Here is a 119,112-nt window from a genome sequence, read left to right as displayed (position 1 = left end):
CGACAAGGGTTGTTCGCGGATGACGATGACCCTAGTGCAGCTGACGGCGAGGGTTTCTTCTGTTTGCGTCAATGGCTTCAGGGCAGTGACCCAGGCCCAATCGGTGGCGTGAGGGTTTGCATTGGTGGTGGGGAGACGAGTATCGCTGGCACTACGAAGGAGGTGATGGAGCGTGATGAACTCTAGTAACTATATGAAAAATTGGAAAAAACAATTAGAGAGGTTCACAAGCACATTACTCTGACATCAGCATGCCACGTTTCAAAAAATTACACATCAACCTCCCACCTATACAAAAACTTAACCCGTTAACTAAATTTAACAGCAGGGGCTCAATTGACTCAAATTAACACTTTTAAGTTTAAGAACTCAATTGGGGATTCTAATAAATCGAGGATCAAACTGGGAAAAACCCATATAGGAAGAATAAAGGCTTTAAACCAAACTTTTATACTAACCTTTGAAACTTTAGCTACTGACATAACACGTTTCGCATGAAATTGTGACAAAGAAAAAGGTGACTAACATATCAGACAATCAACTGGCATAAGAACGTGAGTTTTACAGTTCTTTACATCAGTCTAAAGCAGCCAAAAGGTACCCAACAAACCGGGCACAAATCCAGCCTATTCAATACAAGGAACCGAAAAAAAGCAACATTCTACGGACAAATAATACCCGACAGACACCAACGATGCCCCGAATCACATGGCAGAGAGACACAATTACCAGTCCAAATCTGTTATATATGACGAAAATCAGTAATACACAATTACAAAGCAATCTACATATACTTTATACGTTGAGTAACAGTTAGCATTATAAGTAAGATTTGGTGGGATGATGGATCATGTATGCAAGGGTGATCTCCAATCTAGATGTTCTTGAGGGTAGTCTTTGTTGAGTTCTTTGGGGGGTATGAAGCAGTCCATCGACAGACCTTGGACGTTGAATGCAACATCATCAATGGTCCACGACTCTTCCAACCGCGTGATGGCAGGGCCAGTCTTTAGATTGTCCCCGAACCTTGTGATGATCACGGTTGAATGGCCAGCATGTGCAATCATCACGCCATCCACCATTCGGTAATCATCAATTTTTGTTGACATAGTGGTCTCCCAATAGGTGGGGTGCGTCCCAGGGGATTGAATCCTGGTGAGGTAAGAGTCCTCTAGGTGCACCAGTAGTCCATTTTTCTGGCTGAAGTAACCAAATGCAACGTGCTTTATCATCTCAGCAGTGTTGTCGCTCCGGTCAACCAGGTCCTTCTGATCTGCCGAAAGCTTTAGCACGAAACAATCCATGCCTGAGATTTCTTTTTCTCCCATGTATTGCGCCGCACAGAATACAGCAGACACTGCCAATGGGTCCAGTCCCTGCAAGAGTACAAGTAAATTGTGGTTTAAAGGTGTGGAACTCACACAGCCACTCACTCACATCACTACCACCTTAAGATGCCGATCAAGTCAAATCACCATCTACACATCACCTAGTTCTTCATGGTAGACCCAAACTCACCTTTTTCCCTACAAAGTACTTCTTTTTTTTTCTAATTTGACCGTACCACTAAATTCCAAACTCTGATTTACACTTTGACAGAATTGATCATCACAGAATTAATTTGGATCTTATCTAAATCACATCTTTGCAATGCAGTGTTACACTATAATTTGAAGAGTTTCCTTTAAGAGAATCTTGAGTTAAGTAAGTCATGCCAAAACAGTCACACGTGGTCATCATCATAGGCCCCTCCATAAATAAGAAAAGGAAACAGCAGAATGTGGTTAGATCCAACAAATGAAGGGAATTTTGTAGGAAAACAATGTGTGGAAAAATTATTCGAATATTAATTAAAAGGAACCAAAACCCCCAGCAACCAGCATTGATGAATTTCAAAAGGGAAATTCAAAAAACGTTAATTTAATTAGGAGTGGTGCACATCAGTTACATCAGATATTTCGTTTAACTACTAACCCTTCTCTCATGCCCCTCCATTGTTCATTTCTAAATTGGCTTAAACATTCATACCTCTTATTTTTCATAGCCAAGGCTCGATCAAGAGCCACCGTAATTTAAAATTCTCTCTCTAGATTGAGACTCGGATCCGATAAACACGACCAACAACACTATAGGAATTAAATATCAACAAATCTTACTTACCCCGAAACAAAATAGCACTGCTACCTAGTAACAACATCGTCAACATATAAATAGACAAACAAACCAAGGACACGCCACTGATTGTAATTTATTAATACAACAGATCATGGAAAAACTATTAAACAATTCAGATTACTAAAGTTTATGATCTTGCCAATTTTTCTTTTACTTTTTGCGTGACCCCTATTTAAATTTTGATTTAATTACATTTTTAGCCATTTAAGATGAATTTAATTTTAACTCTTTAAATGAGTTTAATTTTTAAATATTATATATTATGAGAGACTAAGATGATATATTAAAATTATCTTTAGTCCTTTAAGTGTAGTGTTTTAACTGTTAAAATTGTATTTATTTTTTTCAATTTTTAAGAGACTATCCTTCTCAGGTTCATTTTGATAATACACAGAAAATAAATTATAGAACTTGAAGACGAGTAATCTTAAAAAAATTAACGATTGAACTTGCCTGAACGGCGCGACGAAGGGGACGGACGCCGCCTTTGGCGGCGTGTGCGCCAATCCAGGGGGTGTGGCGCCAAGCGACGGTGCCATCACTACCGGCGACAACCTTCTGAGTTGCTGCGACGAGCTCAATCTGCCACTTGTCGGGGAGCATTTGCCATATGACAAAGCAGCCTCTCTCGGAGACTCCAGTGTTGCCGACGTCGTCGACGACCCACATTTCGACCTTACCGGTGGCGAAGACATTTGTGACGGTGGTGGGGAGGTTGCGGCAGCCGGTGGCGGCGGTGAAGTGTTGGATGATATACTGAGCGGAGGAGGAGAGCTGGTTGAGGGGGGCGTGGGGTTTGGAGTGGGGAGGGACAGGGAAAAGAGGGCAAGCGAGGACGCTGAGTAAGATCTTGAGGTCAGGTTTCTTGTGGAAGAAGTGCGTCTTTATCCAGTTCCAGTTCCGCCATTTCTTGCACGACCTGCTTCTCTTCTCCTGTTCGTTTATGGGTTCTTCCGATAATGTCGCCAAACGACCCATCTTCTTCCTCAGATCACACACACTCTCTCTCAGATACACACAAAAAAACAGAAGCTGTTGAATGGGACAATGTATGTAAATGTAATGTATGCAAACAAACTCCCACTCTTTCTTAAAAAGGAACAACACCTTCACCTTCTAAATACACGCATGACAAGTGCGTGTCTGTCACACACCATCCACCCAACCTTATCAATAAAAAATTCTAAATATAATAGCTATTATTTAAACTTCACTATTTAGATTAATAATAAACACAATCAGTAACAATAAGGTTGTAAGAAAAGAGACAATTTTATTATATATGATTAGGTTTTTAAAAGATCGTCAATAAATTGAAAAATCCATAAATATATTTGAATGGATGAAAGAAAAAACAAGTATAAATATATCTTAAATTTTAAAATTAAGAAGGAAAAGTAAATAAAATGAGTGTTGGATGGTTGGAAAAAGTGATATGGTTCAGTCGCTGGTTCTTCAAAAGGTTTTGACTCAGTGGAATCGTCGCAGGTTAACAGCTTTGTATCAGTTATTCCATGCCTTCGTTTTCTTTTGATTGGAGGAAGTACCATGGTATGAGGAAATCCACGTTCCTCACACTCTTCTCATGATGTGCTTGTCACGTGCTGTGCATCTTTTCTAACAACAGTGATGCAAATTGCAAATGGTATGCGTATGGAACAGAGAAACGAAAAATGGAAACCAAAGCACACTAAATTCTTAATAATTACTTTATAATATTAAAATAGAAAAAGAAAAATATAATAGAGTAGGCGCGTGGGATTAGAAGTAAGAGTGTGGTGGGGAGGTGTATTTAGTAATGTTCTGGAGAAGAAGGAGCTTTTAAGGGAGGCAATGGCTACAATGCAATGTGGTTGACGTGTCCACATCCTCTACCATTTTCATAATTCCATTTCTGGTGGTTCGGTGCCATTTTCATTTTCTTTGCTTTCTTTTGGTTCTTCGTTTTTTGGCAAAGATTTTAAGTGTCTTCAACTCACGCACTAATGTAATATGGATATGAACTTATTGCTCAGAATTTTATAAATACAAAATGGAGAAGCTAAGGCTGAAAAAAGAATGAAGAAAAAAATGGTGGGACAGTTCCAAACTTCACTTCATACTTTGGATTATGCAATTCGCACTAACACCAGACAAATGCGCATTCATTTCATATATTAGCTGGAAATCTAATGCGATAACGACTTCAACATCTATAAGCATATCCCAAAAATTCAGATAAGTTTCTTCCGGGGAAAATTTGTATTTTTTTTTCTATATTGTACTTGTTAGTTCAAAATTTTATATGATTGTGTACTTAAATTTCTTGTAAGAAAATTTAATGTGTTAATTTTAAAAATTGAAAGAAAAAGTGACAAACCATTAACAATTGAAAGAACAAATTGGGAGAAATTGTGAATTCATTTTTTTTATTAACAAAAATACTATAAATAGTGTCTTATATTTTTATCCAAAAGTATTACATATTTGGTATTAAAATCGACTTTTCTTCTTCTGACTATAACAATTAAATATGTTAGTACTAGAAACCAAGAGGGTAGTTTTAGTCTGTAGAATGGCTGACTTTTTATTACATGTGGCCCACACACATTTAATTTTGTCGTGTCTTCCCACATTTTATTATTTTTTTCAATGAGCTCGGATTTATTTATTCCCTTGGCAATAATGTCTTTTAAATTTAGAATTATATTTAAACTACGATATTTTATAGTGTGGGACAATTTTTCAAATTATATTTTTATTAGTTTCATTTTAACTTCCTTTTATTATATTCAATCTTTTCAATTTCCTTACTTTTTAAAACATTTACAGATAGAATATATTTGCATTAGTTCTTTTTTTAAGGTATAATTGACTTCTTGAATACCTTTTTTTTTGATAAATTTGTGTTCATTATATATTTATCTACTTATACAGTTTATTTAATCAAATCAATGTTTTTTGTGCGATAAAGTTGCGAGGATATTAATTATATCAAGTTAAGGTTTTAAGAGAAAAAAAATGACTCTATATTAATTGTATCAAATTATGTAATGCATAAATCGTTTAGATCATTAAAACTATACAATCTAAATTACATTTCTAAATTAATCCAAAATATATTTTTAAATCGCCTAACTAAAAAATAGGATGGAGGATGTGGAATAATTACCGCAGAATCATCATAAAATGGCATACAAACAAAAATGTCATTATCTGATATGGCCAACTGACTGCCATTATTTCATATCTCCTTTTTTTTCTCATAACATCGTGAAATTTACAATGAAGGAATCTCAATAATTTCCCCAACGTTTTTAGGAGATTAGAATTTTAGGGTGATTTTGTTAAAAGTTTGGAGCATACAGTGCAACATGTATAACTTGTACCGCATATAGGTAGCCAAACATGTGAATTTCATAAATTATCAGCATCAATCCTTTCATACAAAAAAGCCACTCAAATTCATTATTGATTTGATTACTAGATTCAAAGTCCAAGCCTATGTAGTCCTTAAGATTCATAAACGAAAGGTGTTTTCTTCATGCACCTCCAATTTTTCTTTCTGCATCCCCATATTTTACATACGAAATATGTCATTTCATACACACAGGCATGAACACACACGCTCATATATATATGGAAGGGCATTATTAAAGTAAAATTTGGAAGTGGTTGGAGGTGCAGAAAGAAAGCCCTTAAATCGTATATCCTACTTACTGTGAGGTCATCCCTCCTTTGAATAAGGCCATTCAAGTGATTAAGTGAAAAAATGAATTGCAATGTTAAGATGAGGTGGGTTTTTTTTTTTCTTTTTCGGTTTCTAAGCTCCTTAAGTATATTACCACCTAGTGCACCATAATATCTTGTTGCAAAAATTCTCAACAGAGAAAAATATCCTACAATTTCTGTCATCCGTTAACTCAAAATTTTCACTCAATCAAAATGTAACTGCTGGTTGACATATACCCAGACTGGAAAAAATAAAGATTACAATAACATGATTAGTTGATAAAAATTATCTTCTTAACACTCCTATAACATTTCCTGCAAACCTAAATTAAAAAGAAATTTCGTTCATTAGAGTTTGTTTTAATGATGCATGCTATAGTCAGCAGACAAGCCAATTCTCCCCCACATAGCACTAGTATGTATATATTTAACAGAAATGAAGCAGATTATATGGATGTAGAGTTCTATTCGCATTATCAATAAAGGAATATGGGTCCTAGTTGTTTTCAATCATACTGTGAAATTGAATACCAAATATTTCATTTCTCTATCATACTAGCATGGTTTATTTCTCAAAAAAATTAAGAAAAACGCAGACACACAAATCCATAAAAGCAGAACCCGACTTGAGCAGAAATGTAAATCAATTAAGTTTACTACTACACAACTCTCAAAGAGATGCAACCATACCACCAAAATGTCACTATTATCTAGTAGTAGACATTAACCAAAAATGGTGAAGCCAGTTGGTATGACATGGTTAACAATGTACAGAGTTGGTTGCTACTCAATGTCTGCAAGTTTCTAACTTAAAAGAACTATGTTCCCTTTTCCCAGTTATGTGAACAACTATAAAATAGCACGACAGATATCACAGTTCAAAATTTTTCAAAAGGTTCCTTACAGTCTGATACGTAATAACAGAACCAAGCAATCAAGCTAGTTACAAGTTAGTAAGGAGCAGAGCTACTAACCGGAGGAGTAAATAAATTATCTTTGAAGAGAATACACGTTGCTCGTATCATACAAAAAGAATTCAGCACCCAAAAACTTTATTCCCTCGCTTCACCCTCGCAGAGTTCATCACTCGATTCACCCTCACATAATTCATCACTCGTATCAACCTCTTCCTCCCCGGATTCCTCACTTCTTAGCTCATCATTCTCGACCAACGAATTGTTGCCGTCGTGTTTCAATGACCCATCCCCGCGATAGAGAAGCCCCGTCTGCATGACACGGTAGAATTTATCTCTATGTCGGACAAGAGGGTGGGGGTCAATCAGTTTCCCACTCTGGTAACCTTCCCTGAGAGTAATAGTGGTCGTTTTACACTTCAATGAGAGGTAAAAAATGCCGGGATACCGAGTGAAAATCCGGGTAAACTTGTGCGGAAGATTCAACTCTTCCCTCAAGCTCCTCAAGTAGTTCCTCTTTGTTTTCTTGTGCAGAGTTAAACTCAAAAGCTCGTGCAGAACCCCAACCACGCGCTTCTCCATCAAATCGCTGTTGGGATCAATCTTGGAGGAATCAGCATAGGGAGAAACATAAGGCAGCTTCTGAAACTCCTCCATCCACGTCCTCACCTTCTTCTGCGCGCCGTAACCCCTGGGAAACTTCATCGGAAAAGCCAACGCCGATTGTCCCCGCTTGAATTCCCGGTAGTGGGTCCCACACTCGTTTTTCTGTTGCAGCGCGGACACAGCGAACTCCTCAGGCCATCGTGCTAGTTTGAGCGAAACGACGCCGTTGGACTTGACAAACTGGAAGTCGTTAGGGAAGTTGGGGACGAGGGTTTTCTCGAAGGAGTCGGGTAAGCCGAGGTCCCACTTGAGCGAGTGGAGGGAATAGAGGGACAGGGCGCGTGAGCGGGTCATCATGAGGAGCTTGGAGAGGCGTTCGACGGCGTTGTTTTGGTGAGCTTGGTGGAGTGCGAGTTCCTGGGAGTGGAGAAAAAGTGCAGTGTCTGTGAGGCGGAAGCAGGGGAGGGAGGGCCAGCGCGGGTGCGGGAACTCTTGGAAGAGGGTGGGATAGCGGCGGAGGAAGCGGAGGACGGGGACGGTGAGGCCGAGGAGCTTCTGCCAGTCTGCCACGGATTTCGCCGTGAGGAAGGCGGTGGAAGAGCGGTTGATAGCGTCTTTCAGGAGACAGGCCGCTTTGAGATCGGTTTCCTTGTCGATGACGTGGTCGAGGCTTCGGTTCTTCACCCATTTCAAACGCACTTTCACTATGCCCCGCCATTGCTGCCTCATCCACGGAATGACGCCAATTTTGTTCATCTTCAACAATCTTCCCCAAACCCCTCTTCGTGTTCAACCATCATCACCGTCTGCCAAATGGCCCCCATCTACTGTCCAATAAAAACATCGGCCCAAAAGCTTAGACTTACTGGCCCAACAAAAACCATATTTCTTATTCTTGGAATAATCTAAGCTTTATAAACACCAATTATCCTGAGGAGAAAAAAAAAATACAAGATAGAGACAAAAAAGTGAAAAATGGAGTGAACATTATTTTCTTTTTAATCAAAAAGCATTATTATTATATTATTTTTACAATTGATTAATACCACATCCTCTTTTTATTAATCGTGAAAGGTTTTTAATCTTTAAAAAGGTTAAAACATAATGTATTGTAAATTTTTTTCTCATCACGTTTTACGAAAAAAGTGATATTTATAACATTTTATCCTCACCTACTAAACACTTTTTTCACCACGTTTTACTAAACTCACCTTTAAAATCAATTTATAAAGCAAGAATTATTTTTAATTCTATATGTTTATTTTGAAAAATACTTGTGTACTTTAATGTATCGTAATTCTGGCATATCCCAACACAAACCAGCTTTACTTTATAAGATTTGCAATTACAAATCACAAATTATTGAAAGTACAAACATTCTGTTAAAAAATATTGCAACATATTTTAAAGTTGTTGTCAGTATTTCGAAATTAAATTCAGTCTCTTAATGTCGGTTTTAACTTCAACTTATTAATCTACAATAGTACATAATCAAAATTTTCTTGAACCGTTTTTTATCAAAATTACTTTTAAGTATAATTTTGTTCTGTGTAAGATATATAATAATTCATGTAACAGTTCTATTTTTTTTTCATTTTTCAATATATTTATATTTAAAAAATCAAACACAAATTAAAATATATTTTTAAAATTTTGATTTTTTTTATAAATTTTAATTACAGTTAATATCTCGTAATGATTCACTCAGTATTTTTAAAATAAAAAAAAATCCAAATGCAGAAAATGAGTTGTTATTGCTAATGTTAATAAATACGCTAGCTTTCTTCGTTCATAAAATAAAAATATGGTAAATGAAGTTCAGACCAATATTTTAAGAAAATCTTTAGAACAATATTTGAAAAATATTTATGACCAGAATAGTTTTAAATTACCCTTTCATACCAATGAACCCATCGATAAAAAACAGCTTAAAATTAATTTTAAACAACCTAATTAAAACAAAAGTAGTATCAAGTAAATCATGTTAATTTTTTTACGTTGAAGTGAAAAAAAAAGGCAAGTAAATATAACTCAGCAAAATATGCTGATTGAAATGTTTTCGACAACTAATCCTATTTAATAAATTTACGTGTTTTTGTTTGATCCACAAAGTCATATTTTATGAGTATTGTTCTTCTTATATAGATGTGATTAGAACCCTGAGTTCTTATTGAATCAAATCAATTTAGTTTTTTTTTTCTTCTAATGAATCCATTAAATAGAAGTTAAATTTCGCAATTCACTTGATTAAAGAAATAGTAATGTTAGTCGAAAGTATAACTTAGGAATTAATGCAATAAAGAATTTGCATTAATATAACCAAAAGATACACGTGTAGAACAAGAATGTAAACTTTTTTTTTTAATCAGCAACATAAACTAATATGCAAGAGACATACATAATGAATTATTAAATCATTATTAACCAAATTTTTAACTATTCAATTTTGAGAGGCGATAAAATAATTACTCAATCCAATTGTGCACAGTTCATTTACTTAAAATTATTACAATTTAACCGATAATGTTAATTGTTCCATTTGAGATTACTTGTTTGTGATAATTTTTATATTTTGAACCTTTAGAGTCAATAACTGTATATTCAAAGTTTGTTACTTGAGATTTTATTATGGTTTTGTATCTAAAAGAGGATAAAAAGGAAAAGAGTTTTTAAATTGGCTTAAGCCTCCACTTCTAATCAATATGAATTTATTGGATATGCACATATATAAGAGAAATGACTAGTCATCTCTATTAAAAAACTTATAAGATTAATAATTCGTCTTTTCAAATTCGTTAAATGATATCATTACGATTAATTATACATATATATATATATATATATATATATATATATATGAAATATTATCAACTTTAAAGTATGAAATTCTATAATAGTTTTATCAACATTTTAGAAGATAGAAGAAAAAATAAGTTTTTAAATTATCTTAAATCTCAATTCCGATGTAAGATTATTGGATGCAATAGAGAAGACAAATTTTTAAAGAAAGATTCTTAATATTTTGAAAATTGTTGGTCCATTATACGATGAACATAAAAAAAAATTATTCGAGGAAACATTTGAATTGAATATTGATTATTTTACTCAGACCATGTACGAATACTGTTTTTCCTTATCTTTTGAAAAAACAGTTTTATATGATTATGATAGATGCATGCTTGTTATCTATTTCCACTGGTATGGTGGGTATATGATTGTTGCAGATCTTTAATCAACACCATACAAACTTACCAAGTTTTTTTTTGTCTATATCAGTCGGCCACACCAATGTCATATCATGACGACTCTATTCACATCATGATTGGTCTATTCTTTGAATTGCATAAAAAAGACATTAAATACCGAAAATTGAGCTTCAAAAAAGAACAAAATGCATTGGTGGATATAAGTATCTCTAAGTTCAAACTCACTGCAGTAGAACAAATGGCTAGAAGTCAAACTTTTACCACTGAAATTTACTTTCAGTGGGAATAACTGATTAATATAATTCCAATGGTCATGCATATATGGTTTCCTTGAACCATAACTCCACTAAAGTACACCAAAGCAAGTAATTTTTTTCAATTGAATTTAACCACTACAATAACAAGTGCTAAAAAAAATAACATGAACTAGATAAACAATTTCAAGTGCAGAAGACACATTAAGTAGAAAAGTCCAGAACTAAGGAAAAAACCTAAAACCAAGGGTAGAAATCCAGAACCAAAATGATAAAAACTAGAAAATCCAAAAAGGAAGGCTTTATAAAAGCTGCACAATAGATTAGAAACAATTTTTAAAAGATAATAAATACATATATATGCCACTAAGAATGAATAATGCTCTCAACAATTCACTCTAGATGATGTTCACGTAAGACTTAAACTACTTTTGAGTAACAACTGACAGCCAAACTCATTTAATAACTTTTGATTGAACAAAAGTAATAAAAAATTACACTTAGGAGGTAAAATTAAATTAAATCTAGTGGTAAGGAGCACTGTCAAGTATTATCGTGAGTCGCGACCACTTTCTTTTTTATATCAATACACCATTTTGAATTTGTCAATTTTATGATGATCATTGCATATGCAAAACAACCTAAACTGTGAATATTATAGCTACAGTAGTGAGATATTGAAGACCAAGGCTAATCAGCCACATGATTGGAAGGGGGGCTTGAGATGGGGCGATTAGATAATTGATACATGTTTAGAAACCCAATAGAAACGAACGTAGAAGATTTACTTTATAAGGAAAACGATTGGGCAAGATGTGGGCGAAAATAAGGCATTATCATAATTTTTCTATGACAAAGGTTACATGATACAAAGCAGATCATTTCAAGACCCCCACAAGGAGATACCTGGAAAAAAGACAACGTATGATCTACCACTTTTACAATAACTTATCATCAATCAAACATTTCTTTCGACGCTTTTCATTGTGCCTCTCTGGATCCGACCTACACAAAAAGGAGAACCTCGTGAATAAAGGACGAAGGCATATTTAGGTCTAGGCATAAAGAAAACACACCGACTTAAACTGTAATACGTATCAAAGACCGAAAAACACAAACTACAACCAGCACTTCTATAAAGTGCAGTCAGCAATACAGCAGAAAGGTAAGTATAGCAGATGCAAAAACGTATTCTCCTTATTATGGTGAAAACATCTAGAATCATTTAATTCAACAATTGCCAACATGCCTGAATGGAAATTTTTCAATACCAGGGGACAAATTATTTTTCAGTATCATATACACTGCAGTATTATTTTATCAATGCATGCATCGCTTGAAGTTGTTGGGACCCATAACAAAAGACTCCTATATATAATTATTTTGGACTTCAGGCATTTTCATCATCTCCCTTTAATGAACCTACAACATCTGGTCCCATTTAGGAAAACAAATTCCAGAGTACGAAAGAAAAAATCATTATCAAATTCCCTGCCAATTCAGTAATTGTTGACACAGATCAGATCATAAGGAATTATTTCCGAACCAATTCAGAAAATTATAACAAGGTTCATGACATTGTCCCTAAATTGTCAAAATTATTCTCTCCTTAATGAGCATCCCTCGAAAGTAATTTGCTGCCCTAATCTCAGCCGTGGAATCATCCATTATTTTTTTATACTTCAATGTGTCAAACAGCAAGGTCATCAGACAAACAATGTGTCAAACAGCAAGGCCACAAGACCAAAATTTCCAGAAAGATGATAACTACTATCACTAATCAAGCACAAAAGAAGAAAATATAAAATAATAATAATAATAAAAGATGGTAAAGGAAGAGATGATGGCACCTTAAGTCATCGCCTAGATCTATTCTTGCAGCAGCGAAACTCGGCTAACAGAGCTATATGATCAGAAGACCATTCAGGAGAAGGAAGTGCGGTGTCTTTCCTCAAACTCTCCTCATCCAATAGCTCCAACAATGACTCCACAACCAATGAATCCGCTGAAACCACAAAAAGACGTCACTTCATAAACTGTAAACAAATGACCAGGATGTTAAGTTGATCAAATTAATAACATCATTGCAAGATATCACACCTGTGTAAAATATGTAATCTAGAGAGCCAATAAAATCTCTGGTTACATTAGTGAATAAAGGTTCATTTGTTACATTGTCTAGTCTCCGTTTATGCTGCTCAAATCCAAGACCAACTGTTCTTGCAAAGGATGAATATGCACTGACCTAAAATTGAGATAAATCCACAACCAGAAAAAAAAAACAACTAAAATCAGGAACAACCATTTCGAGGAAAATACATAATATATAAGCAATTCTTCAATACATTACCAGTGGCAACTGATGAACCAACTTGCTGTGAGGACGCAATATATTAAGTGGGTCAACAGCTAAATCAGGATGGGATGGGTCTACCTTTCCCATTGCAAGAAGTGCATGAGGAGCACTACAGAAAAATAAGAATATAACTTTAAGAAACAAATTATTGACAATAATAAAAGACCCTTGCAGAACAACAAACAATATAACCAGAAAGTAAACAGACCTTCCTGGAACTGAATTAAAGTCCCCACAAACCAACATTGGAATGTCTGCACTAGCAGCAATTTTCTCCAATCCTTTCAAAAGAGTGTGCACCTAAAAAGAAGAGGAAATTCATAAGTGTCATGTTCCAAATAAGCACACTATTCAATATGAAGAAGCAAAAGAAATTACTTACCTGCCAAAGTTTGACATCCTTTAAATCTTGATGAACATTTACATGTGTATTTGCCTAAAATCACAAGCAATATATGACTAAGTAATAGAGATTGTGTTACTAAAAAAGTAATTTAACCCAAACTCACAGACAGGGACGAGTGAAATATTGCATATCTTTATACGAAATAAAGAAATAGATCCAATGATGATTTAAAAAATAAAAATAAAAAAACTAAACCATAACAGATTACATTATACATTTTGACTTAATTTATGTAAAAAGAAAATCAAGAGTTCTTGTATCAGAACAACCATCATCCTAAAAATAATAAACCAAAAGCTGCTTAAGACAAAAAGCCATAAACAAATATTACAAAATGAACTGTTATAACAATGCATGACTAAGAAGAGAGCGCGCTGGGAAAACAAAAGGCGTACAACATAGATATAAAGTATGGGCCTTGATGGTAAGCGTATGCAAGACCATCTTGGTTGAAACAAATAAAGTAAAAGTAAGAATTTACCACGCAAAGAAGCTGTCTTTTCCCAGGATTGTCAACAGGCTGGTTAACTTTTGCTTCTAAAACAACTATTAATGCAACATTATCCTAAGAATGAATAGAAAACTTGGTAAGGACTACACAATAAGAGAATCATTATTTCAAAGTAACATGCAATCTTTAGTGCAATAAGCTACCTTAACCAGTCTATTCAAGGCAGTTTTCTTCTGAGTGGTTGGAATCACAGCATCTGTTAAAGACTGTGCAGCCTTATTAAATTCAACCTGTAAACAAGCAGATATCGCTTTATGTTGCGTACAAACCAAAGAGAACTGGCATATACACTGATACACACAAAAATTTCAACCTCGTATTTTTTCACATGTGAAAATCTGTCCCTACGGAAGAATGTTGCACACCCATCAATTGTATTCATGTTGCCACTATATACCTGCAAACCGACCACAAACGTCTTAACTTCAAAAAGTAATTTAAAAAATGATGAATCAAACCATAATAAATCAGAATACTCTAACAACCTCATTTGTTTTCCTTTTGTAAAGACCATAATAGCCATGTTTGTCCAGTTCAGGAGAAAAAAATTCTTCATAATGATCACTTTGAACCTGGCGAAATAAAGATTGCATGTCATCCAATAGAAATTATTAGAATGTTGAATATAATGCATTCACTAGAACATGTACCACTTCCAGCAACAACAACGCGCCCCCCCCCCCCCCCCCCCCAAAAAAAAAAATGAAATCTACCCATGTAAAAGCATGGCAATTCAAATCCTAATTATTTAAAATTCATTCAAAACCAGTAGCAATCAACGTTCAAAATAAAATATTAGTACAGGTGGCAACCTTGTTTCATGTCCCCAAGTCCATAATAAAGCCTTATTATATATAAACCATTTGAAATTGAACATGACTATCAAAAGAAAATTTGGAAATAAATGAGTTGAAGATCAGTAGTGTTATTAGAAGTATTGACCAATGAAATCATAGCCAAAAGAGCATTTGCATACCTCTTGAAGACAAATAATATCAGCACGGTAAACAACTATTTCTCGTAACAAATTTTGCCTGCGATATGGCCAGGAAAGAGCCCATGAAGGGCAGTAATTGTATAGATCATTTGAGGCATATGAATCAGACAATATGTTGTATGATAGAACAGTAAATGTTCCTGATGATGTAATGCGTGCATCAGCATCCAAATGTCCCATCCCCTCAACATGTATTATTCGACGTGGGCTGGGCGAGGGGGCAGGAATGACACGGGATGTTAGTAGAGTGCTAGCATGCCCTACAGTAAGTTTAGTCTCTGCATCAACTACAGCACACTCAAATTTAAGGACATGACCAATGTCATCAGCTGTTGGCGTATACGTCTTGGATCGTCCAACTTCAAACCAAGTTTCACCACCACTTCGTTGTGTAATGGCTGCTGGATAAACAGGTGCAGACCCGTTTGTCAAGCTAGCACTTGATGCAGAGGAAGATAAGGTGGTGTTGATTGATCCAGATCCAGAATTATTAAATCGCCCAAATAACTCTTCTTCCTCGTTTCCATTTTCATTACCTGAACTTGCAGCACGATCATGTAAGACACGATGATGCTGCCAAGCATCTGAAAAACACTTTGGAGTGCAGTGGTAACTTTTGGCAACAGGTACCTTAACCTTTAGACAACCAAGGCACTGCAGTGTGGCCTGCTCAGATGGATGTATACTACAAACAGCAACCTTTTTATCACTCTGTACACGATACCTTCCATAGATTACCAAACATATGTCAAATGATAGAAGCAAAAAAGGATCAATACTTAGATCTGCATCAGCTCAACCGAAAAATTACATAAAGGTAGGTAGTAAATAGGGATCAAAGTGCTCTTCGTAATAAAAAATTATCAAACCATTATTTAAGCAAAATCCACCTAATAATATTAACAAAACTCTTTCAATAATTATCCAATTTAGGGTAATAATGGAATAACTTTGATAGTTCTATAAATGTCCAAACTTCAAAAAAAAGGTGAAAAAACAGATAACACCAAACACATCATACCAAATTATGAATTAGAATTACATACAAAGCACGTATCAAACAAACACACGACTAACATTATAACTGGACCAGATACATTAGGCAATGTCTATTCATCAGCAAAAAACACCACCAGAGATGCCATCCCAAACAGATTGATTAAACCTACATACATTGTCCTCTCTTACACACATGAAATCGCAATAATCACATACGAAATGATGGAAGGGAAATTCATTATTTTGCATAGGGAGCTTCTGAATAAAACTTTACTTGGATAGTGATTTATTGAGAAAGTGGAATATGTTATAGCATTCCAAGTGCAGACTTCAAGTTTGTGAATGAACACCTGTGCAGACTGATACTTCTAAAGACTAGATCCAAAAACGAACTATAAACAAGCCATACATCACAGCCTAATAGAATTCAGTACTATCCTTGAAAATTTGAATAATCAAATCAATTAACATCAATGAATAAGCAAGACAAGTTACACGAAAATGGTAAAGGAGACAGAACCCAAGTAACCATGAGACCACCAAAGAAAAAAAAAAACTTCTTTCAACATAATCCACTGCCTCAATATTTTTTTTCTCAGACTTCTACTTCGGTCAAAATGCAAAATGGAGACATCAAAAGACACAAAATTAATAGAACAACCTGAACTATCCCCGTAATTTATAAGGCAATAATAAAACCTGCTGGATAACCATAATGTGCTTAATTTAATCACCACAAAATATGCACACAAAAAATCGAAAAGTCAACCCAAATTGGACCAAAATACAAGTAAACATTAAAAGAGAGCAAAAATAACCTGCTATTACACATTCAACAACAAGTGTCTAGGAGCATACACACTTCACTCTTGATTTTAGTAACATGAAATTCAAAAGCACGCACACATTGAAACTCAGGTATCAACCAACTAAGAGTAACAAAGAAAAACCTGACAGGTAAGGAAACACCACTTAGGTAACAAATAGGAACAGACAGTGTTGTGTAAAAAAAAACTGAGAATTCAGACAAGAAAGGAGAGGAATGATAGACCAGCAGAACTAACCACTTGTAGCGCAAGAAATGACCATCTAACGGGGCGGCTTCGGGGACATCGTCGGTGGTAACGGTCTTGTCAGGTCGGCGTAGGAGCACGTAAGGCGTGAGCTCACAGCCTACAATGGGAATATCAGAAGGGAGGTGCACGCGCAGCACGCTCAGCATGCTTCACTCTTGGCAATCGTCACCAGACTGTAACCCTATCAACCACGCCTCCACCGCAACACCACGCTCGCACCTCTCGCGGAGCCGGATTCCGGCCGGATCCGCCATTTACTTCTCCCCAATACCCGCCAGCCTTGACGGACCCGCCCAAACCAAACCCTGTTGCGCAATCGGAACCACCCCGGATCTTGCAGGGAAAGGGAGGGATCGAGATTTGACGTTCTTGAGAGAGAGAGTTGGCTTTTAGAGAGAGAAACAGAAAATTAAATAATATAGGATTGAAGATATTAGGGTTTTACAGGGAAGTCGAAGTAATCACTTCCGCTTCTTCCTCTTTATTTTATTTTTTTTAAAATTGAGACCTTGTCGGAGAGAGAAATAGGATCTATGGGTTATATTATGAATAGATCATTACTTTTTTTTTTCTCTTCTTCCTATTTTCTCTGTATACTCACATCTTATACTATTTTTACATTCACATCATCATAAATCACTATATATTATAACAAAAATTTATTAATATTTATAATAGTTGTTTTAGAAGTATAAGCTCAGGGGAGTAAGCTGAGTTTTTCGATATAATGCTTATTTTGTACTTAATTCTTAATTATACCTACCAAAATAACATTTTTCCTGCTAGAAGTGTTGTTCTTTTAATTAGTCTGATTGCTATTGATTTAAATGTTTTTTTTGTGAAGTTTTAGTCGTTAAATAAAATACTTTTGTAATTATAATGCTTTAATCTTTAAATCTGAGAACCCATATTTGTCTGTGGCAATTTGCAAGTTATTCAGTTTTGTGTCTGAGTTATTGTTTTCATATAAATAGTATGCTGTTTCAATCTTTCAATTCCTGAATTTTTACCCTGAATATGAAATATTACTTAAATTGCTTCCTATTTTGGTCTTCTTTATTATTTAATACTGAATTATGTATGGATATAATGACAATGGAATAAGACAACATAATAATAGATATTGTCATATTGATACTAATTTAAGTAAATCACAAATATCAACAATCAAGAGAAAACATTAAATCAATCTCACTTTCAAACCTTTTATTTTTTAACTTTAAAATTGGTAAATGAACTTTTTTAACTTATATATATATATATATATAGATAATGACACTTTGACAATATTTTTTTTAATATTTTAATATCATCTACGTGTCATTCTGTGATTGGTCCAAAATTACTCCATAATCAATAATAATAATCATAAACACTAACATGGACCAATCACGTAATGACATGTAGATAATGTTAAAATGTTATTAGAAAAATATTGTCAAAGTATCATTATCATATATACATGGACCAATCACAGAATGACGTGTAGATAATGTTAAAATATTATTAGAAAAATATTTTCAAAATATCATTATCATATATATATATATATATATATATATATATATATATATATATATATATATATATATATATATATATAAAGAGTAGATATTATGTGATATTGTTGAACAACTGATGGTGTGTCATTTCAACTGCCCACTCACACAAACTCCTTTCAATCTCTTGACTCATCTCTTTACTTCACAATCCAATTGGTAATTCTTAATAATTCTACTCAAGTTCCTACTTCAAGGTTATTTTTTAATTGATAGTAATATCTTTTAGGCTGTGTTCGTTTGGAGTGATTTGGGGGAGATGATTTGGGAGAGATGATTTGAATGGATTTGAGTGGATTTGAGGGTAATTTTTTTGTTGTTTTTTTGAGTGGATTTGTGGTTAATTGAGAGTGGATTTGGAAGTAAAGTTTGTGAGAATTAGTGTAGAATTTGATTGATGTGACTGATTAAAAATTTTTGTTTAATTGATAAAAATTAAAGATTACCAAAATATCCCTAGTTATTAAATTAATATGAAATAATAATTATTAATGTTATATTTAATTGTAAAAATGTTTATAGAGAGTAAAAAATTAATATTAATTATTAAAATTAATTTTAATATTGTACAAAAATTGAATTTTATTAAAATGAATTTATTTTTAATTGTTATATTTTTGTAATATTATTTACCCTAGCATCAAATAAACATAAGATTAAAAAAACAGAAAAAAACTATCAATATAATTCCGAAAAGAAATATTAAAGCAACAAACTTTAGGATTCATTTTGGGTATTCTTCTAGTCTTAATTTACTGAATAAAAAACACAAACAGACAAAAAGGCATAATAAGAACTACTAAATAAAAATCAAGAAAGAAAGTAATGATGGGAAAAAGTGCTTGGTGGAGTGGAGAGGGTGAAAGCAGCGTCCCATGTGAAAAATGAAAAAGAAAATTGAATGAGTGTGGTGTAACCGAATACATGGACGTGTAACCGAATACATCCCTTCACTTCTCAAGGAATTCCTTTTGTACGTTTTATGTATTTTACAAAGCAGCAAGGACATACTTTTACAAAGGAGCGAGGGCATACATGATATTTTATTTTAAATCATCGCAAATCATCGCATTATGCAAAGATCATAAAAAGTCATATATCTCGCAAATCATCTTAATTCCATCGTTCCAAATCATGTCAAACGAACACAGTTCACTTTCAATTCATCGCCCTGTAATTCGCATGAACAGTAAATTCTGTTCATGCGAACACAGCCTTAGTGTTATGATGTGACAATTAATCACTTAAATAAAATAAAAACTCACGCGAGATTTAGGTGTTTTGTTTTTTTTATTTTGATGACATGGTGTTTAACATAAATGAGTATTGTGGTAACGAATGATGGAGGAAATAAGAGATTGTTTATAATTTATTGTTATTTAAAAGATTTATATTCCAAATTAAGTAACAAAGAAAACCAAAGTTTGTCAAATTTTGTAGACTACAGTCAACCAATAATTTTAGTAAAATGTTCATCCACAAAACTCGTGTATAAAACATAAAACTTTAAAACAATCTCATTAAAAAAAAGTCTTATAATTATACTAAAATTTTAGTATAATGCTAAGCCAATTAAAGTCATTCAAGCGTGCCACAATTTTGTTTTGAGTAATAAAAATAAATAATTCAATGATCATTTTTAAACAAAGTTTTATACAAGGTACTTTTATATCATAAATTCACACAATTTCAAATGAATGTAAATGAAATTATATTAATTAAATTTACTTTTTTATTATGAAATTATATAAACACAGCACGACTTACTTTAAGTTAAATTTAAAAAAAATGTACCATTTTCATAATTTTAAACTCAAATTACACCACTTTTTGTAGAAAGCTTATATCTCTAAAGTTTTACAATATAGAGTAATATGTATTGTTAATGGATATTAAAAAAAAGGAAAAATAGTCAACAATGACAATAAGTTAAAAGAACAAAAAAATTGGGTTAATGAAGTTGCAATGTTCACGGTTCTTCTACAAAGTTGTTTGCAAGATATATTATCATATTATTGTGTATAAAAAATATTATCCTATAATAATTGCCTTTAAAATCCATTTTATTAGCTTTTGCAAGTTTTAAAATGTTATCTTTTTTATCCTAACAAAAAAAAAAGGAGAAAAAAAAAACTCAGAAGCACCACCAAGCTACATAGAGCATTTGAAAATAAATGGTCTTCAATCTGCCAACACAAGTGGTCCCAAATGATATTCTTTATTGCAACACCTAAACTATTCCACAATTTTTCTAATATACTGACTAGAAATAAATAATATTATGTGTAGAAACTGAAAATACACATTTCAAATATAGAAAATTAACTAATAATAAATTATATGTCTATATACATATTTTGTTTTCTCCTCAAAAAATCATTTTGAGTAAAATATATTTGAAAAAAAATTCAATTACATGTTATTTTTTTTATGAGAAGAAAAAAAGAGAAAAAGTAAGCATATTTTAATATTTCTCTAATGTTTACCCTAAACTAATTGAAACGGAATTTTAAGTTGTTAGTAAACTTAAGCTCAAATTGCCAAACACCCTACACTTTTGTTTTAGATTTTTAACCTTCAACTTTAAAACGTTATTTAAAGACTAAACATGACCTAAGTATACTTTGACTGGAGTTTTATGTGACGGGGATAGATTTCCAAGTTCAAATTCATATTTTGATTAAAATTTAGTTAAGTGTATGCTAAATTAACTTTAAAACATTTTTACTTAGTTTGAGAAGCCAATATTGTGTAAAACTTATTTTGTTTGATATAATTTATGAGTATTAAATTGAATAAACATAATAATTGATTTGACAGATTCACTGAATATGTTAAATTTAGTAAGTTTGGTATAATTTAAAAACTAATTAATTCTTTACCGGTTAATTTCATTTTCAACGCTTAATATACTCCAAAGTCTTTATCATAAATGTTAAACTTATCCAAAGTTTAATATGTACAATCACAAAAATAACAACACATAATTCAAAAAAATAAGTTTGCTAAATGTTTATCCTATAACAAATTATCAAATAAAATAGATATCCAAAGCATATGAAGTAAATATCTCCTTCCACCAAATTATGACTCAACCCATACATATATAATTTCGCAATAAATGAAGAATGACAAATTTGTAAATAGTTTTAAAAAGTAATTACCCACTCTAACAAAATATTTTAAATCATAAAAACTTTCTGTCTAAATTTTAAGTTGATTAGTTAATTTCTTTATCAATACATTATATTGTTTAGAAGAAGATATTGAATTTATCAAGATAAACTATTGGTGTAAGTTTTTATTTTCTACAACTGATTATCTACATTTTTTTTTCTCGGAGTTTGAAAATTATACATATTCAAGTTGTCTCAATCAACTAAAAAAGAGGAATATGGAGATAATATAAGCAAGCAGGTATATTTGTTGTGTAGTTTAATGTTTTTAAAACACATAACCTAATGAATACTCAAATTGTTCTTTCTAAGATAAAGTCGCTTAATTCTAAACATGTATTTTTTACATTTACTTAAGTTCAGTTTAAATATGTTGAGAAGTGATATTATATTTTATATTAGAAAGACATTTCATTTAAATTTGTGATGCACGAAATTATGGTTTAATTGGCGTATACTGTTTTTGGATTGAATGGAGGGTTAGGACTAATTTTTTATTATAAGTATTATTTTAGTGTCCTTTAAGTTTAAAGTAAAGAAACACATGTTTTTTTTATGACAAATTTACATGAGAACAATTAAATGTTAAATTATGCTCTCTCTTTTTAAATTATTGTTTCTCTTTATATATTCTCTTTAAAAGTCTAAGTAGTGTTGAAATTATGTTCATATAACAATTTTCTTATGATGCGAGATTTGAAGAAAGAGATGTAAAAAAAATATTTCTTTTGAAAATTTCATCACTCAAGTAACAAGTGATTACCAAAACAATGGTATTCCACTTAAACAAGAGAAAAAAAAATTGTTCTCTCTTATAAATTTAGTATCATTCAAAATATTAACTATATTGAGATATAAAATATAGTAACTCAAGTTAAAATTTGTTTTCTATCAAAACAATGTGAGAGGGTTTGCTTAATTACATACACATGGACTTTATTTCAAAACTTAAATTACATGAGTTTAATAACTTACTTTATTGACAATGATTGGAAACTTCAAAATAAAATTTTGAATTTGACTTAAATAATGGATCATTTAGAGTAACTCGTTGTTAAACATGTTGAGACTTGTTTAAATAATTAGGAATTGAAACGAGTCCTTAGTATCACTATGGATAATGTTATAACAAATGATGTTGGAGTCCAGTACCTCAAAAGAAGGATATTAAGTTCATGTGTATTGTTGTATTTATATATTAAGTTTGAATGTGAATAATAGCTCAAAAGAGATCAACTATTCAATTTCAAAAATTCAGAGTGCATTTAAATATGTGAAATCTTCTCTGACTAGATTTGCTAGATTTAAGACATGTGCTGAATAAGAGAAAATTTCTTATAAAGGTATTGTTTGTCTTGACCTTGAAACTAGGTGGAATTCAACTTATTTAATGCTAAAAATAAGCTTGAAGTATAATATGTCTTTGTCTGGCTAAATATGCAAAATAAAAAAGATTGGTGTTGACATGACCAAAAATATAACGGTGTGCCATTAGAAAATGATTAGAAATATCAGAGGTCTGTTATACTATTTCTAAAGATATTTTATGACTTTACCATACACATTTTTTATTTTTCTTATGTCACGAGTCATGTGTATACGAATGAGGTATTTGGATTTGATAAAAATATTCGACAATATTTTGAGAATAGTGATGTGAACATAATATTGATGACAATGATGATGAAGGGTAAGAATGAAAAATATTGGAGAAATCTTAATGAAATTAATATCTTAGTATTGATTGTTGTTGTGCTTGATCTTAGAAGTAAGTTGAATTTTATTAATTACTTCATTTATATATGTTTGAATCTAGTATGCAGTGAATTGAAATAAAAATTATTGTCATATTTAAAAACAATTTATTAACAATATCAAAGTGTTGAGGAGATTCTCAAAGTAGAAAAAAAGAATCCCAATTTATAAAATATAGATTTGATTATATATCAGAGTTTGATAAAGATTTGAGAGATGATCTTTAACCTTATATAAAGTCAGTTGAACTTAATATTTTACATTGCTTGAAACTCAACTCTACTAGATTTTTTATCCTTGTGAGCATGGTTGAGGAGGTGTTATCCATTCCCATTTCAATAGTAGTACAGAGTCTGCATTCACTACAAAAAGAATTATAGTTAATCCTTATCATGATTGTCTAACACTTAAAATAGTGGAAGTACTTGTTTGTACTAAGGAACATGTTTCTATATACTTTTTTAAGAAGATTCTAAAAATTTGATAAATTTGAGCAAAGTAAGTTTATATGAAGAATTTATATATATTTTAGTTTATTTTAAGTTTTCAAAAATAATAAAATATTGTATTTTATTTTTGTACAGATAACTTCTCACAATAAAGTGAACATTTTAAGTACTATTAATTTAGATGATTAAAAATGTATTTATAAGTTATATTTTATAATGCAACTTATATTTAAAGATATATTAACTTTTTTAATTTTGTTGTTTACAAGAGAACTTTTGTTTTTTAGTGGAGACTGATCTTTTCTATTTACTTAGTTTATAATGAGAACCTATACTAGGAATAAAGTAGATAAATATTATCTTTTCTAGTTTTCGATTCAAAAATATTACAATTCGTTTGAAGATGAGTGTAGTTTGAAAATTAGGTATATAACAGTGAATAGTTACTTAATTTACAACTCTGGCTTTTCCTTCTGTGAAGAAAATGGATCTTGCAGTTATCCTAGAACACCATTCTGTACCTATAGAAATAGACTAAACAGGGAGGTTGAAGAGGGAAAAATAGAGATGACATAAAATTGATATGGTGAGAGAAGGAAGCTAGTGAAATATATGGTATTTCATCTCAACATGTCTGAAGATTTTGCTTCAATATTTGTTACAACCTGCAACGACTACGAAGTTATTTCAGGACGGTAGGAGTTATCAAGCATTTATGTTATCGAACACTTGGAAATTAGAGTAACTGTGCCTATCAAAATCAACAAACCTCATATGACAACTTATTCTAGGATAACAACAGTATTATTGCTTAAAAGTAATATAGCATGCATTATATTAGTTCATTTAATAGTAAAAGTTAAATTTTCTTTGATCAAATTAATCGTTGGCAATTACATTTTAAGAATGACTCAACATGTTTGGAAATCAATAATGTAACAAACATAAACATGAGTCAACAGACATGAGTCTATGACTGACTAGTATAGCCATGAGAAAATTTCCATTCTCTAAATTCCATCCTTCACCTTCAACCTTCTCATATTAAATAATTTTGAATAAGCATGCAGAAAACATATTCTTCAAGATCAACTCTATAAAATGTATTCCCTCATGTTACTTCTTAAAAATGTGAAAACAATAATTTCATCCCGATGACTGTTCCATTTCACACTTCAGTGCTTAAAATAAGTACACCAATAAGAACTAATACATAACTGAATTTAAGACACAAACTGCACAATAATGCATAATGATCAGAAGGGCCATAGGGTTTATTCTTTGAAGGAGTTTGAAAGAGACCGAGTCATGTGACATAATGCCATCCTAGTAGAGATCAAACACAACTAGAATATTTGACACAATGTCTGCCCACAACATATGTACAAAACGAATTTGAAGTATGAGAACAGCCACTTGATTAAGGGTCAACCAATCTATACCTCTAATTCATCAAACTACCATAATGGCATTCGAAAAACCAATCTCAAGGTTTCTTAGATTACAATTCTTTTTGGGATAACTAAATATACAATATTATAAAACAAATCAATTCAATCAAGAGCTGTCTAAATGATTTCGCTGGCCTCAAACTCTCTTAATAACACTGTGCCAGAAGCTTGGTAAAAAACACAATTCAGAGCACAGATATTTACCAAAAATTCCTTTCTAGTATTCAATCACTTTCGACCATTTATCCAGGGCTCCTGAACAATAATATAATGGAAATGACATTTTAAAAAAGAAAACTCAAACAGCTTATAAATCCATACTAGCAAATCAAATATAACCATTGCTAATCATGAAGAACATTATACGCAAATCACAGGATGTAAAGCTCATTAAATACCGAATAAAACAGAACATATAATTGTATTTGGAGAATCAAACCATCAAAATTGTTTACAAGTGGCCTTAGAACGAGTAATCCAAAACTAAAAAACAACTTGCAAACCAACAAACAGTAAAAATTACTAATATCCTCCTTTAAGATCATTAACCACGTCATAAGGAATGGGAGTGACAGTTTCTAATGTAGCTCCTTCCACCATGAAACCTGGTTTGGGGCCCTCAGGTTGTCTCTTGGTGCTAATTTTCTCCCCCTTTGCCTTAGCATCCGCCTTTAGTTGATCATTCTTGATCTTCCTCAAACGGAACTCCTCAGTGCACCTTGAAGGCATCACATGCTCAACACGGACATGAATCCTCTTTCTAATAATTCTGTTCCCCACCTGCACAAAACAAACTACTCATTTAACAAGAAATCCCCTATTTCAAAAGGTATGCCCACGAGTTCAGAACAAAAACCTTATAAACTAAAATTAATTTCCTAGGAAGAAATCAAACAAATAAAACAGCATCAGAACACATCAATAGACTAACAGTAACGCGCTGAAGGCACAAAATACGACTTAGAGAGCACGGCTGTGAACCTATAAACTAAAATCAACAATGCATGGAGTATAGAGAATTGACAACGGAAAAGGTAATACGACGCATAATATTAAATAGAAAATATGATGAATCCAGAAGAAAAGCAATAACGGCGTTAGGGTTTCCGGGAGAGTGAATACCTGTTTGTTAACCTCGACACCAATGGCGCGTTTGGTGACATTCCAAACACGACCGGTGCGGCCATGGTAAAACTTGTGAGGCATACCCTTGTGGACGGCGCCGTTAACCTTGACATCAACGTAATCGCCGATGTGGTATGTTCGGAGATAAGTTGTGAGGGCGATGGTTCCCTTCTTCCTGAAGGGACGAGAGAATGAATCTCTCGTGCGAGATCTCAAACCGTGACCAGCTGGCATTGTTCCTCACCTAGGGTTTCTCTCTCACTCTCTGCGCTCGGCTCGGGGTAGAAGGAGCTATCAGTCTTAATAAACCATCTTATAATTATGTTTTATAGTGGAGCAGATGGCTAGGGTTTTGGATATGTCAAACGGGCTTTTCTTTGGGCTTTAATTAATGGGCTAACTGGTATATCTCAGACCTCAAAAGACCAACAATTCTTTAATTATACTCCAATTTTTTTAAAAATTATAAAGGAGTGTCTTAACTGTAATTATGTTTATTTTTCAAATAGTGGAGTATTCTAATAAGACTTTTTACTCTTTTTTAGTTTTTTTTTTCATGGTAGCTCTTAAGATTAAATAAAATACACGATTTAGGTAGTGAAATATCTTTAACTTCAAAGATATTAGATTTGGTTTTAGAAAAATAATTTTAATTGTGGTTAGCTAAGAAATATGTTACTTATATTATTTTTGTTCCAATTTTTTCCAAAGTAATTTTTTTAATGTTCAAAGTTTATATTTAATTTAAATAAATATAATATTTATCACGACCAAAAACTATGAAATTGAGTTTGGTAGAAGCCTACCATCACTTCGTTAATTGTGGATTTAAGCCTGGTAATGATTTTATCATTGAGTTGCTATCATTAAAGATTGTCATGAACAATAAAACAATAAAACAAACCTTCTATCACATTCAAAGTTTACAAATAATACTCATACATTGAGGCAAATAATTGTATTTGATATCGTATTACTTACAATTATGAAAAAAATACATTCAGTATCATCAATAAACCACTTTATGACTATAACAATTTTAGGTGTAACTCTTACAATAATATAACATCCATGGTATTAGTTATTAAATGATTAGAAATGCCTTCTTTAATCAAAATAATCTTCTTGTTACAAACTGAATATATATCTAAAATTACTAAACACACTAAAATATATTAATATAATTATCACCGAGAGATTAATGTGAGAAATACATGATCAATACTCTCTATTCTTTTCTCTCTAATTTAACCACTTTTACAAACAATGGACAAAATCATAAAAAAAGAAGAAGAATAAGAGTGAATAGTTCAATGTTAAAACATTTTATTTTTGTTCTATAATATTGGACAAAAATATGTAAAAAATGTATGTATGCAAATGAATCGTTCAATGTTAAAAAAGTATAGTTTTTGTTTTTTAAATTATTGAGCACACAGCCAGTAACTAGGTACTTATTGGTTTTGAAGGTGCTTGACTGAAGCTGAAATCAGATTGAGCATCCAATTTAGTTAGTAAAATTAATAACTTCAAAACCTCTTAAAAAAACAAATTATTCATTTAATCCTAATAGCTATCTTTATTTTAAATTATAGTCCTTGTATGATAGAAGTATAAGTTTTTAATCCATACACACATACATCTAGTATTCGATCCTAAGATAACACACCATATAAGATTCTTTTAATGTAAAAAAGAGATAGTATATCCTTGTTTTATTATTTTGAATTGATAAAAAAATATTTCACATCTAAAAAATAAAACTTCATATATATATATATATATATATATATATATATATATATATATATATAATACTTATTTTAAGCTTATAATTTCTATAATATATAAAATGTAAATATAAATTGGTATTTGTATTTTTTAAATTAGTTGAAATATTTTAAAAATAGTATCCTCCTTTATTAGCTTATTTTTAAAAAAATTATAACTAAGCTAACAAATGAAAATACATCCTTTTAAATTATTTCAAATATTAAAATTTAAAAATTATAAATGTAATTTTATATTTACATTTTTCATAAATTTTTAAAAAATACAAGTTTAAAATAGATATTTTTTAAAATTTAAAATAAATAATAAAATTAATTTGAATATTTAAGTCAAGTGATTTAATGTATAAATTCTAAAAATTTATTTTAATATGTATAAGTGTGACTTGGTTCCATTTTAGAAGAATGATAGTAAATTGATATAATATCAGAAATGTGACAAAACATAAACATGAACTAATATTGCAATATGTACAAATACAACATTCATGCTGTTTATACAAATCTAAAAAAAACTAAATTGAATTCATTTTAAAAAAGAGACTTAATTGAAAAAAGAAAATAAATAGACCAAACTGTATACTACAAACAAAAATTGAACGAAAAAAAATTTTAGTCTAAAATTAAATTAATTCTTCTTAATCATAAATATACCACTCTACTTTTTTCTGTTTTTTCCAAACAAATTTATTATTTTTATTTCAAAGTTTAACATGATATTGGTTAATTGTGCTAGATTTTTATTTTTCTGTATTTTATATACTTAATTTAGAATTCAATAATTTTTTTAGAAATCTACATCAAATGTAACATCACAGATAAAAAAAATATTATCCACGTTCTTTCTATCAGGCCAACTGTCTAGTTTTTCATTTAAAAAAAACCAATATTATTATTTTAGTTTTAAGATTATAAAAAATGTATTTAAGAAAGGTCATTTGACAGGCTATTACGGCCAGGTCTATTCATAATCTCAAATATTTGAATGTTTTTCTCTTATAAATTAAGAATATAAAAAAGTTGAACTTAACCAGTCTTTGAAATCTGAGTTTGAAATGTAAAAAGAATAAAAAGAGCCTCAAGTTGCCTTGTGTATTAAACGCATAAACTTGATTTAAACAAAAATTACCATACTTAAATGATTGCTTACTTTCCTCATTCTTCTTTTCATGAGTTAAATCTGGTTCATTATTTTAATATTTAATGAAAAATTTCCAATTATGAAGTAAAATAATAAAAAATAACTTTTTTATGTACCAACCAAGTAATTTTAAAATTCAAACTATTTCAATTCACAATAAAACTACCAACTAAGTAATTTAGTATTCACAATAAAATTCATTTCATTCTCTGATCTATTTTTGAAGTCATAATTTCAAGTATATGATAATCGACACTGAATCAAACAACATTGTTGACCACGCCAACTCTTCCAGTTCAAATTGGCCATGGAACTATACTGAATTTATTTTCAGCAGTAAGGCCGCAACCTTGATTAGAACAAGATACATTTATATATACATTCAGCAAGTTGAATTACAAACAGGTACTCCTAATCTTACCAAGTGTAATAGTTAGTGTCAAAAGCAATTGCCAACATACAATCGTAAACTACAACTGTGGAAGACTAACTTGACGCCCCTGCACAATGAAAGACAAAGGGACTCGAGTTAAACCAAGCGTTCATCATATATATTTATTAACAAGAGGCAACAATAACCAGAAAAATATAAATATCAAAGCAGTTCAACATAACAGCTACAACCAGTTATCTTTTGTTTCCGAAAAGAAATTCAGAGCCTGTAAAATTTCCATAGAAATTGCAGCCTCGATCAGAAAAGCTCAAGACAAGATTGAATTACAAATGGAGCAGCAACGCACGAGATAAGCATATGCCTCCGCGCAATGACTTTATAAATTTTAATAGGAGAAAATTTCAATTATCAAGCAAGCACTTCATTATCTAGGCTGGAAAAGCAAAATTCAATTCCGAAGTCAGACGTGCAAATTTGTTTTAAAATGCTGTATTTATATCTTCTATTCATCGCTAGCAGCACGACAACCTTGATTTGCTAATGCACGATACCTGATGTTCTCGAAGCAGATAAATTATCTGTAGCTCTACTGGAATTCCCTGTCTGAGCTTTGCTTTCCTCCCTTGAAACTCCAAGTGACCTAAGCTTGGATGATGATCTGATTGAATTTATCAAGGGAGCATCTTCATCCTCCTCCTCCTGTCTTCTCCCTTCGTCTTGTGCATCTTGTTCATACGCACTGATGGAATCCTCATCTTCGCTTGAACTTTGGTCATCAAAAAGCTTCTTTCCTGGTATATTTTGCCTCTTTCGTGGCCGGCCCCTACGCCTAACAGAAACCCCTTCTTTTTCATCTGAAAAATTAACCAATTTGTGCCAAAAAAGTCAATTAAAAGCATTCCAAAGAATGGTAAAAAATGATTATTTCACTAAAAAAAGCCTTTACGAACCAAACCTACTGTATATAGCCATCATTGTAATCTTAAGTACATCATGTAGCACACAGAAAAAAGGGAAAAGATATTTGATGTCATAAAAACATTACCAAAATTGTGAAAAATATAAAATCGTAGCAAGGTGGGATGCTAAAGGAAAATTTTTCATTTCATATATTGTGCTCGTGCAGGCAGGCAACTCAAAAGTATTATGACTACCACTGAATGGAGCACATTTTAGACATAAGCAATTGTCTAGTCATGGAAACTGAAACACAAGTACAATCCGAGATCTAGAGCCAAAAAGAAATGAATATGTAAAAGAACTACGATTTTACAATTGCAAATGCAGTGTTTTGAAATTAGCGGCATATTTACCAAAAGCATACAATCATATCTGAGGACATTAATAAGGTCATACCCACCACCAGCAGATGATCAATTTCACTGCCACTATGCTACAAAAGTGGCAAAGTCATCACTAAACATCTAACCGTATCTGAACGCATTAATAAGGTCATACCCACCACCTGCACCGCCCACGATCAATTTCACTGCCAGTATGCTACAACAGTGTCAAAGTCATCATCAAACATATAATAGCAACTTAACTTCTGATTTATTCTCACGCTATAGCCCCAACCTAATTTGATTATATAGAATCCCAAGTACCTAAGTTAGCAGCTATTTTATTTGCTTCAGAAATAAAATACTAACGAATACATATGAGTTTCTTGGTCGTATCACTTTTCAGTAAAGAATATCTTTTATACAGGTTCCTAACCAGCGCGTGTTATCAATCATGCCATTAAGTTGTTACGAAAAGTAGAAAGGAAAGAAAGATTTTTTTTGAAAGTTGAGCAATTTGATTGAGTTGATAAGAGATCAATTATTTGTATAGTTAATATTCATTATACCCGGTCACCTTACGCAACACAAACCAAACACACAGGGAAAAATAGTAATTTATTTTTAAAGTTTTTTTGCCCAGCGTCTTCAATTATTTTTCATCCTCTTCACCAAACTACCAAATCTACTTACCCTTCTCTCCATCTTCATCCATCCCCCCACCAAAAAGGGCCTCAAAGTAAAATTAAAAATACCATTCTCATCATAAGTCTATTTTTTCTAATATGCATCTACAATGCATTGAAACCTACAACCTAATTTTGGACTTTACCACCAATTTTGGACTTTACCACCAATTCATGGGTCAAGCCATTCACCAATTTTGGACTTTACCACCATATCTTATAATACACTCGTTCTATATTGGAACAAAAAATCCATCTGAGGGGATATATTTCACATGAACAAAATATACACTAATGAAAAGCTAACGGATGAAAACAAAAAATTGCATTGCACCACATAAAATGAGACCACAAGTGTTTGTAGAGAGAAACGTAAAAAAGACAAGAATAACAACCAAAAGAAGAATCAATAACAGGTAAATGACAAAGTCAGCAAAGCCCAGCCAAGCATATTGTATCCAGAATGAACTTACAAACGACAATTAGTTAATCAAGTCGAAACTGGAAAAAAGAATTTGGCAATGTTATTCACTAGTTACATATTGGCTTGAATTTTCCAAAATTTGCAAAATAAATAATAACTATTTCATATAATATGTTTCACTCAGATAAAAGCCATGATTGCTTAATGACGGAAAGTATTTGGCGGTGGTAGATACCTAAGAATGAAAAAAAAAATGTATAAATTACCTTGAAATGCCTCATTCTTTGCACATTTTTCTCGTAAGCAGGTAATAAATGTGTGGAAGGGACGCCATCCACTGGGATTTTCCTCTGTATTGACATTTTGGGCTCTTTGTTGAACATCATTCAATCTATTTCATAAAGAATATGCATCAAAATGTGTATTACTACAAATAGTTATAAATAACACCAAGCACATTAGAAACAAACTCTTACATTTCATTTAAATCTGGTCCAGGGAGTTTTGGCAAAAAATGAAGCACTGCCTCTTCAAGAAATGACAATTGTTTTGGGGCATTAATAAAAGCATATTCAATGCCATCCCTGACGACTTTTAAAATTTCAGGCCTGTATTTCATCCGGGCAGCACCGATAAATGTTCCAGAAAGCCTAGCAGCAAGATCTTTACATCCTAAAGAATTGTTTTCGGAAGAACCATTTTCACTACCAGAGATATTGACCAGAAGGCGATGGTATGCCTGCCAAATAAATTGGTGATGACTACCAAAAAGAACCATAAAAGATGGGGCAGGAGGGTGAAATATAAATATGGTGATCTTCCTGAGGAAAAGGATGGTGGAAACTAGACCCTCATTTCCAACCAGTGCAAACTATAATTCCAGAAAGAATGGCAAAGACAAGCTCAGTTGAACCACTTCTTCCAGGAAAGAAGTGAATCCTATGTTCAGCTATGCAAAACATTGAGCCCAAGCTTAAATTGAAAAATTAGAGAATTTGAAATGGGAAGCACTCCGAGACATAATAGTCATTTTGTTCCTTAGGTATAGTACCGTTCCTTTCTATTAAGATAACGAATCTCCTTAGCAATTAGAGGCAAATATTTACTTATATATCTTACTTTAAATATAAAATATTGCAAGTAACTTTCGTACTCAGATTTCAAGTAAATAGGAGTGTCATCACAAGAATAATATGAGTTCATGTCAATTTGTTTTGACCAAGAATACACTCATGAGTTACTTTTACATTTAGATTTAAAGTAAACAGGACACATGGCTAAAATTGGACTGTTTATCATTGCTAAAATAGAACTTGTAAAGACAAAAGAAAACCCAACTATATCTACCATTTAGGAAATGCGCCAAAAGACTAACCTTTTTAAGCGCTTCCAGAAAAATGAAAGCCAAATCAACATCCTTTTTCTTCAAAACTGTGATCAGATGCTTTACAATTTCAGTCACACTAGTCCCATGCATCACAAAATGAGAAATAATCTCAGAAGCAAGATCCTCCTACATCAGGAATAGTCAAATTTTGACATCAAGACATTTCACAAGCAACAGAAATATTTTTCCCAATAAAAAGAAGAAACAGTCATAACTTTACATAAACAAAATAACAATCCACCTTTGGAACAACATCATTTGCAATCAGCTTTGCAGCAGCAATCATCACAGCATCTCTATTTGTCTCCACAGCATACTCTTTATTAACATCTTCATCTTCTGCCTCATCTAAAAATTGATTGGCAAGTGAAAGAGACATCTATCACTAAATCAATAACACCAATTATATAAGCAATGCATTCTTCAAGTGCCAAGTTCAAACTACAGACAGTACACAAAAAAATTTGTGTAGTTTCAGTTTAATTACAAAATAGGATGAATCTCAGTACTAGTCCATCACATCAGTCCATGTTCACCTGAAATATTAAGCTGTTGTTGACAAAGTTCCCAAAACTTCCGAAGCATAATTGCATCTGGCTGATATCCGAGTGCTTCCAGTTGTGTCTTTCTGAAATTTGTTGTTCTAAATAAGAACCATGTTTCTGCAAGTATGGTGCATACCTTCGGGAATAAAATATTCATCAGATCAAATCAAGAGAATGGAGACATGATGTATTTATAATCAACAAAGAAAAAAGCAGACAAATGCGAGCCTTCTTACTCTGCAAGCAAGTTCACTTCCAGGTTTACCCCCTCCCTTGTTGTCAGCAGCCAAGTTGAGAAAGTACTCAAGTTCTTGTAACAAGGTATCACGCTTAGACAAAAGAGAAGTTAAGGATGCGCCAGAAACAGCTTCTTCATTTGCTATAGACTGTAGACTCCAAGCCAGATGCAAATACATGTTCAGAAGCAGGAAACCAACAACCTGAATGTGAATAAGCAGAAAATTAATTATTGAACACAAGTAACTATGTCACAAAAAAATAACACCCGTTGTGAGAAACCACTTACCTCATCCTCCATATTATTCCTAGAACAACGTAGCACACTGACAATGTCTTCATACAGGCTATCAATAGGCACGTATCTTTTCAACTGCAGTTCATACAACCTCTTCAAGTTTACAAGAAGAGAATATTCATCACCACCATCCTGCAGTGTCATCTCACTATATGTTAAGTTTCTCCGACAAGAAGCTAAAGTAACAAAATTTATGAAATTTGAATTGCATAGAACATACCACCACTTCCTTAATAGCAGATTTCAGCTTAGCAACAATTTCATCTTCAAGTTCCTTTAATTTAATACGAGCAAAATCTTGCAATTCACCTTGACTTTCCATGCAACAAAAATCAATTGCCTTCACACAAGCCCTAAGAGGGTCCTTGTCACCATGCTTAAAAAATGTGTCTTTCACGAGCTGGAGTAAGTTTTTGAAATTCTGAAAAGCAAGCACTAATCAGGTTTTTCAGAAACAACATAGAAAATCTGAAATGACACAGAAAAATTCACCAACCAGTTCCTGCCTCTTCAAGGAGTAATATTCAAGGTTCATATGCAAAACAATCTCAACCAGTGATGACACTTTTGCTTTATCTGAAATGTACTTTCGCAAGAGTAATGGGTATGTCTTCATCATAGCAACAGTTATTTCCTGTTTGTTATTTTCAAACACATCCTGTCATTAATTGGAGGAAAGAAATTAGGGGCTGTCACAATGAATAATAAAACAAACCTTCCATCACAATGAATGTTTTCAAATAGTACTCGGTTGTTACTGATCCAACAAATGCATTCTTAGGTAACGAAAATAATTTAATGCAATGAATTCCTGAAGCAATCAGATATTTACACTTCAAAAACACAATAAAAAATCCAAAATAAATTAGAAATGACAATAAGAATAAAGTTATATATACTGTACATGAAAGCATGGATTGCTAAATTATGTCAAAATAAACATTAATCATCATGTGCAACATACACATCAAAGATCAGTATAAAAAAATCATTGGGTGTTGGAGTTAATAAAAACAAATACGTCATATTTGGATTTAAAAGGTTTAAAAATCCAAGATGGCACAAACCTTTTGGGCTTTGCTGTAGTATGGCTTTCTGTTATCCGTAGCAGGGACAATCCTCTCTCCAACAGCTTTCTTCACAGACGCACACAGGAGCCGCACCAAGTTTGTTGCATCACTGTCAGATAGCTCTACTGATGGATTTTCATCAAGCAGCATTGTTATGATGCACTTCCAATCCTGCAAACAAAATATCAAGTACCATCAAGAAACCACTAAACAGTACAACACTAACTATGACCCGAACAATTTTAGGTGCACCATTGACATAATATCCAGAGGGCAGCAACTCCTGAACATACAGAGGATGCGCAAAAAACATTTAAAAAAACTCAGAAGAGTGAGATCATACCCAGGAATTCAGATTTGTACTCAATCTACATTTGTGGAATCTTTAAAAAGTAGCAAGAATTCATTAGGAAGATATATGTAACAAATTCATTAGGAATGTTGCAGCACTGCTTAATTAACAAAAGTTCCAGGTAAGGCATGTCCTACTCAGGATTGGAATATTCTAGAATTTTTCATCAAAGAGCAACATGCCTAAGCAAGGCGGGAACTCTAGAATTTGTTACCTATTATAAGAATGCAATACTCTAAAATATTTTTATCCTTCTATCCCATCCCTTGCATTTACCTACAACAAAGCGCATCCTAGCCAGGATTGGAATATTCAGTTCATAGATGCGTGAGTAAGCAGTTAAACACGTGATGGTCAAAAGGAGGGGGCATCACTTTATTCAATATTTTTCCTAGTATTAACAAGGCTTACATACCTTTATAGCAGCCATGTATTCCCACACATCATCAATTACGTAAATACTCAAAATTGGATCTTGAGGGAACTCCTCCAAAATTCGCAACATTCTCTTTATATGGACCTCAGAGTTATTGAAAGTTTCATCTGTAAAAAAAAAATGTCTCGTCACAATTTGTAAAAATAATGGTATTCAATACAAAAGTAAAAATACATGGATTGACTTAAGACCTTTTGATCCTGATTGGAAGGTATTAAATTTTTGAGCAATTAAGTGATCATACACTAATGCTCCTATTGCATGCCTGATTTCTGGGGGATCATCAATCAACAAATCATACAAAGGACCCAAGTCATCTTCAGGAATAAGTTGATGTCTGCAGTGAACCAAAGATACAATTGATTCAATTAACAATTTACAATCTATTGCATCAAAACTCATAAGTAAACAGTTAATATATGTCAACTGAAAAAGGTTTGAAATTCAGACCTTAGTAGTTGCTTAACAAGACCTATGGCATGAACAGCCACAGAAACATCAATGTCATCAGCCAGCTCAATCATCCTGCCCGAAAATCTTTCAGTAAATAAGCTAAGGGTTGGTACATTATCATCCACCTCATAGAGATTTTGCAGGGCGTTTATAGAAGACTTTCTTACACCAGCATTCTACAAATTGGAGGGTGGGAGAAAAAGTTACAGCAAGACAGTAAGTTGTGCAGTACATGAACAATTAAATGCTGCATGATAAGAACATAAAAATATGTTCAATACTTTGTCATTCAGAGTCCATCCAAGATATTTCAAGTACAAATCCTGCAGAAAAAGTGATGGATATGAAAGGATCCATGCACCCAATGATTCAATGCATGACATTCTAATACTTGGGTCAATGTCTCTGTAGCGGTGCACAAATAACCTTCAAAAAAACATTAAATGGGCAGGTTAGATCTACAGCCAAAACAAATTCAATACTGGTGGTAAAATGTTGCTTTCTTTCCTTTAAATTAAAACAATCTTAGTTTAGTAAACTCGTACCCAGTAAAAATCTTGCGCATCATCTCCTCCAACAAAGTTATTCTCTCGTGAGTATCAGAAAACCTTTTATTTAGTGACTCCACTCGAGGCCCCTCAGTTCTTTTCTTTTTCTCAGCATCCAACTGTCTACGAGTAGTCTCTCTTTGAGCACCAAGCATATTAGCGATGGTTATGTATGATGAAACCAGCCTAAGACCCATCAATGATGCAACTTGACGGTAAACTCTTGGAGGGGTGCTACATAGGTACAGCAGCAGATGAGTCATGGTATATATATTTTCATAGAGTCAGAAGTTTGAAGTAAGCTCACTAACCATGACAATGCAATGATATAGTCCATGCACTTGTCAAATAAAACTTGATCAAACAATGGCCCATGCTGACATTCCCGAACCAAATTATCCCAGAATGACTCTAGATTCTCTTTGAAGTTTTTAATTTCTTTCTTTTTGGAATTCTGATAATCTTCAACTGCACCCTAAAATGTCAAAAGGTAATAAAAGATAGGATAAAGGATCACATCTAACCCATGATTTGAGTATTATGTCACAATAGAGGATGTCACAGACTTGGCAATTGTATACTATTGGCCTTAACATTGCTTAAAAGTATGTAAATTATAAAAAATAAAATAAGAACAATAAACAGGAAACAAAAATAAAAGGGAACAAGTTGTATACCCTTTTAGCACAATTGACCAGAGCAATTACAACTTCATCAACATCAGTCTCATCCACAAGATCACTTTTATCGTAGTACTTGGCTCCACATGCCTACACTTAAAGATTCACTTTGTTACTGTCCGTAAGCGTTCATAAATCAATAAGGGTATTTACGAACAATGATGATAATAAAGTTTCCAACATATTTTCCAAGTCTACCTTTCACCTTTTATTTATATGAATGAAACTATAATGTATAATGCCAGTAGTCCTACATTCTTTGAAACTGCTTGAGAATTTCATGTTACCTCAAACAGCATTATCAGGAGATCAACCATTGCAGGTTTCGGATCCTTTTCATAGCGCTCAACCCAAAATTTGACCGCGTGAGGAATAAACTTGCCATTTCCTTTTATCACCTCTACAGAAAATCACACAATAAAATTAGCCCCGGTCCAGTTACTGCACAACAAAATCTACCATGCCAAGTAAAACGACGTACCCAATTACATGCACACGGCATTGAAAAACTATTCATAACAACAAAAAAAACTAAGCATAGTTTCTCTAATCCCAGTATCAACAAAACGGTGCAGATATCAACTGTATAAGTTAAAAATTTGAACCCTAGATATTTGAGCAGAAAGAAAAGTAGCAGAGAGTGTTCAGTTTACCAATTAGGGTTTGGTCAGAGGGTTTTTGCGCGACACTTGAGGTTCCTTCCGAAGCGCGACTTCGTTTGAATTTGTTGCGCGCTTCGTCGAAATCGTCGGGCGAACTCTCTCGGTACGCGTGTTCGGTGGTCCTGTCGCGGTTCATGGCGTCGCCGTCGTGCTCCTTGGGGAGGTGTTTGGGAGGCCTGCCCCTCTTCTGCTTAATTTGAAATAAGCGAAACAAAATTAGGTCAAATCACAGCACGATTGAGAAGAAAATAGAAGGAACAAGTAAGTGTGCTAAGTGTGAGATCGGAAACTGACACGAGGGGGTCGATTTGATGCTTCGGAAGGTGGAGCTGGATCTTCCATCTGCTAACGATGCTTCTTGAACAGAGCGAATCAACGATTTCACACTGAGTCCTGGTAGCAGCAACTAGAATGAAGAGTTCTGGCACTGCAAATAATAGTTAAGAAATCTCCCGCCAATTCACAACTATTTACCATCCAAATCCACACCCACCCAAAACCACATGGTCGTAAAATCAAACCGAACCGAACAATCCGTAGACACGGGTTCGATTAATAATTGAGATTTTTCTTTTGAATGGAAGAAAAAAAATGAGTTATTTCAAATTAGTTTAAATTTTACAATTGTAAACTGAATAATATTTTGAATATGTAGAACTTTAATCCATTTCACTCTAAGAATAATAATTATTACAGGGTATGGTTTTATAATTCTTATATTATTTATCCGTTTTCGTCTATTTATTTGTTTTTATTTTATTTTATTAGGTTATCCAATTTAAAATATATCAAATTGATTTTTGCTATATGTAATTCAAATTGAGTCAAATAAATTTTAGAAACAATAGAAATGTGTGATAAATCGATTTGGAATATTACTAATTTCATCAAAATGTATACAAATATTTTGTTCTCAATTTCATTCGACCTTCAATTGAGATGTGCAAAGAATATTTTTAAATGGCGTTATCTTTATAGTCTTTTTTATGTAAATATAATTATAAGAGAGTTGCTTATTATATATATTTTAACTTTTATTTCAAAGTATGTTTACGTTTTGTTAATATTTTTTATATAGTCCTAACTAGTCTTTTTTCTTTTCCACATTAATTAAATTAAGAATGTAATTAAAAAGTATGTATCATCTTAAAATCTAAAATATTAAATTGGAAATATGTTAAAAGATCCAAAATTTAAAATGAATAGAGGGAAATAGTGTCATCATTTATGCTTTAAGTGTCTCTTGCAACTCTTGTAACAAATTCGCCGCCATGTGTATGGAATTTTTATGGGTTAGGCTACCGAAAAGGAAATGTATTTGGTGATATGAGTAGTCAAATTAATCCCTTTAAGTTATCTTTTAACTGTATAGTCTCATACCTATACAGTCTCTAGATCCCTCTCATTCCGGTGTATGTTTGATTTGTGCATATGCCCCTTCCACTCGAAGCTGCCAGGAGCCGCTCCTTGTCAGTGCCCCTTGCACTTCGTGTCACTCCCTGCCCTCGTCAGTGCCCGGGTGTCACACCATGTGCCTAAGACTGTATTGCTCCTTCAAATATTTTATTTTATGAGTTTCTTTTTTTTTATCAAAATAGGATAATTTGATTATGAAATTATTAAAATTAGACAATTCTTAAAAGAAATTCGTCATTATACAAGTCGAATGATATTGACACGATTTCATAATAGAAAACTCGTGAAACAATTTTGATGTAACTAAAGCGAAATTAGATTCACTTTAGATTATTTATTTGAAAAGGTTAAAATCATAGCAGTTTAAACGACTTTGATTAAGATTAATTTTTGTTTTTATGAGTCAAAAGCAAAGTTATGCACACCATTTTAGTTGTATTACGAAACATTCTCGAATACGTTGAAGTCATATAAAAATCGAGATTCCGTGTTGTTTCATCTTTCATATTTTTTTGTTTTGTATAATAAAAGTGATGTAGAAGAATAATTTTTTCATTATATACTAAAATTCATTAAATTGATACAACGAAGAAAAATGAATATTAAATAGATAAAGAAAATTAGTTTTTGGATTTGATAAATATTATAAACTGGAAGTTTATAAGAAAAATATAATGTATTGAAAATAAAGTAAACAAGTTGCACTATAAGATTGCAAATAATTTTACAAGTAATGAAATTTTGGTGTCTACATGGACACATGCTTGTGTTATGATCTTGATTTTTACATTAGGAACATTTTCTTTTGCTTATTTGGAATTGACAGGTTCATTTTATTATAAATACAATTTGTAGTTGGTTTTCTTTATTTCGTATGACACATTTGGGTGAGATATTAAATTGAATCCATACAAACACACTAATAATCTTTATTTTGAAGAAGATGAAATTAGAATTCATAAATCTTGAAAATATTGTTCATATTGTAGTCCGAATTAACAATAAATGAGAATTTGAACAAACAATAATAACACAAAAACTGGTGGTTGAATTTAAAACTTATATACGACTCAATTTAATACATTATCCCATATGCATCATAAGTAATCAGTAAGATCATCTACAAATTATGTTCATAATAAAATGAACCAGTCAAATTCCAAATAAGTAAAAAAAAAAACATTCAAATAGGAGAAATCAAAGTTATATGAGAAACAACGGTTAATATAAACAGTAAAATCTTATCACTTGTTAAATTATTCTCCATGTTACCGCGCTTTATTTACTTTAGTTTCAATACATTATATTTTTCTTATAAACTCCCAATTTACTATATTTGATATTTATTTATTTATCAATTATATCAATTTAATAAATTTAATTATACAATAAAAAAATTATTCTTATTTATCACTTTTATTATACAAAACTAAAAAAATATGAAGGATGCTTCAATGCACTAAAGTTATACTAAACACCACGACATCATTTAATTTCCTCCATTGTTTTCTATCTGTTGTAACACTATAACTTTTTATTTCCTTTTGTTTTCTATAAGAAATTTTAGAAGAAAAAATAACGAAATTTTTTCCTAAATATTCAATTAGTTTATATTAATTTAAAAAGTCATTAAGATTTTTTTTTTGATAAATCAGTCAATCCATAATGTATTTATCTTTTAGATATATATATTTATTGCCTTTTCTTTTTAAAAGTACTTAGAAAAAAAACTCAATATTATTTTTCAATGGATGCAGAACATATACAGCCATCACATTCCAGTGTTTTTTGCCTTTAGAAATAGGGAGGTAACATAGGACTAGACCTTCTTTATGCGTGCCTAGAAACCTTCACGGAGCACCATATTAACGAAATTGTTCATAGATAAGATTGATACCCACTGAACACGCAGTGTATGTGAAAAAAATTGCAGAAGCCGTGAACACAGTTAAAAAACATCGTCTTCATACTATATAATTTGAAACATTATCACCCTTAAAATAGTGACTAATGGTGGTAAGAGTTATCTCTAATTAATTTAAACAATAAAACAAGTGAACCATATCAGCTCATTTTCAGTAAATCGAGAGATCCGAGATTTTCAGTGGCAATACTATGAAGAAGCAATGTACAAATCTCCAACATAAACATTGTGCGAGTGCTATGGAGCAATATGCACCGTGTTGCTGCAAAGGGCCTGAATGTAGAGTGCATAATTCTCTTGACACCATTCTAAATGAGGCCACAGTATCTGCATAAAGCATCACGCGGTATTTGCCATAGACTCAATAAGGATCTGGTAACCTTCTGGTATAGAAGTCTGTGTGTGCACACATGCCGTCAATGCAGGGACATCAGCATTCAAGTCTAAAACCCTTGCCAGTACAAGAAGAAGGTGAAAATCAGAAATTCGCTTCACAAATGGAAGACTTTTTGTCCTGTCCAGATGATTCTTCAAAGCCTTCATAGTCATCTGAGTGTTCCGGTTCTCAACGGGAAACGAAGATGAAAGAGGACCCTGCATTTTGGTGACAATTCACTGGTAAGTTACTGACGGTTATAATTTACAAATCAAACTATATAATTTTTATGCTTTGAAGAAAAGAAACATTTTTTTATGAAGGCTGAAATTATAGTAACATTTGGGTTCAAGTCACAGATATACAAAAAAAAGATTAAAAAACTTGTGTTGACATCTGTATAACATTTGACAGTTTATCACTTCAAATAAAGAGAGAAAAGAAAATATAGTCAATCATTTAGCAATCTGCAGCACATAAATTTGGCTAACCCTGGTTACAGAGACCATATGCCTGACTGTCTATTTTAGAGCTTAGATTTTTTAACTAAATAGTATTTCTATAATTCTTTTAGCTTAACACATACTTATTGAGTTAAATTTTTTTGGGTAAGGAATTACTGAATCCTGATGTTCAAAACAAAAAGAAAAATATGGGCTAGAAGTCAAAAACTACTAAAACTAACTCCTTTAAAAGCTCGGGACCAACTGTACTAGAAGCTGCTTATTTTTTTAAGGTCTTTTTGTTAAAATGGTTGATTACAGAAGCTCCTTTTCTTAAAATTATAATTGGTCCATCTTCTCTCCTATAAAGGAGAAAAACGACCAAAAATAAGCGGGGTCATCAAACATTACCTATCCAATACCTAACAAATACAGGACAACTATTTAACAAAGAAAGCCTATGTAGTAGCAATTGATAACTAAGAAATGTCATATGATCCTTCCATACTCTTTTCACATTTTAAGTTATCAGAAGACTCCTTAAACCAAAATATATACCTTCCAGATAAATCATGTTCAGGGAATTAACTAGTTTGCAGGAAGAAGAATAATACAGGTGGAAATATTTATTGATTCCCTAAAGAGGTTAAAGACTAGAACAACTAAGTGACATGATTAAAAAAGAACACTATTTACATTAAACTAGCGCTTGTTGATCAAATTTTCAGTCATAAAATACAGAGATTATCCATTTATTACTTCAATACGCTGAAATCTGTTCTCTAAATCTGTGCAAACTTCCAGATCAGATATTAAGCCTATACTCACAACAGTAGACAATGAAAAGGAGAGTTCAGATATAGGATCATGTCACACTATCCATCCCCAAGGAATCCATGGTACTTTAACTAATTAAACTTGATGTATGGAAGAAGAGAAAATCACTCTGAATCGGGCTTTCTTGACTTTACTACAGTACACTGAATCTAATTAGGCACGTCCTCAAAAGGATGGAATTAGCTTATGCTGCTGAAACAGCTATTCTCTTCCTTTACTACCATGAATTCATACCCTATACAGTCCAACTGATCCATCCGTAAAAAGAACCATACCCAACAATAGCGCAGAGTAAGCCACCATTTGGTACCATAATTAAATATCAACGTGAATTGCCTAAAATCAGCATTAAATTGTCAAACGTACTGTACTTAATGGTTACCCCAAATGCTCCAAAAGAAAATAGAAGAATGTGGAATTATTTCCTTTCCATCGATTCCCTCTCCACATCCACCCCAAAAAATTTCGATTTTAAAAAATAGGAGTTCTTGCAACCCCAATTGTGGCAGAATCAACAGCAATTCTACAGTTTAAAGATTAAAGCTGCAAGCACCTTATGAAAACAAAAAAATTCGATGTTTATCCTAATGGTTATGAGAAAAATAATTAATCTTTAACAAACAGTTGTAAAAGAAAACCAATGGTATAGACGAAGAATAAGTCTTAGCGGCTGAGCTAAAATGCAGCCTAAGGGCAGAACAGAAGACGAGTACAACAGACGCCCACCATAGTTCAGCAAACATGGTAACTTATAATAGACAATCACTATCACATTGACATGGAGCAAGCATAAAGAGAATACAAACAAGGAACCATACCTGATGATCTGAGATTTTGACGACGACCAAGAAGAAATCATTGTCAACTTCTTTGGTATCCTTAACCCCAACAACGACATCCTTCTTCATCTTAGATAACTTGGGATCATCGTCCTCCTTTATCTCAGTCTCAAACCACCCTTCCTTGAACAATCTCACGCACACATCACTAATCTGAAACGCTTCAAAATGCACATCCGCACTCATATCATCATTCACCTCAAGTTTAACAACCGCAGTAACCCACTCTTTCAATCCACTCTCAGCATGGTACTCCGCAGCCTGAAGCACCTCCCTATTCGACAAAGTATAGTCCTTCTTGTCCTGGCTTATCGTCTGCGTGAAAATGAACCCTACCCTTCTCATCCCCAACCCCGCCGCAATAGCCTCCACGAGTTTCTCCTCTTCGGGGTCTCTGAAAAACAAGAGATTCTCTTCCGAACCCTGCTGCGGCGGCTCGTAGATAAAGTCCACCTCGACCTTCCCCTCCTCGGAAACAGTGCCGTACATGAAGCCGCCGCGCTTGACCGCGAACGCCAGCGTGTCGTTCACGTAATGCTGGAACGCGTTGGCGCAGTCGCGGTCGAAGGAGACGAGCTCGCAGTGCGGATTCTCCTGGCGCGTGACGCGCATCTGCTTGGCGATGAGGTCATCCATGGTCATCTTGCGGCCGAAGGACCCCGCTGGGTTGAAGGCAGGGCCCGCCACGTGGCGCTCGCCTTCGTATGTCAAAAAGACGATTGAGCCGTGGGCGAGGTTGAGAGACGAGAGAGTGAGGTCGGGATTGGCCATATCGGTGAATCGATGGAGATCTTCACGCGATTTCACCAATAGAAGGTTCTGGTTGGTGGAGAGGGTTTGGTTGTGAACCGGAATTCTCAATTGGGCTTCGATAATCCGTTTCAGCTCCGACACTGTGGTGGTGTGCGGGTTTTCGACGATTACTCGCTCCAGGCCGTCGCGGCTTCGAAGTCTGAGCATCATGGTGATGAATTGAGGGTTGCTTATGTTTGGGATTTGCGTTTGAATGTGGAATTAGGGTTATATAGAAAATATTTAGGAGTGAAATTGGGGAATAGAATGTAGAATGACTGATGGCTTGTGGAAGTAGAAAAGGTGCAGGGAAGCAAAAGAGGTTTGAGGGTGAAGAAGAAGGAGGGTGGTGTGATGATGAGAGTGACAGATAGTAAAATACATATATATAGCCCCACTTCGCTCGTATTGGGCCTTCTCTTATATCTCTAAATTCATATTATTTCATTGATTTTACTGTTTTATTCCGTTACACAAGATTGAAGATTTTTTTTTCATATTCTTATATTTTTTTAATATTATTCAAATGCATTACATCTGCATTAACATTTTAGAAAAATATTATTCCAAAACAGTTAAAATCTAATTCCAAATTATGCGTCAACAACATTCTGGATTCTTAGTTACTAAATCAAAACTTTTCTAAATTGTATAATTTATTTCTTTTAATAAAATACTGGCACGTGTATTTATATTTTTTTATTACATTAAAATAATATAATTTTAAATATATGTACACATAATTTTGTGAAAAATATATTGAAAAATATTAAAGCAATATAATTTAATATATATGTGTGTGTATATATATATATATATATATATATATATATATATATATATATATATATATATATATATATATATATATATATTTTGTGAAGGTGATATTAAAATTTTTATATATAGTCACTATCTTGAATTAAAAATTTATTTGATTATTTTTTATCTATTAAAAGATTAGACTGTTTGATGAAAAGATAAAAAAAGTAACAATGAAATCTATCTTCTGTATAGATTAATAAATAATTTTGAAAGAAATATACATATTTTTAAAAGTTATTCGGAAGATGCAGAAAAGAGTTGCAAGCAGAAACCTTATTTCACTCTTTCTGTTTAGTTATTATCCTTTTTATATAACAGAAGCAGTGGAGAGTAAATCTTAATTTTGATGCTCTTCATGCTTTGAAATAAGATTTCGATTTTTTAATTTCTTTTACGAATTTGATCATCATATTTGTAGAAAAGTCTGAAACTTGATTTTTTTTTTCTCATTTTCTGTCATGTGCTATATTTATTTTATTTTCATCTAACTTGTTTGTTTATGATATTATTAAAAAAAACTAGTTAGCTCAAATATAAATATAAATATATAAGTATAAAACAAAATCAAAATTGAACCAAAATTATATTTAAAAAATATGAAAATAAAAACTGTAAAAAATCACATGAAAAATAAAGAAATATCAATTTGTAATCGATGGGAAGAGAAAATAACTATCTAATCACAACAACAAAAATAAAAATAAGTATTATACCAAGAGGGATCTTCTAAATCTTTATTCTCGTCTTATTTTGTTGATATAGTATGCTTTTGCATTAGGAAAATGAACGAAATTAAAAATCAACTACTCTACATGTTAAATATGTAAGTATAGATAATATATATATATATATATATATATATATATATATATATATATATATATATATATAGAGAGAGAGAGAGAGAGAGAGAGAGAGAAAAGATTATAATATAATAAATGTGTTTTATATTATAAGTTTTGTATTAAGTGTGATGCTTTTATATATTAAAAAATGGTTTAATTATATTCTAAATACATGATAAATTTTCGTATTTTTAGTTGTTATTCTTAAATTTGTGTGATAAATTACTACTCAAAATGTTGATATTTTTTAAATTAAATTATTGTTCATCGTTTCTAGTTGAGACATGATTATTTTCTTTTTTAATAAATATAAAGTTTTATTATCAACAAGATTAAATATATGAAGGCGAAATTGAAATTCGTACATTTATTAAATTTTAATACATTTATAAACTTTAAAAATAAATAAATATACTTTTTAATTCAATTATATTAAATTCGATAATAATTTAAATAATTTAAATTATTTTATTTATATATTTTTAAAATTTGAAACTAAAATATATTAATATTTGAATCATAAATGAATTTCAATTTTGATTCAAATTTATGAATTATAGATATATTTAATTTTTACTAACGATATTGTAATTAATGTAAAATAAGAATGTGTACTAAATAATAAGATTGTTATACTCATACATTATTTTCATGTTATGTTTACAACAACTAAAGACTATCATAAAATATAATAATATTATTATCCACAAATTTTCAATAATAATATTTATGTTGTATAATATCATTTTGTATCAGAAAAAAAAAACACTCATCTATCTTAACGTATAAAGAAAAATAAATAAAATACAAAATAAAATAATAATCACACATGGTTAATTGAAAAGTTAAATGAAAAGAATTTAATTGAAAAATATAAAAAATGTTAAGTATTTAGAGAAAATTTAATATAAATTTAATTAAAAGTATTAAAATTTATCATAAACGTTAAACTTAGTTAAACATTTTCATTATAATAGCTTTATTATGCATAATTAAACTATTTAATTAATTAATTTATTAAAATAACAATGTCGTCTTTAAATAAACCTGTTTATTTTTAATATTTGAAGGAAGTTACAATTTTAACGTGTCAAAATTATATATAAAGAAAAGTAATTTTGTCATATTTTATACTGCATTATGTCATTAGTTTGTTCTTATGAAATATATATGCAATTATTGTATGGTATAAATTAAAAGTAATGTTAAATCTTATTATATTTGACTGCGCAATGAATATTGCAGTACACATGAACAAATATTTGTAACAAGAGTGGAAAAAATAAATATGAAACTGAAAATAGCTAAAAGAATTTTAAATGATGATGTAAAATAATACTAAATATTAAGTGTATTTTAACTGTTTTAGATCCTGCACATTTATCTTTTAAATAACTTTTAAAGCCACATACTTTATTTTTCTCTGTCAGTTATTAATATCTTTAAACCAGCTTGGAGAAAAGTAAAAATATAGTAATATATAATTGTTCATCTGAAAAAAAATGTTGAACTCTGTTTTTTTTTATCAAACTTCATTTTTCTTGTTGCCTTGTTTGAGAGAATGAAATTTTAAAAAATATTTTAATGTTGGTTTAAAATTGTAATTTAAAAGGAAAATTAAATGTTGGTTTAAAGTTGTAATCTTTTATTACTGTTTTTTTTTCAATCTTGTAAGTAGAAAAGCTTTTTCGAATTTTATTAAATATAAAGTTCGATTTTTATAGATGAAATAAATTAATAAAAATTATTTTCAATCTTAACTTATAAGAGTAGACAAGAATAATATGATTTTATGATTCTAATCATTTTTAAAACACAAATTAAAATATAAAACATTGTCTATTTAGAACCTAGAGGTAATACAGGAGTTTCTATCAGGTAATTTCCATAAAAATAAAGGAAATTTAATGTAAGGGGATCTAACTTTATTTAAATCACAATTTAAACTACAAAGCCTTGTGTTGATTTTAGATTTAAAGGTTTGCATGTGAAGTTGACCGTCAAAATTTGTTATGAATCACTGTTATTCATATTATCAAAAATAAATATTGCCATATCAGTCCCCTTTAGTTTACGGGATACATTTTAATAGTTTAACAAGGTTAAAAAAAGAATATATATTTTGATACATGTAATTATTTTACATTCATTTAACATTATTTTTTTTATTTTTCATTTTCCTCTTTTTCAAAAAATTATAAAAATTTATTTTTTTTAAATTATTTTATTTTTATTAAGTATGTCAAATCAACATCTATCATGATACTCTTAATCACGTTAAAAATCGCTCAAACTATACAATATTAATGTGAAGTCAATGAAGAGAAGTTGGTAGTATTAATTAAACACAACCTTTATTCCTGAAATGAATTTTGAAGGTATACAAAGCAAATTTAACTGAATGGCTTCTCAAAGAAAAAATGTAGGAAAAGAAACAGAAGAAATGAAAAGAAAAGAGTTAATTAAGAGTTGACAACAGAACACTTTGTTCTAATTTCACCATCCGAGCCGGTGAGGACTTCAATGGCTCCCATTCTCTTCATTGACTGCCCAAACTCTGTGAAGAACTTGTCTTGTTTGGTCAATTCATTCACAATGTTTCTCGATACCTTGGCGGTTAAAAGGGCAGCATCTGATTGGAATAGACCCTTGTTTTGAAGAAGGATAGAGTAATAGTCATTGTCAAAGGTGCTTGAACTGTCAGGATCCATCTCTACTGTAGTGGTGGTGTCACTCAGACTTTGACATTTTGTCTTCAAAAGAGTTGCATAAGTAGGATTTAGAGAAGGATCTTGATCACCCTTTCCGGTGAAGTTGAAAAGCCTGTTACTGAATAAGTTGCAATGACCTACCCCAATTGTGTGTGCTCCTATATATATATATACAAACACGTAGCCAACAGGTTTATTTGTCATTCATATTATGTACATTTAACACAACTTTGCACAGAAAATGTACCTGATAACACAACCAGATCATGCACTGTGAGCTTTTTACTCTCAAAGCTTTGTCTGAGCTGGGTGATGTTGAAAAAAGGGGCTGGCAGATTGGCTAAGGCTTCACCACTTATGGATACTCTCCCATCCCTTCTACCGGTAAGCACTTCCCACATAGGCTTATTGAACTGCAAATATTACCAGTCAGCTACATGCATAACACAAGATTGTAGTATGTATAATGTTTAGGTTTTGCATATACCTGGACAGAAACAGCATCCCTAGCGGCCAATGCAAGTATGTCAGCACATGATACAGTTCCAGGACATTTTTCCTCCAATGATGCTTTTATGTCATCAATGACATCGAAGCCCGACAGAGATAAGTTCGGAATCGAATCCTTTTCTGCTGTGTTGCTGGCAGTGGAGTCCAGCAAAACCGAACCATCACAACCCTGAAATGTTGATTACAATCACAACCATGTCGTGTGAATCGGTGTGTAACTCTAAATTAGCTCTGTTGTATTTAAATTTGAAATGAGGCACATAGGGTGTAACAAAAATTATTAAAGAGCAGGAACTATGAATGTTTACCCTGACAAAACAATCATGAAAATGCAGTCTGATCAACTTGGCAGGCAATTCAGGCCTTGCAGAGACATGTTCCTGGATTTTGGTCCTAACAATGTCCTCGGCTTGAGAACATGTCAGCTTGTAGAATTTTTTTCTAAGGTCGCCACCTTGACAAACCCCTAGGATACAGAACAGTGCCAAACAAGCTACAACAAAAGCTCTCATCTTCATCCTGTTCTTAATCCCCTTGTGTGACTAATATGCTATGCACTTGTCTTAACTCTTAATCAGTGAGTGCAGTGGTTGATTACAAGAGCATTTGCTCCCTTTTATAGGCCTTCCAAGTCATTTTAGTCTAGCAAATCCAGTTAAGCATTACATACAACATAATATTAAATTGTGTGAGAAGATTAATCTGAGAAGGAAACTTGTGCCCTCAAAACAGCTTCAACCATATATAATAAATGACAACTTCAATCATCGCATGCATGTATGTATCCAGTAGCATTAAGATAATGTCACCTACCATTGGTTTCACATGATATTGTTACTTTTTCTATCAAAATACTTCTCTCAATTGGTTTGTCATTCTATAATGAAGTCAGTTCGTGTTGAAAGAGTTCTTTTTCTTTTTGGTGAGTGTTTGTGTTAAGAGAGTTGAATAGGTTACTAAATTGTACAGTGGTTAATATGCCAGCACTATGCACATATATTCCTTGCTGTCATAGCTTCTGGGTCAACCATTTTTGGACATTCTCTTGGCTAGACCAATCCCTCTTTAGTTTTGTAGTAGTGAGTGTAGTTTTACAAGTTAAATGTACATGATTGTGACCCTTAAGTTTGGCAGACAAATTAGACAAAAAGTATAGTTTAAGTTTTTCAGGGAAAAACAATGATTTGATCGAGCCACACGTTTTCGCCCATTCATCAAGACAACAAATTCCATGTTTGAATATTAAGTGATTTGTATAAGTTAGGTAGTTGAACAATTATCGTTATCGAATGTCAACTACACTTGAAGTATTTGAAGCATGTGCAGATGATTTAGAAAAATTCAGCGGCCAGGTTAATGTTATGCATATGTAGAAGGCATCGCAAACATCCAAGTTTTTTCTCTCAACTTTGTCGTCTGTATAGTCCCGTGTTTCATGATTGCTTAAAACTTCAATTAGGAATCGTTTCTAGCTTAATTGTCAAACGTACAGAATAAATATAAATATTTTTCTTTTCTATGAACAATAGCTAAATTATATACAACTATTTTGCTATATTTTAATGAATTTAATTAATGTACAATTACATTTAACTTAAATTTAAACATAGCACTATAATTATACTTATAATATTTTAAAATAATGCATTATTCTATGAAATATTTTAAGTTACTTGATGATATTCCTTTATCATGTTTTCCAATGGATAACATCAACTTTTGTATTTTAAATAATTCATCTAAAGATTTAGAAAATTATATTTTAAAAACTGATAATGGGTTAAAAATTGTGAAACTTGATTATTTAATATTAATTTTTTTTAATATAAATAGAAATTTTGTAAACTAAGTTATATTATTATAAAATACTATGTCTAAAAATCATTTTTCTAAAGTTTTTATATTTCTTTTTAAGTTTTTTTAACTCTTCTAATTTCACAGTCATCTCTTTAAAAATCGAAGAACACTAGTCATTAATGCAAAAATAGTATTTAACATCAGGCGTTTAACATCACGCGTGTAACGTGTAACATAAAAGAATGATCGATGATAATTTTGTAAATAAAACGACATTATAGATGTCGACTACGGGTTCTGACGTAAAATATGTTATAGATGTCAGCTCTCCACCCCCACAAACGTTAAATGGTCTACAAATAGAATTGAAAAATCATAATTTTATTGACTTTAAACGTCGAATATAGGTCTCCTACATTTAATTTGAATTAGACCGGTTCCCTCCACAGACGTCAAAATGGTGTAAAAATACTTCATTTTAGGTGTCAATATTAATTTTTTTACGACTTAGACGTCGTCTCGAATGAGATCGACGTAGTCTCGAATGGGACTGACGTAGTCTCAAATAGGACCGACATTAATAAAATATAAAATAAAATAATAATCAAACATCATCTGATTAATTGAAAAATATTAACACGGGATACAAGTTTAATTAAAAATATTAACATTTATCATAAACGTATAACTTAGTTAAACATTTTTAATTATAATAACTTTATTATGCATAATTAAACTAATTAATTAATTAATTTATTAAAATAACAATGTCGTCTTTAAATAAACCTGTTCATTTTTAATATTTGAAGGAAATTACAATTTTAACGTGTCAAAATTATAAAAAAAAGTAATTTTGTCATATTTTTATATTGCATTATGTCATTAGTTTGTTCTTATGAAATATATATGCAATTATTGTATGGTATAAATTAAAAGTAATCTTAACTCTTATCACGTTCTTTATTTTTCCTATCTTGTATTATATTTGACTGCACAATGAATATTACAGTACACATCAACAAATATTAGTAACAAGAGTGGAAAAAATAAATATGAAATAAAATAATAAATATCAAGTATATCTTAACCGTTTTAGATATGCATATTTCTCTTTTAAATAATTTTTAAAGCCGGCATACTTTAATTTTCTTTTTCTGTTATTAATATCTTTAAACCAGCTTGGAGAAAACTAAACATAATAATATATCATTTTTTTTCTTTTAATTATTTTATTATTTTTTATTCTACTATTTAAAATTATTTTTACCAAAAATTATTTTATTTATAAATATCATTTTATATTATTATTACTAGGACAATTTGGTTATCTTCATTTTTTATCTATTAAAATAATTTTTTAATATATTTCATTAGTTCAATCCTTCCTAAATTTTCACAAATTTTACTTTCAATTTCACTTTTACTCATCTTCAAATTCTTAAAAAAAAAACATCAAACAATTTATTCTCAAATACCTTCAAATTCATCATTTTTCTCTTTTCCTCAAATCACATCTTTCAAGGGAACACATACTTAATGATAAATGGATAAATTATTAAAGTTGAAGTAGTTTTTGTTAATTTGTATTTAAGGGTTATTGATATTATCATAAATAAATAATTATTAATAAATATTGTCATATCAGTCATGTTCAGTCTATGGGATCCACTCTCAGAGGAGAACGATGTTAAAAATCTCTCAAGCTATATAATAGAAATGTGAAGTCAATGAAGAGAAGTTGGTACTATTAATTAAACATAACCTTTATTCCTGAAATCATTTTTGAAGGTGTACAAAGCCAATTTAACTCAATTGTTTCTCAAAGAAAAAATGTAGGAAAAGAAACAGAACAAATATCAATTCAACTCCTTCTTCGACCTCTGATCTTCATGGTCTTCATCTTCAAGAGCCTTCATCTTCGTCTTTAGCCATCAACCTTTATCATCTCCAACCAAACATTCCTCCAACCTGCAAAAAAACATAGCTTCACACAAAAAGAATGACTATCCTCGTCTTCACTGCAATGAACACAAACTTGTTCACTCAGTACACGACACTTCTTCACAAGCACAAGCACAACACACCACACAAGTGACAAATGAGATGAGATGAGTTCTCTTTCTGCCTCAGTCAATAGACGATACACTCACACTTATAACACAAATCAACCATATATACCAACCAAACTGTCTTATCAATGCTCTTCCGTGGTCAAAACAATTGAAATTCAAAGCTACCACTGCATTGCTGCCAGGAATCTTTCTGTGTGGTTGTGTCAAGCAGGCAGAGAATCGAATCTCTGCATAAGCCAACCAAAGTAACACAGTTACTCGTGATTCTCAGCTAGGAAGGCACAGTAACAATGTTACTCGTGGTCAGCTAGGGCATGCACAGTAACAAAGTTCTTAATAGTTTTCAAAAGATAAAGCTATGCACCATGAATCTCAAACCATCCTTTATTATTATTATTATTATTAATGGGTTGGAATCGATTATAAAATCCTTGGATTCAAATACTGTAATTTGATAGTGGTATTTCTTTAAACTAGGGAAGGTAAAGACAACATTTCAATATAAATCACCCCAAATCTGTCTGTGTTTTAGTGGGTGATTACAAAAGTGAGAAACTCGCAAATCTACTAAAATCATTCCTCCAAAAATTAGACCAAGCTATGCGTGAGTAGAATAATGTTAAAAATCTCTCAAGCTATTCAATATAAATGTGAAGTCAATGAAGAGAAGTTGGTACTATTAATTAAACACAACCTTTATTCCTGAAATAATTTTGAAGGTGTACAAAGAAAATTTAACTGAATGGCTTCTCAAAGAAAAAATGTAGGAAAAGAAACAGGAGAAATGAAAAGAAAAGAGTTCATTAAGAGTTGACAACAGAGCACTTGGTTCTAATTTCACCATCCGAGCCGGTGAGGACCTCAATCGCTCCCATTCTCTTCATTGACTGCCCAAACTCTGTGAAGAACTTGTCTTGTTTGGTCAATTCATTCACAATGTTTCTTGAGACCTTGGCTGTTAAAAGGGCAGCATCTGATTGGAATAGACCCTTGTTTTGAAGAAGGATAGAGTAATAGTCATTGTCAAAGGTGCTTGAACTGTCAGGATCCATCTCTACTGTAGTGGTGGTGTCACTCAGACTTTGACATTTTGTCTTCAAAAGAGTTGCATAAGTAGGATTCAGAGAAGGATCTTGATCACCCTTTCCGGTGAAGTTGAAAAGCCTGTTACTGAATAAGTTGCAATGACCTACCCCAATTGTGTGTGCTCCTATATATATATATACAAACACGTAGCCAACAGGTTTATTTGTCATTCATATTATGTACATTTAACACAACTTTGCACAGAAAATGTACCTGATAACACAACCAGATCATGCACTGTGAGCTTTTTACTCTCAAAGCTTTGTCTGAGCTGGGTGATGTTGAAAAAAGGGGCTGGCAGATTGGCTAAGGCTTCACCACTTATGGATACTCTCCCATCCCTTCTACCGGTAAGCACTTCCCACATAGGCTTATTGAACTGCAAATATTACCAGTCAGCTACATGCATAACACAAGATTGTAGTATGTATAATGTTTAGGTTTTGCATATACCTGGACAGAAACAGCATCCCTAGCGGCCAATGCAAGTATGTCAGCACATGATACAGTTCCAGGACATTTTTCCTCCAATGATGCTTTTATGTCATCAATGACATCGAAGCCCGACAGAGATAAGTTCGGAATCGAATCCTTTTCTGCTGTGTTGCTGGCAGTGGAGTCCAGCAAAACCGAACCATCACAACCCTGAAATGTTGATTACAATCACAACCATGTCGTGTGAATCGGTGTGTAACTCTAAATTAGCTCTGTTGTATTTAAATTTGAAATGAGGCACATAGGGTGTAACAAAAATTATTAAAGAGCAGGAACTATGAATGTTCACCCTGACAAAACAATCATGAAAATGCAGTCTGATCAACTTGGCAGGCAATTCAGGTCTTGCAGAGACATGTTCCTGGATTTTGGTCCTAACAATGTCCTCGGCTTGAGAACATGTCAGCTTGTAGAATTTTTTTCTAAGGTCGCCACCTTGACAAACCCCTAGGATACAGAACAGTGCCAAACAAGCTACGACAAAAGCTCTCGTCTTCATCCTGTTTTTAATCCCTTTGTGTGACTAATATGCTAGGCACTTGTCTTAACTCTTAATCAGTGAGTGCAGTGGTTGATTACAAGAGCATTTGCTCCCTTTTATAGGCCTAGCAAGTCATTTTAGTCTAGCAAATCCAGTTAAGCATTACATACAACATAATATTAAATTGTGTGAGAAGATTAATCTGAGAAGGAAACTTGTGCCCTCAAAGCAGCTTCAACCATGTATAATAAATGACAACTTCAATCATCGCATGCATGTATGTATCCAGTAGCATTAAGATAATGTCACCTACCATTGGTTTCACGTGATATTGTTACTTTTTCTATCAAAATACTTCTCTCAATTGGTTTGTCATTCTATAATAAAGTCAGTTTATGTTGAAAGAGTTCTTTTTCTTTTTGGTGAGTGTTTGTGTTAAGAGAGTTGAATAGGTTACTAAATTGTACAGTGGTTAATATGCCAGCACTCTGCACATATATTCCTTGCTGTCGTAGCTTCTGGGTCAACCATTTTTGGACAATCTCTTAGGCTTGACCAAACCCTCTGTAGTTTTGTAGTAGTGAGTGTAGTGTTACAAGTTAAATGTACATGATTGTGTCCCTTCAGCTTGGAAGACGAATTAGACAAAAGTATAGTTTAAGGTTTTCAGGGAAAAACAATGATTTGATCGAACACGTTTTCGCCCATTCATCAAGACAACAAATTCCATGTTTGAATATTAAGTGATTTGCATAAGTCAGGTAGTTGAACAATTATCGTTATCGAATGTCAACTACACTTAAAGTATTTGAAAGCATGTGCAGAGGATTTAGAAAAATTCAGCGGCCAGGTTAATGTTATGCATATGTCAAAGGCTTCGCAAACATCCAAGTTTTTTCTCTCAATTGTCGTCTGTATGCTAGTCCCGTGTTTCATGGTTGCTTAAAACTTCAATTAGTAATCGTTTCTAGTTTAATTATCAAATGTACAGAATAAATATAAATATTTTCTTTTCTATATACATTAGCTAAATTATATACAACTATTTTTCTATATTTTGATGAATTTAATTAATGTACAGTTACATTCAACTTAAATTTAAAGATAGCACTATCATTATGCTTATAATATTTTTAAATAATGCATTATTCTATGAAATAGAATATTTTAACTTAATATTCCTTTATCATGTTTTCTAATGGATAACATCAACTTTTGTATTTTAAATAATTCATGTAAAGATTTAGAAAATTATATTTTTAGACTTGGTATTGTGTTTAAAATAGTAAAACTCAAATATTTTAATATTAAAATGTTTTAATATGAATATGATTTTTTAAATTAAGTTATATTATTCTAAAACACTATGTTTAAAAATCAATTTTTTTAAGTTCTCACACTTCTCTTTAAGGTTTTTTAAGTCTTCTAATTTTGTGGTGGTCTCTTTGAAGATCGGAGACTACTAGTCACTAGTACAAAAATAACGTTTAACGTCACGCGTTTAACATCTAACGAACTAAAATACAAGATAAAAAAAATGACTGATTACAATTTTGTAAATAAAATACCATTATAGATTTCGACTACAAGAATAAATTAGGAATCGGTTCTAGTTTAATTATTAAATGTACATAATAAATATAAATATTTTCTTTTCTATGTACAATAGTTAAATTGTATAAAACTATTTTGCTATATTCAATGAACTTAATTAATGTATAATTACATTTAACTTAAATTTAAAGATAACACTATAATTATACTTATAATATTCTAAAATAATGCATTATTTGTCTAATGTCGATTGGTTTAAATAAGGATTCTCAACTTGTTCTTTCTCGTGATTTATCTCTCATTACAATGACGCTTTTGTGGTCTACGTACGTTATTAAGATATGTGTTCTATATTTGTATGATTATTTGATATCCACCACGAAATTACATATATGTTTGTGTTGATTTGTGCTCGCAATTTGCTCTTTCTTTTTTGTTTTATGGTTTACCATGTCGTTTTCAATATCCTAAATTTGTTGTATCAATTTTGCTGTATTTTTATAATTTTATATTCATTTAACTTTATACAATTTATTAAAAATAAATAAAAATTGATTTTTGACCCAATTTTTTTATGATAAATTCTTTTAATGTATATTTCAAATAATAAGGTCTTTATATCTCATAGAATAATTATATATTTTGAATACAAAAAATTTGGTAGAAAAAAAAATCAAACACTTTGTAACTTTTGATAAGATACATAATTAAAATACAACAAAAATGAAAATTACTCAAATTAAGGAGAGGAATCTACTACCATAATCTCCAAAATTCCTTCATTTATTACACCCATTCATCTAATTTACATATTAAATAGAGATTTATCAAACACTTACATTCTAAATATAGTGTACATGGTTAAGTACCCATCGACCTTATCAACATTGATCTCTTCTTAGGGTAACTTAGTATAAAACACACCCTGGATATCACCTGTTAAGAGCAGAGTGTTACTTGTTGAAGGTTAAGTGCTTCTTGTTGAGGGTCATGTGTCGCATGTTGAGGGTCAAGTGTTCTCTATCGAAGGTTAAGTGATGCATGTTGAAGGTCGTGTGCCACATACTGAGGGTTTAAAGTTACGGGCTAAAGGTTAAGTGTTGCCTATTGAATGTCATGTGATTTTTGCTGATGACTATATATTGCCAACTAGGATTGGGTAGGTGTCGCCTGTCGAGGACTGTATGTCTCCTATCAGTACCATGTGTCGTTTACTGAAGCTAATGGTTTATTGAATGTCATGTGATTCTTGCTTATGGATATATACTACCAACCAGAATTAGGTAGGTGTCGTCCGTTGAGGACTACATGCCTTCTACCAGTACCATGTGTCGCTTGCCGAAACTAATAGTGAACTATATACTAGCCAAGTACGTGTTGGCCTACCAAATCTAATGATGTACAACTCATGGTGAAATTTAGTAAAATTTGATTAATCATTGTTTCAGTCAAGGTAAATGGGTCATTGGGCCATTGAACCTAAATCTAGACCCATCAAGGTAAGTACTCATGAATATTAAATTATGGTATAAATATAATATTAATCGATGTTTTTTTTACTTTTGAACATTAAGTTTTATTTTAATTTTTCGGTGACACTTAAAACTTACTTAAACATCGGATAATCTTCTACAAACACAATTCATCCATCTTTTAGAAAATGAATATCAAGATAAAAATGAATGAGTAGACGACGAAATTAAGATTGAAAAAGTTGATAAAATTGAAATATCTTTGCATAATCCTCAAAACACTGTATATTCCATACTTCCATGTTTAACTGTATATTCCATACTTCCATGTTTAAAATTGTTTAGTTCATTATTATCTAATTTTTCGTACTCTGATTATTGTATTTAATGTATGCATAATAAGATATATTTTTATATTTAAATTTTTTTGAATAAATTGTTGTGGTTATCGTGATCGAATGTCAACTCCTAAAGTATCAGAAATTATTAGAAAAAGTCAGCAAACAAGCGAAATCAATGTTATGTATGTCAAACATAAAAAAACATTCAGTTTGTGGACAAGTTTTGTCGTCTATAGAATGACGAGTCCCACTCCACACATACTTGCTTAAGACTTAATAAAAAAATTGGAATAATAGAAAGGATCCATGCTTAGTTATTTTCTACATTTCAGTTTCCTTGTTTTTATCAATTGTGGAAATTATTTACTATAGCAGTCGTGTCCTTTTATTTTATCAATTTTAATAATTTTGTTTGTCACCAAAATTACAAATTTGATGAATAAAACTAAAGCACTAACAGATAAATGATTCAAAAAAGACCAAAAAAAAGTTATGTTATGAAATTTAAAAGAAAAAATAACATGGAATATTTCACTATAAGAATAGTATTTAATTATACCATTTCCTACACTATACATGCTTTTAGGATTTGTTTTTGTTACGATAAAGATAACGATACCATTACAATTCACAAACTCTCAACAGCTATACTTTGCTTCTTTCAGTAAACTTTCATTTTATTTTATTTTATTGTAAATGAAGAAAAAAAAAATAGATCAAGAGAAAGCTTATCCTCATCATAAATCGAACACGAGATTATTATTAGCGATTACATCTTATCTCATATCTTTTATCATTATCATTATACGTACTAGCCACCTAGAAATAATTTAAGTATTTTAATTAATTAAAGTCCAAGTTTTGTTTTGCTGAATAATTAGAATCCAAGTTAGAGAGGAAGGCAGGAGTTATTTTGTAATTTTGTTATAAATATTTATAAGTGAAAAAAATGAGAAATTAAATTCAGATTTAATCTGTAAATTAATATGAATTATGAATTATGAATTATGAATTAGTAATTAGATAAAATAACGTTTATAGAAGTTAAATGCATAAATTTATTTTATTTTAGAAAGAAATTTAATTTAATTTTATAGAAGTAAAAAACACTTTCATTTTAAATAAGCTTAATTTAACTACAACTATATTAACAAATATTAAAATGTCCAAAAAAAATATTTTATACAAGTAAAAAACATTTTTTAAGATATTTTTATCTCATGAGTTCGATAAATCTAATTATAATTTTTTTAATTAGACTAATCTTTTAACCAAAAAAAAAACAATTTAAAAAATTTAAAATTAAATATACACTAATCAATATACAAAAGCACATCTTACAAATCGTAAAATTGAAAGAAGTTTAAAATCTACTTCGTGAAACATATACCCATTTTCAAGCTTTGCCTCGTGGAAAAGTTGTAAGGAATATTTCCTCCACAAACTATCAATTAGTAACAACAATATCACATTATGTGTCTTTTTCTTTAGTGAGGATGCTAGACATCTTCACTTGATAAAGATTAAAGTATTCTCATAAATAAATTTCTTAATGTTAAACTACATGACATAATTTTAAAACCAATTTATTGTAATAAATATAGTTGACTTTAAACAAATATATCTTTTATTACAAAAAGAGAAAAATCAATCTATTAATTTGAGGAATGATTTATAAGTATTATTTATATGTAAAAATAAGTTTAAACCATGCACTACATTTTGTAAAAAAAAACAAGTGATTATCATAATTTCTGCTTTTTATTAATTAAATTCTCATCGACCCTCTAAAAATATGTTATTTTTTTTATATTTTAAAAGAATAATATGCCATAACATAATTTTTCTACCAAATATTTTAACTTAACAAAATAAATTAAAATTATTTAAATATTCTAGAAAGTAATTAATCTTCTCGCTCTTATTTTGTTAATTGTATCTCTTTCGTAGAAAACCGCGTGATGAAATTCAAACAAATAAATAAATAAATTGAATGGCACTACCAAATATTTGAAAGGACATACAGCTAAGCTACATAAAATAAATTATTGCATATATGCCCAATAACTGATTCTTAGGGCCAAGTAGGTCCATTTATTCGAAAATAATTGTACCAGTGCAATTATATAACTTTGTTAAATATCAACTTTCTCCAGACCTCTCTGCAAACAACAAATTGGTGTCAAAGATAAAAAAGTTTGAAGACTTCAATATCTTATACAATTATATATATATATATATATATATATATATATATATATATATATATTTAATCAGAAATTTAATTTCCTGAGATTAATACTTTTTTTGTGAAGAGGAAGGTCATTGAATTTTTAAGTTAGTAAATTTAAATAAGATATTACTATTTACTTACACGGGGACACATTGTTTTTTATTTCCAGTAAAAAAAATTAATAGAGCTATGTGAAAATAAATATTAAAATTAATAATTTTAAATTTTTTAAGAAATGATATATATTTATTTTGAAATGCATTTGATGAATAAAAATTATAATTTAGAATAAAAAAATAATCTGAATTTTAAAGAAAGTTGGGGCTGAGTCCATGGACCCCTCAAGTGCCGCTCCCTCTGCCCTACACTTTTGTAATTATCAAAACACAATCTTCTCAGTATACGAGAAGAGGACTTTGACCAAAATATCAAACACAACGAGAATTTGAATTAGATAAACTAAACTCAATTAAATTCTAAACATTCACCTGAATGATTGATTACCAGTGTGTTTGCATTTTAAGAAGGAATGAGAAAAGACCCCTTACATTTTTACATGTTATTATTATTCCTATAAAAAATAACATCATTTTTTCTTTCTTAACAACATAATTTGTTTTCTGTTAATAAAAAAAATAAGTTAATCTAATTGAACATCAATATCTCACAAAAATCAATAAATTAATTGTTTTGTTTATTTTATCTTTTATTATATTTTTATTGTTATTTTTATTAATTAATGTTTTTATTTAATAAATTGATAAATAAAAATATTTAGTTTTTATTTATGAAAATATTATGTAAATAAATAAAAATCACTGAAAATTGAATAACATCTTAGCAAAACTAATTATAAACTGATTAAGTTACTTCAATTATAAAAAAATCAAATAAATAAAAATTATTAAAGATTAAATAATATCTCAACAAAATTAGTTGTAAATATATTTATTTATATCAATTACTAAAAAAAATACAAATTTCAAGTCTACTTTAATTTGAGCAAATTTACCTAGATCATATAAATAAGAGATTTAACAAAATTAAAAAAACACGCTCTTAAATATAAGAAACTAAATCTAAGATACATACTATAGAACTCATATTTTAGACATTCGTTATTATTCTTTTTCTATTATTCAAAATGTATAAATATAACTAATTCCCTTATTTATAGAAATTGGACATAATGTATTTTCAATTTTTGTGATTTCAATATATTTTTTTTCATTATTCTTATTTTTTATTTTCGATTTTAATTGCATCAATTGATTGTATATATTTGATTATTGAATATAATGTTGAAAACTAAATTAAAATAGAACAACTACATACATATTTCATCTTTAATTATTTACAATATCGAAATATTCAACTTAATGTAAACTTATATTAAAATTTGTTAAGATATTATAGTTATTATTATTAAAGTTTAAACTTTTGTCTCTAAAATATTAAGATTTGCTATATTTCAGTGTGAATATTAAAATAAAAATTAAAAATATAATTTTTAATGTTTTTTATATTGATTTGGTGTATGAAATCTAATTATCTCACATCTTTATTATATATTTCATTAAATTAATTTAATTATTTTTTAATTTTAAAATTATTTTATAATTAAAAATGAATATTTTTAATTACTAAATATTTTAGTCTTAATGAATAAACATAATTTTGTTAGATAACGTAAATTCACGTGAAAAGTGATATCTAAAATTACCTATCTTATTACTTGATTTGATATATTTGGCAGTTTTATAAAATAATAGTCAATATCAACGTGAAGGTGTTAGAATGCATAAATCACTTATTCTATTTTAGGTATTCATTCCCCAATACGATAGATGAGTTGAATTCCTAAAAAGGCTAACATTGAATTATATTCTAGTCTTGTGTCCTATCAGTGACCCTTTCCATGTCAGTCTTTAAGAGTCTCATCCCAATCCCATGTTAATCTATATGGGCCCACAATTACCCAACATTGGGGTATTTGGGTTTTCTCTCTTTTTTTCGTGTTTGTTTAGTACCCATTCATTTTCTCTAGGGTATCCCACAAAATAACAATAATAACAAAATAAAGAGGCAATTTTATAATTACGAAATAAACGATTTTTTATTCTTATTTGCATGGATGATGCAAAGGTTGTAACGTATACATTTTACCTGTGCATACCGTTTCTCATAAAGCATTTAGAATCCGGCAAAAAGGATCCATTACTAGTTGGAGATGGAAAGGTTGTTGTCGCCGATGATACGGTGAAACAACACTTCCTACATAACAAGGAAAGTGTCCATAAAAGAACGATCATATTCTATTGCAACGGTCTTCAATAAAATTCGAATTTTATTGTGAAGGACGGCATGTCTTTCTATTGGTCATCGGAATTTGATAATTTGTCCTTGTGTGAAAGTACACCACGTTAATGATGTTCATAAATTATAATCTCTCACCGTTTTCATCAGCAAATCAAATCACTGTAAGTCATTCATTTGCGTATTAAATGAAACCGAGTTTATAGATTTGATTTGATGTTCAAACTATAGAACCACATGGCGGAATTCGATGCCTTAATTTCACAAATGATTGTGTTGTTTTATTTAGCTGACTCACCAAACGCAAGGAGCAAATAAGACCACTTTTTCACTATAAAACTTTATCGCCAACTAATTACTGTCCTTTATGCAGGGCACTTTCGTTGGCTATATGAATTGTTTATACGAGAATATACTATTCCAATAGGAAACGGTCGTGCCGTTTTAGGATTTAACAATTTAACATTTTAACAATTGATTACCTTAGATGATTTAAGAATGAAACTACATTTAATTAACACAGGGGAGCAGTAACAAAACAAAACAAATAAAAAAAAACACCGTCAAAATTTTAAAATATTTCAGGAAATTTATTTCTTTTGTTCATGATTATACTAAAGTGTTCCAGTACAAAATGAAAGGGAAAAGAAAACAAAATAGCCCATTATTAAAAAATGTTCCCTTTTTGCAGTTTAATAATGGAATAAATAGCCGTACTTAAAAATTCGTTTTTTTTTTAAATATTTATTGCTGAAAGTTTTTTTTAAATGTTAAACCGAGATAAGTTTTACAATTAATTAATGATAATTGGAAGTAATAAGATGGAGTACAGCAATGTGAGAGAATTGATTAAAGAGAAAGATGCAGTTAATAATGTGTGGTGGCATGTGGTGTTAATAGTGTAAGGACAGTGAGGTCAAAAAGGAGAGAGAAGAGGGTAGATAAAGTCTGGAACAAAATTTGAAACGAGTGGCCGTTGAGGTTCAAAGTTCACAGATACATACATAACATACATAACTAGCAAACAACTTCAATGCAACCAAACAAAACTCGCATTGCCAAACTCATCCTCAAATTTCAAATCTGTCTTCATTCCCACCTCCCAATAAACACAAACAAAACACGAGAAAAATCTCTCTCCACTCGTGCATCCAGAGAGAGACGTAGATAGAGCGTGTGTGTTTCGTTTCTCCGACGAAGAAGATAAGGATGACGGGGCAAGTTGTGGTGACCAGCGTTGGCGGATGCGGTGGTGGGAAGGGGCGGAGAGCCGCGGAGGACGAGCAAAACCCGGCTTCACCGGTGGCGGTTCTGTTGGCGGCGCTGAGGAAATCGATGGTGGCGTGCAGTGTGGACAGTCCCGACGATGTAATCTCCGCCGTCCATCACCCCATGGAGATTGGATGGCCCACAAACGTGAAGCATGTTAGTCATGTCACTTTCGATCGCTTCAATGGGTTTCTGGGTCTTCCCCTTGAGCTGGAGGTTCATGTCCCTGCTCCTGTTCCCAGTGCTAGGTACTCCTTTCTTCACCTTTTTCAAATGGGGTTTACTAAAAATGCTCCAAGTTTATTTCTTTTCTTTCATTTTTGGTGCTTAGAGATTTTGTTGTTGGTGGGTCTGTTTCTGTGTAAGTAGTTTTTCTTTTTTCATAAGTTGCTCGTGTTTTTTTATTTTCTTCTAAAAATAATCCTGTTCGAATCCTCTGGAGTATTAAGCCAGCAAAATTGACAGATTAAGCTTGAAATTTATCCACTGTGTTGTGATTTTATCAATTGGAGAGTTTTATGGCCATAAACCCGTTTACATTTCTACTGAGTGTGTTGGCGGAGGAGCGTACTTTAATATTCTTCAATAAGGATTTTCGTCCGTTGCGTGGGAGAAAAGTGAAAGAAGGAGGATGTAAAACTAAAAGTTAGATAGCTGCATTCAAAAGGAGATTAACCTTTACCTTTATTATAGTTGCATTTAAAAGCGAATTATGGTTTGCCTTTATTTGCTGAAAAAATACCTAACGGTAATGTAGGATTTAAAAGCTCTCCTATTTTTTCTCAAGCTTTTGGATATACAGTAACACTTTTGAAAAATGCAGGCAAGCCATTTGTGCGGCGTGGTGTGAAGCAAGTTTCTTTGATTTGTGTAATTGCAAAGTGGGGTGTTTTGTTTTTTGATCTGGGATTCATGTCGATTACGTTAAATTTTTAAAGAAGTTATTGAATATGTCTGTTTTCTTCACCTTATATATATATTTTTTCTTTCATAAACCTCAACTATTATATATCTTTATCCGTATGCTGATGTGATTTGCCATCGTCAACACTTGCAGTGTTAGTGTGTTTGGCGTCTCAGCAGAATCAATGCAGTGTTCCTATGATTCAAAAGGAAACAGTGTCCCCACCATTCTACTGCTAATGCAAGAACGATTATACTCACAGGGTGGCCTAAAGGTAGGTACCAAATTTATGATATGCTTTGCCATTTGGACCATTGACAGAGAAAGATCTTGCGAGATTGGGTCATTGACTGTCATTTGTGTCGTCTTTTCTTGATGAATTTTCAGGCTGAAGGTATATTTCGCATAAATCCAGAGAACAGTGAAGAGGAGCATTTAAGGGAGCAGTTGAATAAGGGTATTGTGCCTGATGACATTGATGTCCACTGCTTGGCAGGCCTAATCAAAGCATGGTTCAGAGAGCTTCCTTCGGGAGTCCTTGATGGACTTTCCCCTGAGCAAGTTATTGATTGCAACACAGAAGAAGAGTCTGTTCAGCTTGTGAAGCAGCTAAAGCCAACTGAGTCAGCCTTGCTCAACTGGGCCATTGATCTCATGGCTGATGTTGTAGCTGAAGAGGATTACAACAAAATGGATGCAAGAAACATTGCAATGGTTTTTGCTCCAAATATGACTCAGGTATGTTTCAATATACACCTTTTCATCTTAAAATGTAAACCATTAATTTTTATAATTAACTAGTCATTCATGCATATGTTCCTGAAACAGATGTCTGATCCATTAACTGCTCTGATGCATGCGGTGCAAGTGATGAATTTACTGAAGACACTAATACTGAACACACTGAGAAAACGTGAAGAAACAGCCGAAGGAGGATATTCGCCCATGTCATTTCGTTCATCTGATCGCCAATCCGAGGGTGACTATGATAGTCAGCAAGAAATGGATACTAGTGGTGAATTGAGGGAGACCAAGTCAGAAGATGATGATGATAATAATCATAATCATCATGTTAACTACAGTCCTACAAGTGAAGAGGACGAGGAGGGTGATGCATCATCAGTAAGTGAGATAGTGGAGTGCTTCTTGAAACGTTTGGATGAGAAAACAAAAAGATTCTCGGAAAAACCTGAGGGGTATTTGCAAGAGAAATTAGAGAGCCCCAAGAGTTTCTCTTTAGATAATATCTTGGAATCCTCTTTTACTGAAATAAAAACTGAGAATTCCTGCTCAAGTTCCTCTTCCGAATATGACTCAAGAACAACTCTTACTGCCGAGGAATCAAATGCTGACACAAGTAGTTCTTCAATAGGAAGCACAAGCACCAATGATGTGGAGATGATCGATAAATTTCCAGATCCTCTTTCTCTTGTTCCACTGTTTGCATCTAGTTAAGAACTGAATGTATTTTAACTTTGAAGCGGTGTTTAAGTACCTTGTCTTATATTTTGTCCCTACAAGCAGGGTCGCTTGTGTAAATTAATTGGTACACGGGTGTAGGAAATGTTTGCTTTGTTGTAGAGTGTGTGCAGTGGTTATGTTCAGTTTAGGGCTGAATTTGACCTGATTCTGATTCTCTATGTCCCAGTACCGGATTGGAAGGGGGAGTCTAGGGAGTAGCTAAGCGTATTTTCAAATTTCGAACAGGTAGTGTTGAATGCATTGACGAATTGTTAGGGAATAGGGAGATTGGTTCAGCAAGAAATGGTGCTTGCTTTGTTTGTATCTGTGCATGATCAAAATTTGGAGGTAATGTAACATTACTGGTAGTTAAATGTTAAATTCCTTTCTCAATGGTATCGTGATTAGAGTCCTACACTATTCTTGAGGCAAAGACAGCATTCAATAGGTATTTGCACTATCACAAAGAAGATAATTTAGTTAATGCCTTGGCACCCATTTCAGATCATACTCCTATTGTTTTATATTATGATGATCGTGACTATGGTAGAAGGAGGAGTTTTTATTGTGAGAATGGCCTCAAATTTGCGTTTCGTTGGCAAAAAAATGAAATATGTGTTTGACCTGAATGCTTAGGATAAAATTTCAAATCACATTGTCACAAATTGGAGGAGAAAACAGAGGTTTCATGTTGATGGATCTTTCAAGAAATATCTTGTTAGAAAGGGACTTTAAGCCTAACTCAACCCCACAAAACCGGCTTGTAGGGTGAGGTTTGCACTCAATAATAAACTATGATCATGCAACATATCTCTAACTTTATCTCTAATTGATATGAGACTTCCAACATATCTCTAACTTAAAACTTTAAGACAATACATTGATACTTTTTTCCTAAGCTAACTATCAAGTACTTTTTATTGGATCTATGGGAGATAAAGTTCACTAGGGACATACAATACTAATGAGATCTGAGTTGAGTCATATAAGATATTGACATTACTTTCTACCAAAAACCTTAAGACAATGAGTTAATGGATCTTCAATTTTATATGATGTTTTACTTTCTCATTTCTATCTAAAGTGAAACTTAAACTCACATTTGGAATGTTAATTCTAACCCTCTTTAATTGTATCATCTTTCATCATCTAAGGACATCCTAGCCTGAATTTTCGTTAGTAATACAAAGACTCATTTAAGTCGGTCACCAATGCAAATTTTCAACTTTAATATCAATGTGTATTTTAATGACTTGTCTAAGTCAACCATCAATACAAACTTTTGATTTTAATACCACTGATACTTTAAGAGATGATCATTAAAAAGATTCAACATTAATAAAATATGAGTTCAACCTATATAAGAGATAAATAATATATCTACTCCCAAATTTTAAAATAATATGTTTATAAGCTTTCATAATACTCAATTTTTTTATTTTTATAATATAAAACTTAAATTCACAAACCTTAAAATTAATGTGATTATGAGATTTTATTTTTATATAATACTGAACTTTTTTATTTTTACATAATATAAAACTTAAACTCATTTAAATTTTCAATAAATGTGGAGTCAGCTGTGATTTTTTTTTCCTTAACGTTAAGAAAATTACTGGAAGCAAAGGTCTTGATAGTGATTCAAATACACGGTTTCTCCACAACCACACTTCTACCAGACGAAGCCAAAATCAAATTCAGAAGTTGCAAGATGCACGTAATAAATATGTTCAATATCTGGAAATTCATTTACATGTATACATGGTGATTATGAGGCTGTGTTGTGAGCAGTAAGACAGAAGCTGGATGAGGGATAATAGGGGATTGAAAAAGTTTGTGGTGAGGATATTTGTAATGCATGAAGACAATGGTTAGATTCGGGTGAATTTTTTAGTTGTATAAATGATACTAATATTGTTTTGGTGCCCAAATGTGATACCCCATCTTCCATCATGAGTGACTTCAGACATATTCCTTGTAGTATGCAAGATCTAACAAAGCCCATCATTTTATCTTCATCAACAATTCTGGTACACTCCAATACATGGTATACTTAAATGCAATTTTGACGCTTTTGTCGTACAAACTAAAAATAAAACTTCTTAGAGTATGTGTTGTAGGGAGATACAATACACATACACATAAGTCTTGACATTGATAAGATATTATTTGTTTTGAGTCAAGCTTTTATGGATTTGTTTTTGCTATCACTTCAAAAAAAATTTTATCAATTAAAATATTTTATATGTATATAAATTCATGTACATTTCTTATTTTATCTTATGTGAAATTTTGTTTGTATCCAACATGTGTTTGCATGATAGCATTATTTGTGCGAAAACAGAGATGCTAAATGAATGTTATGGTATCATGTGAAGAATATTTGATAATCATCCTCTTATTTAAATTACTTTTTAGAAAATTTTATGTTTTTATAGATATTTTTTTTACGTAAAGATAAAAAACATATTTATTTGTTGTTGAAGTTTAAAAAAAAAATAAGATTAAATATTATAAATTTTTATATTTTGTTTTGGATATATATATATATATATATATATATATATATATATATATATATATATATATATATATATATATGATAACTCTTCTATATAATATATTTTATATCTCTTATGTTTAAAAAATTCATAATTTCATTAATAGAGTCAAAAGTCATCATTTTTACTAATAGAATGGAAAGTAATCATTCTAACAAAATATATAGAATGAAAAGAGAAGGAAATTTTTCACAAATTGTTATTTCACTCATTTGGTAGTGAAAATTATGATTTGTAGTCTTATAAACTTGCAAAGTTTTCTATGAATTAGATATATGAAAAATTATCAAAGAGAACTGCAGGATTAATGTATTTATGAAAATTCCATCATGACTCAAATTTAGATGAAGTCATTTTTTTGTTGTTGATATTTCATAAATAATCATTACCATAATCGTGATGTAAAGTTATTTAATAAAATTTAAAATTATATGAAAGCATAATGAAAGTACTAAATTTGATTTGAGAGTTTGAAGTATAAGAGACAAAAGAGTACGAGACATACGAAGGATCTATTACTTTGTTAAAAAACATAACACAAAAAATATTTGTTTATAATTACTTTGAGAGGAGTGATAGTTCATGTGAATACAAGAGTAATGAAAATTAATGAGAGAAGATTGTGTTGTTAAAGATATTTTACTTTATACAATTGGATGTGTTTTTAAAGTCAAAATCTATAAAAAAAAAAAATACAACCAAAACAATAATGTAAGTGTTTTTTTTCATCTTGTTCCTATTGTGAGAAAAATAATCACCAACGCTTTGATGAAAACATAAATATAAAATAACAAATGTGATGATTTAAGACATGTAAAAAAAATATACAAATCCTAACATTTCCAAGATGTAAAAAATGGAGATATAAGATTGAATTAATGGTAAAAATTAGAAAAAAGAATTAAAGAGGTTGTGGATTCAATAAATAAATAAGGGAAGATGAATGCTGAAAGTATTTCTTTTTATTTAAATTAGAAAATATTTCTATTTTTAAAAATATTTTCTACATAAAGATAAAAAATATATTTACTTATTATTTAAATTTAGAAAATTAAGATTTTATAAATATTTTATCACTTTTTTTTTCTTTCTATATATAAAGTACATAAGATGATAAGCTCCTATATATAACATATATATTTTATATTTCAGAAATATATTTCCAAAATTCAAAATCTCATCACATGTACTTAGGGCAGGAGTTTACTAACTACTTTGCATTGACTAACATTTCTTGGTTATCAATAAGTTTTAGCTTAATTGCAAACTTGTGGTTAACGATATTGACATCATAGTGAGATATTTGTGAGTTTGGTTTGATCTTCGGTGAATGTTTTTTTCCCAATTTCCAAACTTTAATGTTAAGTTTGTTAGAAGGTAAACTAATATGGTAGAACACGTGTTAGTAGGACTGCCATTGATTATGTTAGCTGCATATTTAATTGATTCATAATGAAATCACACAAATTGTCTTCTCCTAAAAAAGCTTCAACATTAATTAATTAATTATATATATTCTAATTAATTAATTATATATATTCTAAAAAATGTCTTCTCTTACCTGTAAACCTATAGATGAATACAAAGAAAAGAATTTACTCAAGTGATTTTTTACATTATTATTATTATCTCATCATAACTAATAAATTGGAAAAAAAAAATATTAGGCGGCAATGGACCATCTCCCAGTCTATGGTCCAAAGTAATTTGTACCAATACTATAATAAAAAGCAAGTAATTTATCACAAATTTTGTTTGGTTAACAGTAGATTTACACAGTTAATGCTTAACAGTCAAACTCATAAATATATCATATATATTAATCAAAATTACAAGTTTGGTTATCAATTCAAGCTAGAGATAATCTTATCAACTCTAGCATCACATAATAGAATAGTAAGTGGCAATTTATTACTTGTCACAGTTTCAACACTTTTATTATTATCCCCAACTCATGAAAGTCCATCAACTTGACCCAAAAAAAGTGTGAAATTTGACCCAAAACTATTTGAAAATGTTTGAAATTTGAATGCTACATGATACCTGGTACTACTGTAATAAAATACTAAACTCAGTTGGACCGTAATTGGGGTTCAATTATTCAAAAGATCACATGTTGCATTGCATTTATTATTCATCTAAACTTCAGAAATTGATCAAGATGTGAGAATTCTCAATCAGTGGGCATAAACAAAACCAAAATACAAATAAAATCATCATACTAAATTTTTGTATTTTAAAAAAAATAAAATAAAGAATAGTATTAAATGGAAGAAAAACATTTTTTTTTTCAAAATACTATTGTCCAATTAAAGTATACTTTTCTGACCATTAAAACTGCTGACTATACTGTACCATGCTTTTCACTGCTAAAACTCTGAAAGAATATTTCGCAGAACCGAATTTCCCTGAATCTCCTTAATCATGGTATGTGATCATCCAAATTTCAAAGATAACTAAACTGAATGAATGAATTCTGTAACAAGAGTATGGCACATGGTTAAGCTGTTATAAGAAATGGTAATACTTGAATAGTGTGATCATGGTTTATACAAGTGAATGTGGTTTGAAACTGTGAACAAATCAGTATAGCCATAGATACATACAATTGAAAGCTTTTATCTTTCTGATAAGTTTAATTGACCACATCTAGCTAAAAAAAAGGAATAAATTGTATGAGCGTTCTTGAAGCCAGAGCAGTGTGATTCAGAAAAAGGGAATTACTTCAAACCTAATCACGATGCCAAACAAGCTTCCCAGAACCTCCTGTTCTTTTCCATCTCATCCAACACTTCATGGCCTGACTCATCAGACACACAGAACTTCTGGTGTTCTTGCATCTGATCATCATCATCATCATCACAGTATGATGTTCCGTGAACCTCACATTTCTTCTCATCACCATCATCATCATCAACATCATCTGCATCATGATCATTATTCCAAAACTCATTACACGTCTCAGAAGTATCGTGGATGCAAGATTGAGCATCATCATCTTCTCTGCCAATTTCACAACCATGTTCTTCCATAGTGGGATTGCAGTCAGTTTCAGAGTCACCAGTGGCCTCAAGAAGCATGTAATTAGAAGGGAAACCAGAAGGGTTATCCATGTATCATCAACAAAAAGCAATGGTTTGATTTGAAACTCTGCTGCGAGTGCTGCACCCAACACTGCAGAAGGGCATCTCCTAGACACTGAAATAAGAGTGAGATCGAAAGAAAGAACTTGTTTGATACTTTTTGTGACACTGACAGGGCAATCTTTCTAAGACTTAGCCTCTAACGTATGGAACCAGTCAATTGTCATTAATAAAAGAGAAGGATTTGCCTCAGATTTGTCATGGTCTTCTAGAGGGACAGCAACTATTTATTTAATCCAAGACCAATAAGGACATCTTTCAACCTTATTCTATAATAGATTTAAGACAATGAAACATAACTATCTTAATAGCCTCGTTTTTTTTTTCTATTTCAGTACAAAACCCCTCTAAGATAGCCTTTGACTCTATTAGCCTCTGGGTGTCAAAAATTCATGGCTCTGGTCAAGTCTCATCCCTGTATGACTTTTATTATAAAATTGTTTTATATTATTTGTAGGTTTTTGAATTTTTTATAATGTATCCTGTGTGTTTTTCGTATAAACTTACTTGTACAGAATTTCTTTGAAAAAAAATCATAATAAAAATATAAAATTATAATATATAAATAAATATAAATTTTAATTTTCAATTTTATAAGATTAAATTAAGTTTAAAATGTAATTTTTAAAATAATATTAGATTCATCTCTCAAATCTATCATAACTTGTTAATATTTAGTTTCATACTTAATATTATAAATTTTAACATGAAAAATATATTAAATATTTTACTTTAATGTATAAATATAAAGTAAATAATAATATTAAATTAAGGTTAAATTTCACCTATTAAAAGATTGGTGTGATTGGGTTTTTAGATTAAAATTTAAGCTATGATTAAGGCAAGAATGAAGCATTAAGTTATATGCGACATTCTCCAACCTTAGGTTGGTGTGATGGCAAATGTTGTTGTTGTGATAAGATGAACAGTTCCGTGTTTGATAATGCAAATGGAAAGACGTTATGGAGAACATAGAGTGCATGAAAATTGAGGCAGCCAACTTAGAAAAATATTTGGTGATTTAGGAAAATAGAATAAAGGTAAAAGAAAGAGAACATCAGCATGTGATTCACGTCACAACAATTGAACTTGACCATGGAACTGTTAAATAAAGTACTAACATTCAAAATAAATCATCACCGTGGAGTTCTTCTAACTCTGAATTAAGTTTCGCCCGTTCCAGTTGTCATGCTTGCATCACATGTGTTACTTTCACTTTCTTACGGCTACTTATAAAAGACATATTCAACCATTTTGTCAAACTCAAAATAAATAAATAAATTACGTAAGAAAAACAGAGGATCTAGCTTTTTTTAAAATTAAATAAAATAAGTGGATTTGAAAAACATACAAAAAAAGTAAAAAAAAAATATTTTGTCAATTTTTTTTAAATAAACACGAACAAACTCTTTCAAACAGATGTGTGAAATTTCTTTTAGTATATAATTTAATATATAATAATCAAAATAACTATTATAATCAGTCTTTTATTTTTGTTTTTGAGCATATAATAATAGAAATAAATGTGTGATTATTAAAGTTATTTTATCAACCCACATTCTATGGAGAGGTTTTTTATTACTACTTTCAAGGTGATCCACCCTTGCCCTTCAATATCATAAATAATTCCCTTGAAACTGACTGTAGAATTAAAATTCTCACCTATTAATATATTTAATTTAATCATATCTTTAATAAATAATAAATATATTGAATCCAAAAAAGTTAGTCATCTATATATTAAAATCACGTTAAAAATTGAGCTAAAATTTAATTTTAATGGTGTTTAATTTTATAATTGTAAAAAGTTTTATTGAGATTAATTCCAATTTGCTTACCATTGAACTAAAAAATAATAATGTATAAACCAAATGGACAACAAAAGCAACTCTAAATGTTATTTAATTTTTTTTAGAAAAATCTTAAGTAGAAAAAGTTATTATTTTTATTATTACAATTACAAAATTAAATATAAATATATTTTATAATTTTATTGTAAAGACCTATAAAAAAATAGTATTTTAGAAGTGGTAGTAGATTAAAATAGTGAGACTAAATTATTTTAATATTAAATAATTTTAATATAAATAGATTTTTAAAACACATATTTTTTTTAAAAATTATTTTTCTAGAGTTTTCTGATTTTTTTTTTAGAGTTTTGTCTCTCTATTATTGAAGAACCAAGACCGCATGATTGATCCTTGTGGCGAGCTCTTCAAGATAGACAAGTTATCAGTTTGAGTAAGTTGAGTTTCCAACAATCTTTTTTGTCTTTTCTTGTACCTATTACATGTAGGCTCCACTTAGTTTGCATGCGTCCTTTGAGTTTTCAGTCTGAGTCTCTACTGATTAGAGGTTCTAACCGTATACCCTGATCGTGTTTCTGTTATTTGTAGGAATAGATAGAGTTTCCTTGATTTTTGGAGCTGCTTTAGGACCTCTAGAATGACTTGGTCATCTGTCAGGTAAGGGAAACTAGTTTCTTTGATTTTAATTGATAAGACAAGTTTTATTGGATGTTTGTATGATGATATGATGATATGATAATCGATTTACGTGATTGAATGATCGGATAAATTTTGATTTGTTGTATATATATATATATATATATATATATATATATATATATATATTATATATATATATATATCAAGAAGTAGATACAATAGTTATATCAACAAGTCAATGAGAAGTGGTGGTGATATGACATTGTAGATTTTGCCATATATAAAAGTGAGGTATGAAAATCCTTGTAGAACATAGTTTCTTAGTGAGGCTCATATGGGTTGTTTTACACCTTTATGCAAAATATTGTGTGATCAAAAGCAAACACATGGATTGAAGATTGATAGAGTGACTATTAGAAGTAAACAAATATTATATTGATATTTTTTTTGTGAGAATTATTTGTATTGTCTTCCACAAGTAGATTTGTCAAAATGGATTAAAACCTATAAACTAACCTAGCCTTCAACACATTTGAATCGAGTTGGGTTTAAAAAATTTTACAAATTTCAGTACAGGACAAAAATGAACTCGGCCTACTAAGAACCCAACTTACTTGGATTGAATTGTGGTGAGTCGGATTGGCTCACAACATGAACATAAAAAAATCACACTCTTAACTTAATAGTCCAATCCAAAAATACAAGCAATTTTTTTTTTCTGAAATTTTAGGAGAGAGAGGCCCACACCTATGACACTTCATTCCCTCTCTACCTTTGCCTCTCATTAGTAATTTTCTTTTCCTAAGATAATAAGGTATAATCTAGGGTTTCTGAGTTTTTCTTTCAACTTTTATTCAAAATTATGATTTAGTTTTTTGGATGAATGATTTATTAATTGTTTAAAATGAGAAAAAATAATTTTTAAAAATATGTTTGGACTTTTTTAATTTTGGTTACATATTAAAAAAATGTTAGATTGAATAAAAAAAAATTGTAATTTTTTTAATTAAATTAGTGAGCTCATTTAACTTACCAACTCATTGTGGGTCAAATTAAGTTCAAATTTCTTGAATTTACTAATGAGTTGGATTGAATTGACTTATTAAATACCCAATCTGTGATGGATCATATCAACCCAAACTAGATGGTCCGTTTTGACAATTCGATCACAAAAAGGTAAAATAATTTACATGATTATTACTCCAAAATATTGTAGGTATATCCTATAAAAGGACATTAAATATTTGTTCAGTATTTAAGATAGTCATGTAGAACTTGAAGTTTAGAAAATAATTAATTGTTGGTGGTCATATAATGATATATGTAGATATAGATTTCTTTTATCATCTTACAAGCATAAGAGTAGTATTGCAAGACAATTTGTTGCTTCACACACCTTAACAAATTGGTGTGATAAACTGGATGAACTTAATATTCTTTAAAAAAGATTAGAATATTGTTTAATATTTTTTTATCCTAGTTATTAGTTGCAATTTTATTAGTGTGTTACGTAACATATCTTAATTGTTTGGTAAAATATTTAAAAAGATGGAAGTAAAGGTTGGTGGGTGGCGACTGATGTATTAAAAGAAAGAGAAAGGAAAGTTATGATAATGAGAAAGCTTGACTTTTGTAATGCACTAGGCAGCCAGCATACATCTATCAAGCGTGTGGGCAATTGTCATTGCCATCACCAAAACCTATTATGTCTAAAACAAGTTTCTCATCTTCATCGTTTCTCTCTGTCCATGTCATTAAAATATAATGCATATTATCATAATTAATTAATTAATTAAAAGTAAATTATGCTATCATTCATTGAGAGATGTTTAATTAAAAGTTTCTTTTTAATATCTTACTCTAAGAAAATTACATTGATGATTTTTAATTGGGCTGAATATATTGTTTTTCTTTATACTATTTATTAAATATTAAATTTGTATTTCGTCATTTAAACATGTTGTAATTTCATCCTTACGCTTTATAAAATAATGTAAAATATTTTTGGTAGTACTCTGACTTTAAAAATTTAGAGTCTTCCATCCTTTCTGTAACCTTTTTTCTTTTCATTGTAATTTTTTTTTCGGTAGTGGTAATAGATGAAACACAAATGATTGATAGGTTATGTTTTGAAGCTTTTGATACAACATTGAGAAATGTCATGAGAGCTAAAAAGGAAGATAATGCTCAGATTTTATGGAAAAGTTGTGGTGTTGGGAGGTGATTTTAGACAAACTTTGCCCGTAGTAAAAAAGGATCAAGATATGATAATAAACTGAACAATGCACAATTTTAAAGCTTTCACAAAACATGAAATTAAAGAGTGCAAAAACTATAAAATAATTTGCTTAATGGATTCTACAAATTATAGATGGACATATGGATTTAAATGAAAATGGTGAAGACAACATTTATATATATCATCCGATTTTTTAATTAAAGAACCTAAATTACTTTTACTTTTTTTGTGGACTTTGTTTATCGTGATCTTTTTGCATAATATCAATCTTGATTTCTTTGATGATAATGCTATATTTGTCTTACAATTAAGTTTGATGAGTAAGTAAAATGACTTCATTTTATCTTTGACATATGATGAAAAATAAAATTATTTAACTTCACACACTTTTTGTCAATATGATGTCCATTCCAGAAAGTTTAGTCCAACTTTTTTTTACCGTTAAAACATAGTCCATATTATTTTAATTGAATTTTACAAAATAACCATTTCAATTTTTTTCCAAAAAGTTATAAAAAATAGTTTTGAAATAAATAAACCAAACAATGCCACTTAGATATTTATTTGTGCGATGTGTAAGCCATCAAACCCGAGGCTGTGTCACGGATATTTTAAATCAAGCAGAAATAATTTAAAGTATTTCCTGCTAAATTCAACAAATTAACCACATACTGATTTATTGTTAGATATCAGTGTTTAATTATTTTTTCTATATAAGGTAAATTTTATATGTATTTCACTAATAATAGTGCATAACATGAAGTTAGTCTATTTTTGTTTTTTAAGATTCACATGAAGTTCGTCTAATAATAAATGCTTCTACATCATCACACACTTTATTGGGCCGCATTGAAACCTATATTCATTTGCATCTTTAGACCCTAAAAAACACTTCCACTTTCAAAGATTTAGGGTGTATCTATCTTGTGTATTAAATTGAAATATGTGTGCACTAGTGTCTTTTTCAATTTTACTTTGATTCTAAACATAATTGTCAGCAACTTTAATTAAAAAAATTGAACACAAGAAAAATAAATACAAAGAAAGATTCAATGAATATATAAGGTTAGGTCTTGCAGAAATACTGTATCACTGTTTCTAAACGCATAAATAATAGATCTGACTATATAAATATAATCACATAAAAAATAAACACATAAATTAACTATAGCCATAAACTGTAAATAGCATATTCACAAATTAAAGATTAAAATCAGATCCATCATTAGTTCAATTCTGCATCCATTAGCCACTATTAATCCAATAATAACTAAAGACTACCCGGAAGTAATTGTTGTGGCATATACCGTATGCTCCTTGAAATAGCAACTAAATTATCAAATTGTGTTACAAAAAATTAAAGGGATAATTAATTAATCTATCAATACAACTTATTTTACCTGTAAGACGTTACCTTTTATTTGAGAATACATTAATGTTGCTCAGTGACTAGGTTAAACAATTGTGCTCAGAAAATATAATTTAAATCCAAAAATCATGGTTACCGAGAGAGAAAAAAAGTTATATGAAGGATAATACAATGAAGGGGCGTTGAGGGAAAAATCAATAAATTAATAATCAATGTGCAATTGAACTTTCATGTTACAGAAAATTACAAATTGTATTAACATCAGATGGGTCATGAATTACAATGTGAATTGTACAAAATTCCATCGTTCAGCTTCATCAGTAAGGTTTACCCTGTTTGTTATCTCTCTTAAGCTGGACCTTTAATTTCTTACCTCCTAATTGGAATCCATTCATCATACCAATGGCAGATTGAGCATCCTCTGGAGAATCATAACTTACAAACCCTGCAAATTCCAGCTCATCAAACACAAGCTCCACACAAAACCCATCAAATTCATTCAATAAATGGAGCATACGCTTACCAAAACATTTGCTAACACCGGTTGCTTTATCAACAAAAACTTTAGCACTCAAGACCATACCGAATGGCTGAAAAGCATTGGCAAGTTCTTGATCTCCAAATTCTTGAGGTATGTGATAAATAAATAGGTTGGCACCAGGTGGTCCTAAGTCAGAAATAGAAAAATAAGTAGAAAGGAAAGAGTGATGCATCCAGCATAGACGAACAACGATTTTATACACAACACATAAAGATAAGATAACAACCTTCAACCTGCCCCCCAGAATTTTTGCTGCCACCAGAAGATGCAGCAGTGTTGTTGTTTCCACTAGCAGGTGAAACAGAGCCGGGAGAAGCATTCATGGGCCTTGGACTAATCATTCCTGTAGGATATGCCATGGGATGTTGTAGACCTGTTACAGCAGGATAAGAACCAACATAACTTGCAGGAGCCACATGATAATTTCTAGGGTTCATATTAGGGCCAAGATCAGGCCGTAATGCATTTCCTTGATGATTCATATGGGGCATCATGTTATGAAAACCGTGTTGACTCTGCATTGGTGGCATGCGGTAGGGCATGAGCCCATAACCTCCAGGAGCCTATCAAGACAAAACCACTATCATCATGCATATCTCACCAACAAGTTCATGGTTTCTGATTGGAAGACATAATAAATTACAAGGATTAAAGAAAGAAATATGCTAGAAAATAGTCTCCTTAGAACTAACCTGATAACCATATCCATTATATGGAGGAACATAACCCATTGGCAAGGCTCCAAACAATGATGGGTGCTGGGAATCACTGTGTGGTACATTAGAAGCTTGGGACTGTGCTTTCTGAGCTCTTCGAGCTTGCCTTTCCTTTTCAGTATCAGCCCATTTAACAACTAAGGGAACACTTGAACCCTATGGAAGACAAAAACCAACGTCAAACATTCAAATTCCAGTTATCTGATTTCATACACTTGTGACTTAGCAATATCAATAATGTTTGACACGTATGAGTAGTGTGCATATCAAGCAAACAGAAGCATATGACTTTGGCACTATGCAAACAAAATAAAAAATAAAAATAGTATCTAGATGAAACTAAGTATTTGATGGGTAATCTCACTTAGAGAATGTGAATTTTGAGTAAATCATATGCTAGTTTAACTCCAGCATGCAATATATATATATATATATATATATATATATATATATATATATATATATATATATATATATATATATATATATATATTATGTTTCATACACATTGCACTATATAAGTTGACTGAAATCATGAATAAGGATTGTGCATGTTGAACAATCCCCTATCTTGAGATTTATTCAGCTTGGGCACATTTTATTGCAATCACATTATGAGCTGAACAAACCATAGGTGGAGTTCCCCTTTCTAAGCTTGGATCCAGTTTGAGCCTGCCGTATAAATAATGAGTCAAGCTTTAGCCTGAAACATTATCTTATGCAAACCAATGTAGGGAACAAAGGCAGTCTTAGATTTCCAAATCGAGACAACAATAAAACAAATTGAAATAAGTATTTGTGCATCTATAATGAAATATGAGACACATGATTAAATGTTCACGTCCCTCACCAACAGAATTTTGTGGCTGAATGCCGCTTGAAGGTCCAAAATACTGCAAACACCATTTACAACTAAATTGTAATTGAGTTTAAAGGCATGCGCTTTTCCATTCTACCACAAACAATGAACGAAAAACATGTAATTGAATCTAAAATATTCTTTATGTTTATATGATTTATCATGCCCTCTAGTTGGTATTTCTGCTTTAAAGCCATATCTACTCATACATTACAACAGCAAAATTAACGTAGTACCAATAAATAGCTAAACAATATCAGTCAGATAACAATATAGTTCCATCCTTAACATCAAATTTAATATTCTTCTTCCCTCAATACAGTATGTAATGGATGAGATTTTCAAACACATTCATTATATTGCTCAAACAACTGCACTATTACCACAAAAAAGATGTTGAAAATTCTGATGATGGTTTAATAAACACCAACCTCCATTTTATGCTTTCCATTGATTGCCTCCAAAGCAGCAAGCGCCTGGTCTTTGGTTTCATACTTCAAAAATGCACAACCTACCGCAAAATACAACTATAAATAACACTTTGCAGTAGAAACATCAAATTCCTAAATAAAAGGATAATTAAGGTATGAAATCAGTACCTTTACTTGTTTGCTGAGAACCTCTTAAAACCTGTAAATCCTTTATGGTTCCATACTGGGAGAAAAGTGCAGATATTTCGACTTCGGATACATTCTTCGGAAGCATGCCAATGAAGAGTTTGTGTTCTAGATTCAATGACAACAGAAAATTACACATCAAGGGTTGACCTCTCAATATAACAAAAAAAATTATGGCACATATATGATTCTAAGAAATTGATCAGCTGAACAAAATTTTTAATTAATAAAAGAAGTATTTTATACCTAATCTTTCCAACTCGCCGTCTGCATACTTCACTTGTAATGGACTGGATGCCTGAATTGGACACACAAAAACAGGATGTTCCAAATCATAATGGGAATAATATGGTTACTAAAACACTAACTTTCCATGACAATATTGCTATGGCTTTGGAGTTAGGAAAATCAAATTTCAGCTGTATTTAATCCTTTTCATAATGTATATTTAGATCACAGCGAACAGAGACAATTTATCAAGCAAACAGAAGCCTTGATTTTAATATTAAAAGCACATCTGCCAGTAAATAAACCACTAGGTCAGAGAATCCCCAAAATAACAGAATCATCACCTAAAGAAAAAGGATATGATCAAAATAATTTTTTATTGGACTGACTATAAAAATCTAAATGCATATCTAATGTTCTTGTTCACCAAACCACAGTTCTGTCAAAAAACTTAGTACAGTATTTCCGCTTTAATTACAGAATTTGTTTATTTCTTCAATTATTACATATTTGCTTTCCACGAGTATCTTCAATTCTCAACCTTAAAGGATGAAAAGAATTACAATAATCTGACTTGTTGGAAAATTAATGAAAAATTATAGGAAGCATCCACTCACAATACATGAAAAGCGTCTGTTCATTAATTAATTGATTAAAATAAAATGCAACCAGTCAAATGTACACTAGAAAGAATAACATATGGATACTTCACGACAGTGAAAAATACTTCAAAAAAGTTGACTAAGATATTAACAAGGGTCAAAGCCTAAGACTACAATAATATTAATGCTGAAAGAAACATTAAGAATACAACAGAAAGAAACAAAAAAAAAAAAGTAAAACAATATATTGTATGTGCCCAGGACAACTTATCTCAAGCTTATGATGCCTAATACAAGTGACACTTTATAAACTAAAAAATGTCGGACCCAAAAAATAAATAAATTGTGGCAACCAAAATGAATTTCCATGAAAATCGAAAAATAAAAGTAGAATAGAACAGGAGCAAAACAGCAGAATGCAAATCACTTATAAGCTACGAGGGGTAAGTTGATTAGGTTACCCAAATATAGTATGTACCTCCCCGAAAATAAAGCTAAAATTAAATACATGTTTTTGCCCAATTAAGACACACTCATTCCTAACAAACACTCGTCAGCTTCAATAACTACTATAGCAGCAGCACCCATTCACATCACAAAACCGAATGCATCCATCACATTCAACACCATCATATGCAAGAACAGGTTAAGTTTATCGATTAGAAAAATAAAATTAAAAAAGAAAGAAGAGAAAAGCAGTTAGCAGCAAGTACCAACCCCGGGTAGCGTCTTCTTGTTGTGACACGCATTGACGGCCTTATCAGCCTCCTCCCTGGAAGGACAAATGACGAAACAACAACCTGCGAGGGAAACGCAAAATTAGGGTTGGAAGGAGGCGAGACAAGTGGCGCGGGAGAGAGAAAGAGAAGGAAGAATAATGTCGGAAAATACAAGGTTGGAAAGGTACCTCGGGAAACACGAGTTGCTTTGTCCTTGATTATGTTGACCTCGTCGACGAGCGCGAACTCCTGGAACATTGCAAGGAGTTCGGGTTCGGTCATGTGCTTCGGCACTTGCCCTACGAACAGCTTCACGCTCTCTTCGCTAGATTTACTCTCTTCCTTCCCTTCCGCCATTACCAATCAATCAATGTCTTTCTCTCTCTCTCTCTCTCTCTCTCTCTCTCTCTCTCTCTCTCTCTCTCAGATTTGGATTCAACCAACTAATTTTAGGTTCTTCACACCCCAATACGGGACTCAGATGCCAAACTTCCACTTCGATCTTCAATTTCTCACATAAAATAAACTGTAAAACTACGATGATAATAATAATACTAATAATAATAAAATACAATTTTAATTATTATAACCTTCCACTAACGACATGGTTCTCTATTTTTTTACACTTTTGCCACTACGTACAGCTGGTACTCCTACTACTAGTGGAGTCCTGTCTCCCTGCCTTTCTGTCTTCCATGCACTTCATTTCTCCACTTTTATTTTATGCCATAAATAAATAAATCGTTTAAATTATGATAAAAAAATTATATTTTTCTTGCTGTTTGATTTAGAAACAAAAATAAAAGGTTATTATATAAATTGAGAGAAGTACATACTTTAAAAAAAATAAAATATATAATTTTGTATTCTGAAATTTTATAGCGTAAGTTGGCGGAATTATTGAAAGTAAATGAATTTGATTTGAATATAATAGTAATAGAAAGAAAATAGCGTACTGGTAGTAGACTGGTAGTGATTGATTAGAATGAGCACATGCAACTTGAATGTTTTTTGTTGACTTGTCGTTTGTGTGTGTGAATGTAGTTTGACTTATGATGTTTGTGACCCTGTGATAAGGTCCGATATCTATCCGAATTTCGTGTCCTCCGTGTTTATTGCGTAAATTTATATACCATGACAGAAAGTTTGTAATTACGAATATTGACGATTAAGAACATGTTCAAATTTCTTTTGAGGTTTGGAAACAAAAAAGTGAAATAAAATTCAATTCAATCTTATTCAAATGCAGAACGAGGGAGCGCACGATGTGCTTTGACTCATTCATCATTCCCTTTGTTCACACTTCTTTTGTCTTTTTTTTCTGTAACCATGTTAATTTATTGCTGTTTATTGGTTGCTGAATGGTTCTTTCAGAAAGGTAATTTTGCTTGGAACAAATTATTCCTTTAAAAGGATAAAATAAATATTATAAATTATTGGTAATTAAACTAATAACAGCATATTTACCTTCTTGAAACCTCTCAAAATTCGCCCTTTGTTCTCTGAAACTAATTCGTTTAACCCATGATGAATGTAAGGCTTATCTTAGAATTATATTATTAAACACGAAGAAGTTATATTTTCCGATGATCACATCAAGTTTCCATTTTCCAACATAAAATCATATAAAGTTATCGAATTTCCAGTTTCAATCATAGATTAAAAGCACATGAAGCTAAACCCAATTAGCCATAAGAATGATGGAGGAAACAGTTCACACATTTCTAGCTATATATATATAGGTGGTCATTATCTTCAAAGCTACTAACCCTTTGAGCCTATACGAAAAGCCGCTGATATCAAAGAGAATTTGAACTCGGATTCGATGAATAATGATGTCAAACTCCAATCAATTGCTATGGTGAATTTGCTTACTTCATCATTCGGGTGATCAGGAAGTTGACGCCAAGCATATAATCAACTGTTTAAATTACTTTACTTTTATGAATAGTCCACTTATAAACATGTTATACGTAGTTTTGTCACATATATTATGTAAAAAAATAATACATGGAATGGGATAAACCTGGATTAAATTTTCATAATCTAAATCAAAATATTTGTAACGAGTTTTTTTTTTACATTAGAATATAGTTTTATGTTATAGAAATTATTATCGTTGTGGGTTTAACTTGTTAAAGTTAAATAGTGGTTTGACTAATAATTCAGTTTCTATATTTAGTGGTTTTATTTTATTTTATTCATCTAATTGGGTTCTACTTTTGTAATAAAAAAACACGTTGCATATTTCATTACTTCAATTTGCTGGTCTATTCTTCTTTGTTGAGCTTCCATTTCAATCATTTATTTTTATCCAACCATATGTATGTACAAATAAACTCCTTTTTGTTGTCTATGTCTTTTTTAGCATTGTTCTTAACTTTTTGTTTGGGAATTCACTTCGTGTGCCTTTATGATTTGTTTGTTGTGTCTTTCTCAGTTTAGGTTTATGGATTAAGGTTTTAGAATTCTTAAGACGAAGTACAATGACGTGTACTCTAGTATGATTCTGAACTAGAAGAATATAATGTATTGGTGCATTTTAATCTAAATGTATTTATTGACATAAAAGCCTAAGAAAAAAAATCATTTTTTTATGAACTAAATCTATTTTATATTAAACTGGACAATCTAAATCTAGTAATTAACCGATTTATAGAAAAATGAATATATTAATGTGAAGTTTTTAATACTCGAGAAACATATTTTATTTAAAATAATGTTTTATTAAATGAAGGTGCGACCTTGACTAATTACTACAGGATGATGTGAAAGGAGGGGATGAATATGGGAGTTGAGGTTGAAGGGTAGAAAGGTAAAAAAGAAGAAAGGGTAGTATGGTAATAAAGGAGAAAAAGGAGGTAGAAAGACAAAGAAGCCAGACTGTCCCGCCAAGACAGCGCAAATGTTTGATGAATGAATGGATATTGCCAACCTTTTTCTCATTGCAATTTGCATCTTCCGATGTCACTGCCCAAAACCACAACAAAAAATGTCATTCCTTTTTCTTTTCCAATTTTCATCTTTAACTTTCTCCTTTTTTTAGTTAGCCACGTCACACTTTTTTTTCTTTATTTAAAAAAAAATAATATATAAGTAGTGAAACTCACAAAACTATTTTTCAAAATAAAAAAATAACTAAAACAATGTAAGAATGAGAAAACGGAATAGAGCATACGAACCGATCTATAGAAAAAAAAGAAGATGGTGTGGTAGTTCCTTTTCACTTTATCTAATTTCATTTCGAGGTTAATAAAAAGTGTTCCAAATTGTAATTCAAAGGGAGTTTTATGATACTCCAAATAAAAAGTATTAATGACAAATAAAAAGTGTTCCAAATTTCACATGGTATTGGATATTTATGATACTCCAAACTCAAATTATAATAACCAAATCACTTGTGTATTAATGACAACTATCATCAAAAGACGAATAATAGTAAAATGACACACATTTATATGTTATAAAATAGTAAGTTTTTATATTTTTTTTAAAGTAAAAAATAAGAAAAATTAGTGTCATTGTGTATCAAAATATTATTTCTCTCAAAAAATAAACATAAGATAATGGTAATTTGGTATCAAATTTTTTTTTACACTTGACATCATTTTTTAATACTTTTCACTTTTTTTTTTAAGAAATGTAAAAGTTAACTTTTATTAAGATCATTTTAACTCTAATTAAATTGTGAAATAGTAAAATAACATTTTTTTTTTCATTTATTAATGTGTATGGGATTCATATGTTAGGAAAGAGAATGATGGTTGTGATGATTTGCAAAAAAATGGTGTGTGAAAGGGAACATTCCTGAGTTGGGCCACTTTCTAAAGAAGAAGAAACAGTAAAGATCTGTTCGAAGTATATTCAGTGTCAGATTGTTCCCTTTTGGGCTCATCGATTTCAAACACTTCACCCGTAGACCCTCTAATTTAGAATGTATTGTGATCAAAACTATCTTCATTTTGTATTTAGGTTTTATATTTCCAATATTTGGAGTTAAGTGGTGAGATGAATTTTACAGACACTGTTATGTTTCTCTTAATCCTAAATAATATATTGTCTATTGTATTATTTATAATGAATTTGATTATGTTTTTTTTCTAAATTTTGTAGTGTGATATAAGTTAATCCTCTTACAATGTTAATAATTCCTTTCTTTACCAAATTGGTGTCCGGTGATTTAAACATTTTTTATAAGCAAATTAATAATTAACAGTTGGGCTACCAAAATGCTAAATGTGTAATTAATCTTGAGATGGATCAAAACATTACCGGTTTTAAAATATTTTATTTAAAATATGTTATTATGGGACATGAATATATTTCAGTGTCAGGTTGTCGTGTGTTTAGACTTTTCAAGAGATATTCTATGATCTAACTGACATTACTTTTTAAATGTTATTTTCGAAGTATCTTTTTAACATCAATAATTACAAAATCTCAATGTAAATAGTTTTTTAAATTGATTATTCAAAAGTAACTCGGGAGCAAATATACTACTGACCACAATATCACACGCAGTACATAACTTCAATGTAGTTATTGAGACAAAATTTCTAGTGTGCCTGTGATATATTGGAAATTTGCCGCATGCTTTTAAAATATTTAATAAAATCATTTTTTAAATAATTTTCTATATATATTTATTTTAAATAATTAAACAGTAAAAGATAAATTAAAATAATTTAGATTAAATATATTTTTATTCTTAATTTTGAGTAAAATTTGAAATTAGTTTCTTTTCAAAACTTTGAACTAGTTTAGTTTCTTATATTTATAATCATGTAAATTTAGTCTTTTTAATCTTTAACTTTTAAGAGTGTTTGAAGTTTTAATCATGTTTTTCAAACTAACATTAAAGGGAAAAAAACGTGTCAAAGAGTCTTTTAAACAATTTAAATAATATAATGAAATACGTTTCAAAATAAATTTAATAAAATTAGATTAAAAATACTAAATTCATCTATTTTTAAAATTAAAGAACTAAATTGGATAAAAATTTAGAAATAAACTAATTTTAATTTTTATTAAAAATTAAAAGATCGAAAACATGTTTAACGTAAATAGTTTTTATTAATAAATTAATTTGTTACATTTAAAAAAACAGATTAATAATATATAAAATTAAATTCATGGATGAATTGAATTTATTTTCTTAACAGATAAATGTGTAATTCTTTTCATGAATATGCTAATAGATAAATTGATATATAGATTTGACATCCTAATTAAAAATAAGTTGAAGTGGTCAGGTGTGTTTGGTTAAAAATATAATTATCAAGTTCTGATTATCATTATCTTTATGTAATTTTTAATAAGTAAAATAAGTATTTCTTACGATCGTGTTTTTTTTCTCCTTTTAAAAGATTATTCGTCGATAGTTAGATTATATTATTAAAATTATGCTAATCTGTCACATTGTTTAGTTGAGTAGAGAATGATTGAAACGACTATGGAGTTTTGTTGTATAGAGTGGTGGGGAAGTTTATGTTAAAATCTACTCAATTAAAACTTTCATTAGTATTGTTGTTTAAATTGACTAAAAAATATATGAAAAATTAGAAAAAAGTAAACAAACAATTTTTTAAAAATATACTTTCATTTTTAACCAAATCCATAATATTAATGAATTTTATTTTATTTTACTATATTTTTCTTTAATCAAACACTTTCTTAACACTTTTTTTTCTTTCATTCTCAATCTCTTTTCTCAGAAACTGAGTTAAGATAATATGGAATAGAATAAAGGAGAGTTTCTTATAAAGCACACATTGCATCCTTTGCTAGCTTTTCATCTCAAAATTCTTTTGATACAAGAAATTTCTTCATTACATTAAAACGTGTTCCCTGCACTCTAAAAAGAAATAATTCCATGCTCTGTAGCTAAACTTTGACGCCATTTGATTCTTCTTAATTAGAATGTTAACTGGCACAAGGAGCGCTCTTAAATCAGCCTCTGACGCCTTCTGTAAACCTTCCCAAACCGATTAGACGCACTTGGGCAATTGGTACTCCTTGTAACTTGATTCATCAAGAGTTGATGTCTGCCAAAGTTCATAATAATGTTAAATTTTGATAAAAATGTTGAGATGATACGATACCAATCACTTCATTGGGAAGACAATGTTTTTACTTGTTCCTCGGATGAAAAATAGGCTCGTTACACGCAAATATGTCAAAAGATTACTCCTAAGTTGCCTGAAACATAATCATTTACAAGGCATAGAGCAAGTTGTGCTTGAGCCAATGGACAAGGCTCTTCCAGGTGAACTAACTCGAAATTGGACAAATCAGGGTACAATAATTAATTGTGATCTGAAGTCCGAAACTACTAAAAGTCAGTAGAAGATACATCCTTTCTTGTTCACCATTGATATAGTCTCATTTTATAAGAGCTTCCTGGGATCAAAGGTGGCATTTATATAGCTAGGCTAATATGTCAAACAAGGTTAAAAATGCAAAAAGGAATGAAGCAAAGAAAAATTCCTTCTGTGTTTGCAGAGTTGCGCGGACAAATAACATAAATACGAAGGAAAAATGACTTCAAATGTGTCATCATACCTCTCAAGTTCCAATTTTTGGATTATAATTCCATTCAGAACTAGCTCTGAACTGTAAACTGCAATTCCTGTAATTTGTGTAGTCCACAAGAATTATGTTATGATATACACTAATACACAATGAAAGATCTGAACAATTATCAAAAAGGTGATACCAAAGTTCAAAACCTCTCTTAAATAAACGGTGGCATATTGCATGGTCGTCTTCACAAGAAAGAATCAACAGATCATCAAAGATATTATCCTTCATGTCACCACACACCTGACTTTGATCTACTACCTGAAGTTGCAAGACAATTTATACATGAACTAAATTTTGAAAATGGGGAAAAGGTGGGAATCACAAAATACTAATAGCCCAAACACGCCGAATATTGCAGCCACAAATAAGGTGCAGTTGTTGAGTGGCACGCATTGGTGAGTATTCATACCTGGCCATGAACAGCTGTGACCAAACTTGCAATCAGTTCCTTATCAGGTTTAACATGTGGCGTGATGTAAACTCTTTTACCCTGTAAAGGCAAGAAAACAGGTTTTGAGCAAATATCATAAATGCATAAGAATTTGGGCGTAATAGAAATTCACATGAATACCTTTAGGAGTGGCTTTTCTCTTGCGAGAGCAAGAGAAACTGGCATGTTGAAACCTATTTCCTTTTCCTTTTTCATATCTCTCAGAATGTAATTTTTCTCGTCAATAAAACAGTTGGCTTGTCCACAGCTCTCAAGCCACAAGTGATTCACAATTAATTTCCCAAGAGCAATTGCTTCCAACATATTCTTTGTGCGTGTAAATTTGTCAGCTACGAAATGGGTGGCCTCCATTGAACTTGATGCAACAGATATATTGAGACGTTTCAATATCTGCAAGGAGGGAAAATAGCAATTCACTAGCCAGTCATGATAACATTTAGCATCTTCTATCACAAACTTAAAATCCATGGCTAACCTTTTTTTGTCGCTTAATGATACTGTCATCCAAATGCTGACTAAACAGAACTCGAACGTCTGTCATATCTCTATGATGTCGCAGATCTTTCCACATCACATCTGACATGGACTCAGGAACTCCTAATCTTGTAAGCTCTTTCAAAAGTGAAGACCTAGGCTGGGTTTTTACACACAGTTTTTTGTGACGCTCAATGCATGAATGATTTACATTTGAAACTTTTACACCTTCACTTGGTACAACTGTAGCACGAATTCCCGATCTTGATTGTGCAACACTTTTGTTTGATGATCTTTCAACATGTGGCAACAACAAAGGGTGCATATCAGGAAAGTTTTGTACCTTCATTGCATCACCAGATGAGCCTGGTGGCACAAAGTCCCCCTGTAACAAGCATCTGCCATCATCTACACATGAAGCATTGGCCAGGTCCTCTAGACTTCTTGTGGAGAAGACATTGTTTTCTTTTCCATCAATACACAAAACAGATGATGCATTGAGATTGGTTCCCATATTAGCCCCCTTTCTTTTCCCTCTTGATCTTTTTGGATAAGCCCAAGAATCAGTCCATGAAAAACTGCGGGTTGCAGATAACTGTGGGCTAACTTCAGTCAGATGATTCAACTTGACTTTCTTAGCAAGCATACATGAATTGCCAAGGAATTTAAGACGCTTAGTCCTTGCACCCAACTTCACTGGATCAGCCACTAAACCAGTTCCCTTTCTCTTGTGTTTAATACCCTTCTCCATGACATTACTGTTCTCCTGTGTACGATGGCTTGGTTGATCTTTGATTCTTGGATGTCCACTATCATTGTTCCTATGTTCGGATTCCTCTTCGGAAGCAGGTTGGAAACTTGTATATTCTCCCAGTGGGCAAACCTCTTCCAGCAATACATGTTTACCGCATTCTAGGAAACTATTATTATTTTCAAACCGCCCCTCAGCAGTTGACTTGCTCTTCATAATTTGTTTCATTTTACCCGAGACAACATTTGACTCCTGTTTGTCAGTGTGCTTGCAAGATGAGCTAGAAGTTATTTTACTAAATCTAGAGGAGGATGCATTTTTCTTATTTGATTTTATTTTCATAGAATGTAAACTAGGATTCGGAATATTTGAAGAATTTTTCAGATGAGTTTCATTCTCTGTCAAATCAGTCAAAGAGCCGTCTAATGCATTCTCTGGTTGATGGGTATCATTGAACTGGAAGCCATAAGGGGGCATTAAAGCTAAGGCATTCATTGCTTCAGCAGCTATTTGAGTGCCTAAACCAATATCAGACATGTCCTCTGCATCTGTTACGCTGGAATAAACATTAGCATTCTCTCTTATAGAACTTGGTTGAACATTCAATTCCTTGAGAGAGTTATTATTTCCAATTGCGATTCTCGGTCCTCGGCCTAACTTCTCATCAAATGTATCACTTTTACTACAGTTTCCTTGGCTCTGAAGATGACCACCTTTTTTCCTTCTTCTCGTATATGTCTGTTTGTATCTTCCAAAACTTGATGATGCTTCAATTTTTTGACCAAACATACGACCTCTGTTGTCATGTTGGCAACTGTCAACCCATTTGAAAGGTTCTTTCTCTTCATTTCTAGTTCGGGCTTTAATCTTAGCAAGATTTAGTGGTCCTCTTGCATTCAGGACATTGGGTGATTTCTCCCTAGCGGTCTTTCCACAATGAACTCCTTGAAGCAAGTCCAAATCATTTGAAGACAAGTACTTATCCACAAAGCCAAGTGCAGCTTGGGTTGAATTCCCAGGCTCTGGTGACTGAATGTGATTTAGGGTTGCAGGTGGATATAAACGGTCGTTGTAATCAAAGTTGCCCGAATCAACTAAAGCTTTTTTGTCGTCTTCAAGCATATTATGTTCTTGAAAAATTAATCATTCATGAATCATGAAGTGCTCCATAATTTATAAAGTAAAATTTATTACAAAGACAGAAACAAAGTAGACAATGTTAAAATCTAGATAACAAACACATACCAGCAGTAGAGTTCCCAGAAGTGGTGGCGTTTGCTTCTACTTGCTCACGAGGTGGCTTGGGCAGTCTTTTCTGGAAGAGTGTCGAAGGAATTCTCACTGTTGGACTAGTTTCATCCTCAATAAATTCTTTGCCAACATGTCTGTGATTCATTTCTTCATCCTCGCTATCAAGAACATATTGTTCATAATCGCACCTTTTGCCTGTTGCCATGTCCTCTGCAGGCTCAGGATCCTCTACAATCTCAGTGTCCAGATTGAGATTTTCAAACTCCGTTTCAGTGAAAGGGCTATTGAGCGCCAAGGTGTCCTGAAAGAGATCAGTTTGCCTAAATGGATCATCGTCACTTGCAAATTGAACTTTATATCCTATTTGTAGCGAAACAACATTCTTATCAATATAAGCAAGTTCTATGACTCAATCCATAATCTTTCACATGCGGAATGATAAGCACAACTTTCGCAGTTACTCGTCAATTACTTGCATGCCTATCCTATCCCAGTAAAAACATTTCAACTCAATCTGGAGCGTAGTAACAAATTACAATCACCCACATTATAAATGATCATGGAATATAATCTATTACCAGATGAAGGGCCCTAGACATTAAATTCAATACGATCAAAGAACAAACCACTCGCTGTCTTCGACATTTTAATGATCAAAATAATCGAAGTAACAGGTAAAAAAGTTTACAACAAAAAAATAAATAATGTTGATGATGATTGCAGTAACGTGAATAACGAATCAAATAAGAATGGAAGATTACCGGTAGGGGGTGATGAAGTTTGAGAGTGAGGCGAAGAAACCCCCACCATTGGAAAGGTAACTCTGTTTATCTTTACTTAATAAAATTTGAATATTCTTGAAAAACACGGCATAGATGGATGAATTGGGTGGCAATGGAGTTGAAATAAAACCCTAAAGCTGCGATCAGAGCGCTAGATAACGAAGAATGCTAACTTGTCAAATTGAAATGCCCTTCATTTGGGATGAAATCAAAATCAAATGCAAATATAATAAGGGTAAACTTTCGTTTTGGAGGGAAACCATTTTCTGTTCTAATTATTTTATAAAATAAATTAAATACATTTTTCCTTCCTTAAATTTTATAGTTTTTTATTAATTGGGATTGTTTTTTTTTTTAAGGGAAAAACTTAAATGCAATGGCATTTCGTTCACCAGTCTGATAGAATTCTTTTCAAATTTATAAAAAATATATTAATTTTAAAAAGTTACGAGTTACAAAAATTAATAAATTTGAAGCTTGACACTTATTTTTATTATGTTTAGGAAACTGTTTATAATATTTTACTTTTTTGAAATATGTTAAATATGACTTTAAATTTCTATTTGTTTTTAATATTTAAGTTAAAACGGTGTACTTATACATTACTTCTTTTTGCCCCAATTTTTGTTCTTACATCAACAAGATACTGTTTGTTCTGTGTCTATTTATGTAGATAAGTATTTGTTTTACGGGGTTTATTTAATATCTGAGCCAATCAATTTTATTTTATCATTTTGAATTTGCACAATAATTAAAATGTGGCAAACGTGTCACAGAGATGTTGATCAATAGTGTTTGTGGGGGCAGAGAAAAAGAATTGTAACGCATTATTAGGAGACAAGATAAAAATTATCTACGATGTTCGCTTAGTTTTCGCAATACTTCAATTTAAATTTTTAAAAAATCAAAATTATATTTTTTAAACACAATTTAAAGTTTTTTTAAATATATGGATATATATGGTAACAAATAAATTTATCTTTATAGATATTGTTTGAATTAATTTTCATTTTGACGAAAAATTCTCGTCAATGAATATTTACATATCTATTTATATCCAGTTTTTTCTATTAAATATTAGAATAAGAATGATATTTATATATATATTTATCCTTTTCTTACTTTCATACTTATTTCAATATCTATTGATGTTATTAAAATATTTTTATGTTAATAGATAATTTAAAAAATATATATATATATATATATATATATATATATATATATATATATATATGTCTGTTTTTCAGTTGGTATATTCTAGCAAATGTGTATCGGGTTTTAGTAAATAAAAATACTCTTATATATCATGAATTCTAAGTTTTAAAGTCAAGGGTATTTGAATAATTTTCATTCTCAAACCTCTGCTCACCTTCCTTATTCCTTTCAGTCCTTTTTTTTCATCTGTCTCACTTCAACATTTTCTCTGTTATCCTATGTAGCCCTGAAAAAAAACCAGAAACACGGGTTGTTAAACAATATGTTATAAAAAATGATTTTATAATGAGTTTTCATTTTATAATTTTTGTCTTATCTAATTTTCACAAGTATAATGACATATGAAGGAATTGGTAATTGGTTTGGAAAAAATCAGAAATACTTGTTAAAAAATTTCTTACAAAAATTGATTTTATAATGAGTTTTCATTTTAAAATTTTTGTCTAGTCTAACTTTCACAAATATAATTACATTAAAGGAATTGGTAATTGGCTCGAAAAAAATCAGAGAAACACTCTTTGTTAAATAATTTCTTACAAAAAAATGATTTTATAATGAGTTTTTATTTTATAATTTGTGTCTTGTCTAATTTTCACAAGTATGATGACATAGGAAGGAATTAGTAATTGACCTGGAGGGTTTTTTTAGTGATGATGATTCAACATCTGCAGATGATGAAATTAGAGATGTTAGTGAAGATGAATTGAAGAGATCTTGAATGAACATTTGCTTGAAGGTGAATATGCATAAACACTTCCTAACCCTAATCCATCTTCCTCAGTTATCCAATTTGTTTCTCTCTCACCCACAGACAAAAACTCGACACTGCAATTTATTGCTCTTGCTTTGCTGGTTCATTTGTTTTCCACTTTAATAAGAAAATAATTGATATGTTGATGTTGATTTTTTATTGGAGGACTGTGTTATATATATTTTCCCTTCTTATTATTATTAAATTTCATTTTTGAAATTAAGTCACGGTAGGGATGACAGAGAAAATATTAGAGTAAGAGAGATGAAAGAAAAAGAGTTGAGAGAAATGAGAGAGATGAGTAAGGGTTTAAGGTTCCTTTTTAGTTTTAAGAATGAAAATTATTAAAATACTCTTAACCTTAAAACATAGAATCCATGATACAAGAGTATTTTTATTTACTAAAACCCTATGCAAGTTAAAATGTATGAAAAACAAAGGTACACCCTTTAGCAAACCCATATATATATATATATATATATATATATATATATATATATATATATATATATATAGAGAGAGAGAGAGAGAGAGAAAGAGAGAGAGAGAAAGAGAGAGATATTAAAGAGGTTTGATAACTTAGGTAACTTCTTAAAGTACATTAAATTTTAGTTGACAAAAATACTCTTATATATTATGAATTTTAAATTTTAAAATTAAGAGTATTTAAATAATTTACGATTCTTCTATTTTAAATTAAATAGAAAAATTATTAAAATATCTCTATATTTAAAGTATGTCTTTATAAATATTTTTTTTTCAACTAAAATTTAGTAGATGAGGTTATATAAGTTATCTATACTTGTATATAAAGATAATTTATATATTCGGAATTGTTTTCCAGTTTTACCTTTAAACTAATATTTTCTAAAACTAAAATAATTATTTTATTACTTTTTTTAAGTCAACATTTCTTTAAATTTAACATTTTTTTACCAATTTATTAAACTTAGAATAAAACTAAAAAGAATATTTTAATTTTATAACTATAAAAAAATAAAAATAATAGTAATTTTTATTTTTTTATTATCATAAAAAATACAATATATATTTTCCCTAATATTTAATAATTATGTTAACATATACACTTTACATAAAATTTATCTTTTAAAATCCCATACATTTTAATTACATAGAGTTATAATATAAGTATTTTAAAACATAATTATAATAATATTATATTTAAGTAATGTTGTTTAAAATAATTATATTAAACATAAATGTTTAATGAAATAGTACCAGTTTATTAAAGTTATTAACGTGTATTTACTTTAATTAATTCTTTTAATAATTTACAATATAATTATTGAAAATATTGATAAGTTCTTTCAATAGATAATTATATAGTAAATAATAAAAAAATATTTATATAACTTTTTACTTAGTGTAACAATATTTAAAATAAAAAGACTATGATTGTAAAATATTTATTAAATATTAAAATATTAATATAATAATAAAATAATTATTAAATGAAAACAAAAAATATTAATAGGGATAGAGAAGAAAAAAATGAAAATAAAAAATATTAAATCAATCAATTTTAATAAAATAAAAGGTAGAAGTCATTTGTAGTAAATATTTATAATTGTGTTTCCGAATAGGATATTCTTTTAATAATTATATTACATTTCAATTTTTAGCCATATTGACCAAATTACCCTTCATCATTTATAAGATAGCATTGACTAACTCTTGTCTAGTCGACAGGGATCCAAAGCTAATGTTCAGAGCTTCTGTTGTATGCCTCTGCATTTGAGCGATTTTTCTCCAGAAATCATGATAGGCATGGCTTTGAGGTTGGTTTCACACTCTATGTCTTTCACCTATTTCTCTGTTTGAATTATTCTCTTTCACCATCTTTTAAGTATAATGATTCAAAAAAATCAAGTATTTTTTAAGTATTAGATATTCTGCTCGCACTTTCCACTGTTGAATCCTTTGACTCACTTTGCTGTTAATTGAAATATTTTATTTACTTTACCACTTTGCGAGGTGGATGGATTGTGTACAGAGTTAACATCTAGGTTGATGAAATCAATGACTTTTTATTTGTTATACTAACCTCTGATCCTGCATGAGGATTTTTCTTTTGGTTCTTTGTTTTTTTTTTTAATGTTATGAATACTGCTACAACTTAGTTTTTGTTTCTGGTAATTGCTAGAAACCGTGCCAACATTTCCTATTCAAGGGCTTTCATTGCTGAGAGCTTCCACAGGCTGTTGTCTACTCAGACTGGAGGGTATGGAAATTTAACCACCAGTTTCTCTTGTCTTTGATTTACATTTCCTTTTTGAACTTGCCTTATGATGGCAAACTATCAGTTATTCTGATCTGAGTAATTGAAACCGTGAAGGTTGATTATGGGATTTTTTGTGAAAACAAGCAAAGGGGCGAATGACTGAATGTGTTCCTTAGGTGCATTAAAATTTATATTTCTGTCATGCTGTGTGTGTTTTCGGAGAGGACTATAAAGATGAACAATGAATATATTTCCCCGTTGAGACACCAGATTTTTATTTTAATGTAACTAGAGCAGGGATTTGGGGCTTCTATTTGGCACCTAATAAGTCACCCTAGTATTGGATTGACCATTTTAGAAAAAAAGTGGTACTTCCAGTTGCCAACCTATATCAAAACCAAAGATTGAACCCTTGATTTTGGTTTAGGGACTCAATTTTTGAAACACCTATACATCTTTTCGTAACATACTAATCTTTGATGGGGCACCAAAGACTCCACAACCTTTTAGTCCTGAATTTCTGCTTCCACCAATTATTAGATACATATCATATGATGCTCAGCATGCTAAAAATGTTATCAAAAGGATCTCTGTACTTGTGGCTTTAATTCACATTTGATGTTGAAATAATTCAAAATCCTTCTACAAAGTCTTTCTACTAATCCTCTTACGAAAAAGCATTGGATATTTTTAAGTTTCCGAGATATTGATGACTGTATTTGCTTTTTCTCTTAATACGTTTTTTCATAAAGTATTAGAATGATTTGTGAGATGATATAGCATTGCTCCCTGATGCGGTGGTTCAGGAAGCTGCAAGACAAGGTTGCACTGATCACTGGGGCAGCTAGTGGAATAGGAAAGGCCACAGCCACCAAATTTATCAACAATGGAGCTAAGGTTATTATTGCTGATATTAATCAACAGCTTGGTGAGGAGACGGCAAAAGAACTAGGATCTAATGCCACTTTCGTAACATGTGATGTCACTCAAGAGTCAGACATATCCAATGCTGTTGAGTTTGCCATTTCTAAATACAAACAACTTGATATCATGTACAACAATGCAGGGGTAGCCTGCAAAAGTCCTCTAAGCATTGTTGACCTGGACATGGCCTTGTTTGACAAAATCATGGACATAAATGTTCGTGGTGCAGTGGCAGGTATCAAGCATGCAGCACGTGTGATGATCCCACGTGGAAGTGGGTCTATTCTCTGCACAGCAAGTGTCACAGGTGTGATGGGAGGTTTGGCTCAGCACACTTACTCAATATCAAAGTCTGCAGTCATAGGCATTGTTAAATCGCTGGCTTCTGAGCTATGCAGGCATGGAATCCGAGTCAATTGCATATCACCTTTTGCCATTCCAACACCTTTTGCTCTGGGAGAAATGAGTCAGATATATCCTCATGTTGATAGTCAGAGACATGTGGATATTATTCACAATGCTAGTGTCCTAAAGGGTGTCTATTGTGAACCCGATGATGTTGCTAATGCTGCACTTTTTCTTGCGTCCAATGATGCCAAGTATGTTAGTGGACACAATTTGGTTGTGGATGGAGGTTTCACATCTTTTAAGAATTTGGAATTTCCTGCACCAGATCAAGTGCAGTAGAACTTTGTTCAAATTATATTTAGATAAAGGTAACAATGATGGAAAACCATCTTGGAATTTCAAATTTTAAATAAATAATTCAGTGAGAGTGAGTCAATTTCATTTATTTCAGTACTCCCATGTTTAGCGTTTGAGTGGCGACCACAAATGATATCAGTTTCACACCCAAAAAGGTTGGGAAACTCATGCAAGCATCAAGAGCCAGTTCAAATGCTTTAAGGCACCCTAAATTAGCATGCGATCATAAATGATACTTTTTTGTAGTTCAATATTTTTTTATTCAAAAGGCATTAGAGATAGAAAAGCTTTGTAGGGGGAGTTTCTGTTGAACCTGTCCTGTATGGCTGAACCAGTCATTCCAGGTCCTTCATTACTTTGTGATACAAGAATAAAACATTCCATGTTTACCTTTAGTTTTTAGCATTATAAAAGATGCTATAGCCATAGTCAACTTTGAAAAGATGGTAAAGCTTTTTATTCTCAGAGAACTTTTTGTTGCGCCCTCTGTTAACTTGATTGAATCTTGTAATATAACCAATCAAGCTTCCATCAATAGCCTTCTTTATAATAAACTTTACAGCACCAATGGACTACTTGACAAAGGGAATCACACTTTATAAGATTCTAAAACTAACATAGGTTAAATCAGCTTGGAATCTGTTAGATGATTGAAACTTAGGAACAACCATTTTGCAAATATCATCATTTCGACTTACACCATAAATAAATTCAGTCCAGTATGCATAAAAAACCTATGCAAAATCAATTTTTTAAGGAGAATAGTTTATTAAAGAGATCCAGATAGAACTTTTTTCATACTCACTGCCGGGAGTGTTAGCAATGTCTGCAAATCAATCCATCGCCACCACATTCTCCCGGACTAACCTACTTCAGTAGAATATGTGGATAGATTTCATAGCGTAATTAAATGTCTCATTCAATTGCTGCTCATAAACTTATTGTTGCGGATTTGTTTTGCAGACTTCATTCATTCATAAGAAAGTACCACTCAAGGCATGAATTTCTTCCCTTTTGTCCTTCAAAATTGTTGGAGAAAAATTTTGGTTCATACGATGAAGATTGGCTCTTGATAAGATTCGAGAGTTTAAAGGTTGATCATTAGTGACATACTGACATGATAATGAATTTCCCAATCTCACTGAAAAGGAACCCTATGAGATTCATTTCCTTTTCAGCAAACTCAGAAATAGACACCACAGTAAGATCACAAGACTCCGTGAAAAAATGGCCTATACTACAACATTTTCCAGGGATTAAAGTTATAATTCCAATAAAGATACAAGATTGTACTATAAGCAAATCAAACCAAAACGAGAAAATTAGAGGGAATCAAATTCACATCGATTGACAGAACTGTTCTATCCGTTGAGCAATGAGGTCAATAGCAGCATTTGCCGATGAGAATGCCCCATGGAAACTCTCTTTGTAGTTAATAGACTCCAGTTCACGGGCCATCTTCAACAGAATCTCACCCAGGTCTGTTTGCTTCTGTAGCAAAGAATTGTAGTATGAGTTGGCAGCCACTCGGCTTATTTCCACATTGGTTTCTTCTGGACAGTACTCATCATCCAACCATTTATGTAAAGCAACCCTAAGCCATTCTGATTCCTGACAAGTGAAAAAAAACAAAACAAAACATGATATAATTTATCCCCAATTACTTATTCTCTAAACTTGTCCATAATTGAAAACCAGTATCAGTTTGGATCTGAAAGCAACAAAAAGGAGTACCTGCAAGGAAATGGTTGGTTCTAACCAATGGTCAGGGACTCTGAGGTCTTCAACTTGGTCATCGGATTCTGTGAATGGGTGAGAATGGGATCTGACCCGGGTGGGAGAATGAGTAGGAGTATAGCACAGAGTTAGTGAAGAAGAAGCATGTTGGTTAGTCAGAGTTACTGCAATGGAAGATGGTGTGAATGCGATTGTGCGAGGGATGACAGGCGACACGATCATGTGCTGACCCAGATTAAGTTTCGAGGTTGTCATCATGGCCACTGTTGTCTCCTCTCGCTTTCTCTACATAAAAAACACAACTACTAATACGGACCATTCATTCGTAAACACTTAACTTTTTTGGATGAGGTCATACCCCACCACTCGTAGGAGTTGTGCAATTATTCAGATTTCTAAAAGAATGTTCTTTTAACCTTCTAGGATTTTTTTTATAGGTTCCAGAAAAGTTAATCGTAAAGCATTTGTGGAGCACCATGAGAAATTACGAAAAATGAAAAACGAGTATACGGTAATATGGCACTAAAATCATTTGATCAAACTAAATTTGCTTAAATTTTCAAGCGCCAAGGCATAATTCTGAAAATTATGGTTGACGATAGAAGCAATCAAACTTGAGAACCACAAGCACAGTCGTGTCGACGAAATGGCCATGTATTATTGTCAAGTATTATATCACAATCATTGATACTTTGCACGAGTATCAAGAAGACAGGTTCTTAAAACAACAAAACCAGATTTCGATTTTTGACCCTGTAAATTTTCACTGTGATTGCTATATTCCTATGCTAATAATAATAAAGCCAGCATGCACATAAGCTTATAACATTGCGGATCTCCGAAATTGCCAGGAAAAGGAAGAAATGTATTGGAACTAAAAACGACACAGAATGGCATAGAGAGAACAGATATAGATATATGGACTAGTCCTGCAAGCTGGTGGAGAAAGAGACGCAAGGCGGATCACTAAAGGCTTGTGGGATCTGCTGAGGAGATTGGATTGAGATTGTTGATACCATGCTTCTGACATATGATCATCTTTTGCACCATACACTGGAAATCCCTGCATTGTTTGATGGTACAAATACTAAAGTTAGCTACAGAAAAGGAAAGAAAAGAGAGTAACTAGCCAAAACAAAGCCTCTCAATTTTTTTTACCAGAATTTGCTTAAGTAAACGTTTCAATGTGTACATGAAAAATATATAAGGATGTCACTTAAAAGAGACAAGTATCAAATGAGAGGGTTTTTTAGAACTAAACATAGAGTAATAATATCATATCATGAAGGATTAATAATACATATTAGTACACATAGTTGAGGTAAATCTTTAAAAATATCACTTGACTTCTTTAAGTAATCAGGCAACGAAAAAATTGATCTTGGTCATGCACTTGTCACCAAAAAAAACCAAATTTGCTTCTCTTCATTCCCTTAAAAAATGTTGATGGTATGGTATAATTTCAAAAACTAAAAAGAAAAAAGAAAACAGCAGACTTTTTCTGGTTTCTTTTTGTGTGGAAAAAAGAATTAAGAAGCAATTGCAGAGTAAAAAAATATCATGTCATGACTGTTATTTAGAAGTAGAAACACAAGCAGAAAAGTAATAACAAAGTTAACTCCATATAATCTTGTTTTCATATGATGTTGTTAGTTTTGGTACTTAACTGCCATGGGTAATCTCGCAAGAACATCATGTCTCCATCATCATCTATGCAGGTCACATGCCAACCACTGCTTCCATTGACTAAGCTGCCTCCAAAATTAAACATCGAGTCGAGCTCAGCAATGAGTTCATCATATCCACGAAATCGGGTTAGATCAACTGCTCTTCCGAGAGCAGTTCCCAGCTTAAGAACCTGAAATAGTTAGTTGCCTTTGTTCAGATGTCTCAGAATGGGAAGAGCTAAGAATGTTTCAGCTACTTGCTATAGTATTTGAGTAATGCTGTCCTTTTACAAACATTCCTAGTACTTAACAAAGAAAGTATTAAATGAATAAGTAAATGCATTGTACGTTTTGGAAATATAAGTATAACATAGTAGAATTTAGAATTATTCACATTATATTATTATTTATTTATATCAGAATGTATCTCGAGGGTTCAAATCATAACCTATTACCAAAATGCTTGGAAAGTCAAGCAAGAAGGGTCTAGCATGCCAACAAATTAGTACCCTTTATCCAACTGGACATTTCTCTGGGATTTAAGATTCTCCACAAATGGCTATCTAGTTAAAACTGTAAGGGTTATCCAAATCCTTTTCCTGACACTGATGAAAAGGTTTTAATAAGCAATTTCATTCCCTAATCAGGCTGTTTCCTACTATTGTCCCCCTAGCTACCCCACCTACCTATATTTTACTTAGTAGCACTGAAACAATAGTACACAGCAAAGAGACACTTCCTACTAAATTCAAGAACATCAAACCGATGAAGGTTAAATCAGAAATGCTGAAGTACCTTTGTGCAGCTACGATTATTGACAGAACGACACTTCTTACATGTTTTCCCGGAGGTAACACACATTGGAGGACTAGAAAGCAGACTTGAAGTCTTGCTGAAACCAGCAAGTTGTGGTGAAGGGAGCTCCGGTTGCCGGTCAATTAAGTTAACTCCAAAAAGCTTGTATTTGCTACAACTGCCAAGATGGCCAAGTGGAGCATCATTTTCATTTCTAGATTCAGAAGGCGGCCATCCCAAGGATTCAGAACAAAGGGAGCTTAAATTTGAACTTGAAATTGACAAGTCTTCATGTGGCAATGACGTTGATCTTCCAAGAGATTTATGAAGAATGTCTTGCATCAGAAAGGGAAGCTGGTTGAGATTCTCCTTCCCGAATTGTGAGCCACGGATTGAGAACTTCGATGGGTGGATTACATCAGTCGATGGTGGTCTTTGCAATGCCCGTGAAGTACTCAGGCCACTGTAATCTTGTCCTTGCAAGTCCCTATCCGCTACCGGCCTGGCTGAACTCTGAGCAGCAGCATCTGATAACAAGAGAATTCAACTAGTCCACAGTGCTTAAATAAAAGACAACATGTCATTCTAATTTCTAAACACGGAAAGTTATAGCATTAACATCTTTTAGCTTCCTCAAATCGAATTTTACAGGTAAGTCAAACTAGAGATGAATTTACAAGTACTGACCATCCATGGCAAAGACATTTAATCCAGGCAAAGGGCGCTGGTGAAGTACATGTGCCTTTTTTGGGTTGGGGAGAACGGGAATGTGCTTCTCCATGCCAGATTCCAAGGGCTCAATCCACCAAGGACAGACCCTTTCAGGGTGCATGAAGGCATCTACTATGGCATCCCATTGCACCTGAGAAGAGATATAAGTTTAATTGAATCGAGTAAAATAAAACATAAAGGTATTATAGCTTCAAAAACCTACATCTAAAAGACATAGAAAAAGCCTGATTTACCTTGAGACATCTCCATTCAGAACCAGGCCACCTAATGCTGTCAATAACTTCATTACCAATTATCGTACCTGCATATCTGGTTACTCAAATAAAAAGGCAAGAGACCTGATTATGAATTGTTTCATTGTAGAGACTATAATTATCATTTAACAGCTTCTGTACGTTTCCCTTTTATTTTCTTAGTGATAGATTCATTCCAAAATCCATGACTCGGCCAAACTTTCAAATCGTTACCTTCTTAAAGACTCTTCAACATCACACTGCATCTGAACTCTCGTTCCAATTGAATAGTCGGGTACAGTTGACTTCAAATAGTTTTTCAGAGGAATGATAAACTCAAAGGGGTTCGTCCTGCAAAAGATGCGAGTAACAGACAGCTCATTCCAATTGAAACTTAAGTCCAAAGGGCGTTTGTGTGTGTGTGTATCACACACACGTATACACATACAATGCAAGAAAAGTAGACATGTTCTTTTTGAATTTTCAATCTGATAAATCCTGAACAACTCACCAAGGGTGGTAATAGACAGTGAACATGGATCCTGTGGCGACAGCATGGGAAGCACTAGCCAAAATTCCAAGTTGCATGCTATGACCCGATATCAGAGATGAAGAGGGGGATGCATTGCTGTGATGTCTAATTGCCCGACGAATCCCAACACGAACTTCTCCATACTCCCCACTGCAATAACACAACCACCATCCTTCTTACTGACACTTCTATTAACATTGATTCATTAAATAAACCTAATCATTTAGAATAATATTACGAAGCTCCTCTTCTTGTGACGTTTCATAGGAAAAAACTTGTGATTCTAACCAGAGTTCCTCTGGGACAGCACAAACATAATTCATGGATAGGAGGGAAAGGAGACAAAGAGACAGGCAGAAAGTACCTAACAAAAATGCATGAATCTCCAGCAACAAGTTTCTTTGCATTCACGAACGTGCTCCAACCGCTAGTTAGCAAGTGTCGTTTCGGCTGACCTGCATTTCATTTGAAAAAATATCGAACCCAGAAACTAAACCAACATTTCTTGCAAAAAATATGTGATTTATTCTACTTGGCATCATATATTTGATGAAAATAAAAGTAATCTAAACATACCACGGTATATGTGTCGAAAATGCCACTCGAACCCGTGCAAGTCCTTCGCAACAATTTCCTGTGAAGGCGTTTGATGAGTCATGTCCTGTAATATCAAAGAGACAGAGACCTTAAACAAGTCAAATTCCTCAAAAAGAAAAACACAAATAAACGACAGATGATAAGGATTCCAACCAGGGGACGGAAGCATTCATCAGCATGTCTCTTCGGAATAGAGAATCCACCATGTGTACTTGTGTCTGACGGAGTGAGTACCTTACCAAAGGAGTAGGTTGTAGTTCTGCTAGGAACATGATTGTCTTCGTTCTCTAAACCAAAGTGATTTTGCTGCAAAGATCCAAGAAATAACCAATCCTATTAAAACATTATCCTTGTTTGCATGTCGTACAAGGTAAATTGCCATTCATTCTTTAACATTAAAGTCTATAGAATACTAATATCATATAATGAATGAATACCATAAAAAATATCATAACAATTACGGTTGCACATTAAAGAAGCAAAAATGGAAGAAGGTGAAGGTAGCCAACCCTGGGCTCCGGAACTAATGTAACTTGAGCAAAAACCTCATCAGTGTAAGTTTCGGCCTGCAAAATCAAATATGTACATTATTTCCAATATGCAATAAACATTTGATGTAAACATTGATACTAACGCGAGTAGAAAGATGATAATACCTGTAATAGAACACACGCGACTCTGCATAAGATCTTAGGAGGCAAATCATACACAGGAATTTCCATGTGTCCATCTTGCTGATGCTGAGTAAATGCAGCAACCTATTCCACATGCCAATCATTCGATCATGAAATGGTGTCATAAGACAGTTTATAGGTTTTGCAAAAGACAGAGTTTTTGCTACGCTAGTGTGATCTAACTTTAGTATGAGAAGTCACAAATGGTCAAGGACGAAAAAAGATAAACCAAAAGCATTTGAAAAATAATTATCGTCAAATAAATGAAAAATATGATATAAGACAAATACTAAAAGCATTACAATACATTACTACTTATAAGAAATTGCTAATAATGTAGAGTCATGATTGTCTAGAACATTAAAAAACAAAGAAAATGTTTAAAAACTTACTTCTAAAATAAATTTGATGTCCTTATATATACACACACTTATTTTAATAAATAAGTCAACAAAAACAACGTTTTGATATTATTTTATTAACTCTTTCTTGCTTAGATTAAATAAATATTTTAAAGAATCACTAAATAATACTATTTACATGCTAATATTATCAATTGAATTTTTGCGTTTTTTTTTTGTTTTAAATATGAACTAGTATATTTTAAAATAATAATTTAAGAGATACGAATAGCATGCTAAAACAATTATAAGAGGTGGAATTTTAGCCACGGCTAATGTGATCTAATCTCTCATAAATAAAAATCAAGAACATTTGAAAAAAACGTCACGGTCAAACAGAGATGAAAAAACTTACATTAGTCATATAGCTTCATGTTATTTTAATAAGGGTTTAATGGTTATTTAAATAAAAATATTATAAAAATCTGCAATTATTGATGTTGTTTAACTTAATGGTGTCAACTGAAATGATTGAGTTTTGTTAATTAAAAAAGCCAAACTCATTGATTTCGAAAGACTAAAAGAGAAAGAACTTCAGTAAAACTAGTGTAATCAAGTATCAGACAAATAGCAGTCAATGACAAAAGAAAACCAGAGATCAAAGGAAAAATAGGATAGATTAAAGACATCATAACTCTGACAAACACACACTTGTCTTTTAAAATAAGTTAATTACATTACTGTTTTAATAATTGATAAAACATTGAATACATTAAATATTTGAAAAACATTATTATTAGTTTTATTATTATTTTTAATTGTCTCAATTAAAACACTTGAGTATAATCTAGAAGCCAAACTCAAAGGTTTCGCAAATTTAAAAGAAAGATAAATAAACCCATTAGAGGTCAAATGAAGAGCTTAACAGTATTTTTTATTTCTAAAACAAATCTTGAAATTGAAGAAGGTTCGTCAGAAGTTAAAAAAATAAACTTTTATCTAAATATTAAAGTGGTGGTTAGGGACATAAGAAAAAGACTGATCAAGGATATTTAGGATATGATGGCTACCAAATAAACAAAGATGAAGAAAAGGAAATGGGAGAAATCCATAAATTTTACAAATTAAAAGAAAAACGAACTTGTCTCACAAAATAAGTCAGGTAAGGTTGTAAAACTATTTTAATAATTGATAAAAATATTGAATGAAAAATATTTAAAAATGCCAGAAACATTTGAGCAAAAAATATCAATGTCGTCTATTTTGTAATTGTTTCAATTAAAATTCTTGAGTGGTTTTTAAATTCCAAAAAAGTTAAATCATAGATTAAGAAAAGGAAACTTTAGCCCTCTAGAGTAGTTTAAGTAAATTCTTTGAATCAGATTACTTTAACAAAACAATTACCTGTTTTTATATATTTCTTTTTTAAAAAAGCAAGCTATTATTTTTTAATAAAAAAATCTTATGAAACGCACTTTAACTATAGAGTCTTAGTTGTCTACTAAACACAAAGTGACCAAAAGTTTATTTGCAAATTCACTCCTTAGGTTTTCGCATTTTCCAAAGCATGTGAAATGAAGAAACAAAAATTGTATACATCATTCATATATATGTCTCCTTTGCTTCATTATAATTGGTCATCGAAAACACAGACATCAAGAATATACTCCATAAGATTCTTATCTATCATAGATTAAGAAAGTCAACAGTTGAAAGAAAACATAAATCTTATATAAATTGAGTGTAAAAGTATGCTTGAGAGGTAACGATGTTTTCCCTGTTCACAAATTTGAAAACATAAAATTAAGAAACAAAGTTTTACATTGTTACAAATAACGCTTTCTTCAAATAGTTTAAATTGGTAATCAAATAAATAAAAAGAATTATAAGAATATCATACGCTAAAAGATACGTTCAAAGACTAGAAAACGTAAATTCTATAAATTTAATCTGTATTTGAATTATCCTTTGCACATCGTTCAATGCTACTAAACGTGACCCAAGGATTTACGTTAAACGGAATTTCTGATGGAAAAAACAAACATGCAGTTAAGAGTTACACTTATTTAAAAAAAAACAAAAAGTTAATAAAATAATACGTAATTAATAAAAATATTAAATAAAAAAAGCACTGAATATAAAAAAGTAAGCATAATCGTTTCAACTGAAATGTTTAGTATTTTCTGAATTCCAAAAAGAAAAAAATTCAATAAAGCTTTATTAAAAATGAGCTTCAGCCAACCAGAACAATCTAAGTATAAAGGGCATTTGAGAGACGACACTACATTGTACAGAAACGATGAAACCGAAACCGGGAGAGTGAGAAAAACAAAACTTTAAGTGTCACAAATTAAGTAAATGAATATTTTTAAAAAATGTACTAAATATACAAAAAATAATAATTTCCATCCGGTTCCTAATGTTTTAATCCCTGTGAAAAAAAAATGAGAAAGCAGAAACGCGTCCTCTCGAATTCATACGAAGTCAAGTTCAATGTTTACACGAAAAAGTATTAAGTGAAACCTATTAAATTAAAATCAGCAAAAGTAAGATATACACAATTAAAAAAGATCAATAATCACGAAGCAAAATTAGTTGACACAGGAAAATTGCATATTTCAAAACGATGTTTTCAACCCTCATCATCAATAAATTTGTTTACATTAAATAAAGCAAAACATATTTTATTTTCGGAAAAGGAAAAAATAAATAAAAGCTGTTTGATTTACAATGAACAAGGAAGACATGGGAATTGAAAACATTTGTGCAATAATTGACCCAATAAAATTAACTGAAATAATAATAAAACAAAAATAATAGATGACAAGACAACCTTGGAAAGTTACCATCTTTGTTGTACAGTCAACAGAAAACATGAGTAGAATTGAGAACGACAAAGACAAGATTGGAAGTAAAAGAGAAAGAGAGAAAGAAAGAAGGAAGAAAATTGAAGAACCTGCTCCAAGTGACCTTGTGGGAAGTAGAAAACCCTCTCTCCAACACGAGGAACATAAACGGAAGACCCCGCACATGCACGCCACAGCTCTGTGTACAAATCATCTGTGCCACCTACCAAACCATAACAAAATATCAGAATTAAACCACAAAACCGATCCATAAACAAACAGGGCACCGGATTCAGAAGAGATGAAAATCAAGAACTGATACTGATTCAGTTCAACATTCTTGAAACAACCTTAACCCGACACCAATAAAAAAAAACAAAACATAATAATCAGTAGTTGTTGACTCTGATTTGGTGGAGCGATTGTAAAAATATCTGTCCTGGTAAATCCAGCAGCACAGATTAAAAGAAAGAAAGAGAAAGAAAAAGTAAAGTAACACTATTGTATTGAAGGTGCCTGAGAAAAAGAGGAAAATGAATGAGTCCGTGGTAGTAACTATAGCAGTGACAACAGTAACAGTACCTCGGTTATGGGGAAGTCCATTTCTGGGTGCGGCTTCCATCTCTCTCCTCCTCCTCATGGAAGGCAAAGGGAGGCGGAGAAAACGAAAGAAGAAACGGAGAAAGCGAGAAGAAGAAGAAGGAGAGAAAGAGAAAGTGAGGACACGTGAGATTTAAGAAGGAGCGAGAGAGGCGTGTCCTGTTGTTCGAAACAGAAAAAGAAAAAAAAAAAAAAACGTTTCAAACAATGTGGTTCATTGATTCATGAGAGTTATGTTACAACACTATGCGGACCCTTACTTTCTCTCTCTAAACAGCTACATCTCTCACTCTCCTCCATGGCCATCCCACCTTCACAGTACTAATGCTCAACGTGCGTTCCGGTGCGCGCAGGTGTAACATAACAACACTGGAAATCAGACAAAGACAAATTAAGAGTTTTAGGTTTATGTTTGTGTTTATGTTTATGTCTGTGTTAATGTTTTTGTGCAGTAAGGTGCAAAACCCTTTGCTTTTATTGTTCCATTACTCACTCGCTTGTTCCCTCTCTCTCGGCATCTCTCTTCTCTCTATCATCACACACCAACCGTACTGCGTATTGCTAACGTGCGCTTATACGATCGAGGAGAAGAGGCGTTTGTTAGTTGCTTGCACCGCCCTTGGGGTTTGTCTTTGTGATGGTCACACCTGAACCGTAACCATAACCATTGATTAATTGAGTTAATTGGGTTATTAATTAATTGAGTTAATTGGGTTTGGATGAGAGTGATAAATGATTTTGGCTTTGATTAATAAATTAATTAATTAAGATATGAGAGAGAGTGAGGGCATGCGGGTACTTTGCATGCAGAGGCAGCGTCAGTGATTGCAGAAAGGGTTGTACGGATACACCATTCACACCGTTCAGGCTATTATGGCTGGCTGCTGCATCACTATTTCTCTTTCCTTTTTTTTCAACAACAATTCACCATCTTTTTGAAGTGTTTATTCATTTTGGTTTTACCATGTACATCATATTAATCACTTCTTTTCTCACTCCAATTTTTAGTTTTTGCAAATTTTACTGTTTAAGATTATTTTGTTTTATTTTTTCATTTTTAATAATATGAACGTTTGGGAACTAATAGGAGATGACTTTTGATCTATTACTATGTATATTATATTTTTAAATTACATGTTTTATTATTATTATTATTTGGTAATTTTGCAATTTATACTACTAAACTTGCAATTCCATAAATGTTGATAACCATATTTTGTTAGTGTTTTGATGGTCATGCTACATTTTTCATTGTGTTGCTTCTGGTGTAACATTTTTTTTCACAATACTTATATTAATTATTAAATATTTCCACTTCATCACACAGGTGTCAGCATCTATTTTATATATTATTTTCTAAAAAAATTAAAATTAATTTTTTTTATAGAATATCAAAAAATATGTTTAACTTAAAAACAACAATATAAACTTATACAATTTTTATTCCAAGTCTTTTTAAAACAACTTATAAATCATATGAACATGTATTAAAATAATAATTTATATACTTTATTTATATTCCACCCATCTATTCTTGTTGATACATGATGAACTTTTTCATTAAACAACTAGCATCCATCTATTTGCATGGTTTCATAATGAACTAATTCAGGTAACAACATTGACTGTATAGTTTTTCATATTGACTTCTCCAATTATCGGTTCTCCAGTTATCGTTGTTTACACCATACATTACAAATATTTAATCAATTTTGGAATTGCTCACATGTCAAATGTTAAATCAAATTTAAGTTGTATTTATCATACTATTTTATTATCACTTTCATTATGAGAAGTGTCATCATAATAAAATAAAATTATATGATAGAAATTCAATTCTTATAGTATACTAGATATATCTCTTATTCGCATTATATAAAACCTCTTTTAATTTTCACTATATAATATTTTTTATATAAATCAAATATTAACAGAGTGAAAGTTACCTCGTTTGAAATTTTAGATTTAACATAGCTCGGTTCACTAACCCCACCATAGGTTAGTCACTTAGTGAGTCAATCCAACCCGACTCACTTATTACGAGCTGAAAAAATTCGAATCCGGTTCAACTCACCACGAATTGATGGGTTAAACGGGTTAACTCACTAGCGGACTTAATTATAAATTTTTTTTAATTCTAATCTAAATAAATTTCACTTTAACTCTAAAGACAATTCAAAATAAAATAAAATAATATTGATAATTTTTGTATCACTTGTTCATTTATAATATTAGAGTGTTGAATAGATAAATCTATAATATTTCTCCCTTTTTGAAACATCTTTTTTTATCTCTTCTATAATATAATAAAAAAAATGCTAAATTAGTTGGGTTAGTGAGTCAACCCGACTCACTACAGGTTCAATCCGGATGAGTCTGATTCTAAGTAAGTCGGGTTGAAAACTAACCCGCATAAAAACATTACATTTTTTTCAAACACAAACCGGTTCAAATTCATGATGGACTGAATTGACTCACGATACAACACATTTTAACAACACTAAATTTAATTTTAATAGAGTGATTTTCTCTGTAAAAATGATTATATTTCCCATACATCACATGTCATATCACTACCATATCATCACAAATCTTAATTTGTATACATACATCCAAATCAATTTGAATGCTAATAAATTAATTACATTTAATCGTTCGATACGTTATAGTAATACTTTAATACAACTTTAACATTTAGAAACACGTTTTTCAAAGTTTTAAAAATACCCCTTTTCTAAGTCTTACACTTTGTGATTTTTTATCTTACTTAAAACATATTCCTTTTAAAATTCCCTATATCGCATATTGTGCATCATATTTATAAAGATAAGAAAATATAGTTTTTATTTTAGATCATAATTCGGTTATCGATGAGCCGAATTCTAACATTTGTTTTTGTGAATAGTGGCCAAAATATCAGTTAGAATTTGGTTCCTAGAAGTCAAATTCTGAACTGGTTTTTTATTTTTTATTTTTATTTTGAATTTCATTAAAAGAAAAGGAAAAGGAAAAATAAAGAAGTTATATGTTTTTTAATGAGAAAATATGTATTTATATGTTTGATTTTTTAAGTTGTTTTTGTAATTTCGTATAGTTTTCAAATTTTTTAAATTATAGTTTGAAATATTTTTTCTAAATTTGATTTATTAAATATTAAGATATGAAAATAAAAATTACTAAAGGAACATTATATGAATATACAAACAAAATTGTATTATTTGTTAAAGCATTAGAATACTAGCATGAAACAGTATTAGAAATTTCATCACAAGTTAAAACCATTATAAGGGTGGCATGACATAAAAATACTTAAAAAGAAGGAGATTACATTGCAAACCATGGTGTAATGGACTCAACCATAATTTAACAAAATTGAAAACTATACGAAATTACAAAAGCAACTTTAAAAAAAAATCAAACAAATTAATAAATATTTTGTTATTACAAAAACATATAACTTGTTTATTTTTCCTTATTTTTTTATTTCAATAAAATTCAAATTAAAAAAAAAACAATTTAAAATTCAGTTATCCTAGAATCAAATTTTGACTGCTATTTTGGTCACCATTCAAAAAATATGAAGGTCAAAATTTGGCTCTCCAATAACTGAATTGTAGCCTAAAATCAAAGTTGTTTTATGTGTATAAAGATGGTGCACAATATGCTATATATGAAATTTTAAAATGAAAATTGTGTTAGGCATGAAAAAAAATCATGATTTGCTCATATAACCAATTTAGCACATTGCACTTTGTCCAACCCAACCAAAAGTATGAGCAAATTCAATGAATTTTAGTTATGCCAATGAAATTAATTTCTTTCTTAACCCAACCAATGGTATAAACAAATTCAATGAAATTTAGTTACGCTAATGAAACTAATTTCTTTCCTAACGACTACATCACTAGAATGAAATTCACACCACATGTCATATAACTCCCATATCATCACAAAACTTAATTAGTATACATAAATCCAAATCAATTTGAATGTTAATAAATTACATTTAATCGTCAGGTACACTATAATGATACTCTAATACACTATAATGATACTCTAATACAACAATATTTTCCCTTGCTTAAAACATATTCCTTTTTAAATTTCTAACATTTGTTTTTCTTAATAGTGATTAAAATATAACTCAGAATTTGATTTTTTGAAAATCGAATTCTGAACTAGTTTTTTTTTAATTTTATTAAAATAAAATGAGAAAAATAAAATAAAGAAATTATATGTTTCTGTAATGAAAAAAATACGTATTTATATGTTTGTTTTTCTAAGTTGTTTTCTTAATTTCGTATAGTTTTCAATTTTGTGAAGTTATAGTTTTGAAATAATTTTGATTTATTAAAAATTAAGAGATGAAAATAAAAATTACCAAAGAAAAATTTTATAAGTATATGAAATAAAAAAAGTGCTTAATTGTTAAAGCATTAGAATGATAGCATGAAACACAAATACAAATTTTATTACTATAAGTTAAAACCATTACAAAGGTAACATAACACAAAAATAATTAAAAAAAAAAAGAGATTACATTACAAACCGATTGTTTAAGTGGTCAGAACCATAATTTAACAAAATTAAAATCTATATGAAATTAATAACTTAAAAAATTCGAATATATATATATATATATATATATATATATATATATATATATATATATATATATATTTATTATGTTAGTTATACCACATTCACTCTTAAATAATTCATTAAATCCTTACTTCATGTGAACAAATATGAAATATTAATTAACTTTTAAAAATTAAGAACAAACATACTTTTTATAATGTACATTTAATTTATTATTATGTTAATTAGTTAAACCAAAACTAAATTTCATTGATTCATAAATATTCCATTATGTCACATAATAAGTTATGTTCCTAAACTTTTGTTTTTGAATATTTCACAATTAATGAATTAATTGTACGAATAATTAATTACATTTATCAGTATTTGTTTTGGTGACTTTCTTAAAATCAATTATTTGAAGTGATAATTTTTTATATTATGCAATTTAAAAAATACAGTTTCACATGTAGTTGATTATTTTAATAATAATAGATTATACCGGTTCAACAGTTTTTTTTTTTTGAGTTACTTTGAAAATAAAATAAATAATTATAATTAAAACTTAATTGAAACAAAAGTTCTTCGGGTATTGATTGCAAGTGTTGTAGATTTTTCTATTGCAAATTTTCATAAATCTTTGTTTGTTTTTTATTTTTTTTCTTGTTCTTATACATCACCAGTGGTGTGGTTCTAGACATTTAACTTTTTTTTAGTATTCTCTATTTCTTATTGAAAGGTGTTTAAAAAAAGTTATAAATTTTCTTGTATTAATTACATACAAATTCTTGTAATACAGTAGTTTAACAAGAAATAATAAAAGAACCTAATTAAAATTGTGAAAACTAAATTAATTGTACATACTTGTTGAATCAAATCAATATAGAAATTACGTAGTTAAAATCTACATTGTTGTTGAATGTTGATTGTTCATTTTAACTATCTTAGTTTGATTTTTTAACAATTGTTATTATTTTATCTTTACCTACTTCATCAAAGTTTAAATTCTATTTTAACTATACTTTCATTTCCAATAAATTTTAACTATACTTTCATTTCCAATAAATTTTACTGTTTAATTTCTAACTTTTTGTACTTTGTCACAAAGATTTTAATTTTCACGATTTATTCACATTTGTTTTTATAAATTCATTGTAATGATGTAACCACCAACACCATAACTTTCTACTTTAGTGTGTCTTTAAGGTTACCAATGTTATTCCTTTATAGGAAAAAATAATTGAAAGTAAACATGAAATGTAAATATTTAGAGTAGTTTTACAAAAAAAAAATGTTACTAAAAAGAAGTATGTTTTTACTTTCCTTAAATACTTGCATACTTTTATTGATTAATTATTGTAATTATTTTTTACAAGATAGCTAATTAATCAATATTTAAATGGTTTTGAAAATTTGGAATTTTTATATTTAAATGGCCCTGTATTATATTAAGTTTCATTTAATTATAGTTTATTAAATCATTTTAAATTTAAAACTGTGTTTAAAAACTTGAAAGAGTCTAAGATATATTGGTTGTGTAGTAAAATTTTCCATAAAATCTAAAAAAAACTAATAATTAATATTAATTATAACTATTGTATTTATTATTTTAATTTCTTTTATAATTTTCGATGTGTTCTCTTATTTATTGTTATTAGTTTTATTGAAACTTTAGTTATTTTATCGTTGATTATTCGGCAATCAATTCAAAGTATTTAATGAATAGTTCGTTTTAATTTCTATAATGATGGATGTCTGCATTTTCTAGAACATAAAATAAAATAAAAATATAATTTTGTATCGCCATTTTCTAACATTTTGTTTGCAAAGTTTTAATAACACATCATAAAAAAATCTTGTAAAAAAATATTTGAAGAATTAGTTTGTAATAATTTATTCGGTGTTGAAACTTTTGAAAACATGAAAATAAAAGATTGTTATGTAAACGTTTTGTTTGAAAAATCAAGTTTACAATTTTCAAAGCATAAAATAGAAAAATAAAACTGTGTAGTTCACAGGTAACGATCATTTGCATAGTTTAAACTGACAGCGTCACGCAGAGAGAGATTGATAACATATATTGAAAAAATTGTCATAAAACAAAAACTAGAAAATCAACATTGAAAAAGAAAAGAAAACCGTAAATCTTAAAAACGCAAAAGTACGTTTGATAATCGTTCCTAATGATGTCTTCGATGTTCACATTTTTCAAAGCATGAAATTAAGAAATTATTATGAAACTTGCATTAGCTGTCAACAACGAGAGAGGTAAAAGGTTTGTTTGGAAATGTAGTTGTAACGATGCATAGGATAGGATGTTTACAATTTCTATAGCATGAAATCAAGGTACAAAGTTTTATTTCCTTCTTTTGCATCTTTTAATGACTATTAAAAATACACAGGGATGATAAATACTAATAATGTATTATTATCAATCACAAACTATAATATTTAAAATGGACAGAGAAAATGTAACTAAGTATAGAAACACAATAACTCATTTATAATCATGATTCATGGTTCCGACTTTTCACAGCATAACGAATCAATTCAAGAAATAATTGTAATATAAGATTATTTTTATGATTTTAGCTCATAATTAAACATGATTTTATTTTTTCAAATATATATGCATAATACGAAACTTAAATGATCGTCAGCTTGTCTACATATACATATGTAAATTTAAGAAATATATGATAGAATACAATATTCTAAATTCACTTAAATTAGGTTTTACTTAATTTAGGTTCACTTAAATAAGAGATTATAAATATAATTTAAAAATATATTATTCATCATTTATATCGCTACTTTCATATTGCAGATATTCATACTTATTGTCATAATCCTTAAAAACTCCAAGATAGTGGAAGCTAGGTGTCAAGAAAATTATTCAAATTTTCAGTAAGTGGAAGACAGATGGCTGTAGGAGAGTGGACCGTCGGTTTAGAGCATGAGGTATTTAAGTGAAAATTTTGAAATTCGATCTCACTTTCTGCATGCACCCTTCTTCTCCAAACTGCTAAACCCCGTTTTCTCCTCCTTCTCTCTAGAATTCTCCATCTTCTCTCTACCAATTCTTACCTTTCTTTTTCTCCGATCATCATTCAGGCAACACTTGAGTATTTCTGGTGTCAAGAGTTTTCTATTGCACCGATCAAGTTGTGGTTTAAGCTGGTGAGTACTTCTCTTCTAAAACCGTTCGTTTTCTGTCACATGCAAACCCAAATTCTGGTTGCATGAGTGTATTATCACATTCTGATAGAAACTTTGGTCTTGTATTTGGTTTAGTTTTAAATTAGTGAGCTCTAAGTGTATAAGACTGGTAAAGGTGAACCCTATTCTGCATTTGTGAGCGTGCGACTACCTTTAGAGGTAAGGGAAGCTTATATAATTTGATTAAGATTCTTGTTTTGAATGATTACATGTTGATTGATTGTTAAATGAATATGAAGTATAGTTATTACTGCATTTTTGGGCTGTGTGAGTGT

At 31.0% G+C, this 119,112-nt stretch overlaps 14 protein-coding genes across 20 annotated transcripts; 2 read left to right on the top strand and 12 right to left on the bottom strand.

The window, feature by feature from the left end:
* Positions 1–431: 431 nt before the first annotated feature.
* On the bottom strand, positions 432–3,255 carry LOC108327028 (uncharacterized). Its single transcript, XM_017560692.2, has 2 exons — positions 2,629–3,255; positions 432–1,376 (listed from the first exon to the last, which is right to left on the bottom strand). The coding sequence occupies exons 1-2, from the start codon at positions 3,151–3,153 to the stop codon at positions 849–851; spliced, it is 1,053 nt and encodes a 350-aa protein (XP_017416181.1). The 5' UTR covers positions 3,154–3,255; the 3' UTR covers positions 432–848.
* A 2,816-nt stretch (positions 3,256–6,071) lies between these two features.
* On the bottom strand, positions 6,072–8,265 carry LOC108327842 (protein WHAT'S THIS FACTOR 9, mitochondrial). Of its 2 annotated transcripts, none has more exons than XM_017561567.2 (2): positions 6,861–8,265; positions 6,072–6,209 (listed from the first exon to the last, which is right to left on the bottom strand). In XM_017561567.2, exon 1 carries the CDS (start codon positions 8,160–8,162, stop codon positions 6,939–6,941), a length of 1,224 nt encoding a protein of 407 aa, XP_017417056.1. In that variant the 5' UTR covers positions 8,163–8,265; the 3' UTR covers positions 6,072–6,209; positions 6,861–6,938. The 2 variants fall into 2 exon arrangements, with proteins under 2 accessions (XP_017417056.1, XP_052729881.1); XM_052873921.1 differs by having other exon boundaries at positions 6,072–6,128.
* A 3,417-nt stretch (positions 8,266–11,682) lies between these two features.
* Positions 11,683–17,775, bottom strand: LOC108329392 (carbon catabolite repressor protein 4 homolog 1). Its single transcript, XM_017563570.2, has 12 exons — positions 17,200–17,775; positions 15,116–15,860; positions 14,625–14,711; positions 14,453–14,536; positions 14,283–14,369; positions 14,110–14,193; positions 13,605–13,658; positions 13,431–13,522; positions 13,217–13,331; positions 12,967–13,111; positions 12,717–12,871; positions 11,683–11,871 (listed from the first exon to the last, which is right to left on the bottom strand). Exons 1-11 carry the CDS (start codon positions 17,355–17,357, stop codon positions 12,723–12,725), a joined length of 1,800 nt encoding a protein of 599 aa, XP_017419059.1. The 5' UTR covers positions 17,358–17,775; the 3' UTR covers positions 11,683–11,871; positions 12,717–12,722.
* Positions 17,776–26,003: 8,228 nt separating this feature from the next.
* Positions 26,004–27,040, bottom strand: LOC108328021 (60S ribosomal protein L21-2). The gene is made up of 2 exons (XM_017561791.2): positions 26,724–27,040; positions 26,004–26,381 (listed from the first exon to the last, which is right to left on the bottom strand). The coding sequence occupies exons 1-2, from the start codon at positions 26,958–26,960 to the stop codon at positions 26,124–26,126; spliced, it is 495 nt and encodes a 164-aa protein (XP_017417280.1). The 5' UTR covers positions 26,961–27,040; the 3' UTR covers positions 26,004–26,123.
* Positions 27,041–29,913: 2,873 nt separating this feature from the next.
* LOC108329177 (sister-chromatid cohesion protein 3) lies at positions 29,914–39,641 on the bottom strand. The gene is made up of 22 exons (XM_017563260.2): positions 39,407–39,641; positions 39,104–39,299; positions 38,738–38,850; positions 38,448–38,540; positions 38,082–38,245; positions 37,768–38,004; positions 37,504–37,648; positions 37,220–37,398; positions 36,961–37,106; positions 36,749–36,876; positions 35,979–36,152; positions 35,408–35,569; positions 35,132–35,332; positions 34,903–35,043; positions 34,613–34,816; positions 34,368–34,512; positions 34,073–34,179; positions 33,820–33,957; positions 32,921–33,183; positions 32,711–32,835; positions 30,603–30,905; positions 29,914–30,157 (listed from the first exon to the last, which is right to left on the bottom strand). The coding sequence occupies exons 1-22, from the start codon at positions 39,452–39,454 to the stop codon at positions 30,144–30,146; spliced, it is 3,426 nt and encodes a 1,141-aa protein (XP_017418749.1). The 5' UTR covers positions 39,455–39,641; the 3' UTR covers positions 29,914–30,143.
* Positions 39,642–42,469: 2,828 nt separating this feature from the next.
* LOC108329756 (NPL4-like protein 1) lies at positions 42,470–46,103 on the bottom strand. The gene is made up of 2 exons (XM_017564117.2): positions 44,927–46,103; positions 42,470–43,046 (listed from the first exon to the last, which is right to left on the bottom strand). Exons 1-2 carry the CDS (start codon positions 45,908–45,910, stop codon positions 42,792–42,794), a joined length of 1,239 nt encoding a protein of 412 aa, XP_017419606.1. The 5' UTR covers positions 45,911–46,103; the 3' UTR covers positions 42,470–42,791.
* Positions 46,104–49,741: 3,638 nt separating this feature from the next.
* Positions 49,742–56,609, bottom strand: LOC108328669 (uncharacterized). Its single transcript, XM_017562561.2, has 8 exons — positions 56,370–56,609; positions 56,039–56,230; positions 55,799–55,964; positions 55,315–55,709; positions 50,939–51,172; positions 50,608–50,799; positions 50,368–50,533; positions 49,742–50,278 (listed from the first exon to the last, which is right to left on the bottom strand). The coding sequence occupies exons 1-8, from the start codon at positions 56,577–56,579 to the stop codon at positions 49,872–49,874; spliced, it is 1,962 nt and encodes a 653-aa protein (XP_017418050.2). The 5' UTR covers positions 56,580–56,609; the 3' UTR covers positions 49,742–49,871.
* Positions 56,610–65,477: 8,868 nt separating this feature from the next.
* On the top strand, positions 65,478–68,267 carry LOC108327794 (rho GTPase-activating protein 2). The gene is made up of 4 exons (XM_017561501.2): positions 65,478–65,994; positions 66,804–66,924; positions 67,038–67,388; positions 67,479–68,267. Exons 1-4 carry the CDS (start codon positions 65,687–65,689, stop codon positions 68,103–68,105), a joined length of 1,407 nt encoding a protein of 468 aa, XP_017416990.1. The 5' UTR covers positions 65,478–65,686; the 3' UTR covers positions 68,106–68,267.
* A 4,931-nt stretch (positions 68,268–73,198) lies between these two features.
* On the bottom strand, positions 73,199–73,935 carry LOC108327642 (uncharacterized). The gene has a single exon (XM_017561327.2). It carries the CDS (start codon positions 73,783–73,785, stop codon positions 73,408–73,410), a length of 378 nt encoding a protein of 125 aa, XP_017416816.1. The 5' UTR covers positions 73,786–73,935; the 3' UTR covers positions 73,199–73,407.
* Positions 73,936–80,052: 6,117 nt separating this feature from the next.
* Positions 80,053–84,680, bottom strand: LOC108326840 (RNA-binding protein BRN1). 2 transcript variants are annotated; one of them, XM_017560419.2, is made up of 9 exons: positions 84,341–84,680; positions 84,151–84,233; positions 82,850–82,901; positions 82,586–82,711; positions 82,418–82,497; positions 81,104–81,283; positions 80,638–80,974; positions 80,394–80,537; positions 80,053–80,315 (listed from the first exon to the last, which is right to left on the bottom strand). In XM_017560419.2, the coding sequence occupies exons 1-9, from the start codon at positions 84,507–84,509 to the stop codon at positions 80,188–80,190; spliced, it is 1,299 nt and encodes a 432-aa protein (XP_017415908.1). In that variant the 5' UTR covers positions 84,510–84,680; the 3' UTR covers positions 80,053–80,187. The 2 variants fall into 2 exon arrangements, with proteins under 2 accessions (XP_017415908.1, XP_017415909.1); XM_017560420.2 differs by having other exon boundaries at positions 84,147–84,233; positions 84,341–84,478.
* A 5,230-nt stretch (positions 84,681–89,910) lies between these two features.
* LOC108327123 (uncharacterized) lies at positions 89,911–94,629 on the bottom strand. 3 transcript variants are annotated; one of them, XM_017560860.2, is made up of 8 exons: positions 94,423–94,629; positions 93,656–93,981; positions 91,661–93,540; positions 91,306–91,575; positions 91,144–91,224; positions 90,881–90,992; positions 90,714–90,780; positions 89,911–90,196 (listed from the first exon to the last, which is right to left on the bottom strand). In XM_017560860.2, the coding sequence occupies exons 2-8, from the start codon at positions 93,864–93,866 to the stop codon at positions 90,097–90,099; spliced, it is 2,721 nt and encodes a 906-aa protein (XP_017416349.2). In that variant the 5' UTR covers positions 93,867–93,981; positions 94,423–94,629; the 3' UTR covers positions 89,911–90,096. The 3 variants fall into 3 exon arrangements, with proteins under 3 accessions (XP_017416349.2, XP_052729878.1, XP_017416348.2); XM_052873918.1 differs by having other exon boundaries at positions 90,868–90,992; positions 93,656–93,962; XM_017560859.2 differs by having other exon boundaries at positions 93,656–93,962.
* Positions 94,630–98,119: 3,490 nt separating this feature from the next.
* LOC108327988 (zerumbone synthase) lies at positions 98,120–100,379 on the top strand. 2 transcript variants are annotated; one of them, XM_017561747.2, is made up of 3 exons: positions 98,120–98,211; positions 98,577–98,654; positions 99,461–100,379. In XM_017561747.2, exons 1-3 carry the CDS (start codon positions 98,156–98,158, stop codon positions 100,263–100,265), a joined length of 939 nt encoding a protein of 312 aa, XP_017417236.1. In that variant the 5' UTR covers positions 98,120–98,155; the 3' UTR covers positions 100,266–100,379. The 2 variants fall into 2 exon arrangements, with proteins under 2 accessions (XP_017417236.1, XP_052729877.1); XM_052873917.1 differs by lacking the exon at positions 98,577–98,654 and having other exon boundaries at positions 98,123–98,211.
* A 1,124-nt stretch (positions 100,380–101,503) lies between these two features.
* Positions 101,504–102,353, bottom strand: LOC108328438 (uncharacterized). Its single transcript, XM_017562305.2, has 2 exons — positions 102,018–102,353; positions 101,504–101,894 (listed from the first exon to the last, which is right to left on the bottom strand). Exons 1-2 carry the CDS (start codon positions 102,276–102,278, stop codon positions 101,622–101,624), a joined length of 534 nt encoding a protein of 177 aa, XP_017417794.1. The 5' UTR covers positions 102,279–102,353; the 3' UTR covers positions 101,504–101,621.
* A 305-nt stretch (positions 102,354–102,658) lies between these two features.
* On the bottom strand, positions 102,659–111,541 carry LOC108327968 (auxin response factor 2A). 2 transcript variants are annotated; one of them, XM_017561722.2, is made up of 15 exons: positions 111,298–111,541; positions 111,020–111,196; positions 110,548–110,660; positions 107,233–107,334; positions 107,086–107,142; positions 106,730–106,882; positions 106,556–106,640; positions 106,344–106,434; positions 105,959–106,129; positions 105,682–105,798; positions 105,448–105,523; positions 105,170–105,344; positions 104,483–105,009; positions 103,688–103,878; positions 102,659–103,083 (listed from the first exon to the last, which is right to left on the bottom strand). In XM_017561722.2, exons 2-15 carry the CDS (start codon positions 111,075–111,077, stop codon positions 102,987–102,989), a joined length of 2,013 nt encoding a protein of 670 aa, XP_017417211.1. In that variant the 5' UTR covers positions 111,078–111,196; positions 111,298–111,541; the 3' UTR covers positions 102,659–102,986. The 2 variants fall into 2 exon arrangements, with proteins under 2 accessions (XP_017417211.1, XP_017417210.1); XM_017561721.2 differs by having other exon boundaries at positions 111,020–111,541.
* Positions 111,542–119,112: the final 7,571 nt, after the last annotated feature.

The sequence above is a fragment of the Vigna angularis genome, chromosome 2 (assembly GCF_016808095.1).
Source record: "Vigna angularis cultivar LongXiaoDou No.4 chromosome 2, ASM1680809v1, whole genome shotgun sequence".
Taxonomy (NCBI): Eukaryota; Viridiplantae; Streptophyta; class Magnoliopsida; order Fabales; family Fabaceae; genus Vigna; species Vigna angularis.
This window is presented reverse-complemented; position numbering and strand designations above follow the sequence as displayed.

What these genes read in the sequence shown, in the direction of transcription:
- LOC108327028 (XM_017560692.2), bottom strand. Translation starts at nt 3,153, where the DNA reads ATGGGTCGTTTGGCGACATTATCGGAAGAACCCATAAACGAACAGGAG. An exon ending in CCCTTCGTCGCGCCGTTCAG is followed by an intron (nt 1,377 to 2,628) that starts GCAAGTTCAATC and finishes GTACTCTTGCAG; the next exon opens with GGACTGGACCCATTGGCAGT.
- LOC108327842 (XM_017561567.2), bottom strand. Translation starts at nt 8,162, where the DNA reads ATGAACAAAATTGGCGTCATTCCGTGGATGAGGCAGCAATGGCGGGGC.
- LOC108329392 (XM_017563570.2), bottom strand. Translation starts at nt 17,357, where the DNA reads ATGCTGAGCGTGCTGCGCGTGCACCTCCCTTCTGATATTCCCATTGTA. An exon ending in AGGATGTCAAACTTTGGCAG is followed by an intron (nt 13,523 to 13,604) that starts GTAAGTAATTTC and finishes TCTTCTTTTTAG; the next exon opens with GTGCACACTCTTTTGAAAGG. An exon ending in TTTAATTCAGTTCCAGGAAG is followed by an intron (nt 13,332 to 13,430) that starts GTCTGTTTACTT and finishes ATTTTTCTGTAG; the next exon opens with TGCTCCTCATGCACTTCTTG.
- LOC108328021 (XM_017561791.2), bottom strand. Translation starts at nt 26,960, where the DNA reads ATGCCAGCTGGTCACGGTTTGAGATCTCGCACGAGAGATTCATTCTCT. An exon ending in GTGTCGAGGTTAACAAACAG is followed by an intron (nt 26,382 to 26,723) that starts GTATTCACTCTC and finishes TGTTTTGTGCAG; the next exon opens with GTGGGGAACAGAATTATTAG.
- LOC108329177 (XM_017563260.2), bottom strand. Translation starts at nt 39,454, where the DNA reads ATGGAAGATCCAGCTCCACCTTCCGAAGCATCAAATCGACCCCCTCGT. An exon ending in GATGGACTCTGAATGACAAA is followed by an intron (nt 37,399 to 37,503) that starts GTATTGAACATA and finishes TCCAATTTGTAG; the next exon opens with AATGCTGGTGTAAGAAAGTC. An exon ending in CCTTGAAGAGGCAGGAACTG is followed by an intron (nt 35,333 to 35,407) that starts GTTGGTGAATTT and finishes CTTGCTTTTCAG; the next exon opens with AATTTCAAAAACTTACTCCA.
- LOC108329756 (XM_017564117.2), bottom strand. Translation starts at nt 45,910, where the DNA reads ATGATGCTCAGACTTCGAAGCCGCGACGGCCTGGAGCGAGTAATCGTC. An exon ending in TCAAAATCTCAGATCATCAG is followed by an intron (nt 43,047 to 44,926) that starts GTATGGTTCCTT and finishes ACCAAAATGCAG; the next exon opens with GGTCCTCTTTCATCTTCGTT.
- LOC108328669 (XM_017562561.2), bottom strand. Translation starts at nt 56,579, where the DNA reads ATGAAGACGAGAGCTTTTGTCGTAGCTTGTTTGGCACTGTTCTGTATC. An exon ending in GGGATGCTGTTTCTGTCCAG is followed by an intron (nt 55,965 to 56,038) that starts GTATATGCAAAA and finishes TAATATTTGCAG; the next exon opens with TTCAATAAGCCTATGTGGGA. An exon ending in GGGATGCTGTTTCTGTCCAG is followed by an intron (nt 50,534 to 50,607) that starts GTATATGCAAAA and finishes TAATATTTGCAG; the next exon opens with TTCAATAAGCCTATGTGGGA.
- LOC108327794 (XM_017561501.2), top strand. Translation starts at nt 65,687, where the DNA reads ATGACGGGGCAAGTTGTGGTGACCAGCGTTGGCGGATGCGGTGGTGGG. An exon ending in GCTCCTGTTCCCAGTGCTAG is followed by an intron (nt 65,995 to 66,803) that starts GTACTCCTTTCT and finishes CAACACTTGCAG; the next exon opens with TGTTAGTGTGTTTGGCGTCT. An exon ending in TTGCTCCAAATATGACTCAG is followed by an intron (nt 67,389 to 67,478) that starts GTATGTTTCAAT and finishes TTCCTGAAACAG; the next exon opens with ATGTCTGATCCATTAACTGC.
- LOC108327642 (XM_017561327.2), bottom strand. Translation starts at nt 73,785, where the DNA reads ATGGATAACCCTTCTGGTTTCCCTTCTAATTACATGCTTCTTGAGGCC.
- LOC108326840 (XM_017560419.2), bottom strand. Translation starts at nt 84,509, where the DNA reads ATGGCGGAAGGGAAGGAAGAGAGTAAATCTAGCGAAGAGAGCGTGAAG. An exon ending in ACAAGAAGACGCTACCCGGG is followed by an intron (nt 82,902 to 84,150) that starts GTTGGTACTTGC and finishes TGTCCAATTCAG; the next exon opens with GCATCCAGTCCATTACAAGT. An exon ending in ATAATGGATATGGTTATCAG is followed by an intron (nt 80,975 to 81,103) that starts GTTAGTTCTAAG and finishes TTGTCTTGATAG; the next exon opens with GCTCCTGGAGGTTATGGGCT.
- LOC108327123 (XM_017560860.2), bottom strand. Translation starts at nt 93,866, where the DNA reads ATGGCAACAGGCAAAAGGTGCGATTATGAACAATATGTTCTTGATAGC. An exon ending in TCATTAAGCGACAAAAAAAG is followed by an intron (nt 91,576 to 91,660) that starts GTTAGCCATGGA and finishes CCCTCCTTGCAG; the next exon opens with ATATTGAAACGTCTCAATAT. An exon ending in CCACCGTTTATTTAAGAGAG is followed by an intron (nt 90,781 to 90,880) that starts GTTTTGAACTTT and finishes CACAAATTACAG; the next exon opens with GAATTGCAGTTTACAGTTCA.
- LOC108327988 (XM_017561747.2), top strand. Translation starts at nt 98,156, where the DNA reads ATGCCTCTGCATTTGAGCGATTTTTCTCCAGAAATCATGATAGGCATG. An exon ending in ATGATAGGCATGGCTTTGAG is followed by an intron (nt 98,212 to 98,576) that starts GTTGGTTTCACA and finishes GGTAATTGCTAG; the next exon opens with AAACCGTGCCAACATTTCCT. An exon ending in TTGTCTACTCAGACTGGAGG is followed by an intron (nt 98,655 to 99,460) that starts GTATGGAAATTT and finishes GCGGTGGTTCAG; the next exon opens with GAAGCTGCAAGACAAGGTTG.
- LOC108328438 (XM_017562305.2), bottom strand. Translation starts at nt 102,278, where the DNA reads ATGATGACAACCTCGAAACTTAATCTGGGTCAGCACATGATCGTGTCG. An exon ending in AACCAACCATTTCCTTGCAG is followed by an intron (nt 101,895 to 102,017) that starts GTACTCCTTTTT and finishes TTCACTTGTCAG; the next exon opens with GAATCAGAATGGCTTAGGGT.
- LOC108327968 (XM_017561721.2), bottom strand. Translation starts at nt 111,077, where the DNA reads ATGAGGAGGAGGAGAGAGATGGAAGCCGCACCCAGAAATGGACTTCCC. An exon ending in TCGCGTGTGTTCTATTACAG is followed by an intron (nt 107,143 to 107,232) that starts GTATTATCATCT and finishes TTGATTTTGCAG; the next exon opens with GCCGAAACTTACACTGATGA. An exon ending in GTTGAAGAGTCTTTAAGAAG is followed by an intron (nt 105,524 to 105,681) that starts GTAACGATTTGA and finishes TTGAGTAACCAG; the next exon opens with ATATGCAGGTACGATAATTG.